This window comes from Ahaetulla prasina, chromosome 8 (assembly GCF_028640845.1).
Source record: "Ahaetulla prasina isolate Xishuangbanna chromosome 8, ASM2864084v1, whole genome shotgun sequence".
In the NCBI taxonomy this organism is placed as follows: Eukaryota; Metazoa; Chordata; class Lepidosauria; order Squamata; family Colubridae; genus Ahaetulla; species Ahaetulla prasina.
In genome coordinates this window covers 79191614-79335792 of record NC_080546.1, presented here as the reverse complement: position 1 = coordinate 79335792, position 144179 = coordinate 79191614, and the positions used below count along the sequence as shown (strand labels likewise).

The 144179-nt window shown below is 43.3% G+C and overlaps 2 protein-coding genes and 1 long non-coding RNA gene across 6 annotated transcripts; 2 read left to right on the top strand and 1 right to left on the bottom strand.

Moving 5' to 3' along the window:
* The first annotated feature begins 4888 nt into the window (after positions 1-4888).
* On the top strand, positions 4889-7293 carry GSX2 (GS homeobox 2). Its single transcript, XM_058192254.1, has 2 exons — positions 4889-5405; positions 6662-7293. Exons 1-2 carry the CDS (start codon positions 4889-4891, stop codon positions 7003-7005), a joined length of 861 nt encoding a protein of 286 aa, XP_058048237.1. The 3' UTR covers positions 7006-7293.
* Positions 7294-65819: 58526 nt separating this feature from the next.
* LOC131202836 (uncharacterized) lies at positions 65820-67407 on the bottom strand. The gene is made up of 3 exons (XR_009156231.1): positions 67222-67407; positions 66598-66854; positions 65820-65938 (listed from the first exon to the last, which is right to left on the bottom strand). It is a non-coding gene; the product is annotated as an uncharacterized LOC131202836 (long non-coding RNA).
* A 2684-nt stretch (positions 67408-70091) lies between these two features.
* On the top strand, positions 70092-141960 carry PDGFRA (platelet derived growth factor receptor alpha). Of its 4 annotated transcripts, XR_009156230.1 has the most exons (24): positions 71202-71360; positions 89013-89073; positions 91702-92016; positions 94949-95215; positions 96885-97015; positions 98229-98400; positions 98483-98672; positions 101482-101597; positions 106675-106798; positions 108187-108380; positions 109913-110007; positions 111152-111284; positions 113720-113824; positions 115132-115242; positions 117217-117370; positions 122221-122387; positions 124082-124191; positions 128969-129091; positions 130404-130515; positions 133697-133796; positions 134731-134836; positions 136397-136632; positions 137463-138216; positions 140187-141960. XR_009156230.1 is itself a non-coding variant. In XM_058192234.1 (23 exons), exons 2-23 carry the CDS (start codon positions 89025-89027, stop codon positions 137608-137610), a joined length of 3258 nt encoding a protein of 1085 aa, XP_058048217.1. In that variant the 5' UTR covers positions 70092-70289; positions 89013-89024; the 3' UTR covers positions 137611-141960. The 4 variants fall into 4 exon arrangements, 3 of the variants coding, with proteins under 3 accessions (XP_058048217.1, XP_058048216.1, XP_058048219.1); XM_058192234.1 differs by lacking the exon at positions 71202-71360 and adding an exon at positions 70092-70289 and having other exon boundaries at positions 137463-141960; XM_058192233.1 differs by having other exon boundaries at positions 137463-141960.
* The last annotated feature ends 2219 nt before the right edge of the window (positions 141961-144179 follow it).

The following is a 144179-nucleotide window of genomic DNA, read 5'->3' as shown; positions in this document are numbered from 1 at the left end:
CTTAGACTTGCTTCATAGGACATGGTCTCTAATTCTGTGTACATCCTCATTACCCTTCTCTAAACCTCTTCTAGTTCCTTCGAATCCTTGAATTCTCGTGTTCAAAATCAGATACACAGAAAGCTCAAACTGCCCAAAGAGCTGCTGATTCAGTTCTACAGAGGAATTATTGAGTCTGTCATCTGCACCTCTGTTAACTGTCTGGTTTGGTTCTGCGACCCAACAAGACAGAGACTTCAGAGGATAATTAGAACTGCAGAAAAAATAATTGCTACCAATCTGCCATCCATTGAGGACCTGTATACTGCATGAGTCAAAAAGAGGGCTGTGAAAATATTTACTGACCCCTCGCACCCTGGACATAAACTGTTTCAACTCCTACCCTAAAAACGATGTTATAGAGCACTGCACACCAGAACAACTAGACACAAGGACAGTTTTTCCCCGAACGCCATCACTCTGCTAAACAAATAATTCCCTCAACACTGTCAAACTATTTACTAAATCTGCACTACTATTACCGTATATACTCGAATATAAGCCGATCCGACTATAAGCCGAGGTCCCCAATTTTACCCCAAAAACTGGGGTAAACTGGGGACTCGAGTATAAGCCGAGGGTGGGAAATGAGGCACCTACCGGTTGGGGAAACCCTCCCTCCCTCAGCTGAGAAGGCTGGCGGCTCCCCCGCCCCGCCCTCTCACTGCACCGGCAGGGCTTCCCCGCGCCGTCCGGTAAAATGTGAAAAAAAGAAAAAAAAAACAAAACTCGAGTATAAGCCGTATATACTCGAGTATAAGCCGAGGGGACGTTTTTCAGCACAAAAAACGTGCTGAAAAACTCGGCTTATACTCGAGTATATACGGTAATCTTCTCATTGTTTCCATCACCCATCTCCTTCCACTTATGACTGTATGACTGTAACTTTGTTGCTTGTATCCTTACAATTTATATTGTTTCCTGATTGCTTATTTGTACCCTTGACTATCATTGTTGTACCTTGATTCTTGATGAATGTATCTTTTCTTTTATGTACACTGAGAGCGTATGCACCAAGACAAATTCCTTGTGTGTCCAATCACATTTGGCCAATAAAAATTCTATCCTATCCTATCCTATCCTATCCTATTCTATCCTATTCTATCCTATCCTATCCTATCCTATCCTATCCTATCCTATCCTATCCTATCCTATCCTATCCTATTCTATTCTATTCTATGACTATCATTAAGTGTTGTACCTTATGATTCTTGATGAACGTATCTTTTCTTTTATGTACGTTGAGAGCGTATGCACCAAGACAAATTCCTTGTGTGTCCAATCACACTTGCCCAATAAAAATTCTATTCTATTCTATTCTATTCTATTCTATTCTATTCTATTCTATTCTATTCTATTCTATTCTATTCTATTCTATTCTATATACAACAGAGCTAAAGAAGCTTCCTGGATGAGAAGGGAAACGTCTTCAAAGAAAAACCAGAAAGTTCAGTCACCTCTTGGGTGGGGGGGAAAGCACTCTTGGGACCCTTCCCTGAACTCTACGGGCTTCTCCTCCGCCCTTTTGCCAACCTGCATATGGATGGGGGGGAGGGGAATCTCCTAGGAATCTCCATCGCTTATTTCAAAAAGGACTTTCGTTTTAGAGGAAAGGAGTTCACCTTACAGTTGCAAACCGGGATCCAGCTTTCCTTCGAAGGATCGCTTCGCAACTGCCAAGCGGCCAAATGCGAAACCCGCCCCTTCCCTCCGGCTTTGAACCGTGCAAGCAAAATTATGCTAAAAGAGAAACGTATTTTAAGCATCTCCCACCAGACTCGCTCGCTCCCGTTCAGGGCTCTGCAGCCTTTCAATGAGGATGGGAGCCAACCCTAACATCCCCCATCTCTTTCCTCTCCCCCACCCCCCACTTCAACGGCTCGCGCTCCCTCCCCAGTCGAGTTTGGACTTGGAAGCTGAGCAAGGCTGAACTTAGGATGGGAGGCCGCGTGTGCAAATTTTGGAGCGGAAGTTTGGAGGTTCAAAAAAAACACAAAAAACCCCCAAAACCAACAACAACGCCTCTTCCAACTCTGTTATTCTATAATGTGACAGTGGCAGCCACATTGCGCAGGGCTGACATGAAAACTACCGGATTGCATTCAAGTACTCGGTGGAAATCCTAGCCTTGCGTTCCTCCTGCTGATTTTATTCAATTCAACTTTTACTCGTTGAAGTCAGTTGTCTAGTAAACAGGTGTAAGGTGTTCCCCCCCCAAGTGGCAGCTGCCCTTTCTGGTTTTTCTTGGAGGACGTTTGGCTTCTCACCCAAGAAACTTCTTCAGCTCTGGCTTCCATTCCCCACCAGTTCTGGCTTCCATTCCACCCCCTCCCCCATTCAGTCAGAGCCGAAGAAGCTTCTTGGATGAGAAGCGAAAGGTCTTCAGAGAAAAAAACAGATGAAGTCCAGCTGCCTGGGGGGTAGGGAGCACCTTTGGGACAACCGTGACCTGGATGACTGAGAATCTCCCATAGACATTTCCAGTAAACGGGAAGTGAGGAATCCTATACACTGAAGCAGTGGTGAAATCCATTTTTTTACTACCGGTTCTGTGGGCGTGGCTTGGTGGGAGTGGTGTGGCTTGGTGGGCGTGGCAGGGGAAGGATATAGCAATATCTCCATTCCCTCTCCACCCTGGGGCCAGCCGGAGCTGGTATTTGCCAGTTCCCCGAGCTACTCAAAATTTCTGCTACCGGTTCTCCAGAACCTGTCAGAACCTGCCGGATTTCACCCCTGCACTGAAGTAATCCTCGGGATTATATTTCGATTGTGAAAGGCCTCCTTCCTATTTCCTTTTGGCCTTGACTGAGAAACAGCGACCCGTTTGATCATTTCAACCAACAGAAACCTAGTAAGAGTTGATCGGACCCCTATTTTCTCAGGGGTAAAGCTCGGTGTAACCAGGATTCGGTCCAAAGTAAAAAGTTTTTTAAAAAGGAATAAGATTCCAGCCTTGCACTAAATACATGAGAGTTAAGAAAGAAAAATCAGTGGGGTAATTAGAAAAGGGAGAAAGGCGTTCCTTGGCGCCTACATAGCTGATTGAACTCTCTCTCTCTGAACGCGTGTCAAAACGAGCCAAAGGAGCTTCGGAATTACCTGAAGAGGGCGTCCCTTATCTCTTCAGAATTATAGCGGCAGAAGATCTAAAAGATCACCGCTGTTTTTGTATCCTATTCTGCTCTACCCATGGAAACGTCCAGTCTTGAATCCACAAAGCCGATCCTATTTACTTAGAAATAACTCCCATTGAAGGGGATGCGGGTGGCTCAGTGGCTAAGACGCTTGTCGATTGACCGAAAGGTCGGCAGTTCAGCGGTTCGAATCCCTATAGTGCCCGCATAGCAGGGTGAGCTCCCCTTTCTTGTCCCAGCTTCTGCCAACCTAGCAGTTCGAAAGCACGTAAAAAATGCAAGTAGAAAAATAGGGGACCACCTTTGGTGGGAAGGTAACAGCGTTTCGTGCAGTTTAGTCATGCCGGCCAGGAACGACTAGCACATATGTGGGAGGGGGACCTTTACCTTTTTAAGGGCTTTTGGTAAAGGGCTTTTGTTCCAAATGGACTTGGATATGGAATCTATATCTGGGGTGTGATCAATCAAGCCACTGGTTGAGAAAGGCCTTTTGTCCAGAGCGATGGGGCACCGCCAACAATTACATCGCGGCGGGCTGGACAGAAGAACCAGCGCGGGGGCTGGATTTTTCCGAATTGCTTTTCCCCCAATATGATGCCCAAATGAACTGAAGGACATTTCACCTTCAGCCCAGCGCTGGGTCAGAAAAAGCTGCCCTAAAAACACAAGCTGGCTTTTCCTCCCCTCCCCCCCAACTCCTCAACCCCCTTAAGAGAGGAGAGACGCGAGCCGTAGGGTTGGGTCGGACAGCCAAGCAAGTTTCCGCCGGATCACCTGGAATCAGACCGTAGCACGGAATTTCTTCCTCGTTCCAGCCGCACCTGTGTAGTCTACACAGCGCTGGAAAGACGCTTCTGCGGCGCCCTTCCTATAACGACCGCCACACATCATGGGGCGGTTAAAAGAGGGGGCTGGGCTGCATTTGGACCACCGGGAGAAGTTTGGTTAGTTTTTCACTCGGGGTTTATTTTTTTGTGGGGGGGGGGGGAGAGGGTGATTTAGTGTACTGTGAACCCAGTTCCTTTCTGTGCGGGGGCGGTGTGTTGTGGAAAGGCAGACGTCGGGCAAATTCAGTAGCTAAGGTGAGCGAAGCCCAGCCATGGCAAGTCGGCAAGCAAAGAAGAGGGCAGGGAGAAGCGTTGGGGTGGAGGTGAGGGTCGGGTGGAAGCCCCCGGCCTTCAACCCAACCGGGACTGGTAGCAGCGGCGAAGTTGTAACTTTGCCGCCTCCCGGACGCTCTTGCAAAGGGGGGGGGGTCAAAGGAGCGCAGAGGCGGAGACCCCAATGAATTAACAAAACATACACCCGCCTCTCGCTAAGCTTCCCACCCCCCACACGCTTTGTTTCGGGGAGGGAGGGGGGGATCCACTGAAAAGGCTCCGAACAAGCGGCTTTTGGAGGCGCGCCGATTGCCAGGCATCACGTGCGTGAAATAGTTACTATAAATCGCTGCACCGGGAGTAGGCGGTGAGGCGGTGAGGGGGGGAGGGAGATCCAGGGGAGGTCTAGCGAGAAGAGAGAGAGAGAGAGAGAGAGAGAGAGAGAGAGAAGGGGGGGTCGCTTTTAAGACCAGCCCTCTCGCGAGCCCCCCTTTGTTCGCCTCCCAGCCATAAGCACCTTCCGAGCTCGCCCCAGGGACTTCACGGAGGCGAGCGGCCCCAGAGAGGAAGGCTGTCCCGGCTAACCCCAACCCCCCCACCGAGCACCTGTCCGCGATGTCGCGCTCCTTCTATGTGGATTCGCTCATCGTCAAGGACGCGGCGGCCAGGCCGGTGGTGCCTTCCCTGCCTGAGCCGCCCCCGCCGCCCCCCGGACAGGATTTCCTCATTCCGCTGGGCGTGCCGGCGCCTCTGGTCATGTCCGTAGCTGGCGGGCCCGCCTGCCCGTCGCGCAAGAGCGGCGGCTCCTTCTGCGTCTGCCCGCTCTGTGTCACCTCGCACCTGCACGCCTCGGCTCGGGCGGGCGCGGCGGGTGGAGGCGCCGCCGCTTCCCTCCAGCTGCTCAAGGGCCACTTCGCTCCCGGAGGAGCCGGGGCGGGCGGCGAGGGCCAGTTCTGCCCCCGGATGAGCCATGTCCAGCAGCAGACGGCCCCGCAGCAGCAGCAGCAGCAGCAGCCGCCCCCCGGCTCGGTGGCATCTGCGGCGGCGGCTCAAGTCTTGGCCCACCCACCTGTTTGCGCAGCGGCCGCCTACGGCATGAGCGACCCCCGGCGTTTCCACTGCCTCGGCCTGGGTAGGTCCTGCTGCCCCGGGCTCTGGGTGGGAGGAAGGGTGGACAATCTGCGCTGGTTCAACTGCTTCGGAACCCGGCCGCGGATGCCCCTGCCCTGCCCTCTCGGAAGGGTCGCGCCTCCCTGAGACGCTCGCTTGGCTTTCCCTTTCTCCGCTTTCCCAGCCGGCTAATCTCCCTAGAGACCGAAAAGGAAAAGCTCTTGGCTCCGGGGATCCTTTTTGGGATCCCATGGAGATCTGGGAACTTTTGGCCCAAGTTTCAGACTTCAGCCGGGGCTAGGAAGGCGCTCCTCTTCCCCCAGCGCGTTCAGGTGAGAAGCCGCTCCTGGGGCAGCAGGGAGCCTGACGAAGTGAAGGGCTGCGGAGGAGCCGCTCGGGACTCCTTGGCCTTCTCTTCCTCCCGAGCCGAATTATCAATTAGAACCGAGAACAGCTCCACAAGGTACACCACTTATCCGGAAGCTGGGCCTTCTGGACTGAGGAAAAGCGAACGATCTGACCCATCCAGATTGTTTGGATTTCAAATCCCATACATCCCAGCCACCCTAGGACCTATAGACTTCCAGCGTTATCCTGGAAGGGCGCGCTGCCAGAAGATTTTTTATTTTTTATTTTTTTAAAAAGAAGGATGCCTGATTGCTCCCATCGAATAACTCCAATTTCTAGCTTAGGAGACAGGAGGCGGTGGGTCTTAAGGTCGGAACTGTCTTCTTGGACCAGGGAAAAGAATCCGCGTCATCACCATCTGGCCAAAATAATAATAATAATAAAAAAAACACAAAACAGCGAAGAGATGGGTGAACTTCCCCTCTCCTCCCGGTGCGCCATAGCTGGCATGGGAGATCGGGGCGCAAGTCTTCAGTCAGCCCCGGGGCAAGTAACCCCTAACTTCCCTGGCTGAGAAAGCGGCCTTACTAGCCAAATCGATCGCAGGGTTTTCAATCAATCAAGGGGATTGTGTGAAGCCTCCATGTTCAAAGGCATTCTCCCTGTAATTGACAGAAGTTGGGGAAGCAACAACCGGAGACTTGGGAATATTTATGTGTGTATGGGGGTGGGATTGGTGGTGGGAGGGGTACGTCCCTGTCCTGCTGCCGGGCTTCGGATCCGGTTGCTCCAGGTGGGCGGAGGTTGTAGGGGAAGGTAAAGGGATTTGTGGTCCAGGATGCCAAGAAGGACAGGTGGAAGGGAAGGTTGGGTTAAGCTGGGCTTTTTAACCGGGGTTTTTTTTTTTTCCTGCTTCCCCCACCTCCGCAGGAGGTTCGGACAGCGGCGGCCCGCTGCAGAACGGCAAGCGGATGCGCACGGCCTTCACCAGCACCCAACTTCTGGAGCTGGAGCGGGAGTTTTCGGCCAACATGTACCTGTCCCGGCTGCGGCGGATCGAGATCGCCACGTACCTAAACCTGTCGGAGAAGCAGGTGAAGATCTGGTTCCAGAACCGGAGGGTGAAGCACAAGAAGGAAGGCAAGGGCGCCCAGCGGAACACGCACGGCGGCTGCAGCTGCGCCGGCAACCCGGGTCGCTTCCCCAGATCCGAGGACGAAGAGTCGCTGTCTCCGGCCTCGGCGAACGAAGACAAGGAGGTCTCCCCGTTGTAAGGGGCTTCCCCTCCGGACTGAAGAGCTCCGCGGACAATCGCCACGGCCAGAGCCCCCGACCGGACTCTGCCGGACTCGAAAAAGACGAAAACAATACAGATTTTCCCCTCGGTTGTTTTGATCGGGTCCCGAACTCAGGGTGTTTGCCTACCCCAAAAGCTGCCAATCTGGTTGATCCTCAAAAGCGGGAGACCCAGATCCCGAGCCGCCTGCCCTGCCACATCAACGGCGGAGGAAAACGCTCACAGCCTCATTCACCCCCAAAATTAGGAGAGAAGCTTTAGGGGAATCACAGAGTAGAAGAGAAGAAAGCTCGACTGTTTTGTACCGATCTTTATCTGCAATGGGAAGGGGAGGGGGAAGATTCTTCTGGAGAGTTTGTAGGGAAATAGTTTTTATATCAAATGTATATTTATATTTATTTAAATAAATGAGGTCGGACCAGAAGTGGGGGTGGAATCTGCTTTTTTAAAAAGAAAAAAAAAATAGAAAAAAGGGGGGCAACAAAAGTACCCTAAACCAGCAACTTTGCAAAACAAAAGGTGGGAAATATTGGCCTTTGTAGAGAACTGTGCAAAAACTTTGCAGATTTCTCCCTTAGCCAGATTCATAAAGTGCATCCCCTTCCATCAAGGGCTGGCTTGCTACAAAGGCCTTTGCTTTCATTTGTTCAGGTAAATTATACTCAAAGGTCTCAGAGTCAGCCTTTTCTGAAACTGCTTCAAATAGATCAGACACTATTTAAACATGGTGTAAAATTGCTTGATTTAGCTGTGTCTGCAGGAGATGGTAAGCACCCTGGTCTGATCAATTTTTTTAAAAAAAGAAATCAAGATGGTAGGTACCTTGGTCTGATCAAAAGTTCATTTTTTTAAAAGCATCTAACATCTGATAAATCAGGCCGTTGTGGTCACTTCCAGGAGTTTTTGGAATCTATCCCGTATTGCCCTTCCCCCATTTTTGATTCAAAGTACAAGCGAAATTGCATTATCCCCATTTCCCAGGTCATGTGCGGTGCCCCCTTTCAAAAGAAGTAAAACTGACCCTTCAAAAGTACAAGGTTCCCTCGGAACTTCTCCCCCTACAAAGCTACTCCCATCTTGGGATATCTAATATAATAGGAAGGAGAAATTACTACGTTCATGAAAATGTTAATTACATTCTATAATCCAACTTGGATTCAGATTACTTTTTCCTAAATTTGGAGGGCAGAAAAGGCTGATCTAGTCCATTGCCAGAGTTTCCTCATCTTTAAATCTTCCTATGCTTTTCTTTACCACCATTTCTCTAAAACCAGATAGGGCAGAATTAACTCTGTAGAATCCTAGAGAAGAGCAATAGATCCTTTCTTCAAAAACTTAATTCAGGTTGAACATTCGAGATCTTGTTGGACTTGAGTCCTCCACCTATCCAACCAGCATGGTGAACAGAGGTGAGAATTTAGTCCACCATCAACAAGGCCCTTTCTGGACAGTGGTTAGCATCATATCCAACAACTCCCATATGGCCAGTGTGAGAAAAGATAGTGGTCCAACCTCTGGATCTACTCTTCAGCTTCAACATGGATTACCAGCAAATTATGAGGAGACAGCTGTGCTCTGTGTCTCTGCCCAGTAGAAAGCCAATTTAGATGCCCCTGGGCACACATCCAAAAGTTGTTTTTGTCTCATGGTCCACAAATTGTGAACTTCTTTTCTGGCTGCCAAAACTCTTTTTCTAAATAATAATCATGTTCCCACTCTGGCAAGAGGTTGTCAGCAGACAACTAATTACCTATTATAACTTAATTACACTAAGCTGGGCCATGCTTCACATATAAGAAAAACTTTCACAAAATTTAATTCAGCCCATAACTTAAGGCTATTCCTTCAACAGGCATTTCTCTTCAAAGAAGAACCATTTCTCAGTGATTTGAATTACTTTTCTCTAATAATTTGTAATATTATTTACAAAATGTAAGGAAGTCAATGGGGTTTACTTGCAAATAACTTTCAAATGGTAAGTACCTACTTTTTAATCTACGGTTTGCCGAACCATAATAAAACTATTCAGATTATAATTGACACCAATTAGTCCTTATCAAACACTTTCAGTGCCTTTTGCTTCAGTCGGAGATTGTTCAAAAGATTTACTCTTTTTTTTTTTGATAGCAATAAGCATTTCAGGGAGTATAGTTTGAATGAGCTATTGAAAGAGTTGTCCATTTATATTCCTCACTGCATATAAAGAAACTTTGAGATAGAATACAGTTATGAAACTTAATGCTGGATTTAATTACTATAATTGCAGGCTGCTTGGTCAAAAATAGGAATCAGAATTTGCATGTACTAGTTAGTCAGTTGCTGCAAGCATTCCTAAACGTGTTTCAAAGGAAGATCTCCCAGAGAAAGTAGATTTCAACTCTACTAGTAGTGCAACCGTGCTAAAAGGCCAACCACATTAACAATGTAGAGTCTTAACTAGGCAGATTTTATATTTTCACTCCACAGAAAAAATAAGCTTCCTCCAAATGTGTTTTTGAAACAGTTTGAAAGGAGACCTGATACTGATCAGAAATGGCTTGATTAACTGGGTGTTTTGAGATCTTTCTACGGATCCCGATTGGTGGTCCAAAGGAACCAGTGAAAATCTAGATGGCTTCCAAGTATCTTTACAGTAATTGTAAATAGGATCTCTTTAATCAGTGAGTTTAAGAATGCAGTCATGTAAGCCATAACTGAAATTCGGATTTTCATGAGCTAGTCAGACTGAGAACCACTTGACGAATGAGGGAATTACAGTAGTAAAATAAATCATTCTAGTTTCTACAGAGCCATTGAAAATTATCTCATCTTTAAAGTCAAGTATCTTCCAAGGTGATACATCTGGTGATTTCATGTAGCATTGTTGGTGCCAATAGGAAAGTGCTTTACCCTTGCTTTTTTCTGGGATACATGCACATACTTCTGACATCCAGTACAGCTTGGAGACTGCCATTTCCAGTCTTAGGCCATCTCCCATCCAAGTTCTAACTGGAGCTGATCCTGCTTAGTTTCCAAGGGAAGCCAGTTGCGATCTCCTGTATTAGCTGAGTTAATAAAAATCTTCCATAGGTGTTGCAAAACCTACCTATTCAGAGAGAAACTCCTATTCAGGACACGCATTTTCATCTTGTGGAAAAGAAGTCACTCCAGATTTATGAAGGGGTGACAAATTCAATCTGCTGGGGAACCAAAGTTGGCACTGCCTGAGGCTTTGCTTTTTAATGCCTGCTTTCTCCCTGACTAGCAGACAAAGATAGATAGAAGGACCCTGAAAGGCAGGAGGCGTAGTTCAAACAGGCCAATAAAGAAGGCCTGTCACTTTAAGACAAGAAGCAGAGGAGGACTTTGATGACTTTGTATTAAGCATCCCAGCTCTGAGTAAGTGACTCCTGCCTGGCTCCCTTGAGGCCTGGAGCTGAAAAGCAATTCAAGCAAAGCTGCCTTAACCAGGGCACTCCAGGAGGAAAATCCGCTTAGGGAAAGAATGGACTTGGATGGGGGACTTGACCTGCTCGTTTCATTGGGTTATGCTTCCCAAAGTCAAACAAAGTGAGGGACTCTGAGTTGTTAAATGTCTTGGGATGCAGACCCTTATGTCAATCACCTGTATAGGATGGCTTTGGAGAAGGCAGAAATTGAATGCTGCCTTTAAGCAGATAGTGGTGTTGTTTGTTTGTTTGGGAAAGAAGGAATACAGGATTTGCTCTCCTGAAACTCCCAAAATTGCCTCTAAAAAGCACTTTTGGAAGTTTGGCCTTAAGAAAGGAGAGCTGCAACAGGGATTTCTCTCTCTCTCACTTCTCCTTTCTTATTTCATGAAGACCTTTTAACTTTAAACTTGGAAAGGACCATTTCTCTTTCCTTTTTTCCTCTTCTCTCCTGCCTCCTCAGCTAAAGAAGTTCAAATGTATTGCAGTTCTATTGCTCACCTTCTCTCATTCCCAGGCAAGTGGATTGATTTTATTCGCCCTTTCCTTCCACTACTCAAGTTCAGATTCCAGGGCCGGTTCCTCTGTCATGATTATTGGTCTAAGGGCTGCAGTTGGTCATCACTGGGGTGATATAATGCCTGCTTGTATCAGCACTGTTCATTCAAATGATGCCAGGAATTGCTTAGTGAGGAAATGCCCCAAATATGCTTAGTGCAAGCTTGAGACTTTGTGCACAGTGTGGGTATGTGCATGCAAGGAGGGAAGGAGGGGAGGATATGCTAAAAGTAGGGGGAGAATGAATGAATTTATGCAGAAATGTATGAAAGATCTAATAATTTATGAGAAAAGGGATACATCAGTGATGATGAGAAAAGAGGAGATACAGCCACACAAGGGAGGGAGTCAGGAACGTCAGACAAAAGAACATTAGGCTAAATTCCATCTTTCCACAGTCAGGGTGAGGATCCCGTCATCATACTGTGCATAAGGGATATTATGGAAGTAATTGTCTACCAAATTTATCTCTAATTAACAGCAAGGGAAGGAATGCAAGCTTTTCTGTGATCCGGAATAAAGATGAACAGACTGATGTGAGCAATGACAGCATGGATAGATTCACACAGTCTAAATGCTGTCCCCATTGTGGCTTGTTCACCAAGGCAGAGTTCAATGCTAAGCAATGGTTCACAGTTTAAAAAGTCGGATGGCTGAGTTTACAAATCACATTATGGATGAGAAGTGAGGGTGAACCTAGCCTGAGTATTTAGGCATACACATTTATTAAGGGTGCGGAATGAACTTGTGGCAAAAACCAGTATGTGTAAGAGTGAAAAAAGCAAGTGCAAAGGCATCCATGAGGGAGGATGATGTGAGCCAAGTGACAAAACCAGTATCAAGGAAGGATGGATGTCACTGACGGCAGTAGTAAAAATGATGCAATTAAGAGAGAATATTGGTGAAGAAAGAACAGGAACATGCTACAGAATCACATTAGCTTCTTCTTTCCAAAGCTAAATGATGCAATTGGAAGAAAAGTGAGAATTAGCGCTGGTGGGAGAGAAAAGCATTGTGTGTGTGTGGAGAGAAAGGGCTCCTTTTGGGACATCCTCTGGCCAGGTGATCCCCCCCCCCCCGCCACAGGGATTGCAGGGACCTTTCGGCAGGCAAAGGGTTAAGGAGCTGTTGCTTTGGGGTGATTCCCTGACGGCCAAACGCACAAGGGAAAGGAAATTGGCAGTTAATTTGGCATCTTTTTGAACCAGGGAGGTAGATGAGGCACCGCAGGTCCTTCAGAAAGACCAGGCAATGAAATATATCCCTGGGATTATCAATGGGGAGAATTGTGGAAAAGTGACTTTTCCCTGAGGATGAAGATCATGAACGCAGTATAGCAATTAAACAAATATTGAGGAGCTGCATCCAACACACCATCCTGACTCCAGGCGTCCATATAACTAGCAGAAAAGGAGGAAGAGGAGCAGGTGGCAGCTAATTGTTAGCTGCCAATGATGGTTAGTAGCCACTGGAGCAGAGAGCCAGGAACCTGTGAGATGAACTGCGCATGTCCAATTTCCCCCCACCACCACCGAGGTGTGGTTGTGTACAGGTAGTCCTCAACTTATGACAACTGAGCCCCAAATTGTGACACATTTGTTAAGTAATTTTTGCCCCATTTTACGACTATTCTTGCCACAGTTAAGTGAAACAGCAACCCAGTTAAGTGAATCTGACTTTGCTTGTCAAAAGTCTGCAAGAGTTGATCATATGACCCTGGACACTTGCAACTCGCCATAAATACGAATCACTTGCCAAGCATCTGAATTTTGATCACATGACCAGAGATGCTGCAATGGTCATAAGCATGAAAAACGGTCATGTCCCTTTTCTCAGTGCCATTGTAATTTGAACAGTCACTAAACAGTTAAGTCAAGGACTTTCTTTACTATTGCACCCTCCACATCCGAACACCCTTATCAAGAAATAAGAGAAAATACTTGTAGCTTTTATATTTTGTCAGTGGTTTGCTCTCCAAGCTTGTTTCAATTTAGTTTCTGAACATTTTACTACCAGACCGGGTAACATCATCAGCAGGATTTTCTTGTCCTTATAAGTCAACTACCTGCAGGACATGAAAATCCTGCTGCTGCTGTTTATTTAGTGGCTGTTTATTTAGTGACCGTTCAAAGTTATAACGGCACTGAAAATGGTGACTTATGGCCATTTTTCTCACTTAACCAATTTTGTTGTACACATGATGTACAATGACAATAAAGGCTATACTATATCATGACCATTGCAGCATTCCCATGGTTACCGGTAAGTGATTTACATTTGGATGCATGACAACTGGCTCACATTTCTGATGGTTGCAGTGTCCTATGGTCATGTGACCTCCTTTTGCAACCTTCTGACTAGCGCAGTCAATGAGGAAACCTGATTCACTTAACAACGGTGCTATTAATTTAACAACTGCAATGTTTTGCTTAACAAATGTAGCACGAAGTCGTAAAATGGGGCAAAACTCACTTAACAAATTTCTCAAATTTCTTTGCAAGATAAATGTTGGGCTCAGTTGTGATCGTAAGTTGAGGACTACCTGCATTCCTCTTTAGCTTATGTCTTGTGTGATCAGTTGGTACCAATAAAGGCAGTGGTGGGTTGCTACCGGTTCGGACGAACTGGTAGCGGTGGCAAGAGGCTCCGCCCACCCAGATGGCTGTGCACCCACAAGTGAACCGGTAGCGACGGGTTTTGAAAGCCGCCCCTAAATAAAGGAGAATATTTGTAGCTCAGGGTTGAAATGAGGGATCCTTGGTGCTCTCTGAGCTTGTTTTCTTGCAGATGCTTCATTACCCAAACTAGTTAACATCAGCGCTATCCCCAAAGGTGCTTTTTCAAGAGGCAACTGCACTTTCTGGTTTTTCTTTGAAGATGTTTCACTTCTCATCCAAGAAGCTTCTTCAGCTCTGACTGGATTCCCACCGTCCAGTCAGAGCTGAAGAAGTTTCTTGGATGAGAAGCAAAACGTCTTCAAAGAAAAACCAGAAAGTCCAGTTGCCTCTTGAAAAAAAGCACCTTTGGGACAACCATGACCTGGATGACTGAGAATCTCCATAGATCATCCGTGTTAGTATCATCAGTGCTCCTTACTACCGGTAGCACTGATATTACCTAGTTAGGGTAATGAAACGTTTGCAAGAAAACGTTTTGACAGCACCAAGGACCCCCTCAGTCGGTAAGGTGATTGGTTGTTCCTTTGGAGCGATATTTAAATTCTGAGCAGCTGATTGGTCCTCTTGTTGCCCGGTCGTTCCAACCGTCTGATTTCTTATATTTCCTTTCAGCCTCAGGTGAAGGCAGAAAAAGGAGGGCAGAGAAGCGGCGCTCCTCGCGCTTCCCTTTCAAGCGGCCTAATAAAAATAAAATAAAATAAAAACGGGACTTGGAACAAGGAGCGCTTCCAAATACGACAAGCGGCGCAAAATGCGTTTCGGGAGTCCTAAAGGGTAGCCGTACGGGTGTGGGGGGGGGAGAGACCGGGGTCTGGCAGGCGAAGGGGCGATGCGTGCAAATCAGCTGCAGCGAGCGAGCGAGCAAACTTCGCCTCATCGCCCCAAAGTGGCTTCGGCCTTCCCGCCCTTTTGTCCCGTGGGGGGAGGGAGGGAGAGGGAGAGAAAGAGAGAGAGACGGGCGGTGTTCTGCATGACAAAACCCAATTAAGCTCGCTATTCAGGAGCGTTGCAGCTGGTAAACCATTGGGAAAGTGTGAGGCGACGCGAATACATTAACTGGGGGAGGGGGGGGCGCGGCAAAAAGTTTCCCCCTTCCCCGAAAGAGGAGGAGAAGGGGGAAAGGGAGAGGGAGGAGCCTCCCCCACAACAACTTCGCCTCTTCCCACGTTGAAAAATGGCGCGCTCGTCACGGGCTGAGGCGGCCGCGGGAGGAGCCGCCCGCCTCAGCCCTGGCAAAGGCGGAAAGGCGCTTCCTTGAGAGCCGTCCTCCCGCTTGCCCCGCAGCGGTTTTAAGAAGGGCGAGGGTATCAAAAGCCCCCTCAGGAATCCGGCAGAGGGGGAGGGGGGAAGAGCGCGCGCGCGCAAACACACACATGAGCCGGAGGCGGGAAGCGAGGCAGCTCCGCCCTGCATGTGGGCGGGCCCCGTGGGAAGGGCGGGGCCGGGCGGGATGGGGCGTGGCCGGGCAGGTGATGAATGGCCTTGGGCTGCTTTGCCCAGCCAAATCGGGATGACGCATGCTCAGAGGGAGTGTGTGTGTGTGGAGGGGGGAGCTGGGCAGCCTCCCATAGTACAGGTAGCCCTCGATTTACGACCGTTTCAGCAGGTTTGGAGAACCGGTAATGGAAATTTTGAGTAATTCGGAGAACCGGTAGTAAAAATTCTAACTGGTCCCACCCCCATCTATTCTCTGCCTCCCGAGTCTCAGCTGATTGGGAGGGAATGGAGATTTTACAGTATCCTTCCCCTGCCACGCCTACTACTAAGCCACGCCCACCAAGCCATGCCACGCCCATCAAGCCACGCCCACAGAACCAGTAGTAAAAAATTTTGAAACCCACCACTGAACGGTTTGTTTAGTGACCATTACCACAGCCCAGAAAAAAAGGGACTTGGGACTGTTTTACGCACTCGCATCCCCGTAGTCGCGTGATCAAAATTCAGATGCTTGGCGACTGGTTGGTCATGTCCTCCAGGTCATCTTTGCGACCTTCTGACAAGCAAAGTCAATGGTGAAGCCAGATTCACTGAACAACTGTCTTACTAACTGAAAAACTGCAGTGATTCACTTAACGGCTGCGGCAAGAAAGGTTGTAAAAGGAGGGAGGAAAGCTCACTTAACAAATGTCTCACTTAACATCAGAAATTTTGGCCTCGATTGTGGATGTAAGTCGAGAACTACCTGGAGCCCAAGAGGTGCCAGTCAACATGCTTGTATCCCGCTTCGTTTGTTTGGCCGTTCGGTTGATAACTTGGCTTTCCTCCAAGAGCGCGAATTTATCCCCACCGCAACAGCCCTGTGAAGTAGGCTGGGCTGAAGGATAAAGACCAGCGCCAGACTCAGTCAGTGTCCTCTGAGGCTGAGTGAAAATCAACAGCTTAACGAAATTTCATTTTAATGTGTGCCGATTAGTAAGGTAGCCAACTTTTTTACAATGAGGAGGAGGACACAAATAAATTGAAGAAAAAAAATATCGTAAATAAAAGAAACATTTTATTCATTGCAACAATAATTCAGAATACACTATAATATGATAAATGCATAATGAAAAAGATTTGTAACAATAATGTTTTATATTGTAATTATGCTTACATTCCTATTAATTATTATTTAAATGAGTATTTTTCCATTGAATGGATATTTTTTGTCAATGTATCATCTAACATTATACTGGAAATATCTGAACAAGAAATATCCTTCATATTGAATTTTACGGCAAGTGCTGCAGCTAGAATATCAACATTCAATCTCGATTTCTCACTTGTCCAAAAATCATTAGCAATTGAATAAATAAAATTAATTATTAAAACTGAAACAATAACATAAGCGAATAAACTTGTAAATAAAATTATACATATTTGGAATTTATTAAATAGATAATGAATTAACAAAATGTGAATTATTGTGCTCACCTGTGTATGATTGAATATTCCCTGAGAAAGAAGTGAGTCTAATGCGTGCGTGTGTGCCGTGTCGTGTTTCTGTAAGAAGTAAACAAAGCCACTTGCGTGCAGCGCACTCTCTCAAAACAATTCTCCTGTGCGGAGCACATGCGTCTCATAATCGCGTCTCGCCGCACTGTACCGAGTCTTGACAAATCGTCCTGTCAAATACAAATACATCACATCACACGCAACGGATTGGATCGGCATCGATCGAATATGGAGATTTACAGATTAGTCTTCAAATATCGAAAAGGAGAACATTTAGGAGGATACTTTTCGAGAGAGGACAGAATTTACAAAAGAAGGACTGTCCTCCCTAAAGGAGGACGATTGGTCACCTTATGATTAGTATACATTTAAAGTGACAATAAAGTTATTCTCAGTCTAACAACAGTTTTTTCCAGCAAAAAAAAGCAAAAAAAAGAGTTAAAAGTCTGCTTTTCTGGAGTGTTTTACCATGCCTTGATCCTCCCTTAGTTGCCCAATTATACATTGGTTTTTAGTATCTTCTTAAAATTACATTGAGTTATATAATGGAACATTTGCCGGATTTGCCTGTAAAGGAAGAGATTGTGGTGTATTGAAATACAGTATAGAATGAACAATGCTACTGCATATATCTTTAAGTATTTAATATCTTTATTTATTTTATTTATTTTATTCGATTTTTATACCGCCCTTCTCCCGAAGGACTCAGGGCGGTGTACAGCCAAATAAAAATCCACAATATACACATTAAAACAAGATTAAAACAAAACATATTACAGGGTGGCCGAAATTTAAAACAATTTAACAAACCTTAAAATATAAATAACCCCAATTAAAATTTAATAAAACTTTTAAGCCAGTCCCGCTTGAATAAATAGGTGCGTTTTCAGCTCACGGCGAAAAGTCCGAAGATCAGGCACTTGACGTAAACCAGGGGGAAGTTCGTTCCAGAGTGTAGGAGCTCCGACAGAGAAGGCCCTGCCCCTGGGGGCCGCCAGCTGACATTGTTTGGCGGACGGCACCCTGAGAAGGCCCTCTCTTTGTGAGCGTACGGGTCGGTGGGAGGCATAAGGTAACAGCAGGCGGTCCCGTAAGTACCCGGGCCCTAAGCCATGGAGCGCTTTAAAGGTGGTAACCAAAATCTTAAAGCGCACTCGAAAGACCACAGGGAGCCAGTGCAAACTGCGCAGGAGTGGTGTTACATGGGAGCAACGAGTTGCTCCCACTATTACCCGCGCAGCTGCATTCTGGACTAGCTGCAGCCTCCGGGTGCACTTCAAGGGCAGCCCCATGTAGAGAGCATTGCAATAATCCAAACGGGAAGTGACAAGAGCATGAGTGACCGTGCATAAGGCATCCCGGTCAAGGAAGGGGCGCAACTGGCGAACCAAGCGTACTTGGTGAAAGGCCCTCTTGGAGACGGCCGCCAAATGATCGTCAGACGACAGCCGCCCATCCAAGAGGACACCCAAGTTGCTCATCCTTTCCATTGGGGCCAATAACTCACCCCCTACAGTCAGCTGCGGCTGCAGCTGACTGTACCGGGGTGCCGGCATCCACAGCCACTCCGTCTTGTATGAATATATATGAGGACCCAGATTGTTGGTGGCAATAGGTTGATCCTGTAAACCACTTAGAGAGGGCTGTAAAGCACTGTGAGGCGGTATATGAGTGCTATTGCTATATTGAATCTAAAGATGTGCTACTATTAGAAACAATTAATTCTAGGTTAAGTATATCTGTTCAGAAGAGACCCTCATTTTATTCAGGGCAGTGAAGAATAATAAAATGTCAGCCATAAAAAAGGGATGAATGTCAAAACACCACCAGCAAAAATGCCTTTAAATTAATGGGGCTGGCTTTCAAACAGTATGGTTAAGGCATCAGGCTAGAAACCTGGAGACTGGGAATTCTAGTCCCACCTTAGGCAGGAAAGCCAGATGGGTGACTTTGGACCACTCACTCTTTCTCAGGCCAACTCCCCTCACAGGGTTGAAAATAGAAGGAGGAATAAGTGTTAGGTATGTTCTCTGCCTTGAGTCATACTATATATAAAGTAATAAAGGCAGGATAAAAAATATACAAACAACAAACCGTTCTATAAATAAATAAGCAAATCCTTCTGCCGCAGCTTCTTCAGGACAGAAACCAGTTTGTTTCGTAACAATGCTTGAAAATTCAGAGTAACACAACGTGTTGGAAGTGTAAGAAAAATCATGGAACATACTGTCATCTATGGTGGACGTGCCTGGCAGCAAAAGCATTCTGGGCAAATATAAAGATATGGCTAGAAAAAATAATAGACCAACCTATTGAAAGAAAGCCGGAAACATCTTTATTAGGAATCTTCAGGAGAACATACACTAAAGAAGTAAAATATTTGATTTTACACATCATAACGGCTGCACGAATAACATATGCACAAAATTGGAAACAGGAAAGGATACCAACAGGTAAAGAAGTGATAGAAAAGGTTTTAGAACGTGCCGAGATGGACAAACTAACAAAAGAAATCAAAGAAAAAGAAGAGACAGATTATTATATAGTCTCAAACAAATGGTATGAATGGCTTGAGACTAGAAAAAAAGAATAATATATATAGGGGAGAATCTAAAAATGTAAAATATGTATATAGCAAGTATATAGAAATGTATAAAAGTAAGTTTATCAGTGTTAGAAAATGCAATGTAACCAAAGATAAAGGGACAATGAAGAAAATAAAATAGTAAGAGAAATATGGAGGAAACCTATAAAACGGAAAGAAGACCACTAAGAAACATTTGTTAAAAAGAGGATATGTTTATATGTTGTATATTATGCGTTTGTCATATTGTGTTATAATAAAATATATATATATATTTTAAAAAAATTCAGAGTAACGAATAGGGCTGCAATATTTACAATATGTGGATAAAGCCTTGTTTGAAAGTAACATCCTGGCCGCAGTTTCTTCTCCCAAAATTATAAACTATTAAAATGCGTTCTTCCAAAAATAAGCATAGCGTTCAAGTGAGAACCCAATCAAAAGTTTTTCTTTTTCTTTTTTTTGGAATTTTATTTTATTTTTTAATACACGCAAACATAAAAACATCTTCAATCCAGATACAATGTGTCGGTAGGTTGGTTACAAATCTTTTGTGCAATTTCAACATATGCGTATCATTAGTTTATCTAATCTTACATTTTATCAATCTAATATGTATCCAAATGTTTTAATCCATTAATCCTTTAATTAACTTATTCTCTCATTTCATGTAGATTATTCTAAATAATATTTTATCTTAGTACATCGTTTATTCCATCATCTTAAATCAGTTGTATCATTCAACAATTCTAAAAGAAGTTTTTCTATCACCATATTTTCCCTTATACAGAACAAACATTGTTTTGAGGATTATGCTTATTGTAAGTAAAAAGGAAGAATAGATTTGAGTGTTTGATAGTATTTGAATCTGCAGTTTGCATATACAGTATCATTAAAGCATACTATTTTACAAATAATATGATATTATAACTGTGTTTATGAGAAACTGGTACTTTATTAAAATGTCTTTTTTTTTCCTATTCCAAACCATTGAACAACTTGGATGCATATATTATGGATTTCATTTGTTGCTCATGTACAAGATAAGAACAAAGATGCAGAATTTTTATGCCTTTTTGCTTTAAATTTTTACCATTCTTGTAAGAGTTACCTTTTCATTCCTGGTATTTTCACAGAGTTTGGAGAGTTCCATCTCTCCAAAAGTATTAAAAATTGAATGCTAAAAGGAGGTGCTATTCATGCCATTGTAAATTCCTGGAGGAAAGCTGGAACATCAGTTTAACAAAGAAATAGTCCAATATGAATGTGATTGCCATAAAATTAATTGAGAAATACTTACAGGTGGTTTTAAAATTAATAGCTTGGTCAGGATTGTCTATGCTGTAATCCTTTAAGGAGATTATTTTATGACTTTCTAGAAATATCATGCATACACTATATAAATTGCTAACACAGAGAATATATATTACTAATTCCCAAACAATAATATAACTCAGTCCAGTTTGGGTAAACAATTCAAAATGTTTGTGAAGCCTTAAAGATCTTAAGCCTGTTTTGTCACACATAAGCCAGTCCAACTATTAATATTATATAACCAAGTTCATCACTTGAATCTTCCTGATATGAGTGATTAAATAGCTCTGAGACAGAAAGTGCTGAAGAAAACACAATATTGGGCATCAATAGAATAGAATAGAATAGAATTTTTTATTGGCCAACTGTGACTGGACACACAAGGAATTTGTCTTGATGCATATGCTCTCAGTGTACATAAAAGAAAATATACCTTCATTAAGGTACAACATTTACAACACAAATGATGGGCAATATAAATCATAAGGATTGCCAGCAACAAAGTTACAGTCATACAGTCATAAGTGGAAAGAGATTGGTGATGGGAATGATGAGAAGATTAATAGTAGTGCAAATTTAGTAAATAGTTTGACAGTGTTGAGGGAATTAATTGTTTAGCAGAGTGATGGCCTTCGGGAAAAAACTGTTCTTGTGTCTAGTTGTTCTGGTGTGCAGTGCTCTATAGCGTCGTGTTGAGGGTAGGAGTTGAAACAGTTTATGTCCTGGATGTGAGCGATCTGTAAATATTTTCATTCTAAAAATCAAGCAGCAAAAGATTTGATTACTGTAAAGTAATTTAAGAAATCAAAATGATCCACCTCCTACTTTTCGACTTTTCACTGAAGACTTCTAAGCATGTTGCCAAGTTCTCCTCAATCAGTATTGACAAAAAGTTTGGAGCTCGGTTTTTACTTCTAAAGGTCATCACAACTGCATTCATGAAAAGTATTTAATACTTAACTTATTGAGGTCATTAACCGGCACAAACTCATAAAAAGTATCACCGTATCTGAGTGGATATCAATGGAGCTCATGACTAGGCACAAAAAAAAAAAGAGAGAGAGAGAAGATAATTTAATCAAATGAGGGGGAACAAAGGGAAAAAAAAGAGACTTTGCGGCGAGAGATGTTTTAGGGCTAATAAATATATACAGGAACTCCTTGAGCTGCAAATGGGCCCAAAATTTATGTTGCTAGGTAAGACATTTATTAAGTGAGTTTTGCCCCCATTTTACGACTTTTCTCGCCACGGTTGTTAAGTGAATCACTGCAGTTGCTGAGTTAGTGACCCGGTCGTTAAGTGAATCCGGCTTCCCCATTGACTTTGCTTCTTAGAAGATCGCAAAAAATAACCTTGGGACAAAGCAACCGTCATAAACATGAACCAATTTCCAAGCAACTAAATTTTGAACACATGACCATGGGGATGCTGCAACGGTCATACGTGTGAAAAATGATCATGTGTCACTTTTTTCAGTGCTGTTGTAACTTTGAATGACTACTACATGAACCGTTGTAAGTCAAGGACTAGCTGTATAATGTTTTCCCAGGTTTTTGATTAGGGTTATAATTTTGGCTTTATATTATTTTTAACTGTAGGATTATATCTTTAGTATAACACCTTGATGCAGTATTACATATTTCTATCTAGGATGTTATTAGAAATGATGCTTTCTAATGTGTCTTTCCTTTTATATATTTGTTTGACTGCTTCTGATTTATGCTGGTCATTGATTGAAACGAAGACTGATTGACTGAAAATAAAAATGGAAACTTTACAGCAGAAGACTTTCAATATGTTTAACAATAAAACTATATCTGAGGCAAGAAACCAGTCAAATACAATTGATTCTTTGGATGGCTAAAGATGTTAAAGTTATGCTTAAGAAGGAAGGAAACAACAGAAAAGCTAAATGTATAATATGCACTAAATAACAAACTTTGGTTTTCATTTCTGAAAATCTACGTAAAACAGATAACCCTGCCTAATCTGTTTCTTCAAGCAGAGCACTCTGAAGAATTATAATCGCTGAAATTAAAATATAGCCCTTATTGAAGGAAGTAAATAAATGAATATTAGTTCTAGGCAGATTCCATCCGAGTTCTTTGACCTACATTTAAAATTGCTGGGTTTATAACAAATGAAAAACTTGTCATCCATTCCAAAGATTAGGAAGGACTAAAGCAGGGGTGAAATCCAGCAGGTTCTGGAGAACCGGTAGCAGAAATTTTGAGTAGTTGGGAGAACCGGCAAATACCACCTCTGGCTGGCCCCAGAGTGGGGAGGGAATGGAGATTTTGCAATATCCTTCCCCTGCTACATCCACCAAGCCACAGAACTGGTAGTAAAAATTTTTTGAATTCCATCATTTGGCCAAAATAATCCACCCTTTTTTAAAAAGACAGCTGAAAGGGGAAATATGGTCTAATATTGTATCTAGAGTAAATTGAAAAAAATATTGTTAATCTTGTATATGTTCAGTATAGAAAATAGTAATATCTATTGAAGAAAAACATTGCTCGCTTCATAGAGATGATCCAAAGCTACATATCTGGATTTTTAAAAAAGTATTTGACGAGTTTCCCCACTCAAATGCTCAAGAGCCATGGGATATGTGGTTCTTGGAATTCTGGGAGTTGAAGTCCAGCACATCTTAAAGTTGCCAAGGTTAAGAAGCAATGATCTATTTGTGATTATCTGTAAAACAAACAAACAAAGAAAAATGAATAATTAGAAAAAAAAATTCTTTAAAAAATGAATATAATAATAACCTTGTATAAATCTATGGTACTACTACACTTGGAATATTACATACTATGTATTCTGGTCAGCGCAACTAAAACAGATGCTATATGACTGGAAAATATGCTGAAAAGAATAACTGCAACTTTTTAGAAAGAAAATAAGTAAGAGGGAAGGACGTTGTATTATTGATGGAATAGGAACTATTTCTTCCTCACCATTCATAATATTAGAATCTTCGGTCACCCAATGAAAACTACCGGTAAACGCAGTGAAATTCCAGCCTTATGAGAGGAAGAATCATAGAACACATTCTATGAAAGAATGGAATTTGTTGCTATTGGATTTCCTTATTTATTCATTAAGAAAATTTATATGGCCACCAAATTCATTCAGGGTGCGTTACAGAAGTAAAACCCCATATCGCTCTGCTAAACAACTAATTCCTACAACACTGTCAAACTACCTACTAGGGCTGTATTGCTATTATCCTTCTCATCTTTCCCATTAACTATTTCCTTATCTTCTTATGACTGTAATTTTGTTGCTTGTATCTTGCCAATTTTTAAAATGGTTTTATTTAGTATGCTGGTATGATTTATGTTGATTATTAATTTAGCGTCCTATGATTATCACTGATTGTTGTATCTTATGATTTATAATGAATATATTTCTTTTATGTACACTGAGAGCATATGCACCAAGACAAATTCCTTGTGTCTCCAATCACACTTGGCCAATAAAAAATTCTATTCTATTCTATTCTATTTTATGGTTATGATCATGATTTATCACTTGTATGTATACTGAGAGATTATGCACCAGAGACAAATTCCTTGTGTATCCAATCACACTTGCCCAATAAAGAATTCTACTCCATTCCACTCCACTCCACTCCACTCCACTCCACTCCACTCCACCCCACCCCACCCCACCCCACCCCACCCCACCCCACCCCATCCCATCCCATCCCATCCCATCCTATTCCTAAACCCAATAAACCCTCACCCACCTGATGACAATTAACCATAAAACTGATTGCCTTCATACCATCCTAGGATCAGCAGCTTCACTGGCAAAACCATATCTTTGGGACCCTTTGCAAAGTGCATCAAAGTGGGAACCAATCTTACTTCCGTAAAGATGATGATGTTCCACAGGGAAGGACCCACCACAGAGAAAGCCTTACTTCTTGGTCCCACTTAGATGGACCTCCTTAAGAGAGGGGCCTGTAAGACATGATTTACAAAAAGAATTGAGACCATTTCATGAAGGTAGACTTTAGCAGCGTAAATAAAGGTAGACTAAAGTCTACTTTCATGACATAAAGTTATGAAGGTAAACGTTAGCAGCTTGTCGATCGAAAAGTCGGCAGTTCAGGGGTTTAAATACCCAGTGCCGCGTAATGGGGTGAGCGCCCGTTACTTGTCCCAGCTTCTGCCAACTTAGCAGTTCGAAAGCACATAAAAAAATGCAAGTAGAAAAATAGGGACCACCTTTGGTGGGAAGCTAACAGCATTCCGTGCGCCTTTGGCATTGAGTCATACCGGTTACATGACCACGGAGACATCTTCGGACAGCGCTGGTTCTTCAGCTTTGAAACAGAGATAAGCACCGCCCCCTAGAGTCAGGAACGACTAGCACATATGTGCGAGGGGAACCTTTACCTTTTTTATAATTCTTGCAGTATATCCTAAAATACCTGTTACGGGGGAATACCTGGTCACTATAATTCACAGGATGTTGGCCTCCTTCAGCGGCATCCTTACTGCCTTCAAAGATTTTTTTATTCCAATGAAGGAGAATATTTGTAACTCAGGGTTGACATGAGGGGTCCTTGTTGCTCTCTGAGCTTGTTCGTTTTCTTGCAGACGTTCCATTACCCAAACTAGGTAACATTGCCCATGCTAGTAAATTGACAGCAAACCCCACTCCTTACTAGCACTGACACTCACATGACCACATCCAAACTTGCAGGATGAGCGAAAAAATCCGAAACAGGTTCTCTTCACTTTGAACGGGAAAACTTTCCCAGCCCTTTCAAAAACATCCCTGCATAATAGCCAAAGTCTATTTACTTGCAGGATATTGGAAAGGACCGTGTAGGGGTTGAGCTCCCAAACATTTTGTTTAAAAATGTTTCTCCCCTTTGTTTCAACTCTATTGCTTTGGCGCCATGTGGCGGGAAGGGCATGAAGACTGTGGGGTTTCCTTTCTAGACTTAAGGCCCTCTAGTGGACAAGGGGGGAAATGCTTAGTTACACATCATGCAATCTGCACCAAGACGTGTTAAAGAGAAGTAATATTAACACAATTAAGGGGACTAGTTGGCTTCCTTTCTTTTTTTTAAAATTATTCATTTGGAGAGATTGTGAACAGAAAAAGTGATTATTTTTTTTTGTTAAAGGAGGGGGGGAAAAACTGAAAACAAAGAAGGAAAATTTCCCTCCCAAACGTGCATTTTGATCTTCTGACAATTTCACCATTTCAAGCTGCCAGGCCTTCATGAAAGAGACTACAGGAGGAGTGATCAACCAATCACGGCTTGTATGTGGGCTTAAATACTTCATTCTTAGTGCAACTAGAGCAGAAAATGGCACAACGTGAATCCATTCTAGTGGCACTGATTGTAATGAGAATGGGAATAGCACAAAGGTAACCCATTACAGCCTCAATGAAGTAATCTTGTGTGGTCTTCCTTGGATGGCCTAATACCCTTCTGCTCTTTATTCCATGCAACCTTTAGGTTTCTTTGGCAGAACAACTGGATGCAATACATCACGGGCCGAGCTGCGTTTTAGCGACCTCTTATTCATGTTTTAAAGGCTATCAGCTCCCATTTTAATCAAATGGACGGTGTCCAGTAAACTCCTTCAGCCACATTATTACAGGATCCTGAAAGTGATATCAGAGATATCAAGGAGTCTCTCATCAAGAGTAGATTCACTTCTTGGCACTCAAGATTCTTCAAAATATATATCTGCGGTGGGGGGGTGGGGGAACTGTGTCCTTTAGTGTTCAGCTCTGGATCTAATATGGACATGGAGAGTGTCTAAGTCCTAGTATAAAGAACTTGGGTTTCCACGATCAAAGTCTACAATTACCAAATTTATTCTACTGCAATTTTAAGGGATAGAAAGCTTAGTCCGGAGCAGGAGTGAAATGCTCCCAGTTTGGACCGGATCGCCGGATCCGGTAGTGATGATGGCGGGTGGTTTGGAGAACCGGTAGCAAAAATCCCCCACCCACCCATGCACAGCTGAGCCGTGCAATCATTAGAGGTTTTTTTTTTTTACTTTTAAAAGCATTTTTTTTGGCCGAAAAAATTATTTTAAAAGTAAAAAAAAAAGCCTCTGATGATTGTGCGGCTCAGCTGGGATCATCAGAGCCTTTTAAAAGCATTTTTTTTGCAATGCAACCTCGGCCGAAGAGGTTGTAGAAAAAATGCTTTTAAAAGGCTCCACTGACAATCTCAGCTGACTTGCCTAATCGTCAGAGGCTTTTGTTTTCTTTTAAAGGCCAAAAAAAAAAGCTTTTAAAAGAAAAGAAAAGTCTCTGACGATCAGGCAACTCAGCTGGGATTGCCAGAGCTTTTTAAAAGCATTTTTTCTACAACCTCTTCGGCCGAAGAGGTTGTAGAAAAAATGCTTTTAAAAGTAAAAAAAAGAAGTTGGCCACGCCCACCCTGTCACATTAACCCCCCCCCCCAAGCCACACTCACAGATTTGTAGTAACAAATTTTACATTTCACCACTGGTCTGGAGTACCAATTCTTCCCTAGCTTAAACCAGAGCAGTTAATTGATGAGTAAGGATGCAATCAACACCGAGAGTTAGAAGTAACTATTATGCAATTAAAAATCAGAGCAAGTCCAATGAAGAAGAGTTGAAATAAAGTGTTAACTGCAAACAAGTACAGTCAGGGTTTCCATACTCAACTAGTTTCAGGAAAGTAAAATGTTGATATGCACCTTAGCGCCATTAAAACAGGAGCCTTGAGGGAAACCCAACTTCATTTCCCCCCCCTTCTTGGCTAGATTATTGTTTCTATTCTCATAGAGTCCTCCGATCTCAAGGATGTATTTCAGAGAAGCTTACGAACAACAAAGCAAAGGTGGGGGAGGAGGAGAAAAAAATCCTGTTTCATGAACGAGAACTTTGTTTCATTCATCGAAGAAGGTGAAATAATTCACTTGCCTCACCGGTTCCCTCCATTTTTATCCTTACTCTGCGTTTTGTGCATTTTTCTGCTCACATTTAAAAACAAGACCAGAATGGTTTGTGGGGAGAGTGTTAAAAAGCTATTTATTCTGATCTGATGAGAATATGGATTTGGAATCTCATTAAACAGAAATCAGTCAACTTGAACACAAGGCCAAACTGCCTCTATATAATCTTTCAAGAAGCCCATTTACATTGAAGCGGGCAAGAGATGATGGATAGATATTTTTTTGTTTTTGGTATTGTTTTGATTTGCCTTCCTTTTCTTCTTTCTTTCCTTTCTTTTTTCTTTTTTGTAGGTAGGTGACATGATTAGAAGTTAGGTAGAATAGAAAGAAAATGTTTTTTCACAAAGCCAATATCATCTATAATCAATAGTTTATGGCTTAGGTTGTTACATAAACCCCATTCATTGTGGTTTATTGGATACATATGTATTTATGGTTAAACAAATCATGCCCAAACATAATATAAACTCAATGTGATTGTTTTTATTTTGATTGTAACCTACAATTTGTTGTAGAGAGCTCAGGGGAACCCTTGAAACAGTGGTGAAATCTAATTTTTTTTACTATCTGTTCTGTGGGCGTGGCTTGGTGGGCGTGGCAGCCAGAGGTGGTATTTGCTGGTTCTCCAAACTACTCAAAATTTCCGCTACCAGTTCTCCAGAACCTGAAAGAATCTGCTGGATTTCACCCCTGCCTTGAAGGCTGATATTTAGAATAGAATAGAATAGAATAGAATTTTTTATTGGCCAAGTGTGATTGGACACACAAGGAATTTGTCTTGGTGCATATGCTCTCAGTGTACATAAAAGAAAAGATATGTTCATCAACATTTACAACACAAATGATGGTCAATATATCAATATAAATCATAAGGGTTACCAGCAACAAAGTTACTGTCATACAGTCATAAGTGGAAAGAGATTGGTGATGGGAACGATGAGAAGATTAATAGTAGTGCAGATTTAGTAAATAGAATAGAATAGAATAGAATTTTTATTGGCCAAGTGTGATTGGACACACAAGGAATTTGTCTTGGTGCATATGCTCTCAGTGTACATAAAAGAAAAGATACATTCATCAAGGTACAACATTTACAACACAATTGATGGTCAATATATCAATATAAATCATAAGGATTGCCAGCAACAAGTTATAGTCATACAGTCATAAGTGGAAAGAGATTGGTGATGGGAACTATGAAACGATTAATAGTAGTGCAGATTCAGTAAACAGTCTGACAGTGTTGAGGGAATTATTTGTTTAGCAGAGTGATGGCCTTCGGGGAAAAACTGTTCTTGTGTCTAGTTGTTCTGGTGTGCAGTGCTCTATAGCGTCGTTTTGAGGGTAGGAGTTGAAACAGTTTATGTCCAGGATGCGAGGGATCTGCAAATATTTTCACGGCCCTCTTCTTGATTCGTGCAGTATACAGGTCCTCAATGGAAGGCAAGTTGGTAGCAATTATTTTTTCTGCAGTTCTAACTATCCTCTGAAGTCTGTGTTTTTCTTGTTGGGTTGCAGAACCGAACCAGACAGTTATAGAGATGCAAATGACAGACTCAATAATTCCTCTGTAGAATTGGATCAGCAGCTCCTTGGGCAGTTTGAGCTTACTGAGTTGGCGCAGAAAGAACATTCTTTGTTGTCCTTTTTTAATGATGTTTTTGATGTTAGCTGTCCATTTGAGATCTTGCGATATGATAGAACCCAGAAATTTGAAGGTTTCTACTGTTGATACTGTGTAGTTTGATAGTTTGATAGTGTTTGACAGTGTTGAGGGAATTATTTGTTTAGCAGAGTGATGGCCTTTGGGGGGAAAAACTGTTCTTGTGTCTTGTTGTTCTGGTGTGCAGTGCTCTATAGCGTCGTTTTGAGGGTAGGAATTGAAACAGTTTATGTCCTGAATGTGAGGGATCTGTAAATATTTTCACGGCCCTCTTCTTGATTCGTGCAGTATACAGGTCCTCGATGGAAGGCAGGTTGGTAGCAATTATTTATGACATTTAGAATTATATAAGCCTAGTCATTATGGCTAATTGAAAAATTTAAGTTCAAAGCAAACCCACAACTTAATGCAATGTCATTGGCATCATAAATACACATTTTATTTATTTATTTATTTATTTATTTATTTATTTATTTATTTCCTGGTGACTGACCCAAGTTGGATTCATGCTTTCCGTTGTTATATTGTTGTATCCGGAGGCTACAGTTAGTCCAGAATGCGGCTGCGCGGGTGATAGAGGGAGCCCCTCGTGGCTCCCGCATAACACCCATCCTGCGCAGACTGCACTGGCTACCTGTGGCCTTCCGGGTGCGCTTCAAGGTTTTGGTGACCACCTTTAAAGCGCTCCATGGCATAGGGCCGGGTTATCTACGGGACCGCCTACTGCTACCAAATACCTCTCACCGACCCGTGCGCTCTCATAGAGAGGGACTCCTCAGGGTGCCGTCAGCGAGGCAATGTCGTCTGGCGACGCCCAGGGGAAGGGCCTTCTCTGTGGGGGCTCCCACCCTCTGGAACGAACTACCCCCAGGACTTCGTCAGCTTCCGGACCTTCGGACCTTCCGCCGCGAGCTTAAAACATACTTATTTAATTGCGCAGGACTGAGCTAGATTTTAATTTACGGTTTTAAATTGGGTTTTATTTTCATATTTTTAATTTAGGCTTTTAGAATAAGTTTTTTAACTGTTTTTAGATTGTATTTACCTGTTTTTTAAATGCCTGTAAACCGCCCTGAGTCCTTTGGGAGATAGGGCGGTATATAAATTTAAACAATAAATAAATAAATAAATAAATACAGATCCTCATGAAGCATTTCCAGTTTCTTCTTCTTCTTTTTTTTTTCTATTATCTTCTGAAAAACCCAGCGTGACATTCATTACAAGCCAGTATTCTTATCTTCTATGCAGATAACATGATAGATCCTGTTACTCATTTTAGTAATCCAAGGGTCTGACTCACTTTTTTTTTGTTTCCTTACTCGGAGGGGGGGGGGAAAGTTGCTTTCTTAAAGGGATAACTCCTTAATAGGATTTGATGTGAAAATGACTTTTGGTGCAGTCAGAAGTTGAGCAACATTATATCCCTTTCTCTTTTAATGGGACAGAAGTAGTTGTTGCATTAAATTTATATTGACAAGGAAGCAGCCTTTAAGAATCACTGATCTCAGATAAACGTTACGTCGGTGTCCGATGCATCTGGCTAAAGATTCTTATTTTTTTTTTTAAAAAATATAGTAAATCATACAGAAACCTCAACCATGTATAAAATCAGCGGATGGAAGTCCTCTGAGCAATTTCAGCATCAAATAAAATTTGGATGGATATTGTAAATGGAATATGAGTACCACAGATGACTAGGCAAGCTCCAAGAAGGTATTTAGAGCTCAAAATTGTCTCAAAGGCGGTATCGATTTTCACTCTTCATATCTCCTGTAAAAAGTCCACTATGTGGTCTGGAACAGGGGTCTTCAACCGTGACAACTTTAAGACTTGTGGACTTCAACTCCCAGAGTTCCTCAGCCAGCCAAGCTGGCTGAAGTACTCTGGGAGTTGAAGTCCACAAGTCTTAAAGTTGTCAAGGTTGGAGACCCCTGGTCTGGAATACAATTGGCAAAGGAATTATTCTATCCTCCACCAATTCATATGCATATTAATATTAAATAGATTTTTTTTCATCTTCTAGATTACTGGGAGGGGAGATTGCTGGGTCAAAGCCTCATATGCCCATGTACCATTTCAGACATATCATTTCCTTCCACTATTGTATTTTTCCTCAACCAATGCTTATTGCTATTTTTCCTATTACTCAGAATTGGAAAATCAATAGGATGATCTTTCCCGTTCAGATCACCTAGTGATCCTGCTGGCTGCTAGATCTAGATTGCTTGTTTTTTTAAAATAGTAGTAGTTTCTACATCCATCATCCATCCATCCATCCATCCATCCATCCATCCATCCATCCATCCATCCATCCATCCATCTTTCCCTTATTTATTTAGTTAAGTATTAATCTATTTTCTACTACCTGTTCATACAAGATTTTTGTAATTAATAATAACAGATGAACAGAGTTGGAAGGGACCTTGTAGGTCATCTAGTCCACCCACCCGCCCAAGCAGGAGACCCTACACCATTTCTGACAGATGGCAGTCCGGTCTCTTCTTGAAAGCTTCCAGTGATGAAGTTCCCACGACTTCTGAGGGCAACTTCTGTTCCATGGGTTGATTGTTCTCACTGTCAGAAAATGTCTCCTTATTTCTAGGTTGAATCTCTCCTTGATCAGTTTCCATCCATTATTCCTTGTCGGTCTTCGGGTGCCTTGGAAAATAGCTTGACCCCTTCATCTCTGTGGCAGCCCCTCAAATATTGGAAGACTGCTATCATGTCTCCCCTGGTCCTTCTCTTCACTAGATTAGCCACACCCAATTCCTGCAACCGTTCATCGTATGTTTTAGCCTCCGGTCCCTTAATCATCTTAGTTGCTCTTCTCTGCACTCTTTCCAGAGTCTCAACATCTTTTTTATAGTGTGGTGACCAGAACTGGATGCAGTGCTCTAGGTGTGGTCTTACTAAGGCTTTATAGAGTGGTATTAGTACCTCCCTTGAGCTTGATTGTATTATTATTATTATTATTATTATTATTATTATTATTATTATTATTATTATTATTATTATTATTATTATTATTATTATTATTATTTTAGATTTTTATACCGCCCTTCTCCCGAAGGACTCAGGGCGGTGTACAGCCAAAAGATAAAAACCCAATATATATACAATTAAAACAAAAATTTAAAACAGCATAATTACAAAAGTGGCCGACATTAAAATTTTAAATTTTAAATTTAAAACCCTAAAATAATAAAACCCCAGTTAAGTATCCCTCTCTTAATACAAGGTTGGATTGCATTGGCTTTTTTGGCTGCTGCTGCACACAGCTGGCTCATATTTAATTGGTTGCTATTTTACTTTCAATTCTTTCACTGTTCTTTCATGTCCACTTTGCTGTATCACTCACTCACTCGCTCGCTCACTTATTTACAATATTTGTGTACCCCTCTTATTCTGGGCGGCTCCCAATTCAAAAGCAACTTGATGATTTCAGAGGACTCCCAATGGCAGCTGGCTTTGAAATCAATACTAAAAGTGCAGATTTTTGAGAGAAACATTGGATTTTAATTTTTGGAATCTGGGGCTGCCGTGGACATTCTTGAAATACAGCAAAATTGAATACGTTCCTCGTGGTTTTCTCAAACACAAACATATGTTTTTCAGTAACATTATGAGCCTGAGGATTCCATAGTTAATTATTTTGTATGCATGATTTTTCAAAATACTGTGTAATCTGAAACCACTGTTGTGTTTTTCCCCTTTTTTCCTATTGGCATCTTTGAAGAACTTCTAACAGTTGTTACAATGCTAAAATGTTTGTCTTTAAATTTTTCATTGGAACCTCAAAATAACTAGAATTAAACAGAACCAGCTCACTGGAGGGTAAAACCAAGTACATTTATTCATATTCTGAAACTCTGTTTCTCTCTGTTACATTGAGCCAACTTAGTCATTTCATTATAGAAGTTGCAAAACAATCGTCGTTTTCTTCATTAGTGTAATGAAGGACTGAAAAAATACTAATTAATCTCACATACACATTCCTCACCTATTTTAAATTTGATTTTGAACACGCTACATTTTAAGAACTATTCTTTGTCATTTCCACGAGGAATTGTTTTCTCTTCAAAAGACATAGTTATCTAGCAGACTGCATCCTTTATTTCATTCATATTCTTTTTTTCTGAAAATGAGAGTGTTCCATCTCAATCGTGTTAGATATAAAAGGTAATGGTAAATGTTCCCCTCGCACATATGTGCTAGTCGTTCCTGACTCTAGGGGGCAGTGCTCATCTCCGTTTCAAAGCTGAAGAGACAGTGCTTTCTGAAGACGTCTCTGTGGTCATGTGGCCGGCATGACTCAATGGCAAAGGCACATGAAATGCTCTTACCTTCCCACCAAAGGTGGTCCCTATTTTTTTACTTGCATTTTTTGTGTGGTATCGAGCTGCTAGGTTGGCAGAAGCTGGGACAAGTCACAGGAGCAAACATACATAGAAAGATGATAGACCAAATTTTCTAAAAAGCCTTTTGTGCTGCTTGAAGTTGGGAACCTGGAAAGGCAAAGTTGGAAATATTAAGTGGAAAATGTAGGTAAATAAAAGGAAAAGAGAGCAACTGCCAATCCTTTGCCAATCCAATGGTTTCTTTGTTGCTAACATAGTTTTGCAATAACCAGAATGATGTTGATAAACACAGGGCACATGGAAGTGAAATAGATTGTGGAATGGATCGCAAATTGCTTGCACGCAGGTTTTAAGATTATTTTATTTATTTATTTATTTCGTCAAGCATGTATTTTATGACAGATACAAAGGTAAACATAATTATAAACACATGTAAAGGATACAAATAAAAAACCCCATTAGGACAGGGACAGTAGGTATGTTGGTGCGCTTATGCACGCTCCTTAAAGACCTCTTAGGAATGGGGTGAGGTCAACAGTAGACAGTCTAAGGTTAAAGTTTTGGGGATTTTGGGAAGAAACCACAGAGTCGGGTAGTGCATTCCAGGCATTGACAACTCTGTTACTGAAGTCGTATTTTCTCCAGTCTAGTTTGGATCGGTTTACCATGAGTTTGTACCTATTGTGTACTCTTGTATTGTTCTGGTTGAAGCTGAAGTATTCATTGGCTGGTAGGACATTGTAGCAGATGATTTTATGTACTATGCTTAAGTCAGACCGAAGATGGCGAAATTCGAAGTTGTCTAAGCCCAACATTTTGAGTCTGGTGGCATAAAGTATTTTGTTGCGAGCAGAGGAGTGGAGGACTCTTCTCTTGAAATATCTCTGGTTAAGCTAAACCAAAGAAGAAAGTAACTTTCCATTGAGCATGTACTCATGATTTTCAAGGAGAATATCAGGAATCGCTTTTGAAGTGCTGAACGTAGCTCAGGCTCCCATTTCATAGAGTAGCCATTGAAGACCTTGGAAAAGATATCCAGGTGCCAGGTTCTATGTACTGTATATCCACAGAGACTAGAACTGGACAGGTAATACTTTCCCCTATGATCCTCTAAACGGACTTTGATGAAGCTATACAGAAGGTGTATTGATTCTTTTGAATTATGGGTTTGGAGAATAATATGGGTAGCCAGGTCACAAACAAGTGTTGAAGAAAGAATCCAACATTCTCATACTTGGCCCAAATGATCAGGCTGAAGTTACCCTACTTCAGACACATTATGCTAGATCTTTGAGAACTCCATAATGCTGGGAACAGTGAAAGGGAAGACAAGAAGACAACAACCATCAGCAAAGTGAATGGATTCAGTCACTGTGGCCCCAATAGCCATGTAAGTCAAGGATTATCTGTATCCCCATTCATTAGAATAGAATAGAATAGAATTTTTTATTGGCCAAGTGTGATTGGACACACAAGGAATTTGTCTTGGTGCATACGCTCTCAATGTACATAAAAGAAAAGATACGTTCATCAAGAATCATAAGGTACAACACTTAATGATAGTCATAGAATAGAATAGAATAGAATAGAATAGGATAGGATAGGATAGGATAGGATAGGATAGGATAGAATAGGATAGAATAGGATAGGATAGGATAGGATAGAATTTTTATTGGCCAAATGTGATTGGACACACAAGGAATTTGTCTTGGTGCATACGCTCTCAGTGTACATAAAAGAAAAGATACATTCATCAAGAATCAAGGTACAACAATGATAGTCAAGGGTACAAATAAGCAATCAGGAAACAATATAAATTGTAAGGATACAAGCAACAAAGTTACAGTCATACAGTCATAAGTGGAAGGAGATGGGTGATGGAAACAATGAGAAGATTAATAGTAGTGCAGATTTAGTAAATAGTTTGACAGTGTTGAGGGAATTATTTGTTTAGCAGAGTGATGGCGTTTGGGGAAAAACTGTCCTTGTGTCTAGTTGTTCTGGTGTGCAGTGCTCTATAACATCGTTTTTAGGGTAGGAGTTGAAACAGTTTATGTCCAGGGTGCGAGGGGTCAGTAAATATTTTCACAGCCCTCTTTTTGACTCATGCAGTATACAGGTCCTCAATGGATGGCAGATTGGTAGCAATTATTTTTTCTGCAGTTCTAATTATCCTCTGACGTCTCTGTCTTGTTGGGTCGCAGAACCAAACCAGACAGTTAACAGAGGTGCAGATGAGAAACTCAATAATTCCTCTGTAGAACTGAATCAGCAGCTCTTTGGGCAGTTTGAGCTTTCTGTGTATCTGGTTTTGAACACGAGAATTCAAGGATTCGAAGGAACTAGAAGAGGTTTAGAGAAGGGTAATGAGGATGTACACAGAATTAGAGACCATGTCCTATGAAGCAAGTCTAAGGTTTTCTATTGGCCCAGAGCATGGGGAATGGAATTTAAGTCACAGGAAATCAGTTTCTGATTGAAAGTTAAAAAAAATGTAATTAAGATCCCACTCACTCAAGAGGAAATGGATGACATGTCACGGAATGTGATGAAATGGAAGCTAAACAGCAATTTGTGGAGATAGTCGATTTCCAACTTTACAATTCTATCATTCCATTACAATGATAGGTCTTTATCTTTTTTTTTGGTCACTTCTTTTGTCACGCTTTCACAGGCATTTCCCCCAAAACCAAGTACAATTAAATCATGTCATGCACCTATCTAGTTTTCCTGCCTTTTTTGCAATATACAAAACTCTGTGTACCCGCAAGAATGCTTTAGAATTTTTACAGAGCCAAGTGGTAGAAGAAACTTATAATAAATAAGGTGATATAACTTGCACCTGTGGTGAGTATCTTGTAAATGGAATACATTCTCTTTTTGAATAAGACTGCCAAGCTAATCTTGACAGATCATTTATAGCAGGTCTGCAACATCCTTCTCCGGGGTTACTCAAACCCTTATTTTTAATGAATGAGGCTTAATCATACATTTAGCTCAAAAGGTCAAAGTGAGTAACACAGAGATCCAAAATCACAATGATTACATTTGCTTAAAAATCAGTATGACATTAAACCTCTGAAATGTTCATGCATTCATTTTGTACCTACTGTATTTAATTTAGAAAGCAGCATATTTAAACATTTAGGTTTCTAAAGCTTCAAATAAGATTAACTGAAGTCTGATTATGTACACCGAGAGCGTATGCACCAAGACAAATTCCTTGTGTGTCCAATCACACTTGGCCAATAAAAAAAATTCTATTCTATCCTATCCTATCCTATCCTATCCTATCCTATCCTATCCTATCCTATCCTATCCTATCCTATCCTATCCTATCCTATCCTATCCTATCCTATCCTATCCTATCCTATCCTATCCTATCCTATCCTATCCTATCCTATCCTATTCTATTCTATTCTATTCTATTCTATTCTATTCTATTCTATTCTACTCATGCAATTCTTTGTAGTTAATTCAACACGAACCTTTGGAAAATGCATCTGTTGACATAGCTCAGCACTTAATGTGTTTGGTGAGTAGTTTTTGTCTCAGAAGCACACGTTGAAGTGAAACTTAACCACCTAGGTTGGTATCTATTTTCTTTAAAATTAATAATCAACCAACAAAATAATGATGATAATGATAATGGTACAAACCAAAAATGCAATATTATATTCATTGTTCAATGTCATTCATGTAACAATTTGAGCCATATTAAGTTTAATAGCCTAAATCGACTTCATGTATTGCTTATACCAGTAATGTTAATAGTATAATGATGGACAAAGTTATTGGAATCTAATCTCAACTTGGGGTTTCTTGTGGACTCTCAATTGCTGCTCAAGGAACAGATGGCAGTCAAGGCTAGGACAGACTTTGCGCAACTTTGTGCCGTACATCAGTTGTGGACTTTCCTGAATCAGGACTCCCTGCACTCTGTCGTCCAATCCCGTGTCATCTCACGGCTGAGCTACTGTAATGTGCTCTACATGGGGCTACCCTTGAAGAGCATTTGGAGCAGGAGTGAAATCTAAAAATTTTCCCTACCGGTTCTGTGTGTGTGGCTTAATTGGTGGGCGTGGCCTGATGGTCAGGTGACTGGGTGGTCGTAGCCAATAACAATAAATAAACAAAGTACACAAAACAATAAGAGGTACCAAAAAAACCAACTTTCACACTTTACACACACACCACACCACACAACACTACTGACTCACACACAATGTAAAAGCAGCTGCACTTCACCCAAAATGGCCCCTACAACAAGCAGGAACCTCACACAGCCACAAAAAGCTCAAAACCCAGCTTTCACGCTTTACACACACACAACACAACTCAACACAACTGACACACACACACACACAAAATTCCACACACAGCTTTGTGAGATTTTATGTGTTTGTGTAGTTAGAGTGAAACACTACAGAAACACACCAAATCTCAGAAAGCTGCACAAATATCTTGTCATGGGTCCAGATTACTTGAGGGACCATCTCACCCCATTGGGATTGGCCTGTAACACTCCTGCTGGCTGAGGACGCATGCTGTGGGTCCCATCAGCCTGAGTATTCTGGCTGCTGGGTTCCAGGAAGAGGGCCTTCTATGCTGTGTCTCCTGCCCTCTGGAACATCTTGTCCCCCCAATGTGAGGTTGGCCCGAACCCTCCTAACTTTTCATAAGGGCCTAAAGCAGGGGTGAAATGCTCCTTGTTCGGACCGGATCACCTGATCCGGTAGCGATGGTGGCGGGTGGTTTGGAGAACCGGTAGCAAAAAATCCCTCCCCACCCCATGCCCAGCTGAGCCACGCGATCATCAGAGGTTTTTATTATTATTCTTTTTAAAAGCATCTTTTCTTCAGCCGAAAAAATGCTTTTAAAAGTAAAAAAAAAAAAAGGCTCTGATGATTGCTTGGTTCAGCTGAGGCTTTTAAAAGCATTTTTTCTACAACCTCTTCGGCCAAAGAGGTTGTAGAAAAAATGCTTTTAAAAGGCTCCTCTGGCGATCCTGGCTGAGTTGCCTGATCGTCAAAGGCTTTTTTTTTCTTTTAAAGGCAAAAAAAAAAAGCTTTTTAAAGCCTCTGACGATCAGGCAACTCAGCTGGGATCGTAAATGCTTATAAATATATACTTATAAATTATAAATTATTATTATTATATACTTATAAATGCTTTTATAAGTAAAAAAAAAAAGTTGGCCATGCCCACCCAGTCACATTACCCCCCCCAAGCCACGCCCACAGAACTGGTAGTAACCAATTTTACATTTCACCCCTGGTCTAAAGATGTGGTTCTGCCAGTTGTTTTGGAGCCACAGTGGGGGAACAGCACAAAGGAGGTGATTGATTGAGTAACAACAGATCCCACTTCCCCCCATTCCACTCCTGCCCTCCCCACGTGCCCTTGCTCTTAATCTTGCTTTTAATTTACTCTTGTTTTAATGTAGATGTGTATTTATGTCTGTAGGACACCCAGAGTTACCTTATGGTAAGATGGACGGCCAATATATGTTATAAATAAATCTATCCTGCTTGCTCTCTTACTTGTTTTATATATGTATGGATTTTATTTTTTCATAGAGATTTATCCAGGACGCACTCTCTCCAATGGCTTTAAATTTATTATTATTTATTTATTTATTTATTTATATTTATATCCTGCCCTTTCTCCGAAGACTCAGGACGGCTTACACTATGTCAAGCAATAGTCTTCATCCATTTGTGTATTATATACAAAGTCAACTTATTGCCCCCAACAATCTGGGTCCTCATTTTACCTACCTTATAAAGGATGGAAGGCTGAGTCAACCTTGGGCCTGGTGGGACTTGAACCTGCAGTAATTGCAAGTAGCTGCTGTTAATAACAGACTGTCTTACCAGTCTGAGCCACCAGAGGCCCATTTTAAATAAATGACAGAATCCACGATGAGAACCAATTTTAACCCCTGGTGTATTATTCAATGGCGCAGATTTAATTTTCATCCAGGGAGTAAATTTATTCTTAAGGACTAATTTATTGAAAGAGTTCTGCCATGTACCCCAGTTGAGGGTATTTTGTCTTTACAGTTTAAATCCGCTTTTCAGTTTTTTAGATTTGCTCTTTGTACGACAGCATTTTTATGTAACAGTAACAGAGCTGGAAGGGACCTTGGAGGTCATCTAGTCCAACCCCCTGCTCACGCAGGAGATCTGTACTTGGGATTCGAAGTGCCGAACTGCCAACCTTTCTGATGGACAAGCTCAGTGTCTTAGCCACTGAGCCACCTAGTCTTAGAGACCATTCATTTCTTATTTTTTCTTAACTTGATCCTATCATTCCAATATCTCAAAGTCAAGTGAGGTGGTAAGTCTGCCAGATGTTGCGCCACAAAAAAGAAAAGGTTACTTTTAAACTTTCTTTTTTCTTGGGCTCAATAGTGGGACAGGTTCAAACGGAAAAGGCCAATACACAGAAGACTTCTTTGGAGGATTTTTAGAAACTGTGACCACATACGGCCCAGTGCAATTAAGAGACACCAACAGGGGTGACCAAACTGCGAGACACTTAATTCTAATGAGAGAGATACTCTGGTGTTTACAAGAAGGATCACTGGCTTTATCTAAACCAGCGTTTCTCAACTTTAACAGCTTTATTTGAACGTCAGTTTCAGAATTCTGGGCGTTGAAGTCCACACGGTTGTCTGGATTAGAAACAAGAATCCAAACACAAGGCAGCTTAATTCTACTTAAAGCAAAATTTTATTGCTCTTACAGTATAATACGCCAGTCATTAAAAATGGCAGAATTTTATCCGCAGTTCCACTCAGGAATTGAGAGCAGACAATATGGCATTTAACTGGGTTAGAGTTCCTGAATCATATGTACAGATTTATTAAATTAAATTAAGCACAAGAATAACATAAGTTCATTAATAGCAAAGTATAACTTTCCATGAGCAGGTCTATGCCCTGGGTATTTTATTTATTTATTTATTTATTTATTTTTATTTATTTATTTTGTCAAATACATATTAACTAATATATATAAGTATAAACATGAATTGAATACATAAAATGAATACAACTAAAGGGAACATTAGGACAGGGACGGTAGGCACACTGGAGCTCTTATGCATGCCCCTTACAGACCTCTTAGGAATGGGGTGAGGTCAACAGTAGACAGTCTTAGGTTAAAGTTTTGGGGATTTTGGGATGAGACCACGGAGTCAGGTAGTACATTCCGAGCATTAACAACTCTGTTACTGAAGTCATATTTTCTGCAATCGAGATTGAGTGGTTCACTTTAACTTTGAATCTATTGTGTGCTCGTGTATTATTGTCGTTGAAGCTGAAGTAGTCATTGACAGGAAGGACATTGTAGCAGATGATTTTATGAGCTATGCTCAGGTTATACCAAAGGTGGCGTAATTCTAAATTTTCTAAACCCAGAATTTCAAGTCTGGTGGCATAAGGTATTTTGTTGCGAGCAGAGGCGTGGAGGACACTTCTTGTGAGTTAAGTTCATTAATAGCCAAGTATAACTTTCCATGAGCAGGTCTATACCCTGGGTATTTTATTATTCTGCCCTCCACTCAGGGGTGGCCTACTGGGGGTTCGTGAGAACCTCTAGCTAAGATTCTATGCAGTTCAGAGAATCCCCAAATCCCACTCCTGGCTGGCCCCGCCCACCACACCTCGCCTCTCCCAGGAGTCCCCACGTTGCCCGTTTTGGATGCAGGTTAAGTGCAGGGCGTGCACAGAGGCTCAGGGAGGGCGAAAAACAGGCCTACCAGAAGATCGGGAAAGCTGGAAACAGACCAGTTTCCCTCCTCCAGCAACGTTTGGTCTGTCGAGTCATAAGGCAAACTTCTTTTAAAATTTGCTCGATAGGAATTAGCTGCTCTTGTTATTTACACTTTTATCTTTTTATAAATGAAGACAGAATAACAGAGTTGAAAGAATAACAGAGAGAATAACAGAGAATAGAACAGAACAGAATAACAGAGTTGAAAGGGACCTTGGAGGTCTTCTAGTCCAACCCCCTGCTCAAGCAGGAATGCTTATATCATTTCAGACAAATGACTGTACAATCTCTTAAAATCCTCCAGTGTTGGAAGAGCCACAATTTCTGAAGACAAACTATTTCACTGATTAATTGTTCTCTCAGGAAATTTCTCCTTAGTTCTAGGCTGTTTCTCTCCTTGATTAGTTTTCATCCATTGCTTCTTGTCCTGCCTTCAGGTGCTTTGGAGAATAGTTTGACTCGCCCTTCTTTCTGGCAGTCCCTCAAATGTTGGAACCCTCCTATCATGTCACCCCTAGTCCTTCTTTTCACTGGACTAGATATACCTAATTCCAGTGGTGGGATTCAAATAATTTAACAACCGGTTCTCTGCCCTAATGATTTCTTCCAACAACCAGTTCACCAAACTGCTCAGAAAGTTAACAACCGGTTCTCCCGAAGTGGTGCGAACTGGCTGAATCCCACCACTGCCTAATTCCTGCATTTGTTCTTCATATGTTTTAGCTTCCAGCCCCCCAATCATCTTTGTTGCTCTTCTCTGCACTGTTTCCAGAGTCTCAACCAGTGGTGAAATCCAAATTTTTTTACTACTAGTTCTGTGGGCGTGGCTTGGTGGGCATGGCAGGGGAAGGATACTACAAAATCCCCATTCCCTCCCCACTTCTGGGAAAGGATATTGCAAAATCTACATTCCCACCCCACTCTGGGGCCAGCCAGAGGTGATATTTGCCAGTTCTCCAAACTACTCAAAATTTCTGCTGCCGGTTCTCTGAACTGCTCAAAATTTCCGCTACCGGTTCTCCAGAACCTGTCAGAACCTGCTGGATTTCACCCCTGGTCTCAACATTTTTTTTTATATTGTGGAGCCCAAAACTGGATGCAATATTCCAACTCATCTTACCAAAGCATTATAAAGTGATACTGAACTTTGTGTGATCTTGATTCTGTCCCTCTGTTAACGCAGCCTAGGGTTGCATTGGCTTTTTTGGCAGCTGCAGCGCACTGCTTGGCCATATTTAAATGATTATCCACTAGGACTCTCACAATTACTGCTGCTGAGTCGGGTTCCACCTATTCCATACCTGTACATTTGTTTTTTTTTCTTGCCTAAGTGTAAAACTTTACTTTTCTCATCATTGAAATTCATTTTGTGAGATAGGGCCTAGTTTTAAGTCTGTTCAGCTCTTTCTGGATCCTGAGCCTATTTCCGGTTGGCTATTCCTTCCAGCTCGGTGTTGTCTGCAAATTTGAGGATTTCTTCTTCTATTCCCTCAACTAAATCATTTATGTAGATATTGAAGAGTACTGGGCCTAAGACGGTCTCTACTGTATACTTCATTCCATGTAGATGTAGTAGTTCCATTAAGGACTACGCATGGAGTGTATAGTTTGAATCCATCTGGTGGTGATGCTGTCTATCCCACATTTTTTTTTATCTTACTAAGAAGTAGGTTGTGGTCTACTTTGTCAAATGCCTTATCGAAATCTAAGTATTCTATGTCCACAGCATTTCGCTGGTCCACTAATTTAGTACTTTGTCAAAGAATGCAATAAGGTTTCTTTGACATGTTCTGTTTTTGAGAAATCCCTGTTAGCTTCTAGTTATAACTGCTTGCTTCTACGTGTTCAGAGATCTGTAGCTTGATAGTCTTTTTGGGGATCTTCCCAGGTATTAATGTTAGCTGATTGGTCTGTAGTTTCCTGCATCCATATTTTCCACTTTTTTGAAGATGGGAACCACATCAACTCCTTTTCCAGTCCTCTGGTAGCTCCCGGTGCTCCAGGATCTTTGAAATATACATTTTAGTAGTTCCAAGATTACATCTGTCAGCTCCTTCAGAACTCTGGGATTTAATCCATTTGGTCTTGATGACTTGAACCAGAAGTTGGTTTCAGCAGCTTCTGACCAGTTCTGGAGAACCGGTAGCGGAAATTTTGAGTAGTTTGGAAAACCGGTAAATACCACCTCTGACTGGCCCCGCCCCCATCTATTCTCTGCCTCCTGAGTCTCAGCTGATCGGGAGGAAATGGGGATTTTGCAGTAACCTTCCCCTGGATTGAGGTGGGAATGGAGATTTTACAGTATCCTTCCCCTGCCGCGCCCACCAAGCCATGCCCACCAAGCCACGCCCACCAAGCCACACCCACAGAACCGGTAGTAAAAAAAATTGAAACCCACCACTGACTTTAACTCATCTAGGGTGGACAGCTGTTTTCTGGCCATTTTCTTGGCTAATTTAGTTTGTATTCCTAGTCTGTCTTTTATTGTTCTGTTTTTGGTAGGTTGTGCTATTCCACCCCCCCCACTCCCTTTTGCGTGAAAACAGATGCAAAGAATGAATTAAACAGCTTTGGTTTCACCCTGCTGTCTGTCACTTCCTTGACATCTTCTCCCATTAGTGGACCAATTGTTTCCTCGAGGTTTTTGTTTGTTTGTTTGTTTGTTTGTTTACTACATATTGAAAGTAACTTTTTAAAAAAATATTTTTGACATTTGTTGCAAGTCTTAGTTCATTCTGAGCCTTAGCTTTCCTGACTTCATCTTTACAGGTTTGGGCTATATGAGTAAAAGAAAGGAAGGAAGCAAGGAAGGAAGGAAGGAAGAGAGAGAGAAAGAAAGAAAGGGGGGAGGGAAAGAAAGAGAGAGAGAGAAAGAAAGAAGGGAAGGAAGGAAGGAAGGAGGGAGGGAGGAAGAGAGAGAGAAAGAAAGGGAGGGAGGGAAAGAGAGAGAGAGAAAGGAAGGAAGGAAGGGAGAGAGAGAGAGAGAAAGGAAGGAAGGAAGGGAGAGAGAGAGAGAAAGAAAGAAAGGGAGGAAAGAGAGAGAGAGAGAGAAAGGAAGGAATTTTTCTCGAGTACTATGATGGATGATGGAAAGGAAGGAAGGAAGGAAGGGAGAGAGAGAAAGAAAGAAAGAAAGGGAGGGAGGGAAAGAGAGAGAGAGAAAGGAAGGAAGGAAGGAAGGAGGGAGGGAAGGAGAGAGAGAAAGAAAGAAAGAAAGAAAGAAAGAAAGAAAGAAAGAAAGAAAGAAAGAAAGAAAGAAAGAAGACAAGGCTGTATATCATAGTACTCGAGAAAAATTGACGCACATTTGGAACCAATTGCATTTAGTTGTCCCCAGTGACTTTCTCCCATTCCCTAATACTTAACATTGCAGAGGTTAACTAAAATCAACAGTGTTCCCTCTAACGGTAAATAGAAAATGTTCATAAAAACAAATTGGCAGAAGATGAGAGGTGTTTACTCTCAGTTTAAGATTTGGGGGATTTAAAAAACAATAGAAGGTTTTTTTTTTTTAAATTGCGTAAAGTTTACAAAAAGCGACACAGAGAAGCATTTACCCCTGAACGGGGTTGCATGTTTTCTATAGAAGTGAAATGGGAATACTTTGGTTTCCAATTCAGCTGATTTTTCTTGGACTCCTGCCAAGCTGCCTTGAAATAATTTAGTTTTGCTTGCTTGAACTCGAGTGCCTCCTAGTGGCTTTGCTCAAGGGCATCGAGGATTTTTTTCTCGCCCCCCCCCCCCAGTTATTTCTTGTGAGTTTAAAACTTTTCCATATTTTATTTGCGCTTAAATTGCTTGCTAGGAAAGCCATAGGGTGTTGCTCTGTGACGCTATTGGATAGCACAGCTGTCTCTGTGTGTGTGTGTGTTAGTTTTTAATGAAACGGCACAGTCCTTCCCTGAGTTGTGCACAGACAGCGCCATAGCAAGCCAAACTATTTCAACAACAACCAAACCCCGGCCCACATTGTGCAATGCTAGAACTAACAACACAATCTGCAGAGGAAGTTTCTCTTCCCTTCCCCTTGCCCTCCATCACGAACAGATGTTTGTGTAGTGACATTTGGAAACCGTCAGAAAGCAAAAGGATATTAGCAATTCTTTAGCTGGCTGATAGATTTAGCAATCTGTCCCCAACGATTAGGACCGAACGGCCCATAGAATCAGGGAGTCAGAAGAGCCCTTTTCGTTTGCTACGTTTATTGCCATCTTCACTTTTTAAATCATTCCCTAGTACAAGGGTTAAAAAGGGACGCGGTGGCTCAGGGGCTAAGACACTGAGCTTGTCGATCGAAAGGTTGGCAGTTCAGCGGTTCGAATCCCTAGTGCCGCATAACGGGGTGAGCTCCCGTTACTTGTCCCAGCTTCTGCCAACCTAGCAGTTCGAAAGCACGTAAAAAATGCAAGTAGAAAAATAGGGACCGCCTTTGATGGGAAGGTAACAGCGTTCTGTGCGCCTTTGGCATTTAGTTATGCCGGCCATATGACCATGGAGACGTCTTTGTACAGCGCTGGCTCTTCGGCTTTGAAACGGAGATGAGCACCGCCCCTTAGAGTCAGGAACGACTAGCACGTATGTACGAGGGAAACCTTTACCTTTACCTAGTACAAGGGTTGGCAACCTTAAACAGTCAAAGAGCCAAAAAGGTTCTAACCGGAAGCCCCCCGTTCAGTTCTGGAGCCGACCAGAAGTCCGGTTCCCCCACCATAGAGTCTCCTCCTAGCACGGCATCCTTTTTCCTCTACCTGTCCTAACCCGGAGGCCCTATCAATTGTGGAGCTGACCGGTGTCAGGGAGCCACAGAAGAGGGATGAAAGAGCCACATGGGGCTCCAGAGCCATGGGTTGCTGACACCTGCTCTTGGTAGTAGTACTTGGTTGCACCCTTCCTCTTAATAGTAGAAAGCTTGACAGTTGCTTGCTCAAATGTCTTGCAGGGCAACCCTGTAAGAACCAAAGAGCAAAGAAATCTGCTAAGCGTATGCAGACAGGACCAGGCGGAAAGGCATGTGTGTATAACCCACAAGAAGTCTGTTTATATCAGTACAGAATATAGCACTTATCTTTGGTGAAGATGATATGAAAGCGAGGCTCTGTGTGGGAAACAATGGAGCTTATTAAGGCAGCATTTGTAAGGCTTTTTTAATTGGAGAAACTATCAGTAAATAGCCCTGGTGTTTTTTTTCCCCGCCAGAGGCGGCTCAACAAGAAGTATATACATTATTCTATTTCTTCTTTTATCCTTTTTTTCCCCATGTTTTATTTGTTTTATTTATATAACATTCAATTTTCATCAAACGTTGGGTATTCTGGGTACACTTATGTTTAAATAGTCATATTTATACATCTTTGTTGTGATAGGTGATCACTGTTGTCTTAATAACATACTAATATAACATTAATACTTAACATTTGATGTCATCTTATTTAAAAACTCTCCTCTATACCATTTTATTTATTTATTTATACCATTTTATTTATTTATTTATAAGGTATTGGTGACCACCTTCAAAGCGCTCCATGGCTTAGGACCAGGATATTTACGGGACCGTCTACTGCCATCTTCTATCTCCCAGCGACCGGTGCATTCTCACAGAGAGGGACTCCTTAGGGTGCCGTCAGCCAAGCAATGTCGTATAGTATATGTGCTAGTGTAATTGATGGTTTATTTATTACCCCAGTGATGATTGTGGCTAGTCACAGAGGGATGGCTATTGCTATATTTATTGATAGTTGTGAGGTAGATGCAAATGTATATGGAAGTAGCCCTAACAGGTTGGATGTAAGGATAGTAATTAGTAGTGTGATTAATATTTGGGACCATTTTTGTCCTTTGTTTGATAATTGGTTTGTTATATTGATTATTACAATTTTTATAATACAGTTTTTATAAGCCTTCTCTGTGGGGGCTCCTACCCTGTGGAACGAACTTCCCCCTTGGACTTCGTCAACTATCCGACCTTCGGACCTTTCGCCGCGAACTTAAAACCTATTTATTCCGTTTAGCTGGACTGGCTTGATTTTAAAATGTTTAATTTGTTTTTATGGGTTTTAAATTTTTGTAACTTTTTTATAGGGTGTTATTGTATTTTAAATTTTTGGCCAATTGAATAAGTTTTTTAAGGGGTTGTTCTTAATATTATATGTACTGTTCTCTTTGTATTTTATTCTGGCTGTGCACCACCCTGAGTCCTTCGGGAGAAGGGCGGTATACAAATTAAAATATTATTATTATAATATTATTATTTTCTCCATTTATATCTCCTCCTTTCTAACTTCTGTTTCTGTTATCTAGCCATTGATAGAATAGGTCCCATATCAAAAAATATTCAGTTTCTTCTTTATCCTTAACAGCAAGCGTTAGTCTATCCATTTCCACACAGTCTAATTTTTTTTAAAATTATCCTTTTTCTAACGTGCCTGACTTTACACACGGTACTAATCTGTATTGTGGCTTATTTGGTGTAATGATGATAAAGTTGTGAACAAGACGAGAAACTAGGGCTTAGCTTAATGTGTGAATACAAGGTCTGCTTTGCAAAGTAGCTGTTTCTTTTACGCAGGCAGTTAAGGGAAGTGCAGGCAGTTATGTTTTCTGTCCTCCTCGCCTCCATCCGAACGATGGCTTAATTAGCCGGCTCTTATCAGTTCTGGCAGCAAAAGAGCCAGCATCTGCCAAGAGCCCTCATTAGCTGCCAAGACGCTGGTGAGTCACAACCTTCAGCTCTAGTCAATCAGTGGATTTGCCTGATACAAAGAGACACACCAGCTCTTGCTGCCTTTAATATCCTGTGGGGTGTGGCTCCATGACTCAGCACTTCCTAGGCCTGCCCCACCCTTGCTTCTGTTGTTCCCTCCTCCCCTGCCTACGAAACCTAGGATTCAACCACGCCTGATTGCTGTCAGCTGGGTCTGCAGGCGTGGCCTGGGGGGGGGGCGGGAAAGAGTCAGGAGAAGGAGGCCTCGTTATCTCTTTCACTTGGCCTGCTTCTGGCTCCTGGAGCTGAGCCAGGGAAGCCGGTGCTCCCGAGGTAAGTCCTCACGGCCCTTCCCCCTCACTGTCCAAGTCACTTTCTGGCAGCAGGCCCGGCTCCAAGGCACTTTCGGGTATGGGGCCAGGTTCGGGGGCTGGAGGCACAACAGTTATGTGTGTTTCGACGCACCTCTGTTGTGCAACTGCATTGGTTGTCAGTTTGCTGCTGTGTCCAATTCAAGGGGCTGGTTTTAAAGCCCTTCATTCATAGAGGTCTCCTACATGAGCAGAACTAGTTGGACTAGAAGACCTCCATGGTCACTTCCAACTCTGTTATTCTGTTATTCTTTCTATGATCCCATGTACCCATCCTATCAAGCCCAAATAAAACCTGTAATTGTACAGGATCTTCTCCACCAGCAGATAGTTGGACTAGAAGACCTCCAAGGTCCCTTCCAAGCCTATTATTCTATGTTCTGTCTCTGATGAGTACAATGTTCTTTTTACTTCCTGCCTTAGAGTAGAAAAGATGGGAGTAGTTAAGTACCATATTTTTGGGACTACAAAACACACCTGAACGTAGAAGAGGAAATCAACAAAAACAAGTTTTTGGCCTCCCCGCACCCCATTTCTGGGCCTTTTTCTGGGCCTTTTCCAGCCTTTTTCCAGCCCATTTTCAAGGCTTTTTTTCTGTCTGTTTTCTAGGCTTTTTTTGGCCCATTTTTGAGCTTTTTTGGCCCGTTTTTGAGGCTTTGTTCAGTTCATTTTGGAGGCTATTTTCAGCCTATTTTTGAGGCTTTTTTGGCCTGTTTTTGAGGCTTTTTTCGGACTGTTTTTGAAGCTTTTTTCAGGCCGTTTTTTTTCTAAAAAAAAAAAAAAAAGACCAAAAATGCCTCAAAAATGGGCCAAAACAAGCCTCAAAAAATAGGCTGAAAAAAGCCCTGAAAATGCCCCCCCCAAAAAGGCCTGAAAAAGGGTCCAAAAATGGGTCGTGTGAAGGCAAAAAAACAGCCGGCAGGTGGGCAGGGCTTTGGCAATATTCGGTCTATAAGACACACAGACATTTTCATCCCCTTTTGGGACACAAAAAAGTGCGTCTTATAATCTGAAAAATACGGTACTTGTCAATTCAAGAGAGATGATAGGTTCATTCATTTCATTCTATAGGTTGGATTAAACCTGGCATAAGCAATGCTGAATGTTATTGTTCATTTTAACGAAGCAAAAAAATTTAGCACAATTTTTTTTGCAACGTTCAACCCACAATGCTACCTAGAAGTTTATACAACTCTATTTCCTAGTGCTAGAATTATAGATAAGTTCTCTCTTGAGTTCAGATAGCTTACATGGAGGTTAAGCAATCTTTCTATTTCCAGGATTTAAGATTTGTTGCGATATACTAAAGTGACCAATCGTCCTCCTTTAGGGAGGACAATCCTTCTCTCGAAAAGTATCCTCCTACATGTCCTCCTTTTTGATATTTGAAGACTAATCTGTAAATCTCCATATTTGATCGATGCCGATCCGATCCGTTGCGTGTGATGTGATGTATTTGTATTTGACATGATGATTCATCAAGGCTCGGTACAGTGCAGCGAGACGCGATTATGAGACGCAGGTGCTCCGCACAGGAGAATTGTTTTGAGAGAATGCGCCACACGCAAGACTGCGCTGCACGCAAGTGGCTTTGTTTACTTCTTACCGAAACATGACACGGCACACACACACACATTAGACTAACTTCTTTCTCAGTGAATATTCAATCATACACAGGTGAGCACAATAATTCACGTTTTATTAATTCATTATCTATTTAATAATTTCCAAGTATGTATAATTTTATTTACAAGTTTATTTATTCAATGGAAAAGTAATTTAAATAATACTTAATAGGCATGTAAGCATAATTACAATATAAAATGTTATTGTTACAAATGTTTTTCTATTATGCATTTGTCATATTATAGTGTATTCTGTATTATTGTTGCAATAAATAAAATGTTTCTTTTATTTACGATATTTTTTTTCCTTCAATTTCTTTGTGTCCTCCTTCTCATTGTAAAAAAGTTGGTCATGTTAGAGATACATAAATAGAACCAATAGAACCCATATTTAGATAATTTAATTGCAGAGTCCCTTGTTTAGCAAAATGGAGGATTTCAAAATAATTACAGTTAGCAGGTCATGTTTGGTTGCCCATCAGTCACCAAAAAATCCAAAATATTTGTTTAAATTAGGCAAATCAACACAATTTATGCCCTCATGAGCTATCTCAGTCCATGTTTTTATGTATGCCTTTCTGTGCAGGAAACAAGAATGCCAGTAAAAAAAAAGAAGAGATGCCAGTAAAAAAAAAAAGTTTCAACAGGGTTGAAACTTGGAGACCGTGGGTGTTCTCTGAGTTTGGTTGTTGTCTTGCAGCCATTTCATCTGGAATCATCTGCAAATAAACAACCAAGGCAAAAAGAGCACTAAGGAAACCACTCAAAAAAACCTTAAAAAAATAAATTAATTAAAAAAAAAAAAGCCTGACTAGGCGTTTCAGTGGCTAAGACACTGAGCTTGTCAATCAGAAAGGTCGGCGGTTCGAATCCCTAGTACAGCTCTCCTGGGTGAGCAGGGCCTGGACTAGATGACCTCCAAGCTCCTTTCCAACTCTGTTACTGTTAAAGACCCCACAGTCCTAGTCCTAGTCCTATCCAGTCCTAGTGGATAACCATTTAGATATGAGCCAGCAGTGTGCAGCAGCTGCTAAAAAAGCCAACACAGTTCTGGGCTGCATAAACAGAGGGATAGAATCAAGATCACGTGACGTGTTAGTGCCACTTTATAATGCCTTGGTAAGGCCACACTTGGAATATTGCATCCAGTTTTGGTCGCCACGATGTAAAAAAGATGTTGAGACTCTAGAAAGAGTGCAGAGAAGAGCAACAAAGATGATTAGGGGACTGGAGGCTAAAACATATGAAGAACGGTTGCAGGAACTGGGTATGTCTAGTTTAATAAAAAGAAGGACTGGGGGAGACATGATAGCAGTGTTCCAATATCTCAGGGGTTGCCACAAAGAAGAGGGAGTCAAGCTATTCTCCAAAGCACCTGAGGGTAGAACAAGAAGCAATGGGTGGAAACGGATCAAGGAAAGAAGCAACTTAGAACTGAGGAGAAATTTCCTGACAGTTAGAACAATTAATAAGTGGAATGACTTGCCTGCAGAAGTTGTGAATGCTCCAACACTGGAAATTTTTAAGAAAATGTTGGATAACCATCTGTCTGAGATGATGTAGGGTTTCCTGCCTGGGCAGGGGGTTGGACTAGAAGGCCTCCAAGGTCCCTTCCAACTCTGTTGTTATATTATATTATATTAAACAAGAATTCCTTTGTTCCTGTAACCTCTTGCTGAAATTGCTGACAAGCAAACCTATTAGGGTTTTCACTTTCTAGTTACTTTGTGCCCTGGAAGGTTAAGCAACAGAGAGTAGAGAGATTCTTACGAAATCCACTTTCCTCCCCCCCTCCCCCCGCCTTGACTTTTGTAAACACAACGTAGTAGAGTGTGTTTGTTTTCAGCATAATTTAGCAAGATGCCCCACCATGGTTAATATACTGCTAGATCATAAACCATAATATACAAACCTAACAACTAAGATGACACAACACACTTAAGCCTGGCAAACTGCATTATTGCTTAAAGTACTGTGTGAACAAATCTGATGTTTGATGTGGTTTTTTTTAAAAAAAAGAATCTAAGGCTGCTACTGCTGTTGGATACATAAAGTTTGGGACATATGGTTGGCAACATGTTCATTGCTTTCCCATTGTTTTAATCTAAACAAAAGCTGTTTTTTTTCCCAAAAACCTATACACCTATTTTCTTTTTGCTCACTAGGAAAGAGCGTCTTTGCGGGTGTGCGAACTTCTTATTGCTCAACGAACAGAGTGTGTCAAGCAGTCTCATAATGGCTCATCATGGTCATTATTGCCACCTAAATTAATCTGATACTAAATCGCCGTTTGTGAATTATGATGAAGGGATGATCGGAGGAAGCCGAAACACACAAAACCTTCTTAGAAGGCTTTTGAGCAGCTGGAGAGCCCATCGGGGGTGAAATCCAGCAGGTTCTGACAGGTTCTGGAGAACCGGTAGTGGAAATTTTGAATAGTTTGGAGCAGGGGTCCCCAACCTTTCGGACCTCAGGGACCACTAAATTCATAATTTTAAATCCCGTGGACCACTAATATGATCTGCTTAATGACCGGCTGGGTGGGTGTGGCTAGGTGTTCATGTGACTGGGTGGGCATGACCAACTTGATGTCACTCACATCGAGGGGTGCCTCGTGTCAGTGTTCCAGAAAACCATACTAGGCCGAAGGCTTCCATGTGCTGCCACCTCGCTGGCCTCTACTTGCCCCTCCCCTCCTACCCACTCCTCCCCTGCCTGCCGGGGCACCTTAGGGCCCCAACAGGAAGCAGTTGTTGGAGCTAAGCAAGCCACCATGAGAAAGAGTTAGCAAAACAGCTGGCTCAGTTCAAATTGGATCTGACCGAGAAGGAAGCTCAGCAGAAGCACCTCACTAAGGATTAGGAGCATAAGCTTTCCAAGCAGAGGGAAGACCTGCAGGAGTGCAAGGCCAGGTACTGGCGCCTGGAGGCTCAGCGGGCTGAGATGGTCAGCCAGTTCCAGGCTATGATGCAGTCCCACTGGAATAAGGTTTTCCGGCTCTTAGCAGCACTTCCCTCCAACCTTCGCCCAAAGTCCCACACCAGGAAGCTGAAGCAGACCCCAACCCACACAAAAAGACCCCCGAAGGGAGAGACTCTCTGCAGCAACACAAGTGTTCATTGCACATATCCGGTCCAGGAGTCGTAGTTTGAGGACCCCTGATTTAGTGCAATATAAAAAATGCAAATAATTTTTCTGGGGACCACCAAAATTTTCTTGTGGACCACTGGTGGTCCATGGACCACCCAGTTGGTGACTGCTGGTTTGGAGAACCGGCAAGTACCACCTCTGGCTGGCCCCAGGAGTGGGGTGGGAATGGAGATTTTGCAGTATCCTTCCTCTGCCACACCCACCAAGCCACGCCCACAGAACCAGTAGTAAAAAAAAATTGGATTTCATCCCTGGAGGCCACCATTAAGCAACCCGTAGGCTCACAAACTCGCATACATGTCTAGCCCTAAATATGCGCGCGCTCAGAACTCCAGCTGTAGCATAAAGCATTTGGCGCTGTGACTGCATTCCAAAAGGGAGTTGCTAGGTCAGCTGTAAGGGCCAGAGGTAGACCAGTTGCCAGAAGAGTCAAAAATCCAGAAGTTTATCGGAACTACAGTTGCGTCCAGGAAAACAAAAATGGCCAGGTTTCACTTTTTAGAAGGCGCCCCCCCCTCCCCAAGAGAGTGAGCAGGAAGGGATGAAAAGAAAGGGAAGTTAAGGAGGTGGGATGCATGGGGCACAAGGGAAGCTACAAACACCAAGGAAGGATCCCTCTTGAGGTTACAAAAGCAGGCGGTAGTAAGCCTTGCAAAGAGCACAATCAATTACGCTAAGTTAAACAGCAATGTTGGGAGTAAAACAAAGGAAAGGGGGAGGGAAGGGGTGGGAACAACTAACTTTTAACTTCTTTTGTCTCTCTAGTGGGTCTCCCCTCTGGCCTCCCTCCCCTTGCTGGAGCCTGGCTATTCAGAGCCAAATTATGTTGAGCAAACAGAATGAAGAGGCTGGTGCCGGGAGAAGAAAGCAAGAAACGAAAGAGGTTGCTTCCATCCCCGCACGTCAGCAAAACTGCTGCCCAATCTTGTCAGGCTTGGGCCGCTGATGGCTGTAGGGCCACGGGGAGCCAGCCCTACCTCCCCTCTCCTTTGCTCACCACAAAGGCTGGGATTTCAGTGTCTCTGGGAAGGGCCCGTTTTGGAATTTCACAGTCCTGGGCTTCGACTTTTGTTTATCCTGTCAGAACAAACATCCCCGGGTTTTTTGGCTCGGTCAAAATGGAGGGTCAAAGGAAAACAAGGAGATTAAGGCCTTCTCCTCACCCTCCTCCAACCATCCCTGGGATGCTGAGGTCAGCTTTAGATTAATACGTGTGCAAATTAAAATAAAGATCGTGCCCATTGTCTCCTTAGGGAACAATGATGCCTTTTTTCTCAAGATGTTGAGACTTTGGAAAAAGTTCCGAAAAGAGCAACTAACATGATCAAAGGCCTGGAGACTTGAACCATATGAAGAACGGCTGAAGATTTTGGGTCTGGCTAGTCTAAAGAAAAGAAGAACTGCGATAGCAGTATTCCAGTATTTGAGACATTGACACAAAGAAGAAGGGGTCAAATTATTCTCCAAAGCACCAGAGGGCAGGAGAAGAAACAATGGATCGAAACTAACCAAAGAGAGAAGCAACCTGGAATTAAGGAAAAATTTCCTAACAGTGAGGACAATTAACCAGTGGAACAGCTTGCCTCCAGAAATCATGGGCGCTCCAACACTGGAAGTTTTTAAGAAGAGACTGGACAGTCACTTGTCTGAGATTGTATAGGTTCTCCTGCTTGAACAGGGGGCTGGACTAGAAGACCTCCAAGGTCCCCTCCAGTTCTATTCTAGTCTATTCCATTCCATTCCATTCCATTCCATTCCATTCCATTCTATTCTATTCTTCATTCCATTATTCTCTTCTCTTCTCTTCTCTTCTCTTCTCTTCTCTTCTCTTCTCTTCTCTTCTCTTCTCTTCTCTTCTCTTCTCTTCTCTTCTCCTCTCCTCTCCTCTCCTCTCCCCATCCCATCCCATCCCATCCCATCCCATCCCCATTCCATTCCATTCCATTCCATTCCATTCCATCTAGTCTAGCCTAGCCTATTCCACTCTATTCTACTCTACTCTACTCCACTCCGTTCCATTCCATCCTAGTCTAGTCTCGTCTCGTCTCGTCTCGTCTCATCTCGTCTCGCCTCGCCTTGCCTCGCCTCGCCTATTTCATTCTACTCTACTCTACTCTACTCTACTCTACTCTACTCTACTCTACTCTACTCTACTCTACTCTACTCTACTCTACTCCACTCCACTCCATTCCATCCTAGCCTAGCCTAGCCTACCTAGCCTATTCCATTCTATTCTTCCAGAAGGTTGTACATTTGATGTACATTCATGTAGAAATGAATTTCTGTGGAAACATCTCTGAGTCTGGATCTATCATAGCCACATAGCATGTTTGGTGACAGGTTACTACAACACCCCCCCCCAATTCCTCCTGCCAAGAACAGGAAAAGTTAATGTTTGTAAGCTGCCCAGTGTCGCCACTAGACGAGCCGGGTGTCACACACCAGTTTAATAAATAAATAATTAAATCAATACGTTGAATCCCCAATTTGATTCTCTCCCACTTTTTAAGACTGGCAGCGTAGCAAATAATATAAGCCCAAGGCAAGTTATAAAAATATTCCTAATGGCTTTATCTAGCAAGGTTACAAAGGGCTAAACCAAACCTTAAAAGGAGGAAACATTTTCAAATAAACCTACAACTTTCTGCTAGTTTCACTTAAAGAAACATCCACCTGTGGCCCCGAAGTAAATAAGTATTGCACTGGGGGTTGGCCCTTTGCTTTGTGACTTGCATATCACAGAGGGGGAGGGAGGGAGGGAGGGAGGGGGAGAGAGAGAGAGAGGGAGAGAATTCTATTTTACAGGTAGTCCTCAAATTACGACCACAATTGAGCCTCCAAATTTCTGTTGTTAAGTGAGACATTAATTAGGTGAGTTTTGCCCCATTTTACGACCTTTCTCACCACAGTTGTTAAGTGAATCACTGCAGTTGGTAAGTTAGTAACCCAGCTGTTAAGTGAACCTTGCTTCCTCATTGACTTTGCTTGACCCCGGGACCCAGCAACGGTCATAAATAGAAACCAGTTGCCAAGTGCCTGAGTTTTGATCATGGGGGTTGTCCAAAGGTCGTAACAGTGAAACACGGTCATAAGTCACTTTTTTCCCCAGTGCCATTGCAACTTGGAACGGCCACTAAACAAACTGTTGTGACCCAGGTTCCTGGACCCGGACTCCTGGACTCGGATGATTCAGAAAGTGAGGGAGAAGACCTGGCAAGCCCTGCTTCTCTTGAGCCCTTTCCCTCCCTGGCACCCACTCAAAGGGAGGAGGAGGGGCCGGCAAGGCCTGATTCCCTGGAGCCTTCTTCTGATTTGGCAACGCCCCAAGAACAGTTTTGGAGTGATGCAAGACTGCGCAGACGTGATCAGCGCGCGCAGCAGAAGCAGCGTTGGGATAAAGCCAAGTTATGATTGTCATGCAGTGACATCTGCAGAGACTATAAATAGGAGGCGGGACTTCCTGGTTTTTTGTCTTGGACAAAGCAATGAATTTGCGCGGGCAAACTGTATCAATGGAGGGAAGAATATATTCGTGAGTAATTCTGGCCTTATCTATAATTTCCTCGTTATCTCCAGAAACTTGGCAGGCCCGTGGGTAGACGTGGCCAGGACATGTATCTATGTAAATAAAAGGAAAAAAGGAAGGCCTCTGACTGACTCTTTGCTGGGAGTATTGGGGGGAGGGAAACAGAACACAAACTGTTGTAAGTTGAAGGCTACCTGTACTTATTGTTGTGAACCAGACCCTAGTAGGTAGGTAGGTGTCCGACTCCGTGGCCAGCTCCGTGGGCTGCTGACGGACCCCAACACTTATTTCACTGGCTGAGTTAAAATCGGTCCTTTTCAATCTGCTCATTGGACACCATTCTAGACCAGGGGTCACTAACCTTTTGGACCTCAGGGACCACTAAATTCATAATATTAAATCCCGCGGACCACTAATATGATCTGCCTAATGACTGGCTGGGTGGGCGTGGCTTGGTGGTCATGTGACTGGGTGGGCGTGGCCAACTCAATGTCACTCATGTCGAGGGGTGCATCGCCAGCCTTTACTCACCCCTCCCCTCCCAGCCCACTCCTCGCCTACCTGCCCGGGCTCCTTGGGGGCCCAAGAGGAAGCAGTTGTTGGAGCTAAGCAGCCACCACAAAAAAGAGTTGGCAAAACAGCTCAGCAGAAGCACCTCATTGAAGATTATGAGCATAGGCTTTCCAAGCAGAGGGAAGACCTGTGGGAATGCAAGGCCAGGTACCGGTGCTTGGAGGTTCAGTGGGCTGAGATGATCAGCCAGTTCCAGGCCATGAGGCAGTCCCACTGGAACAAGGCCCTCCGGCTCTTCGCCACCAGCGGCGCTTCCCTCCAGCCTTCACCCAAAGCCCTGCACCAGGAGGCTGAAGCAGACCCCAAGTTGGAATTTCTGCCCCCCCTCCGACCCTCACAAAAAGACCCCAAAGGGGGAGACACTCTGCACCAACACAAATGTTCATTGCACGTATCTGGCCCAGGGACCTTAGTTTGAGGACTCCTGATTTAGTGCAATATAAAAAATGCAAATCATCTTTCTGTGGACCACCAAAATTTTCTCGTGGACCACCACTGGTCCACGGACCACCAGTTGGCGACCGCTGTTCTAGACTTCAACAAGGAGGTCGTAAAATTCCAAACTTAATTTTGAGGATTAAAAGGGAGGACGCTTTTTGAGCTGGTCATTCCTTTTAATAAAGAGACATTATCATTCCTCTTTATTTATTATTATTTATTTTTAATTTTTCATATTTTTATACCGCCCTATCTCCCTAGGGACTCAGGGCGGTTTACAGGCAGATAAAAAATACATATAAATACAAAATAAAACAGCAGTTAAAAAACTTATTTAGTACTGGTAATATAGCAGAAGGGATTGGTTTTGTCAGTGTGGTTTCTGTTGTGTTCTCAAGGACAGTCCAATGGTTATCACATGGATATGAATTTATGCTAAAACTAATCTTTCTTTTATCTTTCTTCATCCATTGTCTTTGCCTCACTGAAGGACAGCTGATAAATAATACAAGATCAGAAATTACTTTTCTTTAAATCAAGTGACATTGCTGAAAGTTTACACAAACTCCTAAATACACTGAGCCGCCAAGTCTGTGTAATCTTGGAGGGCCCCAGAGTATGGGGGGAGGGGCAGTTTCACCTGATTTTACCACCGGTTTGCCGTACACTGAAAATGTGAGTGCGTGCAACATACACGCTCGCTTTGCTGGCATGTGCGGGTTGCACACATGCGCACAACTTAGAAAAACATGGCTAAATAAGACAGCATAGCGCTGAGGCGGGTGGACGGGCCATTGCTGGTCGCCTCTACCGCTTCGCCCGAACTGGTCTGAACCGATCCGAACCGGCTGAATTTGAATTTGAATTTGAATTTGAGGGCACTGGAGGGCCCTCAAAAGCAAACGAACTATATAATTTTTGTAAGCCACCCGGAGTCACCATGAGTAAGTTGGGCAAATCATCTAGATTTTCTTAATAAATAAGAGATTTTTAGGTGCTTAAGTAGGAACACGATGACACAGTATTATTCTACCCTTCTGACTTGCTAACACTTTGTGGAACGCATTTGTAAGTAGTCCACTAACTATTTGTGGAGGGTAGAAATATTTATTGGTGCACCAAAGAAGGAGGAAAATACAAGGTAATCCTCGATTTATGACCACAATGGAGCCCAAAATTTATGTTGCTAAATGAGATACTTGTTAAGTGAATTTTGACCCATTTTAAGTCCTTCCTTGCCACCGTTATTAAGTAAGTCCCTACAGTTGTTCAGTTAGTACTGTGATTGTTCGATGAATCCGAGCTTCCACACTGAGTGCTTGTCAGGAGGTCGCAAAAAGGTGATCACGTGACCCAGCGGTGAAATCCTCTGCGGATTGCCACTGGTTCACTGCCCGCGTATGTACGGTGCGCGGCAAACGCAGGCTTCGTGCAGAAAAAGGAGGCTTAACGAGGTAAGTAGAACAGCAAGGGGGGGAGAAACAGCTGTGCCGCGCGATTTAGAATTGCTAGAAAGCTTTCTAGCGAATTTAAATTGCGTGGCACAGCTGATCGCTGGAAATACCGATCTGATCTGACCAGTTCGGACAGCTGATCGTCGGAAATACCAGTTCAACTTTTTTTTTTACTACTGGTGCTCCTGAACTGGTAGCTTTTATCACTACCGGTTCTCCTGAACCGGTGCAAACAGGTAGCATTTCACCCTTGATGTGACCCCATCATAAATATGAATCAATTGCCAAGCATCTGAATTTTGATCCCTTGACCATGGGGAGGCTACGAAGGTAGTAAGCGTGAAAAGCGGTCATAAAATCACCTTCTTCAATGCTGTTATAACTTTGAACGGTCACTAAAAGAACAGTTGTAAGTCGAGGACTACTTGTAGAGAAGACAGAATGTTTTACATTTTTTTGTTACTGGTGGGGGGAAAGGGGAGGGGCTAAATCCCACAGTTTAGGCCTGTGCCTGGTTGCAAGGTTTGCGTCTCTAGGGCAGCAAACCAGGGCTCTGTTATCTATTTACATTCCCCATATGGAACATATAATGTAATTTCAGGCAAGGATCCAAACTGTGACTCTACATGATATTACGAAAGGACCTCCAGCTGCTAGTTGGAGAGAGGAAGGAGAAAGTCCAGATTAGTGGCTTGCCTCTTACTACTCATCCTTTATCCACTAAGTTCACCTTTTGTACCTCTAGATAACAGAACAGAACTGCTCACGAAAGGGTCACCATCTTCAAAGGGAATTAGGTAGAATTAGTTGCTGCTAAGGTTGGTTCCCTCTGATTACTACTAGGTAGGTATCAGGTAGGAAAGGTTTCCTGTGTTTCTCTTGGGTGTGTGTGCTCGCAGGCAGTTGGGAAAACCTTCACATCTTTTCTGAAGGACCTCTTTAACAGTAACAGAGTTGAAAGGGACCTTGGAGGTCATCTAATCCAACCCTCCATCCTCACGCAGGAAACCTCTACTAGGGATTTGGACCAGTGATGGGTTACAATTTTTTTTACTACCGGTTCTGTGGGTGTTGCTTGGTGGGTGTGGCTTGGTGGGCATGGCAGGGGAAGGATGCCGTAAAATCCCCATTCCCTCCCCACTCCAGGGGAAGGTTACTGCAAAATCCCCATTTCCTCCCGATCAGCTGGGACTCGGGAGACAGAATAGATGGGGGCGGGGCCATTCAGAATTTTTACTACCGGTTCTCCGAACTACTCAAAATTTCCGTTACCGGTTCTCCAAAACTGGTCAGAACCTGCTGAAACCCACCTCTGATTTAAACCGCCCGAACTGCCGATCTTCCTGATTGACAAGTTCAGTGTCTTAGCCACTGAGCCACCTAAGAAAAGAATGTAAATGTGTGTCCCAGGGGTGAAACCCAGCAGGTTCTGACAGGTTCTGGAGAACCGGTAGTGGAAATTTTGATGAGTTTGGAGAACTGGCAAATACCACCTCTGGCTGGCCCCAGAATGGGGAGGGAATGTGAATTTTGCAATATCCTTCCCCTGGAGTGGGGAGGGAATGGGGATTTTGCAGTATGCTTCCCCCTGGAGTGGCGTGAGAATGGGGATTTTGCAGTATCCTTCCCCTGGATGGGGTGAGAATGGGGATTTTGCAATATCCTTCCCCCTGGAGTGGGGTGAGAATGGGGATTTTGCAGTATGCTTCCCCCTAGAGTGGGGTGAGAATGGGGATTTTGCAGTATGCTTCCCCCTGGAGTGGGGAGGGAATGGGGATTTTGCAGTATCCTTCCCCTGGATGGGGTGAGAATGGGGATTTTGCAATATCCTTCCCCCTGGAGTGGGGTGAGAATGGGGATTTTGCAGTATCCTTCCCCCTGGAGTGGGGTGAGAATGAGGATTTTGCAATATCCTTCCCCCTGGAGTGGGGTGAGAATGGGGATTTTGTAGTATCCTTCCCCTGGAGTGGGGAGGGAATGGAGATTTTGCAATATTCTTCCCCTGCCACACCCACCAAGCCCCGCCCACAGAACCGGTAGAAAAAAAATTGGACTTCACCACTGGTGTGTCCTAATCACACAGTCACCCACAGAGTGTGGTTGGGAGAGGGAGAGGGAGAGGAAAGAGGCAACTTACACAAAAGTGGAGCCTCAGGGTTTGGCCCTCATTGTCTTGGGGGAAGGGGCCAAGATCTGAAAGATGGTTGATTTACCCCTCTAAAGAAAAGAGCAACTCCAGTTTTGGGAAGAGACTCCCCAGAACGTAGAGGAGAAATGTGGAAGTGAGACTTGCAGGGAAACCCGAGTGTGCAAATCTACTCACAGCAAAAAAAAAGAAAACACCGCATAAACAGAGCCCACTATAATTGATGCCAGACCTTCTACCGAGCAAGACAAAAGACTCCAACTCGCCTTAGGGACTTGTCTGCAGAGCAGGTCCTCCCCCCACTCCCCACAACCCAAACCGCCTGCCTTCACTTCCATCTCCGACACCCGCCCATCCCTCCCTCCTTCCCTCCTCTGCAAATTAAGCAAGTCCATAAAAATTAATCAATGATGTCGGGGAAAGGGGAGGGCAAGGGGAACGGGGAGGGGAAGGGGGGGGGAGGAAGGCAAAAGCTCTGGATTCAAGGCTAGGCCCTCCAAGTAAGAAAACAACGCCTTCCTGGCTGCAGACTCCCAGTCAAAACAGACGAGAGTCCCTAAATTAACAACGTGTTCAGTTAGAGGCGGGCTCAGAGGGGCTAAATTTCCCTTAGTGGGATGGGAGGGAGATGTCAGAGAATAAAATCTGCTCCAGGAAGGGGCTGCTCGAAGACCCACCACCCAATAAACTGTGGAAACTATAATGAGCAGCCACAGAAAAGAAGCTGCTGCTGTCCGTCACTCCTTCGCGCATCCCCCCACCCCATTTAGAATGGGACCCTCACACTTCCATCCCTTCCTGTAAAGCTTTGTTGACACCTTCCAGATGTAATGGCCCAGATTCCCCACTGGAAATTGTCCTCCAATATGGCTGGAATATACAGTTCCTGATCAGTGGCGAAATTCAAATTTTTGTTACTACCAGTTCTGTCGGTGTGGCTTGGTGGGCGTGGTAGGGGAAGGATACTGCAAAATCCCCATTCCCTCCCCACTCCTGGGGGAAAGATATTGCAAAATCTCCATTCCCACCCCACTCCAGGGGAGGGATACTGCAAAATCTCCATTCCCACTCCACTCCTGGGGGAAGGATACTGCAAAATCTCCATTCCCACTCCACTCCAGGAGGAAGGATACTGCAAAATCTCCATTCCCACCCCACTCCAGGGGAAAGATACTGCAAAATCCCCATTCCCTTCCTACTCCTGGGGGAAGGATATTGCAAAATCTCCATTCCCACCCCACTCCAGGGGGAAGGATACTGCAAAATCCCCATTCCCTTCCCACTCCTGGGGGAAGGATACTGCAAAATCTCCATTCCCACCCCACTCCAGGGGGAAAGATATTGCAAAATCTCCATTCCCACCCCACTCCAGGGGAAGGATACTGCAAAATCCCCATTCCCTTCCTGCTCCTGGGGGAAGGATACTGCAAAATCTCCATTCCCACCGCACTCCAGGGGAAGGATACTGCAAAATCCCCATTCCTTCCGCACTCCTGGGGGAAGGATACTGCAAAATCCCCATTCCCACCTCACTCTGGGACCAACCAGAGGTGGTATTTGCCGGATCTCCGAACTACTTAAAATTTCAGCTACCGGTTCTCCAGAACCTGTCAGAACCTGCTGGATTTCACCCCTGTTCTTTATGCCCTGAGACATTGTCTAAATATAGTGAGACATTGTCTCACCTCTAAAACATTGGCTGGCCAGCAAGGAGCTGTTGCTTGCTTTTGATGGCTTTTTTAGAGAGGACATTTCCACAACCGGTGGTATAAAAATGCCATGGTAACATCCTGTCGGCAAACACAGCTCCACACCTCAGTCCTTTCAGCGGTTCCAAGAAGGCTCCACACCCATTTGCCCAACTCAGGTGACCCTGACATGCCATACATTGTAAGAATATCTGAAAAGCTCAGGAAGATGAAATCCAGCAGGCCCTGACAGGTTCTGGAGAACCGGTAGCAGAAATTTTGAGTAGTTCTGAGCACTGGCAAATGCCACCTTTGGCTGGCCCTTTTGGTAACCACCTTACCAAGGCATGGATCCATTTCGAGGCTTAAAATCTGTTTACTGTCAAACCTCACTCACGCCATTTGGTAACCAGATTTTTTTTTGAGGGGGGGGGGGCTAAGGAATCTGTGAGCACCACGAATCTTATTAGACTGAAAACACCTTTTAGGGGAACACTGGGAATTAGACCTTGTGATCAGAGGGATGCTACTTAGTGATCCCTAGAGCGTCTCCAGTATCAAGTACTTTCAATTGCAAAATTCCAAGCACGATCTCCATTCTAGAGTTTAAAAAGTGACGTTACTTATGTATATTCGATTTGGGATGAGATCTACGTCAATTAAATTACGAAATCAACAATTTTATGAATTCCAATCATTGCCAAAATAAGCCAAAACTGACTTTTTGTTTTGTTCTTTCTCCTCAACAGCGTTTTACAGGAATGTAGCTTTATATAACAATTAACCCAAAATAACTGAAGTCACTTCATAGGGGGCAGAAAAAAAATCTGTTTATTGTATTTTCATGTAAAAATACATTTTGCAGAGATGCAGGAAAAGGGAATATCTCAATTTGCATTAGGTAGGACTCAGGAAGCAAACTGTTTTGAAGAATCCTTCGACATGACCTGAGTTTAACTCATAGAATCATCTATTACAATGTCCTTCCTATCGAAGACTACTTCAGCTTCAATTGCAACAATACACGAGCACGCAATAGATTTAAGCTTAATGTTAACCGCTCCAATCTTGATTGCAGAAAATATGACTTCAGTAACAGAGTTGTTTATGCTTGGAATACACTACCTGGCTCTGTGGTCTCTTCCCAAAATCCCCAAAGTTTCAACCAAAAACTGTCTATTATTGACCCCACCCCATTCCTAAGAGGTCTGTAAGGGGCGTGCATAAGAGCACAAGCGTGCCTACCGTTCCTGTCCTATTGTTTCCTTTCGTTATATCCAATTAATATAGTTATTAATATATTATAATTATATTAATTGGATATTTATATGGGTAATATAGTTACTCATACTTATATATATGCTTATATATTGTATAGTTATTTCATGCTTATGCTTATATATACTGTGTGACAAAATAAATAAATAAAATAAATATCAGTACCCATTTCTCTACCGCAGTAGAGACAAATATCTTCCACAAATTAGAGGTGTCGAGTTGGAGGAACGGATCCACATTTTACGAAAAAAAAATGTGTAGTTTCAGGAGAGGAAAAATATCCAGACAACCAGTTAGTATCTAAAACTGTGTGAGGTGCCTCCATTAAAAACTGTTGCAGTGGCTCACTTATCTGAATGGATCAAAATGCACGAATGCTGATCCCTCAAAGAATAGGCGCGGATCACCTTCGTGCAATGGTTTCCTACCTGAATGTTCAAACGTAGTTTGTCATAAAAATCTACCGACATCGGAACGTATCAAGAATCGATTAAAAAACAACAACCACCCGCTTTCTTCTTGAGTGAGTTTGGAGAGGCGCGTATGGCTTTTCAGTTCGAGCGCCATCAAGTTCCATACTGACAGGATCGCGCGCATTTCTACACAAACCAGACTCTTCTGAGCGTCTGGGCTACTTTTAAGCTCCGATTGTCTCCCCAGAAGAAGAAGAAGAAGAAAAAGAAAAGAAATGGGGCCGAAGAAGGTCCTTCTATACATTTTTAAGACGGCTGCCTACCCAACGCCCCCAGGCAGCTCCCAAACGTCTTTGGATAGCTGCGCTAAGAAAACAGTTCTTGAAGGGTTATCAAGCTTCAAACTCCTTCGGAGAAAGAGGAAAGGGAGAGGGGGAAGGAAAGGGAAGGGAAAATCTGGGAAAGGGGGGGGGGAATCCTCGAAAAAAACCTGGGCCTCCCTCCCCTTCACCAGCCACGGGGGAAGGGATGAAATCCAGCAGGTTCTGACAGGTTCTGGAGAACCGGTAGCAGAAATTTTGAGTAGTTCGGAGAACTGGCAAACACCACCTCTGGCTGGCCCCAGAGTGGGGTGGGAATGAGGATTTTGCAGTATCCTTCCCCTGCCACACCCACCAAGCCACGCCACGCCCACCACAGAACCGGCAGTAAAAAAGAAATTGGATTTCACCACTGCATCTTTGCCCTTCCCTGGAGTTTCTTGCCTGGTTTTTCCAGCCAGGTTGAAAAGGGCACCCAGCGGCCGTCGTGGGGAGAGGGGGAGGGCAGGGGTAGCCGGTTCATTTCCACCCGCTGGGGGTGTCCCTCCCAGCAAATGGCCAGGCGATGTTTTGATGCTGGGAAGAAGGCGATCAGAACTCTCCCGCCCACAGCACATCTGGTGCGAATATTCCCTGCTTTCTATCAACTTCCAGTTCCCCAGATAAGGGTGGGGGGGGGGAACCAAAACCATACAGCCAGGCTGGCGAGGAGAAAGGGGAGAGAAGGACATTCGCCTCCCTTCCTCCCTTCCTCCCTCCCCTCTCTCCCTGGCTCAGTCCAGCTCATCTCCACGCTTTCTCGTCCAATCTTCCAAACGGGGTGTCTACGGAGCTTCTCCGTCATCCAGACACTGAGCTTGTCGGTCAGAAAGGTCGGCGGTTCGAATCCCTCGTACGGATCTCCTGCGTGAGCAGGGAGTTGGACTAGATGACCTCCAAGGTCCCTTCCAACTCTGTTACTGTTAGAATAGAATAGAATAGAATTTTTTATTGGCCAAGTGTGATTGGACACACAAGGAATTTGTCTTGGTGCATATGCTCTCCGTGTACATAAAAGAAAAGGTACGTTTTTTCAAGAGGCAACTGGACTTTCTGGTGTTTGTTTGTTTGTTTTCTTTTCTTTTCTTCGAAGATGTTTCGCTTCTCATCCGTTCTTCAGAGAAGCTTTGAAAACGTTTCGCTCCAAAGGGGCTTCTTCAACTCCGCTGAAGAACCGACGGGGAGGAGCGAAACGGCTTCCAAGAAAAACCAGCAAGTCCAGAAAAACCGGGGTGGGGGGAAGCTCCTATTGGGACTTCCAAACAGGAGTCGGTCCAGTGTCTTGCGCTTCTCCAAAAGGTCCGTTCGAAAGCAGGGAGCAAGAAGAAGATCCCACCCCAACCATTTCCCCCAATTTATTCCCCACCCCAACAGCCGCAGAAAGGGGGCGTCCCCGAAAAGACGGACGGAGGAACGAACGAACTCCTGTCCTAATTTCCCTAACTTCAGCATCAGGCTCCTAACACATTTCCAACACATCGGGTCCTGATTAAGGAACCGCCAAGCGACGCCAAACGTCTTTCCAATTTCCCCCTCCTTTCCCCACCCCTCCCCACACGGCCTCTTGATTCGGATTTACGGGGAAGCTTGTCTGGATCAGCTTGCGCTCCTCTGCATCCCTTGCGCGCTCTTCTGGATCTGCGCGGCGCTCTCCCGGTTGGGCTGGTGGCCTTTCTTAGTGGATCGCTCCAAAGGCGTCATTCAAAACCCGAGAATCGAATTGCTAGCAGCAGCTGCTTTTCTTTCCACTTCTCCCGTCCCGTCTTGCTCTTGCCTCCTTTCCGCCTTATCTCCCTCGCTCTGGTTTCCAGAGCAGGACTTAATTTCCATCTGGCTCTGACAATAGATCCGGGAAGAAAAATCCTTTATCAGCTCTCCGGCTTTATCGGCAAAACTCCAGCAAGAGCTCTCGCTCTGTCCCCCCCGCCCCCGACTTCCCCAAAAGGCAGGGACTTAACCTGGCCCCGAGCGTCGTGCCTGGGATGGGCAGGTCGAATGAACTGATCCCGAGCGGGGCCAAGAGGAGCTGCGCGCTGGGCGGTCGGAGGAACCCGAGGGAAAGGCTCCAGAGTGGGCGGCTTTTCCCGCAGCTCCCGAATGCCAGCCCTCCCTGGGTCTCCCCAGGAATAAGCAGCCCCCCGAGGCTGACTCTCAAGGGGGGCGAAGGAGGAGTGCCAGGTTAATACCCGCCAGGTTTTCTGACCGTGAACGAATGCCATCCTCTCGTTGGCCAGCCAAGGTTTTCCAAGTTCGCCACTCCCAAGTCATAGCCGGCTGGTCGGATCGGGCTGCAAGAGATCTTTCTTTCCTTCCTTCCTTCCTTCCTTCCTTCCTTCCTTCCTTCCTTCCTTCCTTCCTTCCTTCCTTCCTTCCTTCCTTCCTTCCTTCCTTCCTTTCCTTTCCTTTCCTTTCCTTTCCTTTCCTTCTCTACCCTACCCTACCCTACCTTACCCTACCCTACCCTACTCTACTCTACCCTACCCTATCCTACCCTTCCCAGTTTCTAAGCTGGATAGAACCATCTGCAGACCATTCCTTATCCACCTGATTCTTCTAACTTCCTTCCTTCCTTCCTTCCTTCCTTCCTTCCTTCCTTCCTTCCTTCCTTCCTTCCTCCCTCCCTCCCTCCCTCCCTCCCTCCCCAAGGTAAGCGGGCTGAGTCACACAAGTCATAGCTTTAAAATTGAGCGGATCGAACTGCAAGAGTTCCTTCCTCCCTCCCTCCCTCCCTCCCTCCCCGCTTTCTTGCCGCGCTGCCTCGCAAGGCTTTGCGCTTTGCGTCTAAACTCTAAACCCTACGGTATCCTGTCCGCCGGTCAAAACAAGGGGGCTGCTGTTGCTGAGAAGCGCCCTCCTCCTGCAGAAACAGATGGAAGCAATAGCGAGGGCAGCGCCGAAGCTGCGGGAGGGGAAAGGGAGAGCGAAGGGCCGCGGGCAGTGGGAGCCCAGAAGTACGTTTTTTGGGGTGTGTGTGTGTCGGGGAGCTGGACAACTATGCGTCTGGCCAGGGGCAGCAGCCCCACCAACCACGCGCGCGGGGGAGGGTGCCCTCTTTCACCCCCGCCGTCAGGGATCCTGCATCCTGCACACTCTGGGGAGGGGAGGTTGCGGGGGGAGGGCTTGGCGGGTGCAAGTGCTGGCCAGGAGGGAGAACCCCCCCCTATTTTGCTGGGTCCTCAACAAGCGGGCTCCACTGAAAGGCTTGTGGGGAGAGGGGGCCACGCCAAACGTGTCTAGAACGCGGCAGAAAAGCCAGAAGCTGCTCTTGCCACCTTCCAGGTGCCTGGCGGGTTTGGGGTAAGGATGCCCCGCGAGAGCATCCAGAGGTGGGTTTGCCAAAGGCGCCGACAGGGCAAAAACCGAACGCCTCCGCCCTTCCCCGCGAAGGAACCTAAACATCCCCTCCTCCATTTATACGGTGGGTGGGTTGGGAAGAAATGGAGGGAAGACTGTGAATGGACCCGGGTTGCGATCTTTCGGTTCTTCTCCCGCTCCTCTTGAAATTTCAGCTGCGCCTCGGATTTCTTTCCTGGAGTTCGAGTGCCCCCTTGGCCCCCAAAGCTGAACAGCTCCGAGGGGCAAGAAGCTGCGCGCGCTCCACGCCTCATTGCCTACAAACTAGACAGAAAATCAACAGCAGCCCCCCCCCCCACTTTGACTCCCGGGATCACACCTAAATCGCCTTGACCCTCCCCAAATCCCCCCAACCTTCCCTTCTCTTCTCTTCTCTTCTCTTCTCTTCCCTTTTACCTTCTGTCTCTCCCCTTCCATCTCCTCTCCTCGCTCGCCTTTGCGGCGCAACTTTCACACTCGCTTTTCGCCAGGGCAAGTGCCAAAGCAGAGCCCCCCCCCACCTCCGACCCTCCGGGAACGCTTGTCTTCCTCCCCAATTCTTCTTTGGACCCTGGAAAGGCTTATTCGGGGGTCGACCTTCAGCGCCTTTCTCTTCGGTGGGTGGAAAACGTTTATCGGATGGTTAATTACCGCAAAGCTAAAAACTAGCCCGCGATTCTGTGTAAAGCCGCGGAGAAGCAGCCTCTCTCCTTCTTCCAGCCATACCTGTTGCGGCCAACGGTGCCCCCCAGAGGTGTCGATTCCCAGGGTGGTGCCCCGATCAGCAAAACCTGGGGGGAACTGACAGTTGTAATGCAAGAGTGGGCACCGCTTTGGGGGGAAGTCTACTCTGTAAGACTACCCAGTTCTCCCGCCTGAGTCCCCCAAAGCCAGTGGTGGGTTTCGATATTTTTTACTACCGGTTCTGTGGGCGTGGCTTGGCTTGGTGGGCACGGCAGGGGAAGGATACTGTAAAATCTCCATTCCCACCCCACTCCCTGCAAAATCTCCATTCCCATCTCACTCCAGGGGAAGGGTGCTATAAAATCTGCATTCCCACCCCACTCCAGGGGAAGGTTAGGGCAAAATCCCCATTTCCTCCTGATCAGCTGGGACTCCTGAGGCAGAGAATAGATCGGTGTTGGGGACAGTCAGAATTTTTACTACCGGTTCTCCGAACTGCTCAAAATTTCCGCTACCGGTTCTCCAGAACTGGTCAGGGCCTGCTGAAACCCACCTCTGATCCAAGCCCAGAAACTAGTGACAATATGAATTATACACCTCCAGAAATGTCTCAGGTCTGCGGAGATGTGGCCCTCGCTGGGGGGAGGGGGGGGGAACATTGCTGAGGTGGGGGGGTCAATTGAAAAAAGGGGGAAGAGACAGGAATCTGCTCACGCTTTAGCGCAAGGGACCCCCCCCCTCCTCATTTCCCAGTCCGTGCCATATGGTCAAACTCTTCCCAGCACGAACACCCAACACCAACACACGCGCACACGCGCACACGCACCAGCGCACGCACACCTCCCTACCCCCAGTTCCAGGCGAAGTTTGGAAGGTTTGGCCGACGCCCCCCCCCCCCACACCAAATACACTCTCCGCCAGTTTAAGAGCTTGGCACGGGAGCCTCGGGCGTCAAATCAGCGCGAGAGGCTTTTATTCTGGAAGAGCGAGAGCTGGGAATGGGTTTGGGAGAGAGGTGGGGGGGGGGGAGGAGGACCATTTCCTGACAACTATTTACTTGAAAGCAGGGATTCGCTGGAGTAGGATGGAGCCCAGAATTGAATCCACTCCGGCAGTCGCATTCTGAGACCGTCGCAGAGAGGGGGGGAAAAAACAAGCCGCAGGAAGGAGACCCCGGGTTCCCTTATTGGATTTTTTTTTTTTTAAATTGCTTCGATTTTGGCGGTTACGGATTTTTAACCAAGATTCAGGAAGGTAATGCATTTGGGGGTTTTTTTGTGGTTTTTTTTTTCTCTCTTCGTCGGGAATTTTTTTCTTTTTCTTTTTCTTTTGAGTCGGAGTCCAGCAAATAATAATAATAATAATCTTTGGATGGGATTACGGGGGCAAATATTAAAAAGACCATCCGAAATACTGGCAGGAAGGTTTTTTGGGTGCCTTTCCATCCCATCCACGCCCCCTCCCCCCGTCGCCCGATTCCGAGTTTTGACAATTCGATCTTTTTTGGGGGGTGGATAATCAGAAGGAAAGCCCCCCCCCTTGCTTCGATCTAGAGGGCTTCCAACAGGATAATCGGCTTTCTAAACCAGGGATCCCAGCGTGCCTGGAGTTTGCCCGCGAAACGAAAGGTGAAATCCGCAGCATCTTTCCTGCTGGTGGGGTAGGAAAGTATCGGGTCCCGCATTGTCCTCCGTCGCTCGGCTCGGGGCCGTCGGGAAGAGTGCGTGGGACAGCCGCTGAGGCTGCGATGGGACCGACGGATGAACGGCGCTACAAAGACAGACCCGCGGATCGCGCCGGGTTGCGCTTTTCTCGCCCCGCGGCTCAAAAGCCAGCAGCCCCGTTTGTGCTCGTCCCGCCCGCCTGCCTGCCTGCCCGCCCGCCTGAAAGTCGGGGGGTCGCTCCGCAGGAGGCCCCCGAGCTAGCTGGGGTCTGAAGGGAGGCTGAGGCTCTGGCGGAAAGCCGTTGCCTGCTCGGGCTGCGTTAATGACAACCAGATTTGGCAGAGGGGCCGCGGCGCGGCATTCTTGCAGCTGGGGATGGGAGGAGGGGGACGGCGGGCGAGCGGGCGGGCCAGGGCGTGGGGAGGAGGAGGGGGGGGCGGCCCGCGCCGCTGGAGCGCCTGCCCCAAACTGGAGGGAAGCCTCTTCGGAGCGTCTCTCTTTCTCTCTCTCTTGCCAGAGGGCAAAGGGGGAGGCTGATGAATCTCAAAAGCGGGGAAAGCGCCGCGGGGAGCTGGCCGAGTGGTTTAGGCTTGCCGGCATCTAGGGAGGCCGTCGGGTGGAGCGGTCGGGGTTCGGGAATCGACTCTGAGCTTTGAGAAAGGTAAGAAAGGAAGAGAGGGACTTTTCTCAAATCTTCGTTCCCTTCCCTTCCCTTCCCTCCTTCCCTTTCCTTCCTACCTTCCTTCCCTTCCCTCCTCTTTCCTTCCTTCCTTCCTTCCTCCTTCCCCTCCCCTCCTTCCTCCCCTCCCCCTCCCTCCCTTCTGCCCCATTTATTCCATTCCTCTTCAATTCCTCGCCCTTGCCGTTTCGATCTTTCCTCTTTCTTCTCCGTCTTTCTTTCCCGTTCCCAACCCTTCAGATGCCGCCCCCACCCGCTCTCAGAGAGACCCGACCGACCTGGCCTAAGAGAGGTGGTGGGGAAAACCCACCTATGGAGGGGGGGCAGCCAATGCATCCACTCACCCCCCTCCATCGCCCCGGTCTCCTCAACCCGGCCTTATGCCCAGAGTGGGGTTACAACAAGTCGTTGGGCCAGAGGAGCTGGAGGGGACGCGGGGCTGGGAAGCTGGGGCGAGGGGCGCTGATGCTGGGAGAGGCAGAGGAGCGCCTCGGGGTGCAATGCAACCTCTTTGCCGACGCCGTCTGGCGGGAAGTCTTGGAGGGATCTAGTTGGGGATCCGCCGTTTGCGTTGGAACGGGATTACCCAGATTCAAAGGGCCACAACCGGGTGGCAGGAGCAGAGCTGCCTACTCTGGGTCGGCTTAGCGGGATCAGAACGGTTCCCCCCGCCCGCACCCCACTCCGGTCCAGCAAAGGCGGGGGAGGCGAGGATTGCCAGGAGCGCCGCCTCCGGGGCTTGTTAGCAGGGCGGCCAGCCAGCCGAGTCGAGAAGCGACTCCTTCCAACCGATCCTCCGGGAGAGAACCGGCTGTCCGGTTCCGAAACGCCTGAACAAACAGCGTTGGCGGACCTCTGCGGGGCAGGAGAGAAGAGAAGAAGGGGCGCGGCTGGGACGCAGCCCCTCCACAATTGAGTTTGCCGTTCTCCTAAGACAGCCTGGCCTTCCGCACCAGCCTCTCCCTCCGGGGCCCGCTGGGCAGGCGGGAGGCGTCCTGCTCTTCCACGGATGAATTCCCCTTCCCCTCCCCGCCCTCTCATAATTTTGGAAGAGACCCCTGCCCGCCTCTGAAAGAGCTGCAACGTTGGGTGCGCGTTGTTTTTTTTCTTTTTTGTTTGGAGAAGCTGCCCAAATCTCTCTTTGGATTTCTACCCCCTTCCCCTCCCCACACAACAGAAGGCGCTGACCCCCCCGACGCCCATTAGCCCCCCGGATCCCCGGGATCTAGTCCACCCTTAGAGCAAACGTCCTGGAGGGAATCTCATCGCTCTTCTGGATCGCAGAGCGGTGATTAAGACAGCCGCCCCTCGCTCTCCATTCCCCAGTGGGACGTCCTCCCCTATCCCCGCAGAGCCGTTTTCTGGAACTGAAAAGTGCCCCTTTCTCCAAAAAAGAGCTAAAAACGGGGTGGGATCTGGGGGTCTCCTCCCTGGGTCGGTTGCTTTTCCTCGGAGGTCCTGCTGGGGTAAAAGGGGGACCTCCCCCCCGGCCGAAAGGCTGAGCTGCAGCGGCGAAAGGCTGGAGGCTCGGAGCTCTTTCAACCCAGCGTCAGGAAGCGGCTGCACCCGGGTGAGTTTGGAGGGATGGGGGTGGGGTGTCCGGTCTATAGGGTTTATCTATCCCCGGTCATGGCTGCATCGGCCGGCTTTGACGCTGTGGTCTGCAGCCGGGGCGAAGCCAAAGTCGGACCGTCCACAGTCAGTTTTTGTGCCGTATGCGGGAAGGAGGGAAGGGAGTGTCCCAGAGGTGAAATCCAGAGGGGTTCTGACAGGTTCTGGAGAACCGGGAGCGGAAATTTTGAGCAGTTCGGAGAACCGGCAAATACCACCTCTGGCTGGCCCCAGAGTAGGTGGGAATGGAGATTTTGCAATATCCTTTTCCCAGGAGTGGGGAGGGAAAGGGGATTTCGCAGTATCCTTCCCCTGGAGTGGGGTGGAAATAGAGAAGGGAAAGTGGCGGAGGTGGGGCGGAAAGAGGTCGGAATAACTAATGTTGCTTTCGAGTCCTTTTGCAACCGGCCTGGGAGCTGAAAGGAACGCCTCGACGTTTTGCAAAATGAGTTTTCGGGAGCCACGGTGGGGAGAGAGGGGGGACCCAACTATAGAGCTAGGGCGAGGGTTAAAGGAAACGGCGGGGTTTCAGAGCGGCGGGTTGAACCCACAACGTATAGGGCCGAGCGAGTCCTGTTTTGCCGGGGACAGAGGCGAGGAAAGCCACGCCGGTGAGGTGTGGTCTGCCTTGACTTGCGCTCTCGTGCCAACCTGCCTTCCACAAATATTTGAAAAAGGGGATGCCGACTCTCAGAAATGAATAATCTTCCAGCTCCGGTTCTGAATCCGGAGCAGAGCGCAGTAGAAGCTGGTGAGAAAGAGGCAAGGAGTTTTGAGATGGATTTTGCAGCCTTGCCCAACCCGGGGAATTGGACTCTCTTGATCTCTTGGGATGGAGAAATGGGCCTCTTGGCAGTAGTGGGATTCAAATAATTTAACCACCGGTTCTCTGCCCTAATGATTTCTTTCAACAAACCAGTTCGCCAAACTGCTCAGAAAGTTAACAACCGGTTCTCCCGAATTGGTGCGAACTGGCTGAATGCCACCGCTGCCTCTTGGACGTCTTCGCTCGGGTTGCTTCTTTCCAGGTTTGCTTTGCCTCCGGATCTTGGCGCTTCCCAGAGGGAAGTCAAACGGCGTCATCTCGAAACGTCTTTGAAGGGTTGGCCGAGACTTGTGGTTGAGCTTGGCACCGTAATCATTGTTTTTCCTTCAAAATAAAACATGTCGACGCGGCGGGAATGTTCTCTCTTCCCTGAGCCTTTTTTCCAAGACGGAAAAGCGCCTGCAAAAGACCCCCCCGGCAGATTCCGTGGCAAAAATGTCAAGGAAGATGAACCGCCGCAGGGCAACTGGTGGGGTTTTTTTAGAGAAGTGGGGGGGTATAGAAGAAAGATTGGGGATCGCCCGCCTCTTGGTGGGGTAGCAGTGGGCGAGAGTGGAGTGGAGTGGGGGGACTCATAGGTTGATTCCCGAGCTGCCAGAAATGTAGGCGAGTTAAGAGGAAGGAGCCGTGATTTTCTTGAGGTTTTGCTGAGATGGTCGTGTGATGTGGCGGGGCGGATAATCTGGATCTTGCCAGAGCCCTGTACTAAATTAGAACCCAGTCAGGGCAGTTTTTCGCCTTTGCGGTCCTCTGCTGCCCTCAAGCGATGGTTTTTGGGGACGGCGGGTCCATTGCATCCTGACAGTGGAAGGTGATCTGGGCAGGAGGGTGCGCCTTCCTTAGCCAAGTGGGTCTAAATTTTGATTTCGGATCTCCTTTGCTTTCTTAAAAAATGGTTGAGGACCTCAGGAGCTTTGTTTTATGACGGTTAGATCTACCGACCTGTCTTGTTCTAGACATGAAAAATGAGAATTGTTAAGAATATTTATTTGACTCGGTAGAAGTGTTTCTGGGACCACCCTGCCTTAGTGAATCTGTCTTGTTTAAGCCTTGGCTTGCATACACTCGATGATTGCTGGCTGGGGAATGCTGGGAGTTGAAGTCCACACATCTTAAAATTTGCCACGTTTGAAAACAAGGCTCTACTCCTTCATCTGTATGGTCGATCTTCAATTCAGGGCAACTATATCCATGCTGCAAAACAAAACCCTAGAGGGCTATAAAAGGTTTTCTGAATCTCTTTGCTGCCATCTTGTGGTTCTCTGGGTTTTGTAGTCCAGATTGGGGAGCCTTTCCCTGTAAATACTTTTTGCAGCAAGTCCTCGATTTACGACCACAATGGAGCCCAAAACTTCTGCTGCTAAGTGAGACATTTGTTAAATGTGGTTTGCCCCATTGCGCGACCTTTCTTGCCATCCTTGTTAAACGAACCACTGCACTTGATAAGTTAGTAACCCCGTTGTTGAGGAAATCCGGCTTCCCCATTGACTTTGCCTGTCCAGAAGGTCACAAAAACGGATCACGTGACCCTAAGACCCTGCAACCGTCATAAATATGAACCTGTTGCCAAGCAACCAAATTTTGATCATGTGACCATGGGAATGCTGCAAAGATTGTGTGAAAAACAGTCATAAGTCACTTTTTTTCACTGCCGTTGCTTAGTAATTTTGGACAGCCACGAAGTGAACTGTTGTAAGTTGAGGACTATCTATATTAAGGCATTTTGCTATCCCTGAACTTTTGTTAAAATTTTAGTGGATTCCCTAATTCAGAGTAAGGGATACTCTTTATAGCAGGGGTCTCCAGCCTTGGCAACTTTAAGCTTGGCGGACTTCAATCCCAGAATTGCTTTACTGGCTGGGGAATTCTGGGAGTTGCCAAGGTTGGAGACCCCTGATTTATAGGACTACGGGAATATTTGGAATTTGGAGAGGGAATTGGGGATGCGGTTACAAAATGGCTGCCCTGGAATTTGTTTATTTAAAAAATGCCAGTTGCGGAGATCTTCACCCATCAGAAAAGAGCCATCAATGGGGGAAAGAACAAAACTGAATAGGCCATGAAGTGAAACAGAAATGTAGCCATTGTGTGCACATCCATATCTTTGCACAAATTCTGCCTCTGTTGTCACTTTGACTGTGCAGTGTGTGAGGCCGAATGAAAATGATTTCCCCATGGGATTTCCCCAAGTTGTCTATTGATTCCGGAATGTTCTTGCCTTAGGTTAGGGCTCATATGACCGTCCCGCTGACCTGAATTGCCAGTTTCAGCAGAATATTTGGCCTCCTGTGTCTCTTTTGGGATACACCTTTGCACCTCCTTTTTCCAAAGTGTTTCAGCGGGTGATCTCTGAATCAGCCAGAGATCTTTGGGTGATCTCTGTCAGAGCCGCAGGCCACAGGAAAGGCTGTCGAGATTAGAGGATGTGTGCTGTAACTAAAACCTCGGGGTAGTTGGTTAGATAGCTCCGTTTCTGTTTCGTTGCTATTTCACTGGCTTGAAAATCTGATTCCCTCAGCATTAGCGAATTGGAGCCCTGGGGTTTTACTAATGGACAATAGCAACTTCTGAACAGATGGCCTTGCAACGGGTCAAGGAAGCTCAGCTGTCAACCTGGTAACTCAGATACCAGCCAGATACAATAGTGGCCAAAATTGTGGAAATCTTTTGGGAAAAGTGTATTTTGGAGTCTTGATGGCTAATAACAGCACTTTTTGGTTTTGGAATTTCAAGATAATCCTATTCCATTGCTGGAATGGCTTGGGAATAGCCCAGATCTTAACCCAATTGAAAATCTATGCAGTCAACTAAAGAAACTTGTTAGTCAGAAGTGACCCAGCAATAAAACCCAGTTAATAGAAGCAATCATTCAATCTTGGTTTCATATGATAACAGCTGCAGAACTAAAAGACTTGGTTCGCTCCATGGGAAGACGTTGAAAGGCCGTCATTCCTGCTAAAGGTTACCCAACTAAATATTAACTGACATGGTGAGAATTTTTGTATTTCTCATTTTTTCTACGTGTTTCACTTTTCTTCTTTATACTGTAACTGCTATTCTGATAGCAAATCCTTCATAAAAGTTATCACATTGCATTCTTGATTAAATTATCTTTCCATTGATATATAATTTTATGGTACTACTGCCCCCCAAAAAAGTGCCGTTATTAGCTAGTTTTAGAAAATACACTTTTCCCAAAAGGTTTCCACAATTTTGGCCACTACTGTAGATCTGAGCTGCAAATATCCAGATGATCACTACACAGCAGGAAAGAGTTCATATTTTTTTTCCTCATAGCTCTTTGCTGTCACCTAGTGGTCGCATGCATTTCTGCAGGCCAAATATGGCAATAACAGGTGTCCCTCGACTTACAACAGTTCAGTTAGGGACCGTTCGACATTACAACGGCACTGAAAAAAGTGATTTATGACCATTTTTCACACTTATGACCGTTGCAGCATCCCCATGGTCATGTGATCTACATTCAAACTGGTTCATGTTAATGGCGGTTGCAGTGTCTTGGGTTCATGTGATCCCCTTTTGTGACCTTCTAACAAGCAAAGTCAATGAGGAAGGAATCACTTAGCAACTGTTTTACTAATTTAACAACCGCAGTTGACAAACGTAGCAAGAAAAATCATAAAATGGGGGTGGGAAATCACTTAACAACCTAAATTCTGGCCTCAAATGTGGTTGTAAGTTGAGGACTACCTGGACTAGTGAAAGCTAGGTGATGATATATGTAGGACTTTCAGAGGCCCAAGGAGAATATTTTCACTGCATCCTTCTTCTTTCTATCTGCTTCCTTTCTTGTTGCTTCCTCCTTCAATCTATTTTTCTCATTGTTGTTTTAGAATAGAATAGAATAGAATTTGAATGGAATTTGAATGGAATGAAATTAGAATAGAATTTGAATAGAATAGAAGAGAAGAGAAGAGAAGAGAATTTGAATAGAAGAGAAGAGAAGAGAATTTGAATAGAAGAGAAGAGAAGAGAATTTGAATAGAAGAGAAGAGAAAAGAAGAGAATTTGAATAGAATAGAATGGAATGAAATTAGAATAGAATTAGAATAGAATAAAATAGAATAGAATTAGAATTAGAATAGAATAGAATAGAATATTTATTTATTTATTTATTTATTTATTTATTTATTTATTTATTTATTTATTTATTTATTTATTTAATCACATTTTTATACCGCCCTATCTCCCAAGGGACTTATTACAGCCTAATAAAAACACAAATATAAATACAAGATAAAACACTAATTAAAAAACTGATTAAATAAGGCCAAATTTAAAATTATAATTAAAATAATAAAACCCCATTAAAAACTAAATTTAAAATTAAAATTCTAGTCCAGTCCTGCGCAAATAAATAGATGTGTCTTAAGCTCGCGGCGAAAGGTTCGAAGGTCGGAAAGTTGATGGAGTCCTGGGGGAAGTTCATTCCAGAGAGTGGGAGCCACAGAATAGAATAGAATAGAATAGAATAGAATAGAATAGAATTAGGCTGGGGAATTCTAGGAGCTGAAGTCCACAGGTCTTAAAGTTGCCAAGGTTGGAGACCCCTGCCCTGCAGTGTATTTTATTCTGTAACTCGCTGTGATTTTAACACCCTTGAGCTATTCCTGTTTAAAATACGTCTAGCAATGCAAGCATCACATGCTTACTTGTCTCTCCTGGAAAGCTACTGCAAGCTGCAGATTTTTCCAAAATGGAACTGCAAATTCTCCCAGAGTGGTGTTTGCTGTCGGGTGGAACTTTGAAAAGAGAGAGGCTTGTCCATGTTGTTGTTGTTGTTGTTGTTACTTGCGAAGTCGTGTCTGACCCATCGCGATCCCATGGACAACATTCCTCCAGGCCTTCCTGTCCTCTACCATCCTCTGGAGTCCATTTAAGCTCATGCCTACTGCTTCAGTGACTCCATCCAGCCACCTCGTTCTCTGTCATCCCCTTCTTCTTTTGTCCTCAATCTTTCCCAGCATTAGGCTCTTCTCCAGTGAGTCCTTCCTTCTCATTAGGTGGCCAAAGTATTTCAGTTTCATCTTCAGGATCTGACTTTCTAAGGAGCAGTCAGGGTTGATCTCCTCTAGGCAGTAATGGGATTCAGCCAGTTCGCACCACTTCGGGAGAACCGGTTGTTAACTGTCTGAGCACTTTGGCAAACTGGTTGTTGGAAGAAATCATTAGGGCAGAGAACCGGCTTTTAAATTACTTGAATCCCACCACTGCCTCTAGGACTGACTTGTTAGACTTGTCCATATGGCTATACTAAATTTACAAAGTAGGCGGCTGTCTTTGACACTATTCGATTTTTCATAGGTTTCCATAAAGTTTTTTTCCCTGGGAAGTTTAGTTGATGAACGTGTTACGAACTACAGTATAGCAAACGTTTCGTTCGCTGCAAATGGTGGGAAAACTACTTTACCCCATTTGTAGAGCTAAAAGTCTGTAGAGATTCTCGGTCATCCAGGTCGTGGTTGTTCCAAAAGTGCTTTTTTTCCAGGACATTCTTGTTTTTCCTTTTGAAGACGTTTCGCTTCTCACCCAAGAAGCTTCTTTAGCTCTGGCAGGATAATGGGGAATGGGAGGATTTATACTCCTTGCAGACAGCTGGTTATTTGCATCCTTTTAGAGAGTCATTGAGGCTACTTGGAGGTTTATCTGTGTCCTCAGGGTCACCTGAGTAGGGGTCCTGGTTCCTGTAGTCTGCATTTTTTCCCTCTGGAAATCCATTCCTATTCAAAGGATGTTCATCCCAAATTGTATAGCTAAAAATCGATAGAGAGTCTCGAAAAAATTGCAGACTACAGGAACCAGGAGCCCTACTCAGGTGACCCTGAGGACACAGATAAACCTCCTTCAACGACCCTCAGAAATGACCAGTGCAAATGACCAGCTGTCTGCAAGGAATATAATAAATCTTTCCATTCTCCACCATCCAGTCAGAGCCGAAGAAGCTTCTTGGATGAGAAGCAAAACGTCTTCAAAAGAAAAAGCAAGAAAGTCCAGTGGTCTCCCGAAAAAGCATCTTTGGGATAGTTACCCCACTGAGTTTCCTCTTTAAGATGCACAGTTCATCCAGCACAGTTATCTCATGTGCTGTGTATACTGTCATTTTGTGTAAATAAAATTACAGAGTTGGAAGGGAGCTTGGAGGTCTTCTAGTCCAACCCACTGCCCAGGCAGGAAACCCTACACTATTTCAGACAAATGGTTATCCAACATTTTCTTAAAAATTTCCAGTGTTGGAGCATTCATAAGTTCTGCAGGCAAGTCGTTCCACTGATTAATTGTTCTAACTGTCAGGAAATTTCTCCTTAGTTCTAAGTTGCTTCTGTCCTTGATTAGTTTCCACCCATTGCTTCTTGTCCTGTCTTCAGGTGCTTTGGAGAATAGCTTGACTCCCTCTTGTTTCTGGAAGCCCCTGAGAAATTGGAACACTGCTATCATGTCTCCCCTAGTCCTTCTTTTTATTAAACTAGACATACCCAGTTCCTGCAACCATTCTTCATATGTTTTAGCCTCCAGTCCCCTAATCATCTTTGTTGCTCTTCTCTGCACTCTTTTCTAGAATCTCAACATCTTTTTTACATCATAGTTATACTATTGCTGTTCTAGGGCTACAGGATTGTGCTACCAAGAAATATGAATGATTTCCATTTTAAAATTGCAGTTTTCTAGCACATATTGTGTAGATAATTTGGAACCCCTTACAAACCTACCGCTACTTCTAGACAAAACTTTCCGTTAGTAATTCCCTTCTTTTCTATGGTTCAACACTGCCATCTGTTGGAAAAAGTGTGTGTACTTCAAATTGTGGAGAAGCTATGCGTAACGGGGCTCTTAATAAAACTCTAGATAGAAGGGTGATGTTATTGGGAAGGAAAAATATATTTTATTCATTATACATTGCAGTTTTCCTTTTTTTAAAAAAAAATTATTAAACAGATTTTAAAAACAAACAAAAAAAGAAATTAACACTTTCTTCTTTTCAACAGTTTCCCATTGGTTATCAATACTTATACATTTTCTCTCATCCTAATGTATCTTTTATACATATATTTCTAATATATCATATATATATATCACTGTAATATATTATATTATTCTAATTATTTTATTTACATATATACTTAGATATACACATGTACCCAATTTCCTTTCCACAATTGTTGTTTCTTCCTATTTGTTCTTATATTTCTACTCCTAATTTAGCCGTTATTTAATCTTTCCTTGTCCTTCCCCCCCCACTTTTCGTCCAACCATTTATACCATCTCTCCCAGACTAGATAATATTCTGTTTCCTCTTTTTCTTGAATCTCCTTCATAAGCTTATCCATTTCCGCACATTCCATGATTTTTCTAATGACATTGTCTTCAGATGGTATATTGTTATTTTTCCGGTTCTGTGCGTAGACTATGCGTGCTGCTGTAACTATGTGGATCATTAAATACTGTATTTCTTTTTCATAAGAGAAATTTTGTAACCACCCATCATCTCCAATCTTAGTTTGTTCTTTCTCTCCCTTCCCAAGTCAATTTTTGTGACCAATGACCTATCACATTGATAATATTGCTATCAGAAGACAACAAATAAAATAGAATAGAATAGAATTTTTGTTGGCCAAGTGTGATTGGACACACAAGGAATTTGTCTTGGTGCATATGCTCTCAGTGTACATAAAAGAAAAGATACGTTCATCAAGGTACAACATTTACAACACAATTGATGGTCAATATATCAATATAAATCATAAGGATTGCCAGCAACAAGTTATAGTCATACAGTCATAAGTGGAAAGAGATTGGTGATGGGAACTATGAGAAGATTAATAGTAGTGCAGATTCAGTAAATAGTCTGACAGTGTTGAGGGAATTATTTGTTTAGCAGAGTGATGGCCTTCGGGAAAAAACTGTTCTTGTGTCTAGTTGTTGTGCTAATTGATATTTGATAGTTGTGCTAATTGATATACAATTAGCCTCGACTTATGACAAGAATTAGGAGTGGAATTTCTGTTGTGAATCATTGCTGTTGTAACTTGATTAAGCTTTTATAATACTTTTTTAGGCCAGTTAAGTGAATCCAGCTTTCCCAATGAGTGGTGTTTTTTTTTATTTGCTGTAAATTGGCAAACAAATTTGCAAAGGGTGACTGCAGGATACTACAACAGGTTGTAAATGTGAACTATCGCAAAGCCCCTGAATTGAGTGAGCACAAGGGCAGTATAATGGTTGCAAGTGCAAGTACAATACATAAGTTAAATTTTCTCAGGGTGCTGTCACTTTAAAACTGTCATTAAACGAATGGTTGTATTAGGGGTGAAGTTAAAAATTCCACAGAATTCAATATTAAATGCAGCAGAGAGAATGCTAACTTTTCTCTCTCGGGGATTCTCAAGGCTCTGAACTGCCTACCCTCTTTCACTGAATTCTCCCTGTTAAGAAAACTTGAATGCACGAATGAATTAATGAATTAATGAATGAACTGGAAGGGACCCTGGAGGTCTTCTAGTCCAGCCACCTGCTCAAGCAGAATTCCTGCCTAAGCAAGGGGTTGGACTAGAAGGCCTCCAAGATCCTTTCCAACTCTTCTCTTCTCTTCTCTTCTCTTCTCTTCTCTTCTCTTCTCTTCTCTTCTCTTCTCTTCTCTTCTCTTCTCTTCTCTTCTCTTCTCATACTATTTCAGATAAGTGACTGTCTAGACCAGTGGTTCTCAACCTTTATAGTGCTGCGACCCCTTTAATACAATTCCCCACGATGTGGCGACCCCAACCGTAAAATTATTTTCATTTTGAATTTATCGTGCCTGAAGCCGTATTGGCTAGCGATCTGAACTGCTTGCGATTGCCTTGAGGATGGAGGCATTAAAACGGAGACTCCTCCCCTATTAAGTTTATTGCGCCTGAAGCCAGATTAGGCTAGCAATTGGGAGTGATTGCAGCTGGCTTGAGAGGGAGACATCAGAGCAAAGATTTTTCTCTTTTTTAATTCATCGCGCATGAAGCCGAATTCGGCTAGCGATTTGAAGAGCCTGCAGCTGGCTTGTGGAGTCAACCATTGGAGCGCGATTCTTCGACTCGCAAGTATACTTCCCATATTTCCGATGGTCTTAGGCGACCCCTGGCAAATCGTCATTCGACCCCCAACGGGGTCACGGCCCACAGGTTGAGAACCGCTGGTCTAGACTCTTCTTAAAAACATCCAGTGATGGAACCGCTCCACTTGCCTCCAGAAGGTTAATTGTTCTCACTGTTAGGAATAGAACAGAACAGAACAACAGAGTTGGAAGGGACCTTGGAGGTCTTCTAGTCCAACCCCCTGCTCAGGCAGGAAACCCTACACCACTTCAGACAAAAGGTTATCCAATCTCTTCTTAAAAACATCCAGTGTTGGAGCTTTTACAACTTCTGGAGGCAAGTGGTTCCACTGATTAATCATAATTTCTGACTGTCAGGAAATTTCTCCTTAGTTCTCTCCTTGATTAGTTTCCATCCATAGCTTCTCATCCTGCCTTCAGCTGCTTTGGAGAATAGATAGCCTTCCTCTTTTTTGTTGTAGCCCTTCAAATATCAGAACACTGCTATCACGTCCCCCCCTAGTCCTTCTTTTCATTAGACTAGACATTCCCGATTCCAGCAACCGTTCTTGATATGTTTCCATCTCCAGTCTCTCTAATCACCTTTGTTGCTCTTCTCTGCTCTCTTTCTAGAGTCTCAACATCTTTTTTACATCATGGCAACCAAAACTGGATACAGTATTCCAAGTGTGGCCTTATGAAGGCTTATAAAGTGGTATTAACAGTTCACGTGATCTTGATTCTGTGCCTCTGTTAATGCCGCCTAGGAAGTTTCTCCTTAATTCTAGGAGAATTCTCTGGTGCTTTGGAGAATAATTTGATCCCCTCTTCTTTGTGGCAGTCCCTCAAACACTGGAATACTGCTAACATACCACCCCTAATTCTTCTTTTCTTTAGACTAGCCAAACCCAAATTCTGCAGCCGTTCTTCATACGTTTTGGTCTCCAGGCCTTTGATCAGCTTAGCTGCTCTTCTCTGAACCTGAAATCTAGCTTGCAATTATAGAGGGAGCAGCAGCTGGAAGAAACATTTGCCGGCATCCAAGATGAGCCCAGTAATTCCTTGGAAAGACATAGGCGGAGTGGATTTCTTTATCTAGGAAAAATAAAGGGTAGAACGGGCGATAAAAAAGAAAAGGGAGGGTGAAGAAGGAGGCTGGAATGGAAGATGACTTTGATGTGCAAGCGCCTGGTTATCAGTGGGGAGGCACTTTTACATAAACACACGGGCCATTATTGCTAATTGAAAAACCGAGGCAAATGACTTGTTTCTGCAAGAATGCCATCTGTTGAGTTTCCAAAGCTGCCCTTGGTGCCTGTTTTGCTAATCGTTTGTCAGGCAGGCCTGGTGGTGGATTGGAGGTCAGTGATTCATCCCCCCCCCTTGTTAAAAAGCCCAGGGCCGCCCCCATTGAGATCCTGCCAGTCCACCGGTCAGTAAATCACTCCTTCTGGTCCAGCGGTCGACCAATTTAAGACTCCAGATTGCTCTGCTTTTATAACTTTGCAAGACAATTACGGCCCCCACTTGGGATGGTCTGTCTTCGCTGCTGCAGTTTCAGTCAAAGAAGGTGACAGGGAACTATGCTAGTGCAGATTTCTCAACCGGGTTGAATTAGAAATGCCAGCATTCCTAGCGCTTAATATTTAGTAGGCATTGCCATGAAGCTGTAGGCAGCAGTTCTCTGGATATGTATTTGGAGCGTGCAGGATTTCCTTTGTATGTGGGACCATTAAAACATAGATTGGCAATGCATGCTAAATGCTGGTAGGTCTCAACTTAACGACTACAATACAGCCCAAAAGTTACATTTATTTATATAACAACAGAGTTGGAAGGGACCTTGGAGGCCTTCTAGTCCAACCCCCTGCCCAGGCAGGAAACCCTACACCATCTCAGTCAGATGGTTATCCAACATTTTCTTAAAAATTTCCAGTGTTGGAGCATTCACATCTTCTGCAGGCAAGTCGTTCCACTTATTAATTGTTCTAACTGTCAGGAAATTTCTCCTTAGTTCTAAGTTTCTTCTTTCTTTGATCAGTTTCCACCCATTGCTTCTTGTTCTACCCTCAGGTGCTTTGGAGAACAGCCTGACTCCCTCTTCTTTGTGGCAACCCCTGAGATATTAGAAGACTGCTATCATGTCTCCCCTAGTCCTTCTTTTCATTAAACAAGACATACCCAGTTCCTGCAACTGTTTTTCATATGTTTTAGCCTCCAGTCCCCTAATCATCTTTGTTGCTCTTCTCTGCACTCTTTCTAGAGTCTCAGCATCTTTTTTACATCGTGGCGACCAAAACTGGATGCAATATTCCAAGTGTGGCCTTACCAAGGCATTATAAAGTGGCACTAACACTTCACGTGATCTTGATTCTATCCCTCTGTTTATGCAGCCCAGAATTGTGTTGGCTTTTTTAGTTTTTTAAAATTTATTTATTTATTTAGATTTTTATACCGCCCTTCTCCCGAAGGACTCAGGGCGGTGTACAGCCAAATTATAAAACAATACAATATACAATTAAAATAAAAACTTAAAATAAACTTATTCCATAAATGGCCGAAATTTAAAACAATCAAATTTAAAATCTTAAAATTCATAAATAATAACCCCAATTAAAATTATTAAGAATAAAAATTTAAGCCAGTCCCGCTTGAATAAATAAGTGCGTTTTCAGCTCACGGCGAAAGGTCCGAAGGTCAGGTAACTGGCGCAAACCAGGGGGAAGTTCGTTCCAAAGGGTAGGAGCCCCCACAGAGAAGGACCTTCCCCTGGGGGCCGCCAGCCGACATTGCTTGGCGGACGGCACCCTGAGAAGTCCCTCTCTGTGTGAGCGTACGGGTCGGTGGGAGGCGTGAGGTAACAGCAGGCGGTCCCATAAGTACCCGGGCCCTAAGCCATGGAGCGCTTTAAAGGTGGTAACCAAAACCTTAAAGCGCACCCGAAAGATCACAGGAAGCCAGTGCAGACTGCGCAGGAGCGGTGTTACGTGGGAGCAACGTGTGGCTCCCTCAATCACCCGGCGTAGATCTCAATTGGAGTGGGGCGGGAATGGGGATTTTGCAGTATGCTTCCCCTGGAGTGGGGAGGGAATGGGGATTTTGCAGTATGCTTCCCCTGGAGTGGGGCGGGAATGGGGATTTTGCAGTATGCTTCCCCTGGAGTGGGGAGGGAATGGGGATTTTGCAGTATGCTTCCCCTGGAGTGGGGAGGGAATGGGGATTTTGCAGTATGCTTCCTCTGGAGTGGGGCGGGAATGGGGATTTTGCAGTATCCTTCCCCTGGTGTGGGATGGGAGTGGAGATTTTGCAGTGTATTTCCCCTGCCATGCCCACCAAGCCACATCATGCCCACCAGGCCACGCCCACAGAACCGGTAATAAAAAAATGTGGATTTCACCACTGAATTTTGGGGTCAGTTGGGGTCCTAAGTCGAGCACTAACTTGTATTTTATCTGAAAGCTAAAATTGACTGGTTTAGTTCAATAAACAAAAAGATTAAAATCCGTTAATGCAATTATTGCTTCAGAGAGTGTTACATCGGCCTCCCAGAGTCAAATGAGATGCAGCTCAAAAGCCTTTGAAGGAAATCGTGTCACTTAAAAGCAAACAAATATATACTTTCAGGACTGCCATGTTTCAGCCCGATAGATTTAATTTTTTACTTTAGCAGCTGCTATTTCAGTAAAATTAAAAATATGACCACGTATGTAAAGAGTTTCGGACAAACTAAATAACTTAGTTCTGTTTGAAGTAGAACTGTAAGATTTGAAGCATGTTGACTTGAGCCTTCTCTTAAACCATTAGCAGATTATGGAAGTTTGGGAACATGGAAGTTTGTCTTCTGCCAGCTTAAATTCTGCATGTCGTTTCTCTCTCTTTCAAGATTAATCTCAGCTTTCTGTGCAGAGGTTTAGCAACGTTATATCTTTTGGGCACTAAAAGTTGTTTCATCCTAGATTTTCATCACTGAAGTTAGCTGGTCAAGTGGCGTTTATTTTTTATCTATTTTTACAAGTCATTCCTGTATCTCGAAGTTGAGGTTTTGATTACTAATAGAAGACATCTGGAGAAGAAGATCACCAAATGGTGTTGAGTTTGAGAGAAGCTTATCTCGGACTCTTCCCCCCCCCACTTTTGTAAAAAAAATATTTTCCTACTTGAGATAGGGATGAAGAAGTAAGTTTCTAGAACTGCATTTTCTCTTTCATTAAGATGTTGATTCAGAAGTTTGGAATTTGTAAGACATTTGCATCGTAGGCTTCACGATGTTGACTCAATTCTCATGGTACCTTCAGCAGAAATGCATTATCTGATTCAGTATCAGAGGTGGATTTCAGCAGGTTCTGGCCAGTTCTGGTGAACCGATAGCGGAAATTTTGAATAGTTCGGAGAACCGGCAAATACCACCTCTGGCTGGCCCTAGAGTGGGGTGGGGATGGAGATTTTGCAATATCCTTCCCCCAGGAATGGGGAGGGAATGGGGATTTTGCAGTATCCTTCCCCTGGAGTGGGGTTGGAATGGAGATTTTACAGTATCCCTCCTGCCATGCCCACCAAGACACACCCACAGAACTGGAAGTAAAAATTTTGAAACTCACCACTGTTCAGTATCCATTGTTTTCTACAACGTTAAGAGTATCGGCAGAAGAAATCATTTGACGTGTGATAAATTTATGTGGCATTCTTTAACACGGGGTCTTTATGCTAATGCAGTGGTCACCAAACAATGGTCCATGGACCACTGGTGGTCCGCGAGAAAATGTTGGTGGTCCACAGGAAAATTATTTGCATTTTTTATATTGCACTAAATCAGGGGTCCTCAAACTATGGTCCCTGGGCCTGATACGTGCAATGAGTGTTTGTGTTGCTGCAGAGAGTCTCCCCCTTTGGGGTCTTTTTGTGTGGGTTGGAGGAGGGCAGAAATTCTGACTCAGGTCTGCTTCAGCGTCCTGGTACAGGACTTTCGGCAAAGGCTGGAAGGAAGCGCCGCTTGTGGCGAAGAACAGGAGAGCCCTGTTCTAATGGGACTGCATCATGGCCTGGAACTGGCTGATCATCTCAGCCTGCTGAGCCTCCAGGCTCTGGGACCTGGCCTTGCACTCCCGCAGGTCTTCCCTCTATTTGGAAAGCCTATGCTCCTAGCCCTCAGTGAGGTGCTTCTGCTGAGCCTCCTTCTCAGTCAGATCCAATTTGAACTGAGCTGTTTTGCCAACTCTTTCTCAAGGTGGCTGGTTAGCTCTAATAACTGCTTCTTTTGGGGCACTAAGGAGCCTGAGCGGGGAGGCGGGGAGTGGCTGGGTGGGGAGGGGCGAGTAGAGACCGGCGAGGCACCCCTCAATTTGAGTGACATCGAGTTTACTACGCCCACCCAGTCAGATGACCACCTAGCCAGGCCCACCTAGCCAGTTATTAGACATATCATATTAGTGGTCCATGGGATTTAAAATTATGAATTTAGTGGTCCCTGAGGCCTGAAAAGTTGGTGACCCCTGGACTAGAAGACCTCCAAGGTCCCTTCCAACTTTGTTAACAACAACAGGGAAATCTGAATATAGAGATGAAAAAGTCAGAGTTGACAGCATACAGTGTTAATTGTCATTTTGGCACCAGAGAAGAATTAAGATTGTCAGTACAGGTAATCCTTGACTTAAAACAATTCATTTAGTGACCGAAGTTACAACGGCACTGAAAAAAGTGACTTACGACCGTTTCTCAGACTTACGACTGCTGTAGCATCCCCCATGGTCATGTGATCAAAATTTGGATGCTCAGCCACCGACTCGTATTTACGACGGTTGCTGTGGCCCCGGAATCATGTGATCTCCTTTTACGACCTTCTGACGAGCAAAGTCAAAGGGAAGAAGCCAGATTCATCTAACGACCGTGATCTTGACTTAACACCTGTAGGGGGATTCACTGTACGACGTGGCAAGAAAGGTCGTAAAACGGGTCAAAATTCACCGAACAATGGTCTCACTTAGCGACAGGTATTTTGGGCTCAACCGTGGTCGTAAGTTGAGAATTACCCATAGATATTTCCAACGTGCATTGTAGATGCGTCCTATCTGTTTTCTATTTAATCATTACTTTTTTACTTTTGTGTTCTGTTTTTCAGTTGACCTTTGCTATGGGTCCTTCCCGAAAAGAATTCTGGATCTTGGGCTACCTCCTGGCAGGTAAGAGTTGCCTTCAATGGGATATTTTTGCCAAGTTCAGCATCTTTGGTTAAATCTACCCTGCTTAAGCCTGGAACAAGCAGCCTGATGATTTCTCCAGATATTTTAGATCTCCTTTGCCAGCCTTTCCAGTCGATGGGGAATTGCGAGAACTGCCCCACATTCCAGAATTCTAGTCTGTTGCTTGAGCAACATTCAATTCATTTTACTCTCATTTTCATACTGTGTTTCCCCAAAAATAGACTGGGTCTTATATTAATTTTTGCTCCAAAAGACACATTAGGGCAGTGGTGGGATTCAGCCAGTTCGCACCACTTCGCAAGAACCGGTTGTTAACTTTCTGAGCTGTTTGCTGAACTGGTTGTTGGAAGAAATCATTAGGGCAGAGCTGGGGTGAAATGCTCCCGGTTCGGACCGGATTGCCCGATCTGGTAGTGATGGCAGTGGGTGGGTTCGGAGAACCGGTAGCAAAAATTCCTGCCCCCACCCATGCTCAGCTGAGCCACGCGATCATCAGAGGGTTTTTTTTTTTACTTTTAAAAGCATTTTTTCTTCGGCCAAAAAAAATGCTTTTAAAAGTAAAAAAAAAAGCCTCTGATGATCGCGCGGCTCAGCTGGGATCATCTGTGGAGCCTTTTAAAAGCATTTTTTCTACAACCTCTTCGGCCGAAGAGTTTGTAAAAAAAATGCTTTTCAAAGGCTCCTCTGACTATCCCAGCTGAGCTGCCTTATCGTCAGAGGCTTTTTTTCCTTTTAAAGGCAAAAAAAATGCTTTTAAAAGAAAAGAAAAGCCTCTAATGATCAGGCAACTCAGCTGGGATCGTCAGAGGAGCCTTTGAAAAGCATTTTTTTACAACCTCTTCAGTCGAAGAGGTTGTAGAAAAAATGCTTTTAAAAGTAAAAAAAAAAAGAGTTGGCCACACCCACCCAGTCACATTACCCTCCCCCACCAAGCCATGCCCACAGAACCGGTAGTAATTAATTTTACCTTTCACCACTAGGGCAGAGAACCGGTTGTTAAATTATTTGAATCCCTCCACTGCATTAGGGAGTGCATTATTTTCTGGTTAAGTCTTATTTTTGGAGAAATACGGTACTAAATGCCTCCATCTGGCTGACAATCTAACTGGGGCTTATTTTGGGGATAGGGCTTATATTGCGAGCATCCTGAAAAACCATGCTAGGACTTATTTTCCAGTTCGGTCTTATTTTCGGGGAAACAGGGTAGGTCCCAGGAACAGCATCAGAAATGTATTTTATCTCCTGGCGTTGCGTGGGAAAAAAAAAAAGAAGTTTCTTTGATTTCCCTCATCGTGCATCATTTCTCTTCCCAAAAGGGAGATCCTGGGTGCAAATCTCCAAGAATGTTAAGCATGGCAGGCTCAGACTCAAAGACAACAAGGTCTGAATTTCATACATTTTCTGGGCCAGAGCTGGAAAAGCTGAAAAATTCCTCCACCAGAAATTTTAGAGAAAGGTGAAGTTAATAGCTAAGTTTGGCCTGCCTGGGGTAAAATATGTATTGATTTCTTTGGCAGGCGCTCAGTTTGTAGACAGGACATACTAAATTCCTTGGGTTTTGAGAAGAATCTGACCGTCTCTTGAATAAAAAATATGCTACCGCCAGATCCAGTTTGAAACATGCAGGCTACAGCATAGGAAGAGGGACATAGTGCAAAATAACGCTATTTTGGAAACACATATCGACTATTTGGGCTTGACTTCCGCAAAAACTCTTAGGAACAATATAATAAAAACAAAGTTTAAAACTTTAAACGGACAGAAACACCAAGCTTTGCAAAATGTATAACGTGCTCCCAAGCAAATGTATTTACCACACGGTTTGGGAATGCCTCAGGACTACTTGTAATCACAATCTAGCGAGTCCTTGACTTCACAACGGGATCACGCACGCCTGCTAGCTTTGCTTCTGCAGAAGCTTCTGTGCATGCGCAGATGGTCTATGATGCCATCCTGGTGGGTGGGTGGAACCCACCCCTGGTTTTACTACCGGTTCGCAAGAACCGGACCGAACCGGGGGCAACCCACCACTGGTTCACTTAACAATTGTGGCAAGGAAGTTCATAAAATGGGGGCACTTAACAAATGTCTTGCTTAGCAACAAAAATTTTGGACTCAATTGCGGTCGTAAATCAAGGATTACTTGCAATCAAATATTACAAACCTGCTCTAATAGGAACAGATCCCAGAAACAAAAACACTGCAGAAACATATGGATTACAAATCTTGATCAAGGCAAAACAATAGATGCAATTTACATAGACTTCTGTAAAGCTTTTGACTCAGTGGTACATGACAAACTTCTCCTAAAACTAAAATCCTAAAAAACAGAATAACCGAATAAGAGTGGGAACGGTCTTTGCAGGTCATCTAGTCCAACCCCCTGTCCCCATTCAAGCAAGAGACCCTACTACACCATTTCTCTTGGAATGATGTTTTAACCTTCTCGCTTTTTGTCCTGGTAGCGTTCCTGTTGATTTTATTCCAGTTGATTTTTTTTCTCGCAGAGAGGCAGTGATGTAAATGGCCCGAAGGAGTTGATCATCATTTCCTCGAGATTAAACCACGTTCTTCGCGGTAACACACCACCATGCTTTCTATTTGTAGGGTCGTGCCTCATCTCCTGCCAGAGTTCGCTTCCCACTATTCTCCCAAACGAAGAGCAAATGGTCGTGCAGCTGAACGGCCCCTTCACGTTGAAATGTTCTGGAGACAGCGAAGTCAGCTGGCAACATCCCATCCCGGAAGGCAACCACTCCATAAGCATCAGAAACGAAGAGAACAACAGCGGCCTTTTTGTGACCGTCCTTGAAGTGGCAAACGCTTCGGCGTCTCTCACCGGATTATACATTTGTTATTATAATCACTCTCAGGAGGAAGATGGAGAGGTGGAGGGGAAAGAGATCTACATTTTTGTGCCAGGTGAGTTGATGCGAGTTGCGGTGGCGCAGTGGTCAGAGTGCAGTACTGCAGGCTGCCGTTGCTGACTGCCGGCTGCCTGCAGTTTGGCAGTTCGAATCTCACCAGGCTCAAGGTTGACTCAGTCTTTTGTCCTTCCGATGTGGGTAAAATGAGGACCCAAATTGTTGGGGGGGCGATAGGCTGACTTAGAAAGGGCTGTAAACAGTGGTGGGTTTCAAAGATTTTTACCACCAGTTCTGTGGGCATGGTTTGGTGGGCATGAGGATATAAATTCAAATAAAATAAAAAATAAATAAATAAATAAACTGGTCTGGTTTGGTGGGCATGGCTCTGTGGGCATGGCAGGGGAAGGATACTGTAAAATCTCCATTCCCATCCCACTCCATGGGAAGGATACTGTAAAATGTCCATTCCTACCCCACTCCAGGGGAAGGATACTGCAAAATCCCCATTTCCTCCCGATCAGCTGGGACTCGGGAGGCAGAGAATAGATGGAGGCAGAGCCAGTCAGAATTTTTACTACCGGTTCTCCGAACTACTCAAAATTTCCACTACTGGTTGTCCAGAACTGGTCAGAACCTGCTGAAACCCACCTCTGGCTGTAAAGCACTTGGCCAATAAAAAATTCTATTCTATTCTATTCTATTCTATTCTATTCTGTTCTGTTCTGTTCTGTTCTGTTCTGTTCTATTCTATTCTATTCTATTCTATTCTATTCTATTCTATTCTATTCTATTCTATTCTATTCTATAGCATTGTAAAGTGGTATATAAGTAGAAGTGCTATTGCTATTAAGTCACCTGGTAGGGTTTGGGCTAGAGCAGGGGTGTCAAACTTGATTTCATTGAGGGCTGCATCAGGGTTGTGCTTGACCTCGTGTGTGTGTGTGTGTGTGTGTGTGTGTGGCCAGGGTAGCCATGGCCAGCTCGATGTCACTTGTGATGGAGTGCTCATGTTGGCCCGAGTACTCTGCCAGCAAAAATGGACTTCCGAGCTGCCAGCGAAGGGCCGGCTTCCTGAAACCCTCTGCCAATGAAAACGGAGTTCAGGAGGGCTGCCCATGGCCCTCCCTGGCCACACACACACATGCTGGCTCAGGAATTCTGGGAGTTGAAGTCCACAAGTCCTACAAGGGTCCGTAGTTCCCCACCGCAGCTCCTTCTTTTGTTGCCTCTTCTTCCCATGTCACAATTCCCAAGTTTGCAGCCCATATACTTTTTACAATAAGGTACTATTAGTAACATTATGAAAACTAGATTTTTAAAACGGTCTTTGATTTTAAGGCTAGAAATGCTTTTTCTTCCCTAATTATCAAACTTTACACAGGTGCACACATTCTGCAGTAGAAAAAGGATGCTGTGCCCAATTATGCAATTCAGCAAAATTTGCACAAGGTCTCGTGTCTTAAATGTTGTAGCTGTACAGCATAATTAATTAATCTTGTCCTTAAGAAAATAGTGCAGCTCTTGTCCCTCAAGGACCTAGTCCTCATTCCAACACATTTGAAAAACAAGTGTTTGCTCTTAACTCTGGTACAGAATCTCTTTTATCTGATCCTTAAAAATCCATGCAGTACATTCATTGGCCTTCAGGACTTGTTCCTTAAACATTCAAATATGTTTCACAAAAATTGAAATGTGTAATGATATGTGGGAAGACTTTGGGAGATGGGGCCAGAATGGCCAGATGAGAAAGAGCATAGCCCAGAGCTGGATAGTGGACATAAGAATAGAATAAAATAGAATAGAATAGAATAGAATAGAATAGAATTCTTTATTGGCCAAGTGTGATTGGACACACAAGGAATTTGTCTTTGGTGCATATGCTCTCAGTGTACATAAAAGAAAAGATACCTTCATCAAGAATCTTAAGGTACAACACTTTATGATAGTCATAGGGTACAAATTAGTAATCAAATCATACTAGGAAACAATCGTAAGGATACAGCAACACATTACAGTCATACAGTCATAAGCGGAAGGAGGATGGGTGGTGGAACGATGAGAAGATTAATAGTAGTGTAGATTTAGTAATAGTTTGTCAGTGTTGAGGGAATTATTTGTTTAGCAGAGTGATGGCCTTCGGGGAAGAAACTGTCCTTGTGTCTAGTTGTTCTGGTATGCAGAGCTCTGTAACGTCGTTTTGATGGTAGGAGTTGAAACAATTGATGTCCAGCATGCGAAGGACCTGTAAATATTTTCACAGCCCTCTTTTTGACTTGTGCAGTATACAGGTCCTGAATGGGAGGCAGGTTGGTAGTAAAAAGTTGGGTAGAGGCTCAGACAGGAGTCTCCTGAATTTTTGGGGCTCTAAAGGACATGGCAGAGAATCATACTTTCAGACTTGAAAGATTCTGTTAATGTAGCTTTGCAAGACAGGTACTCCTCAAATTACAGCCATTTGTTTAGTGACGGTTCGAACTTACAGTGCCCCTGAAAACAGTGACTTATGAGCATTGTTCACACTTACGACTGTTAAAAGCATCCCCATGATCACGTGATCAATGGAATAACTCATATTACTGTACAACACATGGAATGCAGCAGAGGTGGGTTTCAGCAGGTTCTGACCAGTTCTGGAGAACCGGTAGTGGAAATTTTGAGTAGTTCGGAGAACCGGTAGTAAAAATTCTGACTGGCTCCACCCCCATCTATTCTCTGCCTCCCAAGTCCCAGCTGAATGGGAGGAAATGGGGAGTTTACAATATCCTTCCCCTGGAGTGGGGTAGGAATGGAGATTTTACAGTATCTGTCCTGTGCCCCGCCCCACCCACCAAGCCATGCCACTCCCACCAAGCCACACCCACAGAACCGGTAGTAAAAAAATGTGAAACCCACCACTGGAATGCAGGCTCGGGATTGAACCTATTAATGTATATATGTATGTATTTATGTATTCCTATTGATGCATCAGTGTATCTCATTCTCAACAGATCCAGCTGTTCCTTTTGTCCCAACTTCCCCAGAAGATTTGTTCATTGTTGCCAGCGAGGAAGACAATTCTTCAATTATCCCCTGTCGCACGACTGATCCTAACACTCAAGTCACTCTGATGAACAGAGAAGGAAAAATGATCTATGCCTCTTACGACAACAGGCTGGGCTTCATTGGAAACTTCTCTTTGGGGTCCTACATATGCAAGACAACTGTCAAAACAGTCCAATTCGAGTCCGGCGAATTTTTCATCTATGTTTACAAAGGTACATCTCTATGTAATTCTCCTTAGATGCTTCGTGAAAAGGACCCAACTGCTTCTAGTTAAAGACGTGGTCATCTTACAAGTAGCAGTAGTTCTCGGCTTACGACCAGAGCCCAACACTTCTGTTGTCAAGCAGGACATTGGTTAAGTGAATTTTTTGCCCCATTTTACAATTGTTAAGAGAATTCACTGCCACTGATAAGTTAGTGACAGGGCTGTTAAAACGAACCTGGCTTGCCCATTTATTTTGCTCATCAAAAGCTTGCAAAGAGTTATCACACGACCTTAGGACGTACGTTGCAATGGTCATAAGTATGAGTCAGTTGCCAAGCACCTGATCATGGGTTTGCTACAAAAAAAGATTGCAAACGGTCATAAGTCACCTTTTTTCTATGCCGTTGTAACTTGAAACGGTCACTGAATGCAGTGTTGTAAATCGAGGACTATCTGTACAGATTTTATTCTCACATGGCAACGGGAAAATAACTGTTAACGCCCCTCCCCCAAAAGACGGATGGAAACGGGACCTCCTGTGCAAAAAAAGAGAGACCAAGCAAACTGTTATATATAGCGCGAGAAAGAGGTACAAACAGGTTTGAATGTTTATTTTATAGGAAGAACTATTGCAGTCATTGGAATAATCTACTTACGGATTTCTGACTTTACTCCGATAAAATGTACCATTTGTCAGAAGTTTGGAAGTTCTTTCAACTTGCCTAGTTGGTTCCAGTCTTACCAATTGAAGGCAAATAGTCTTCTTTCATGTGGCCTGTGAGGCATAAATAATTCAGTTCTGGCCAGGGGTGAAATGCTTCCGGTTCAGACCGGTTCACACGATCTGGTAGTGATGGCAGCAGGTGGTTCAGAGAACCAGTAGCAAAAATCCCTGCCCCCCATATGCCCAGCTGAGCCACGCAATCATCAAGGTTTTTGTTTTTTGTTTTTAAAAGTATTTTTTCTTCAGCTGAAAAAATGCTTTTAAAAGTGAAAAAAAAAGCCTCTGATGATCGCGCGGCTCAGCTGGGATCGTCAGAGGCTTTTAAAAGCATTTTTTCTACAACCTCTTCAACTGAAGAGGTTGTAAAAAAATGCTTTTAAAAGGTTCTGGCAATCCCAGCTGAGTTGCCTGATCGTCAGAGGCTTTTAAAAGCATTTTTTAACAACCTCTTTGGCTGAATACTGGTTCACAGAGGGATCGCCCGCGCGCGCTTGCTTCTACGCATGCACAGAAGCTCCCTGATGATGTTGGGGTTGGTGGGCAGAGCCTATCCCTGGTTTTACTACTGGTCCGCAAAAATTTGTCTGAACCGGAGGCAACCCACCACTGCACCAGGTGCTGGGAGAATAATTTAGAGAACAATGTGCCCTCTTCCACATCTACAACTAGGTTCCTGCTTTTGAATCCCAAAGTTCCACCCTTATAACGATTCAAATATGTTATTTATTTTATATGGCAAAGAATGCTATTTTAGCTCCACTCCCCCCCCCCAATGCCTTGAGTTGGCCCCATGAATGACAGTTTTTGAAAATACTATGATTTAGTTTAATAAATTTCTCCCCACACTTCTTTAATGTTGATGTTCTCCTTAATACACAGAGAAAAATAAGGTATTCAGGAGAATGACGTTCTACGCCTGTTATTTCCTCAAAAATGTTTAATCCTCTTCCAGCTCCATCGTACCTTCATGTTGAAATTGAGTCTCCCAAGACTGTATATAAAACAGGAGAAACCATTACTGTTACTTGTGTGGTCTTGGATAATGAAGTGGTGAACCTAGAGTGGAATTATCCAGGGAAAGTGGTAAATATCCCTCTTTGTTATTGACTCAGTGACTGGAGGAGACCGTGGGTGGGGCTTTAATTCCTTATTTTATTTTATTTTTTATTTTTTTTTAAAAAGAAAATGTTCCGGATAAAAACATTTGGAAGAAAGGCCAATTGTTAAATGCGTTCGCTTGGTCCACTGTCAAGACTGAACGGTTAGCAAGCATGCAGAACTTTGCAGAATGTTATGCGGAGATGAGTAACACATGAGTTTGACAGGAAGTGGGAGAGGGAGAGTAATAACACTTCCACAAACCTGGAGAAAATGCAACACGACAAAAATGGTTTTTGTATAGTTGCTCACAAGTTACACTCGTGCTGATGAAAGAACCGGATTATTTCCAAATGTCTTTAAGTCGTAATCCAAAGCAGCCTTCTCTAACATGGCCTCCTGGGCCAGAATGGCCAGATAAGAAAGAGCATAGCCCAGGGCTGGATAGTGGATATAAGAATAGAATAGAATAGAATAGAATAGAATAGAATAGAATAGAATTCTTTATCGGCCAAGTATGATTGGACACACAAGGAATTTGTCTTGGTGCATATGCTCTCAGTGTACATAAAAGAAAAGATACATTCGTCAAGAATCATAAGGTACAACACTTATGATAGTCATGGGCTACAAATAAGCAATCAAATCATACTAGAAAACAATATCAATATAAATCGTAAGGATACAGCAACAAGTTACAGTCATACAGTCATAAGTGGAAGGAGATGGGTGATGGGAATGATGAGAAGATTAACAGTAGTGCAGACTAAGTAAATAGATTGACAGTGTTGAGGGAATTATTTGTTTAGCAGAGTGATGGCGTTTGGGAAAAAACTGTTCTTGTGTCTAATTGTTCTGGTCTGCAGTGCTCTATAGTTTCAAAAATGGTTTTTGTGTAGTTGCTCACATGTTACACTCGTGCTGATGAAAGAACTGGATTATTTCCAAATGTCTTTAAGTCGTAATCCAAAGCAGCCTTCTCTAACATGGCCTCCTCCAGAATGCTTGGACTCTCCAACCTGCATAATTAGACAGCTTTGGACTCTCCAACCTTCATAATTAGACAGCTTTGACAAATATGGAATCCAGAATGGGACTTCCTCTGAAAATTCTTGTGGACCTGGAGGCTGATGAGATAGCACAATATTTTCTGAAGCTATCTTGACTATCTGTTCCATTCCCTCTCTCCCATATGCAGAAAAATAAAGGCATAATCACCCTTGATGACATCAAAGTTCCAACCCAGAAGCTGATATATAATTTAACCATTCCAGATGCATCAGCGAAGGACAGCGGAGATTACGAGTGTGCTGTCCGACATGTCACCAAAGATTTTAAGAAAATGGAAAGGATAGTCATCTATGTCCACGGTAGAGTCTTGTTTCTCTTTCTCACGCTATTGGTCATGGGAATGGCAACCGAGGTAGTCATGGAACTATTGTCTTCCTACAGATAAAGGGTTCATTCATTTGGAACCCCATTTCAAGCCCACGGAAGCTGTCAATCTGCACGAGGTCAGAAACTTTGTCATTTACGTCTACGCCTACCCAGAGCCAAAATTGTTTTGGCTGAAGGACAACGTCACCCTGATGGAGAATCTCACAGAGATTGTGACCAGTTCCAAGCAAATCCAAGAAACAAGGTAAAGGGACAAGTCCGTCAGAGCAGGCTTCTCCAACCTTGGTCCCTTTAAGACTTGTGGACTTCAACTCCAGAGACCCTCAGCCAGCAATTCCCCTCCTGGGGAATTCTGGGAGTTGAAGTCCACAAATCTTTGGACTTTGGACAATGAAGTTCCCAAGGTCTACCGGTCTACAGGTCTGAATTGAAATGTAATTTACCTGCTTGTTCTGTCCTAGGAGAAGGTAAATCACATAATGGAAGAACATCATTTTTGGTTTTCTCCTGGCTAGACTGGCTTGATGAAGTAGTTCTTTTCTCAATTATTTCAACAACCTCTGGATAATCCATTTTTTGGGGGGCATCAATCAACCCTTTTACTGTTCCACCAGAAACCTACCAAGAAGGGAACAAAGATGAAATAATTTGGAAGGTTCACTGCCCCCCAAAACTCTACATAGATACAATAATATCTAGTGAAGGGGTCTCCAACCTTGGCAACTTTAAGACTTGTGGATTTGAAGTTACCAAGGTTAGAGGTTAGAGACCCTAATCTAGTGAGGAACTCTGGGAGTTGAAGTCCACAAGTCTTAAAGGGACCGAGGTTGGAGACCCCTGCGTCAGAGATTGGTGGGTTTCTTCACCATTAAATTCTCCATTTGTGAAAGAAGGTTTCTTCTCAGAAATTATTTATTCTCCCTGCTGAATAATCTTCTTTCCACGATACGCCTCTCTGAAATTTTTCTCTACTTCTCAGTCTACATCAGTCAACTTCCGGACCTTCGAACCTTCCGTCGCGAGCTCAAGACACATTTATTCATCTGTGCAGGACTGGCTTAGATTTTAAATTTTATAGGGGTTTTAAATTGATTTTAATATTTATATTTCTATTTTTAATGATAGGGCACTGGAATAAGTTTTTTAAAGATTATTTTAAGATTATTTTAATTTTGTACACTGATGTTTTATATGCCTGTGAACCGCCCTGAGTCCTTTGGGAGATAGGGCGGTATATAAATTTAAATAATAATAATAATAATAATAATATGGCGAACCTTTTCGGGACTGAGTGCCCAAACCGGAACACGTGTGCATGTGCGTGCATGTGCATGTGAGGGCACCGGAAACCCAAAGACCAGCTGGCTGGCACAAGCTTGCCTGTGTTTTGGCTGGTTTTCAGGCCATTTTTTGGCCTGGAAAATGACCCCAAAACAGCCTGAAAACAGCCAAAAAACAGCCGGTAAATGGCCCAAAACCGGCCTGAAAACAGCCAAAGAACAGCTGGAAAATAGCCCAAAACCGGCCTGAAAACAGCCAAAAAACAGCCAGAAAATGGCCCCAAACCTGCCTGAAAACAGCCAAAAAACAGCTGGTAAATGGCCCAAAACTGGCCTGAAAACAGCCAAAAAACAGCCAGAAAATGCCCCAAAAATGGCCTGAAAAAGGCCTGAAAAATGGCTGTTTTCAGGCTCTTTTTCTGGCTCTCCAGCACCTGCGAAGACCAGCTGGCACTGGAAAATAGAGCAGCTGGTGACGGCATGCATGCCCACAGAGAGGGCTTTGCGTGCCACTGGTTCGCCATCACAGGTCTACGTCATCCACTCCATTTTTGACTGATGATTTTGTCTTTGTCTCCCTAACCCTACCCTCCAAGGTCCCTTCCAGACTTATGACTCCAAGTATCGGTTGAACAGAACATAGAGTAGTTCTGGTTTATTCCTTGTTTCTTTGTCGGTCAGGGCCAGATAGACATTACGAAAACCACACAGCTTCTTGTGTTTTCCTTCCTAAGATGTTATTAACCCTTTTCATTCCAAATCATTGAAAATATTGACTCTATACTCGCGACACGTCTGTAATCTGAACTATCTATTCCCGCCCTCCCTGTTTTCTTCCCCTTCTGCTATATCCATGATGGCGAACCTATGGCACGTGTGCCAGGACTGGCATGCGGAGCTATCTCTCCGGGCAGGCCAGCCATCGCCTGTTGCTCTTCCAGGTTCCGGAGCACAGCTGGTCTTTGCATGCACGGGAGCGCCAGAAACTGGAAAAGCAGTTTCCTGGTGTGCGCTGAGCTTCCAGTTTCCAGCCTGCACATGCGCATGCATCCCCTTGTCTTCTGGTTTCTGGTTTGTATGTCCATGCAAACTCGGTGCCAAAAAGGTTCGCCAACACTGTGCTGTATCTTTCACTGTAACAGCAATTATACCAGTTTCAAATCTTATGAGTTCATAACTGCAAACTTGCAACATTTATTCTTCTGTGTAATCAGTTTGCTGCCTGTCTTTTGAGTCAGACAGTAAGTCCCAACATCCCCAATTTTCTTTGATTGAAGAGAAGTAAGGCCAGTGATCTTAACTCTGTCAGTGGAAAAAGGGATGTTGTTGTTGTTAGTTGTGAAGTCGTGTCCGACCCATTGCGACCCCATGGACAATGTTCCTCCAGGCATTCCTGTCCTCTACCATCTTCTGGAGTCCATTTAAGTTCACTCCTACTGCTTCAGTGACTCCATCCAGCCACCTCGTTCTCTGTTGTCCCCTTCTTCTTTTGCCCTCAATCTTTCCCAGCATTAGGTTCTTCTCCAGTGAGTCCTTCCTTCTCATTAGGTGGCCAAAGGATTTCAGTTTCATCTTCAGGATCTGGCCTTCTAAAGGGATATAAATGCTATAAATTTGATTTAGGATCAAAGAGAAGCAGAACGGTGACATGTTGGTCTAATGAGTCTTTTCTGATACATACGGTATATTTTGGCTTCCATTAAAATAATTACTTGCTTCCTACTGTGCTTTGCTATTTTTTTAATCATAGTTTTTTTTTAATTCCTCTCACAGATATCAGAGTGTATTAAAATTAATTCGTGCCAAGGAAGAAGACAGTGGATATTATACACTAGTAGCACAGAACGAGGATGAAATCCAGAGATACACTTTCTCTCTGCTCATACAAGGTAAACTTGTAAAATGGGACAAGCCAATATCAATAAAGGAGAATATTTGTAGTTCAGGGTTGATATGAAGGGTCCTTGGGTACTCTCTGAGCTTGGTGGTTTTCTTGCAGACGTTTCATTACCCAAGTAGGTAACATCATCAGTGCTAGTAGCAAGAAAACAAGCAAGCTCAGATAAGCCAATATTACAATGCATCACATCATGCAAAGTGCACGAGGTATAAATGTAATGTATCAAGTCCAATGTGTAAATATAATATTGAGGAACAGTTTAGAATGCCAGATCAGCTTTGAGGGCCAGTAGTAACACATCTCAAAATTCTTGTGATGATCAAATGAAGGAAAACCCTCCTTTGTCCACCTTGTCTGAAGAGGAATTGAAGTAGTAGCACATTGAAATATGGTAGGAAGATCAGAAAAGGAAAAAAAAAATAGATGGGCATAGATGAAGTGGACCTAGTAAGAAAATCATCATCATCTCGTCTGCTGTGTATACTGTCATTTTTGTAAATAAAATAATAATAATAATAATAATAATAATAACAACAACAACAACAACAACAACAACAACAGCAACAACAACAACAACAGCTGGTATAACAAAGCACTGCATGGACAGTTCCTTGAAAAGATGCAAGGAAAAGTAGATAAGGAAAAGACCTGGTCATGGCTGACCAATGGAACATTGAAGAAAGAAACAGAAGGCCTAATTCTTGCGGCCCAAGAACAAGCCATTAGAACAAATGCAATCAAAGCCAGAATAGAAAAATCTGCTGATGATCCGAAATGCAGACTCTGCAAAGAAGCAGATGAAACCATTGATCACATACTGTAAGACAATAGCTCAGACCGACTACAAACACCGTCACAACACAGTTGCTCAGATGGTCCACTGAACTTATGTCACAACTACCATCTGCCTGTAGCAAAGAACTGGTGGGATCATAAGCCTGAAAAAGTGATTGAAAATGAGCATGCAAAACTACTGTGGGATTTCCGAATACAGACTGATAAAGTTTTGGAACACAATACCCCGGATATCACGATTGTGGAAAAGAAAAAAGTGTGGATAGTCGACATTGCTATACCTGGTGACAGCAGAATTGATGAGAAACAACTTGAAAAAGTCACCAGATATCAAGATTTGAGAATCGAATTGCAGAGACTCTGGCATAAACCAGTGCAGGTGGTTCCAGTGGTACTCGGCACACTGGGAGCTGTGCCTAAAGACCTAGGCAAGCACTTAAAAGCAATTGGCGCTGACAAGATCACCATTGGTCAGCTGCAGAAGGCCACCTTACTGGGATCTGCTCGCATAATTCGCCGATACATCACGCAGTCCTAAACGCTTGGGAAGTGTTCAACTAGTGATCTGTGATACGAAATCCAGCATAATTATCTCGTTTGCTGTGTATACTTTCATTTTGTGTAAGTAATAATAATAATAATAATAATAATAATAATAATAATAATAATAATGATGATGATGATGATGATGATGATGATGATGATGATGATGATGATGTGAAATAGTTGGCCTTTATTCCAACAAATTCATGAGTGAAATGGATGGACTGCACCAATCCAGCAATAATAATAATACCTTCAATGGACTCCCCTTTCCACATCATGAAATGCTTTGGAAATTCAGCCACCAACTTAGCAAATGATGTAGGAAAATTGTGCTGGCTTGTTGATACCGGTGGGATGATAGCCTGGGGATTTATTTCAGTCGACATACTGTACTTAAACATCTGGTGCACTTGGCTGAAAGGCAGATGTGGTCCCATCCATGCGGTTTTAATTTGGAGAGAGGAAGGGGCACATTAAAGGGATCAGGAATTACAGAACAAAATAAGCATTTAGTGGAGAAACTTACCCCGATGACCATGTTTAAGGAAGAAATTTGGAAGGAGTTCATAGAGACCTGTTTCCATTCAGTGCTATCAGATACTTTTCATTTACTTGCGTCCTTAAAAAGGGCTTCAATTAATTGGCTCGTAGATTAAAAATTGTATGTTTTCATACAATTTGCAGATGGTAAAATGCTGTTTTGAAGGACTTCTTCTCTCTGACACAGGGAGGAATGTGTACAGTAGTGGCTAAAATTGTGGAGACCTTTTGGGAAAGGTGTAATTTTGAGATTTGATGGCTAATAATGCCACTTTTTTGGGGGGAATCCTATTCCACTGCTGGAATGGCCTGAGAATAGCCCAGACCTTAACCCAATTGAAAATCTATGGAGCCAACTAAAGAAACTTGTTGGTCAGAAGTGACCCAGCAATTAAACCATTAATAGAAGCAATCCTTCAATCTTGGTTTCACATCATAACAGCTGCAGAACTAAAAGACTTGGTTCACCCCATGGGAAGACGTTGTAAGGCCGTCATTCCTGCTAAAGGTTATCCAACGAAGTATTAAGTGACATGGTGATAATCTTTGTATATCTCGTTTTTTCTATGGTGATCATTTTTGTATATCTCATTTTTTCTACCTGTTTCACTTTTCTTCTTTATACTGTAACTGTTATTCTAATAGCAAATCTTTCATAAACGTTATTGCATTACATTCTTGATTAAATTATCTTTCCATCGATATATGATTTTATGGTTCTACTCCAAAAAAAAAAAATGTTGTTAGCTGGTTCCACAATTTTGGCCACTACTGTAGTTTTTAATCACAAGATCTACAATAGAATAGAATTTTTTATTGGCCAAGTGTGATTGGACACACAAGGAATTTGTCTTGGTGCATATGCTCTCACTGTACATAAAAGAAAAGATACGTTCATCAAGGTACAACATTTACAACACAATTGATGGTCAGCATATCAATATAAATCAATAACAATGCACAATGCTTTCACTAAAATCTGAATGTCCCTTTTGCTTCTTGAACGATTGGATTGATATATTGGTAAAATTAACCGATTGGCAAACTGATTGTTAATGGAAATCTTGTAACCTCGGTAAGGGAATCATTTGTAATTCACACTGATTGGATTTACTATAAAGTTCTCGATATGTAGCAAGGTAAATCTTTATTTAAAAAAAATACTGAGAGAAGTGTTACAAGCTTCAATTAGTAAATGTTTTCACTGTGGCAAAACTCCCATGATAGAAAATGAAAAATTATTTTTGGATTTAAAGCACTTTCTCTGCTAATGACACTTATATTGAAGCTCTGGTAATGCTGTATGTCAAAGAACCCGAATAATTTAATTTTCTAATTATTTGTGGTGTAGGGTCTGCTTGGGCGGGGGTTGGACTATATGACCTACAAGATCCCTTCTAACTCTGTTAATCTTTATATCTACAAGTAATAATAAGTACTGGAAGCCTAAACTCTGAGATAAGGAACGCTTTGTTAAGATTGAAAATTGAATTAGCTAATTTTAAGTTGAAATAGTCAATTTAAGTCTTGATTCCTCACATTTTTTTCATAGAAATATGGGGGCAGAAGACTTGTTAAAAGCAATATCTTATCCAGTTGCCTATGTTGTATTGTTGAAAACATGGTCCCAGATATTCTGTATTTAACAGCAAAATATTGCTAACTCAGAAGGTGTAATTCCCTCTGGAGTCAGTACTAATAGGGCTTGTTTAGTGACTGTTTGCAGTTACGGTGGCAATGAAAAAGTAACCAATCCTCGTATTTATGACCTTTGCAGGTCTGTAAAGCAGAGGAAAGCTGAAGTAAAATCATAACCAGAGTCCTAGTTTCACTTGGTGATTGCTTTCCTTGCTGACCAAGTTGTCTGTCCCAATTTTGCTCTGCTAAAAGAGGACTTCCCATAAACTATCAGTTCCCACTGAAAATGAAGAAATAGCTTGGCCTCGTACCACTTATCTTCATGGTACTGATTTCCATATATATTGGATTTCAGTTCTCGTGATTTGTAAGCACCCTGGGTGTTGGGCCATATTGGCTGAGAATAAGGGACGTTCAACAGATCCCAAACCCACCAGATTCAAGGAAGGTTCCTTTTGCAGTTTGCAATTCCGTTTAGTTGGGGGTACCTCTGGGAAAATGTCCAATGTATTGTCATCTAGTAATGCAATCTTCCTGTTTAGAAGTAAGTTATGGTGAATTACTCTCTGCTCTGTGGCAGTCGAATCAGATGAGGAGAAGGGCGTGGGAATCAGGGTCAGCATTAAGGCAACCTGAGAGCTCCCAGGGGGAAGTGGGAATGAAGCTGGCAGAAAGAGAGAGAAAGGGAAGGAGCCTGGGCTGTCCATCAGCCCTGAGATGGAAAGTCAGCAGGCCCCAGGTCTGGAGTGGGCTGATGAGGAAGTGGAGGAACAGCTGGGTCCAGTGCCTGATGCGCAGAAGGCAGAGGAGAGGAGAGCAGTGGAAATCTATGGGCCGATCCTTGGGACGGAAGAATCACTGCTGTTAGTGAAGCCCCACCCTAGCTCTGGGGATAAAAAGGCAGGGGGCGGAGTTGAATAGATGTGGCAGACAAAATATTCATCTTGTTAGCCTGTGGTGAGAGAGAAACTTTTTGCTGGGGCTGCTGGCGCTCCCAATAAAGGAATCACTGAGTTAACTTCAGAGGGTTTGTCATATTTGGGGAGCTGGGTCAGAACACTCTCCCTTTTAGGCAAAGCAATCACAGTACTGCCTGATACAGTCAACTCTTACGGGTGTTTGATTAAAGTTCATCTCATTGAGTTAAGAGAAAAGTATTTCAGGTAAATAAGCCAGTGGTGGGTTGTTCCTGGTTCGCACCGGTTCGAGAGTACCGGTAGTATCAGAGGCAGGAGGCTCCGCCCACCTGCCTGGAAGTCATCAAATACACTCTGCGCATGTGAGCGGACCGGTAGCAAAGGTAAGGGAAACCCACCGCTGAAATAGGTATAGATAATTCATATAATACAGGAGACTGTCCTGTCTCAGGGAATATAAGCAAAAAAACAAAAACAAAACAAAACAAAACCGGTGTCCATTTCTGAAGCTTCCTCAAGAAACAACGGTGTCTGCCAGGCAGATGTGAATTCAGAAATAGACTGACTCTGAAGAAACCACCTCCAGCACACAGATCTCTTACATGCTCTTCCTAATTTATCCCTTTTCAGTTCCAGCTTTAATTCGAGACCTGGTAGATAATCACCATGGCTCTTCTGGGCAGACAGTCAAATGTTTGGCAGAAGGCACACCGCTCCCCGATGTCGAATGGCTGGTTTGCAAGGACATTAAAAAGTAAGGCCTTTGATTTTTGGCCGCCTCAAGTGGCTTTATCTGGCTGGCATAATAATATGTTTATCCTTTTCATAATAGATATGTTCCCCAACCCGGGTGCCTTCATGTTTTGTATTGCATTTCAACTCCCGTAACTCCAAAATGGTTAATCATTTATTAGCTAATAATAAAGTAGTAATACTGAATGGCACTGGGCAGTAAGAATGGAGAATGGCTAAACGGTTATGGGAGTTGAAACCATTTTAAAATACATTTTTGATGTCGCTGACCTCTTGAATGTTTAACTCTTATTTATTTATTATTTATTTTTATTTAATCATATTTGTATACCGCCCTATCTCCCGAGGGACTCAGGGCGGTTAACAGGCACTTAAAAACACATAAATACAGCATAAAAACAATATTAAAAAACTTATTCTCAAAGCCCAATAACTAAAAAATATAAAAATAAAACCCAATTTAAAACCCGTAAATTTAAAATCTAACTCAGTCCTGAGTGCAATTGGTGTATTGTTAAATGTGTGAATGCATATAATGTATCTTTAAACAACCCAAGCGACAAGATTTCTTAATCGGAATTGGAGAAGCAGCGATGGTTAATCATTTGTCTTAAATGGTTGTCTACTCCACAGTTATTATTTTCTTCCTAGTCTAGTTTAATGAAAAGAAGGACTAGGGGAGACATGATAGCAGGGGTTGCCACAAAGAAGAGGGAGTCAAACTATTCTCCAAAGCACCTGAGGGTAGAACAAGAAACAATGGGTGGAAACTAATCAAGGAGAGAAGCAACTTAGAACTAAGGAGAAATTTCCTGACAGTTAGAACAATTAATCAGTGGAACAACTTGCCTGCAGAAGTTGTGAATGCGCCAACACTGGAAGTTTTTAAGAACAGATTGGATAACCATTTGTCTGAAATGATGTAGGATTTCCTGCCTGAGCAGGGGGTTGGACTAGAAGACCTCCAAAGTCCCTTGCAACTTTGCTGTTCTATTCTATTCCTTATAGAAACTGGTACCCCTTGTGCGTTGGAGTTATATATAATTTAAAGCCCAAGATTAATGATTAATAATAAGTCAACTTTATAAACTGCCCCTAACAATATTTCCTAAGTTTAAATTTTGTGTGAAAAGCAGGCTATAAACCTATCAAATAAATACTTTGGTATAAAGAATAACAACTGAGATTTGTCTACATACATGGTGCCATTCTTAATACACCTGAAATGTTGCTTGTAGTCTAAATCAGTGGCTGTTGTTGAAAGACAATGTTGATTCCGCTTAAGCAACGTGACATGTAGAGATGCACGTAAAGTTATTTATTCCCTCAATAGTCTTCCGTAAAAGAAGATTCTTTGGCGGGATCAATCAAAAAGTGACTTCTTTCTAGATGCAACAATGACACCTCATGGACTCTCCTGACCAACAATATCTCTGATGTGACGGTGGAGACTCATCTTGATGAGAGGAACATGGTAGCCAGTCAGGTGACTTTTCAGAAGGTGGAAGAAATAATGGCCGTTCGCTGTATGGCAAAGAATGACCTTCGGACGGTTACAAGAGAACTGAAGCTTGTGGCTCCTAGTAAGTTAACTTTGATCAAAGTACCGTATTTTTCGGAGTATAAGACTCACTGGAGTACAAGGCGCACCTTAGTTTTTGGGGAGGAAAATAAGAAAAAAGCTGATTGGCGGATGGATTGGCCTCCCAGAATACCCCCAATCAGCTGTTCCCAGAGGTGAATCTTAGCAACAGGTTCATTGGTTGTGAGCTCTGTGCCTTGCTTTCTTTTCTGCCTTTGAAACTTCTGAAACTCTTTCAGAAAAAAACTTCTTTTTCTGCCTCTGAAAGCCTCCAAATCAGAGCTTCAGAAAAAAAGCCTCTGAAGCTCTGTTTCTGAGGCTTTTTTTCTGAAGCTGTGTTTGGGTTTTTTTCCCCTGAAGTTCTGTTCCTGAGGCTTTTTTTCTGAAGCTCTTTTTGGAGGCTTTTTTTCTGAAGCTCTGTTTGGATGCTTTTTTCTGAAGCTTCTTTTCTGATGCTTTTTTCAGCCTCTGAAACCTCCATTTGAGAAGCTGGGCAGGGCTACATTTGGAGTATCAGACGCACCCAGATTTTCACCCTCTGTTTTGGGGGAAAAAAAGTGCGTCTTATACTCTGAAAAATATGGTACTTCCTCAGCCCCAAAACCCCACGAATTCAGATATTTTTTCCCCAGGACATATAATTAAAACCAGAAAAGATCCATTTGCTGTAGCACATATAACCGAAAATAAATATACATTGAAAACAAAAACATGTAAGTTTAGCCTAGCTTTTATAATATAATAGACTAAGCATATGCTGCTAGTCCTCAACTTACCACTGCAATTGAGCCCAGAATTTATGTTGTCCCACCTTACGCCTGTTCTTGCTACATTGCTAAGTGAATCATTGCAGTTGTTACGTTAACTTGGTAAGTGAATCTGACTTCCGCATGGACTTTGCTTGTCAGAAGGTCGCAAAAGGTGATCCCGTGACCCCGTGACACGGCCACCGTCGTAAATATGAACCAGTTGGCATCCGAGTGTAAATCTCGTGATTCCGGGGATGCTGCGATGGTCATAAGTGTGAAAAGCGGTCATAAGTCACCTTTTTTTCAGTGCCGTCGTAACTTTGAATGGTCACTGAGTGAACTGTTGTAAGTTGAGGAATATCTGTATAGCTGGGACAGATTTTTTTTTATTTGCAATGTATCTGTCAAAGGAACAGTAGCAATTTATAAATCTCTTAGACAAAAGGGGATTTGTCTTCATTTTTATGTTATTGTACCTGGACTGTTCCCACACATTTCCTTTTGTTTTGCTTTTAACAAGGACGACAGCGGAAGGGAAGGGAACTTATACAGTGAATTTTTAAATGGCTTAATTTGGAAAGATTGGGTTTTGTTTTGGTTTTTGGCTGGCATGAAATCTCCCTTGTAGGATGTTTACATGAGCCTTTGTGGGTTAACTTCATTAGGTTTGCCTAACTCCTACGTTAATAGCAGTGTTACGGCACCCAAAGTCGCAGTGAAAAGTTATTTTGCTTTTTTTTTAAAAAAAAAGAAATGACAGAATCCAATGTGATTCTCTTTACAGCATTGAGATCGGAACTCACTGTGGCTGCTACTGTTCTGGTCCTCCTCGTGATTGTAATAATCGCGCTGATCGTCTTGGTAATCATATGGAAACAGGTAAGGAGAAAATCCATGCTATTAAACCAGATCTCGGCTATCTCAGCCAGAGTTGTGTCAGACGCTGTGAGAAGAAACAAGCCAACTTAATTTTCTTTCCGATAGTGACTTCGTTTATTGGGTCTGCTACAAACCGAGTCTCAGTAAAAGTCAAGGTCTCTCTGTATAAAGTTAGCGCTGAGAGCTTCTGCCTTTCAGCCCCTTTTAAACATCCCGCGCTGCTCATGTCCCGCCCCATGGCTGAACTGCTCTGTTGATTGGATGCCCAGCTGCTCTCTCCCTCCTCGTCTGACAGCCTCAGCTGCCACGTCATTTGCTAAGTCCCGGAAGTAAAGCAGCTCTCCTTAACGCCCAACCCTCATCTTCCTCTATCCCATCTACCAGTGTGCTGATCCCTTTCTCATGCTTGCCAAACGCAGATCCCTGCAGCCCTCAAACAAGTCCTTGATATGTCATCCCTTTGGATCTTTGATTAGGGCCTGCTCCCATGATCCGTATCCCTGTAGGGTCATGTGTTGAGCTGGAGCTGGGCTCGACACCAGAGTTCCCCAACCTTTCAGGGTTGATGGCTTGGAGCAGGGGGTGGGGGAGGGAAAGAGGGGATGATTTTATGGGAGTGGCAAGCACCTGTTGGTGTGTGCACACACGCACCCGAGCGAGTGCCCGCAACGTTCATGGTGATGCTTGCGTGAGTGGGGCCACAAGCGCCTGCAATGAGGCTCAGACGAATAGGGCCACGGGCGCTTACGATGATGCTCACGCATGTGGCCAGCTACTCATGCAGCCCAGTGGCAATTACCCCATGGCCCGGCAGTGGGCCCCGCAACCCACAGGTTGGGGACCCTTGCTCTAAACCACATTCTGCATGATTTACTGCAGGAATGTCAAACTCAATTTTCTTGAGGGCCGAATCAAGGTTGTGGTTGACCTTAAGGGGGCCGGGCTGGCGTGACCCCACTCAGCAAATTGCTGACATGTTTCCTCTTTGCATTGGGTAGACCAGGCCAAAGCGACATGGGCCGGCCCCTTATATTTTCCAGGATGGCCCCATGAGCTGGATCTGTCCACATAGTGGCCTTGAGTTTGACACCCCGGATTTACTGCACTGGGATGAAGCTGATCTTCCGTGTCTTCTTTTGCACAGAAACCCAGATATGAGATCAGATGGAGAGTCATTGAGTCTATCAGCCCTGATGGCCATGAGTACATCTATGTGGACCCTATGCAACTGCCCTACGATTCAAGATGGGAATTCCCTAGAGATGGACTAGTGCTAGGTAAGAATCGCACAAAGGATTGTGGTAGTAGCTGCCGCCGGGGAAAAGAGAGTCTCAGATTTTTCATAGGCAACCTCAAGAGATGTTATTCCAGTGGTGGGATTCAGCCGATTCACACCTAACCGGGAGAACCGGTTGTTAATTTTCTAAGCAGTTCGGAGAACCGGTTGTTGGAAGAAATATTATTTTGGTTTTTTCCACTTTACAGGGCTAATCCTGTAAGGAAGGCAGGAAGAAACATTCTGGTGTTGTTTCTAGCCTAATCTTTATTGCCCTGCTTACAGAAACTGCCTCTCTGGTTAACCCTTATTACATTGTAACAGCTAAAGTGACACGCCCATCGATGTGACTGACATTGAGTTGGCCACGCCCACACAGTCACATGACCACCGAGCCGAGCCTACCCAGCTGGTCATTAGGGCAGAGAACCAGTTGTTAAATTATTTGAATCCGACCACTGCCTTTAGCGTATAGCCATGATGGCCACATGACTGCAAAAATTGTCTCTTAATTTCACTTAATTAAACTTTTAATTAACTAAATTAAATTAAATTTTAAGGAAAATTAAATTAATTTTCATTAAAATTCCACTTTTATGGGGTGACAAATCCCAGTAATAGTGGAACAGTTCATCCTGTTTCTATTCCCTGGCCTGGAGCTGATCAAAAGTCCTACCATTGATTGTGACACGATGAAAAAAAAGAGAGGCACTCCTACTTGCTTAGCCTATCTTCCTTCCCACCTGTTCTCATGCTTATTTTATGCAAAACGAACTAATAGTTTGTGATGGTAGAATTCTCAACTTTATCACTTCAGATGGTAGCTAGATGTATAGACTTTCAATAAGGTCATCTTTTTTGAGTTTCAGTTCTTGCCCAATTAAAATTGTTCTGCACATTGGCAATAGAAATAAGAGCATCCAATATTTGCTGGCTGGAAATGATCTAAAAGTTGACCCGCACTCTTGTCAAAGTTCTAGGAGTACTCATTTCAAAGGATCTTAAGTCCCAGAGCTGACTGTAACATCATTGCAAAAAAGGCATTAAGAGTTGTCAATCTTATTTTACGAAGTTTTCTCTCTGATAACGCTATACTCCAAGCTAGGACATATAAAACCTTTGCCAGACCTATACTTGATTACTGCTCACCTGCCTGGAACCGTCACTGTATTTCAGACATCAATACATTAGAGGAAAAACTGTCTACGATTGACCTCACCCCATTCCTAAGAGGACTATAAGGGGGCATAAGAGTACAAAAGTGCCTACCGTTCCTGTCCTATTGTTTCCTTTCATTATATATACGCTTATATGTTGTATAGTTGTTTCATGCGTATGCTTATATATACTGTTGTGACAAAATAAAAATAAAATAAAAAAGAGAGGGTCCAGAGATATTTTACTAGAAGAGTACTCAAATCTTCTGCTCGAAATAAAATTCTCTATCGCACCAGGCTGGGAAATTTTAGGTCTGGGTAGCCTTGAAATACGCCGTCTACGTTCTGACCTATGTTTAGTTCATAAGATTATTTACCAAAACATCCTACCTGTAAATGAGTACTTTAATTTATTTCTTTTTTTTTTTATTCAAAAAGTTTTACAGAAAATTTTTCCCCCCTTTCCGCCCCCCTCCCCTCCCCCCTCCCTTCACAACCCCCCTCCGACTTCCCGGAATGAGCACAAGGTATAGTTAAAAATAAAACAAACATATGCTAAAAAATTTTCGTCCCAACTTAATTATACCCCTACAATCATCAATTCCTAACTTCCCCCGAAAACAATCAAAAATAATATAGATATCAGACTAAGAGTTATCAGACTGTTTTTGAATGAGTACTTTAATTTCAACTGTAATAACTCAAGGGCTATTAATAGATTTAAACTCAATGTAATTCGCTCTAATCTTAATTGTAGGAAATACGACTTCTGCAATAGAGTAGTAAATGTCTGGAACAGTCTACCTGATCCTGTTGTTAGTCTCTCTAATCCCCATACCTTTTACCTTAAACTGTCTACCGTGGACTTTTCAAGTTTCTTCAGAGGTCCCTAAGGGGGCGTGCATAAGCGCACCAGCGTGCCTACCATCCCTGTCCTACTGTCTCCAATTATATGTAATCATTCTATGTGTTTATGGCTATGTTTTGCTTATTTATATCCTGTTTTTGTGCCAATTTTTTTCATGTGTCCATGTCTGTGTGTATACAGTTACTTGTTTCCTTGTATTTGTTGACAAACAAACAAACAAACAAACAAACAAACAAACAAACAAACAAACAAACAGGGCCCCAGTGCTCAAGGAGGCAATATCATTAGATTTTATTAGAAAGTTTACAGCAGGACCCATGCTGCATTTTTAGAAAAACTCTTGAAAGGAAAAATCATTCCAGATGGTTCCAGAGTTAATTCTCAGTAACTGTATTTTTCTCTTGTCTATAGGTCGAATTCTTGGTTCTGGAGCTTTTGGGAAAGTAGTTGAAGGAACAGCCTATGGATTAAGCCGGTCGCAACCAGTGATGAAAGTAGCTGTAAAGATGTTGAAACGTAAGCATTTTTGTTTTCATTTTACAACTAATACACCACTTCGTTCTCATTAATGCCATTGGAGTGGTATGGTGGCCTAGAGGTAGATCTCTCGCCTCACTATCAGGAGGCTATGAGTTCGATCCTAGGGTTGTGTATTGTGGCAGGAAATATCTGCCTAGGTAGAGGTGGATATTTCTCTCTCTGGGCACTCTGGGAATATATCTGCTGAACAAAACTCTGCATTGGCGACTGGAAGGGCATTGTATCTGTATATGTGCAGTTGTTTGATGATTTGCAAGAAATCACTCAAATGATTGCTATGCCACCATTCCTCTGTTGTAAAGAGAATTAAAAAAAGAAGAAGATAGAAACAGGATACTGAACCTGTAGAATAATGGAGAACATTGGCTCTTTTGAACATTCCTGCCATTGGGAAATAGACTACCCAAAAATACTACCTACCACTGAATTGCAGCAATTCAAAGAAAAAAAAAATATTGATTTTGTTGAGATTCACAGTAAATTAATTCATTCCCTCCAAACGAATGATAGGATGAGACGATCCATTCTGGATCTGATACCAAAATGGTGCGAAATAATGATTTTGAAGTGGCCACAGTCTGATCCAGAAAGCAATCTATATATTGGGAAGAATTCAGACCAATGTCCACAATACAAAGATATCTCTGCTTTATTTATTAAACAAGTTAAGAAATCAGCAGATAAAATGAAAATAATTTCCTTTCCCTAGCACAGTGGTTCTCAACCTTTATAGTGCTGCGACCCCTTTAGTACAATTCCCCATGATGTGGCGACCCCAACCGTAAAATTATTTTCGCAGCGATCTCAGCGCGCCTCAGCAGCTGCAGAAGGGGAAAAAAAGTGGCAAACTGTTTTTTTTGAATTTATCGTGCCTGAAGCCGTATTGGCTAGCGATCTGAACTGCTTCTGATTGCCTTGAGGACGGAGGCATTAAAGCGGAGACTTCTCCCCTATTAAGTTTATCACGCCTGAAGCCAGATTAGGCTAGCAATTGGGAGTGATTGCTTGTGGAGTCAATCACTGGAGCCCGATTCTTCGACTCGCAAGTATACTTCCCGTATTTCCGATGGTCTTAGGCAACCCCTGGCAAATCGTCATTCGACCCCCAATGGGGTCGCGACCCACAGGTTGAGAACCGCTGCCCTAGCAGATCTTCTTTTGAAAACTGCTTCCCCCCCCCAAGAAGATTCCTGTTCATAAAGAAACCATGACCGTGATTGCTTACTTCTGTGTTTCTGGAAAAAACGCATTCTAATTCTCTGTGTTCCCTATTTTCCCACTAGCAACTGCAAGATCCAGCGAAAAGCAGGCCCTCATGTCTGAATTAAAGATAATGACTCATCTTGGCCCTCACTTGAACATTGTCAACCTCTTAGGAGCTTGCACAAAATCAGGTAAATTTTTGTCCCTTTTCTGTTGAAAAAAGAAACATCTAGAACTGTGACGGCAAACCACAGGTGGCATATGGAGCCATATCTGTGGGCATGCGAGTGTTGCTCTAGCTCAGCTCCAGCGGCATTCATGTGCCAGCCAGCTGATTTTCGGGCCTTCCGTCCAGGGGTGAAATGTAAAATTTGTTACTACCAGTTCTGTGGACATGGTTTGGTGTGTGTGTGGGTAATGTGACTGGGTGGGCATGACCAATTTTTTTTTTTAACTTTTAAAAGCATTTTTTCGACAACCTCTTTGGCCGAAGAGGCTGTAGAAAAAATGCTTCTAAAGGGTTCTGGCGATCCCAGCTGAGTTGCCCGATCCCTTTAAAAGCAATTTTTTTTACAGCCTCTTTGGCCGAAGAGGCTATAGAAAAAATGCTTCTAAAGGGTTCTGACAATCCCAGCTGAGCCGCGTGATCATCAGAGGCTTTTTTTAAAAAAAAAAACTTTTAAAAGCAAAAAAAACCCCACCCTCTGTTGATCATCTGGCTCAGGGGTGGGCATGGGTGGGGTGCGAGGTGGGGGGTGGGGCGCAGGGATTTTTGCTACCGGTTCTCCGAACCACCCGCTGTCATCACTACCGGATCAGGCAATCCAGTCCGAACCGGGAGCATGTCACCCCTGTTCCAGGCCTACCAGAAGTCAGGAAACAGGCCATTTCCAACCTCTTGAGGGCCTTGGGGGTGGTGGGGGAGGCTATTTTAGTCTTCGACAGGCTCCTAGAAAGCCTCTGGAGCCTCAGGAGAGCGAAAAACGGGCCTACCGGGCCCACTGGGCCATTGCGTGCCAAAAACAGGGGGAGCACGGGGAGTCGCATGCGCATACACGGGGTGAGGGGCACATTGAATTATGGGTGTGGGCATGCAAGTGCGTGACCCCCTGCGCTCTCCTGCTTTTGGCACGCGACAGCAAAAAGGTTAGCCATTACTGACCTAGAACATCAGGCTCGGTTGCTCTCATTGAGCTAGTATTTAGAAGTGTAGGCTGTAACAGATCAAACACCGGCCATTCTACTCAATCCCTGTTGCAATTTGTTATACAAGTCTTTCCAGCACGATGTTCTTCAGATACGTTGGTGCTACAACCCCAGGTCTGCTCAAATTACAACTCCATGAATGGCAAGCACATGGCAAGCACATCTGGAAAGTGCCAAATTCAGGAGGGTAGCATGATATCATAATTATTCTATAATTATTGTCAATCTGTATTATCAGCATTGCATAATTTAAGACCCACCAGGCCAAACTCAGCCTCTTTAGCTGTAGAAAGAAGCTTATAAGGGACTTCCGAGTACCGCAGCATTGTTGTGAACATGGCTAGTATCGGTAATCATTCATCGTTCCTGATTTTCAGGTTTCAGAACTTTTCTGACAGCCTGTAAGGATGTGATGTTTATGTGCATAATTCAGTGCAGAAAAGTCTCTGATGACCACTAAGTATGTCTCAAAAGCAGAGGTGGGTTTCAGCAGGTTCTGACCAGTTCTGGAGAACCGGTAGCAGAAATTTTGAGTAGTTCAGGGAACCGGTAGTAAAAATTCTGACTGGCCCTGCCCCCATCTATTCTCTGCCTCCCAAGTCCCAGCTCATCGGGAGGAAATGAGGATTTTACAGTATCCTTCCCCTGCCACGCCCACCAAGCCATGACATGCCCACCAAGGTACACCCACAGAACCGCTAGTAAAAAAATTTGAAACCCACCACTGCTCAAACGGCAGATTTTATTTCTGGGAAATCACTCTCACTGGTTTGCTTTTGTGACAAGAACGGGAGATAATTCAAAGAGCATCTTCCTGCTTCTTGAAGTTTATACACTGAGAAAGCATCGTCGTTTTTGGGTACGCAATCACTACCCTTGGGACAGTGATCTCTAATTAGTTTCCAGACATGACTTCCCTGAGGCATTAACTATCGTTCTGCTTTGTTCCCCCTCATTAGGTCCAATATACATCATAACAGAGTACTGTTTTTATGGAGACTTGGTGAACTACCTCCATAAAAACAGGGATAACTTTCTCAGTCGAAATTCTGAAAAAGCCAAGACAGACCTGGACATCTTTGGCATTAATTCTGGAGATGAGAGCACTAGGAGGTAAGCTTTAGCTATAAAGTAATCAAAGAGACAATGTTAATCTGTTCCGTGCACCTTTAGCCAGTGGTGGGATTCAGCCGGTTCACACCTATTCGGGAAAACCGGTTGTTAACTTTCTAAGCAGTTTGGAGAACCGGTTGTTGGAAGAAATCTTATTTTGTTTTTTTTCCCACTTTACAGGGCTAATCCTGTAAGGAAGGCAGGAAAGAAACATTCTGGTGTTGTCTCTAGCCTAATCTTTATTGCTCTGCTTACAGAAACTGCCTCTCTGGTTAACCCTTATTACATTGTAACAGCTAAGGCGAAGCGCCCATCGACGTGAGTGATGTTGAGTTGGCCACGCCCACACAGTCACATGACCACATGAGCCACACCTACCCAGCTGGTCATTAGGGCAGAGAACCGGTTGTTAAATTATTTGAATGCCACCACTGCCTTTAGCGTATAGCCATGATGGCCACATGACTACGGAAATTGTCTTTGGACAATCCTGGCTTCCTCGGCGGAGAAACCCCAGAGTCGGACATGATTGGACAGGGAAACCATTTTTATTGAGATGTGAGAGTCATGAGGCTGAGGAAACTACTCCAGAACTTAATAGGGTCCATCCATACAATATGTTCATCATGAACCCTTCTTTGTACTTCCACGTCACACTGAAAATATTTAATATAATGCTTACTTAATAGAGGTAGTCCTCCAATTGCCCCCACAATTGAGCCTAATGTTTATGTTCCTACGTGAGAAATTTGTGAAGTGGGTTTTGCCCAATGGTAAAATCCAAATTTTTTTACTACCGGTTCGGTGGGCGTGGCTTGGTGGGCGTGGTGTGGCTTGGTGGCCGTGGCAGAGGAAGGATACTGCAAAACCTCCATTCCCTCCCCACTCCTGAGGGAAGGATACTGAAAAATCCCCATTCCCTCCCCACTCCTGAGGGAAGGATACTGCAAAATCTCCATTCCCTCCCCACTCCTGAGGGAAGGATACTGAAAAATCCCCATTCCCTCCCCACTCCTGAGGGAAGGATACTGCAAAATCTCCATTCCCTCCCCACTCCTGAGGGAAGGATACTGCAAAATCTCCCTCCCACTCCTGAGGAAGGATACTGAAAATCTCCATTCCCTCCCACTCCTGAGGAAGGATACTGCAAAATCTCCATTCCCTCCCACTCCTGAGGAAGGATACTGCAAAATCCCATTCCCTCCCACTCCTGAGGAAGGATACTGAAAATCCCATTCCCTCCCACTCCTGAGGAAGGATACTGCAAAATCTCCATTCCCTCCCACTCCTGGGAAGGATACTGCAAAATCTCCATTCCTCCCACTCCTGAGGAAGGATACTGAAAATCCCATTCCCTCCCACTCCTGAGGAAGGATACTGCAAAATCTCCATTCCTCCCACTCCTGAGGAAGGATACTGAAAATCCCATTCCCTCCCACTCCTGAGGAAGGATACTGCAAAATCTCCATTCCTCCCACTCCTGAGGAAGGATACTGCAAAATCTCCATTCCTCCCACTCCTGAGGAAGGATACTGCAAAACCTCCATTCCTCCCACTCCTGAGGAAGGATACTGAAAACCTCCATTCCCTCCCACTCCTGAGGAAGGATACTGAAAATCCCATTCCTCCCACTCCAGGGGAAGGATACTGCAAAATCTCCATTCCCTCCCCACTCCTGAGGGAAGGATACTGCAAAATCTCCATTCCCTCCCCACTCCTGAGGGAAGGATACTGCAAAATCTCCATTCCCTCCCCACTCCTGAGGGAAGGATACTGCAAAATCTCCATTCCCTCCCCACTCCTGAGGGAAGGATACTGCAAAACCTCCATTCCCACCCCCACTCTGGGGCCAGCCTGAGGTGGTATTTGCCGGTTCTCCGAACTGCTCAAAATTTCCGCCGCTGGTTCTCCAGAACCTGTCGGAACCTGCTGGATTTCACCCCTGGTTTTGCCTCATTTTACGACCTTTCGTGACACATTTATTAAGTGACTTCCTGCAGCTGTTAAGTTAGTAACACGGTTGTAAGGTGAACCTGGCTTCCTGATTGATTTTGCTTGTCAGAAGGTCACAAAAGTGGATCCATGACCCCGGGACACTGCAACCGTCATAAATATGAGTCAGTTGCCAAGCATCTGAATTTTGATCATGTGACCATGGGGATGCTGCAATGGGTGTAAGTGTGAAAAAGGGTCCTAAGTCACTTTTTTCAGTTCTGTTGTAACTTTGAACAGTCACTAAAAGAAATAGGACGACCTGAAACGAGATTAAAGCTGTTCAGTACTTAGTTTAATTTCTTACATCTAGAGTTAGTTGCAAAACTGGCGAGTGTGAATGCCACAGGAATGGCATTCTAAACTTATTTTATTTTTATTTTTTATTTATTTATTTTTGTCACAACAATATACATAAGCATCGCACAAAATGATTATATAGTATATAAACATATATATGAGGAAATATAAGGAAGTATAAGTATATATATATATATAAGAAAAACAAACAAACAATAGGACAGGAACGGTAGGCACGTTTGTGCGCTTATGCACGCCCCTTATGGTCCTCTTAGGAATGGGGTGAGGTCAATAGTAGAAAGTTTTTGGTTAAAGCTTTTAGGATTATGAGAAGAGACTACAGAGTCAGGTAAAGTATTCCAAGCACTGATGATTCTGTTACAGAAGTCATATTTTCTGCAATCTAGATGGAAGCGGTTAACATTAAGTTTAAATCTATTGGTTGCCCTTGTATTATTGCAATTGAAGCTGAAGTAGTCTTTAACAGGAAGGACATTATAATAGATGATTCTATGAGTTAAACTTAGGTCTTGTCGAAGGCGACGGAATTCTAAGTTTTCTAAACCCAGGATTTCAAGTCTGATGGCATAAGGTATTTTGTTATTTTCAGAGGAGTGGAGAACTCTTCTTGTAAAATATTTCTGGACACGTTCGATTGTATTGATGTCAGAAATGTGGTATGGGTTCCAGACAGGCGAGCTGTATTCAAGAATTGGTCTAGCAAATGTTTTATATGCTCTGGTTAGTAGTGTAGTGTTTTTTGAAAAGAAGCTACGTAAGATTAGGTTTACAACTCTTAGAGCCTTTTTTGCTATGTAGTTGCAGTGGGCTTTGGCACTTAGATCATTTGACATGAAAACTCCAAGGTCTTTAACAGGGTGGGGGTCATCTGCAAGGTAATGTCTATCAAGCATGTACTTAGTGTTTAGGTTCTTTTTTCCAATATGTAAGACTGAGCATTTGCTGGTTGAGATTTGGAGTTGCCAAGTTTTAGACCAAGTTTTAGAGCAAGCGGTTAGAAGATCAAGGTCTTTTTGAATGGTAGATGTATTGTCGGTGGTGTTAAATAGTTTGACATTGTCAGCATTCTTCAGATAACTTCAGATAATTATAACTCAAATAATTATAATTTCAGATTAATAATAACAGCAATATTACCCTTTCACTCCTGTTTTCCAAAAGTTGGTTTGAGGCCACCATTTATGGTATGTCCTAACAGGAATGTTTTATGGTGAGCTCCATAGCTTCTGTTGCGACCCAGGCCCAAGTAGGTAGTAGGAAACTCAGTCAGTGTAAAAACAAACAAACTTTATTAAAACAGCTGAGAATTAATTCATTCTCAGCGTAGTCCAACTAAATTAAAGCAACTTCCTCCCAACACAATTCCTCAGTCCTATCACCAACCTTGGTCCAATTAGGCAAACTGCCAAAGGCCTTTCTTGGCAAAAATTCAGAACACACCGATATGAAACAAATGCAACAAGACAAAGCTATCAATGTTGTTTTCCAGCAAAGAGTCCAAATGCCGTTGCTGGTCTTTTAAGCCTTATGGGAGAGGCCAATCATCTCTTGGCCCTACTCCCGAGTCGTCCTCTTTGCTTGAGCTGCTCTTGCCTTCTGGCAACTCTTCTCATGCATGCATTAGGAAGAGGCTCCTCCTGTTCCTCTGCCTCACTATTGTCAGCCTCTGGAGGCTCTGGAGTTCACACATCACTCCCCGATGGCCCTGGCCCCACCTCTGCCTCTAACACAGAGCCCTCATCTGGGCCTTCCTCAGCCTCCAGGACTGGTCCACGTTCTTCCTCAGCCTCATCGCTGTCTGACTCTGTTGCCAGCTCCGCAGGCTGCTGGCAGACCACAACAGCTTCACTTGGATGGAAGTCTCACAGATTGTTAACCAAGCCATACTTACCACTGCATTGTATGTTGCTAAAACTCACTTCCAAGGCATTGTCTCCTCTTGGGGAAACCTAAATCTGCATGTAATGAATAATATTATGGAAACTTTATGGTGTCTCCTTCATTAGCACAAGGAAAAAAAAACACTTTCTAATGGGATGAAGAAACGCAGGTAGATTTATTGAGTAAGATTTTAAAGAATCAGTGAATCAAGACAACCATTGAAGAGTAATTTTGGGACTAGCCTACAGATTGTGGAAACTTTATTGTGACATCTACAATATCCAACCTTCGCTCCATAATCAACAAATAAGAGTTCAGTATAACAATAGCACTTAGACTTATATTCCACTTCATAGTGCTTTATAGATCCCTCTAAGCGGTTTTCAGAGTCAGCATATTGGCCACCAACAATCTGGGTCCTTATTTTTCCAACCTCGGAAGGATGGAAAACTGAGTCAACTTTCAGCTAGTCAGGATCGAACTGCTGGCAGTCAGCAGAATTAGCCCGCAATACTGCATTCTAACCACTGGGGTCCACCATGGCTATAATAAGTATAATATTATACTTACAAGTGGAAGTATAATAAGTACAGTAAATATTCAGATCTCAATTTGTGCACTGTTCCTTTATATTGCTACTGTGCTTTTAATTCCAGCTATGTCATCCTGTCCTTTGAAAATAACGGCGAATATATGGACATGAAACAAGCAGACACAACCCAGTACGTGCCCATGTTAGAAAGAAAAGACAGGTCAAAGTACTCAGACATCCAGCGATCTTTGTACGACCGCCCTGCTTCATATAAGAAAAAATCCATATTGGGTAAGTCTGCTTATGTGTCTTAGCAGATAAGTAATTTGCAGAATGCCAGATTGATGGTTAGTCAAGGGCCCTATGACCAACTCATCCCTTTTACTGCCCTATTATGTTGAAATCTGATCCCTGGTTTACAGAACGTATCTGCTTTCTCCTTATTTTTGAACTGGATTCTATTCTAGACTCAACTCTATTGGCAGAAGTTTGTCCACCTAAGGCTTTACTGAGTCCAACCAAGTAAATTATATTTTAGGCGTGTTGCAGCTGTCATTTCCCCGAGCGTAATAAGAGCCATGCCGTAGAATCATTGATCCTTTGAGAGTCTTGGGTAACCCCAAATACCAAAGAGCACGAGCCAGCCTAGCAAAGCTAAACCGGGCAAAAAATGGATATATGTCGAAAACAAGTGGATGACTCCATGCCATTTCTAAATGATGGCTTTGGATTTAAACCACATGGGAATAAAGTAACAACAAGCCCTGTAATGTGTAGGTGGTACTCCTTTAATCCTGCAATTTCTAGGAAAAAAATGTCTATAATTAAAGGAGAAATAAAACTATATTTAGTTTTTGGATTTTTTTTTTTAAAAAACGCTTCTCTGTTATTGATGGATACAAACGTAGCTTGTTTTGTTGAAATGTTTTGGAGATATAGTTCTCAGTTCAATGTTATGGAACGACCGAGGAAAAGTGGCTGGGTTTGGTAAAGGGAAACGACAATCTAAGGAAATTATTATAATAACTTCTTAGTCTTTGAGTAAAAATTTTACACAGCAAAAGGGAGTCTTTGTAGTTAAATCAGTTTGCTGGAGATACAGTATTAAAATAAAATAACAGAGTAGGAAGGGACCTTGGAGGTCTTCTAGTCTTACCCCCTGCCCAGGCAAGAAACCCTACACCACTTCAGACAAATGGTTATCCAACATCTTCTTAAAAATTTCCAGTGTTGGAGCATTCACAACTTCTGCAGGCAAGTTGTTCCACTGATTAATTGTTTTAACTGTCAGGAAATTTTTCCTTAGTTCTAAGTTGCTTCTGTCTTTGATTAGTTTCCACCCATTGCTTCTTGCTCTACCCTCAGGTGCTTTGGAGAATAGCTTGATTCCCTCTTCTCTTTGGCAGCCCCTGAGATGGGGAACACTGCTATCATGTCTCCCCTAGTCCTTCTTTTGATTAAACTAGATATACCCAGTTCCTGCAACCGTTCTTCATATGTTTTAGCCTCCAGGCCCCTAATCATCTTTGTTGCTCTTCTCTGCACTCTTTCTAGAGTCTCAGCATCTTTTTTACATCGTGGCGACCAAAACTGAATGCAATATTCCAAGTGTGGCCTTACCAAGGCATTATAAAGTGACATTAACACTTCACGTGATCTGGATTCTATCCCTCTGTTTATGCAGCCCAGAACTGTGTTGGCTTTTTTGGCAGTTGCTGTACACTCATATTTAAATGGTTGTCCACTAGGACTCCAAGATCCCTCTCACAGTCACTACTATTGAGCAAAGTACCACATATACTGTATCTGTGCAGTACCTATTGTCTCCTTCATGTCTCAGAAAGACGCAAACTGTTCAAAAGCCTTTCACTATGATGCTTACCTGAAAGAGACTGATGGAGTGATTCCTCTGGAGTTCAAATTTAACAAAAGAAATTTTCTTTTCATTCCCCACCCCCCACCCCGCCTCCTCTCCATGAAATTAGATGGGAAGAATCTGCTTTCTGATGACAATTCAGAAGGTCTGAGTTTGTTGGATCTGCTAAGCTTCACCTACCAAGTAGCCCGGGGAATGGAATTCCTGGCGTCAAAAAATGTAAGTGGCAAAGCCTGAAGGGCGGTTTCATTTTAAACACAGTTTGCATTTAAGCTTTGCAAAGGTGTCTTATGAAAGGAACAATCAACAGAACGTGCATGATTATTTATATTGTATGGATGATTCGATATTTCCCCACACAGCTGTCCAGTCCAAGTGTCGTGTCCCACTCCTCCGCTGACGGCCGGGTCAGGGAAATCCGAATCAGGTGTGCCTCTGCAGCTCTGCCAAAGTCCTAGCAAAGTCCTCAGGGCAGGCAGGAGACCAGAAAGTGACTTCAGCAAGATATGTTTAGACTTTGCCTGACTCAGAGACTGCCAGAAAGCAGATCCTTTATATAGGCCATGGGTGTGGCTCCATGACTCAGCACTTATCCAGGCCTGCCCCTCCCTTCCTTCTGACGCCGCCGCCTATCAATTCTTCTGAAGCGAGGGTCACTCCAATCGGCAGCTATTGGTAATAAACCTTCCTCAGGCTCACATGCTGTGGAGGAGGGGGAGGGGTCTAGTTGCTCCGTTTGCCTGGGCATGGAGCCAGAGCTGGGGGCTGGAGATACTTGCTCTTCTTCAGCCTGTCTGGGCATGGAGCCAGGGCTGGGGCCGGGAGATGCCCCCTCCTCAGCCTGTCTGGGCATGGAGCCAGGGCTGGGGCCGGGAGGCATGCTAGGACATTCTTCAGCGTTCGGAAGCAGATAAGCAGACCCCGGCTGCGGTGGTGGGATCGGACGAGACACAACACCAAGGTAATCACACGAAAACTCAAATAGCCAATTCTGTCATAAATCCAGTATAACGTATTTCGATCTGAAGTTTCCTATTAAGTCCTAGAAAACAAAGAAAAAAAAATACACTAAAACCATTCCCGAGCAAGAGTTATAACAGGGAAATTATCTAAATCAGGCAATGAGGAAAAAAGACAATTCAGACACAACTGATTCTACATCAGGCAATGGTGGAATTCAATTTTTTTTATTACTGGTTCTGTGGGCATGGCTTGGTGGGCGTGGCAGGGGAAGGACACTGCAAAATCTCCATTCCCTCCCCACTCCTGGGGGAAGCATATTGCAAAATCTCCATTCCCACCCCACTCTGGGGGAAGGATACTGCAAAATCCCCACGCCTGGGGGGAAGAATACTGCACTCCCTCCCCACTCCTGGGGGAAGAATACTGCAAGATCTCCATTCCCTCCCCACTCTGGGGCCAGCCAGAGGTGGGTATTTGCCAGTTCTCCGAACTACTCAACATTTCCACTACCGGTTCTCCAGAACCTGTTAGAACCTGCTGGATTTCACCCCTGACATCACGGGTGTCAAACTTGATTTCATTGAGGGCTGCATCAGGGTTGTGTTTGATCTTGGGGGGCCAGGGTGGGCGTGGCCAGGGTGGGCCATGGCCAGCTCGATTTCACTCATGTCGAGGGCACCTGTGGTGGCCTGAGCGTTCTGCCAGTGAAAACAGTCTCTCGAGCTCTGTTTTGACTGCGACAGCCTCCTGCAACCCTTTGCCAGTGAAAATGGAGCTCAGGAGGGTCGCACGCCGCCCTCCCGAACTCCATTTTCGCTGGCGGAGGCACTATGGCCCAGTCCTTCACTGTTTCCAGGGCAACCCCATGGGCCAGATCTAAGCACCCCGTGGGCCGGATCTGGCCCCCGGGCCTTGAATTTGACACCCCTGCTCTACATGTATCATTACAGTACATAGGGTCTGGGTTTTTGAAAGGGAATGTATTTGTACATTTACATATTGCTTTCTGAAAAATTGGGGCGAGATGAGAAGAAACCGCTTGGTTCTCCTCTGACAAAGACTAGCTTCAAACCCCAATTTTCACCACTTTTAATCAGTTACTTGGGCTTTTTTAAGAGTGGGGATGGGAAAGGGACCCTCTTTCAATTTAACAGCCAACCAGATTTTAAGTAATATACCCCAAGAAGGATTGTCTTCATAGTGATCTTCCTGTGGGGATGATGGTAGGAATTTATCCCTGTCAGCGATTCTTCCCCGAACCTATCCCGTGGCTCTGCTTGCCATTACATATCTTGTGTATAAGTCACAGTTTCTATGTTAGGATCTAGGCAGCTTCAAATTTTCATGTGGTCAAGAAAGTGACTCCATGCCAAAACTGCATGCCAGGTTCAGAAACAAATTCAGCCTGGTTTGCTTACTCTTCTACATTTGATAAAAAAGTTTTATTTCCATTTTCCAATAACCTATTCAATGTACAGTCTCTTATTCAACATTAGTCATTAACTTTCATTTGTTACTTATTCGGACCTGCCCAGCTACTACCTCCTTCCTTAACACAACCTTTCCTCCTCCCTTCTCTACTTTCTTCTACTTTCTTCATCCTTCCTCTCCTTCGCTTTTCTACTTCCTCTCCTCCTTCCCCACTCTTCTCTTCCACCCTTTCTAACCCTCTCTCTTTCCCCTTTCTTCTTCCTCTCCTTTCCCCCTCTTCTACCTCTCTCTTTCCTACCTACTTTCTTCCTTCACTCTCTCCCCTCCCCTCCCTTTCCATTCCCTTCTGAAATGGCAGCTGAGCAGCCCTGATTTCATTTCAAATTATTTCTATTTCTTAATTACATATCTTCAATCATTCCTTTACATTGATCCTTCATCTCCCCCCTCCCCCTCCCGCCCCCCGAGACTTCCCAGAACAAAGTACAGGGTATAAAATTAACAATCATAAATTAAAATACAACATATGTATTTTATTGATGAACTGGAAATACCAATTTAATTGGAAAATTCTGAAGATTTTAGGAGTGGAATGGACTGATATATAATGGACGAAGAAGAATGTACTTTTTTGTTTCTGGAAGGGGAGTTAAGTTTTTAGAGAGAGGAGTGACTATGGATTATGATTTATGTTGTATCTTACTCTTCTACATTTGGAGTATCTATACTCATCCTTCCTCTTCCTTCCCTTAAGTACTACATTGCAATGATCTTTATGCTAAAGCAGATGTGAAATCGAGCAGGTTCTCATAGGTTCTGGAGAACTGGTAGCGGAAATTTTGAGTAGTTCGGAGAACCGGCAAATACCACCTCTGGCTGGCCCCAGAGTGGGGTGGGAATGGGGATTTTGCAATATCCTTTCCCCAGGAGTGGGGTGGGAATGGGGATTTTGCAGTATCTTTCCCCTGCCATGCCCACCAAGCCACACCACACCCACCACGCCACGCCCACAGAACCGCTAGTAAAAAAAATTTGAATTTCACCATTGTGCTAAAGGGATACATTCGAAATGTTAAACGTGGAAAAGACATCTAAGAGGGTATTCCCCACTAAAGTACCCACCTTTAACATTTCAAATGTATAAGATCAGTGCATTGTTGCTCGCTAGCATCAGCCAAGTCCTGCATACTCGTTGGTACCTCGGTACATATCGTTAATTGTCTACGGAGATGCTGAGCCATCCAGGTCATGGTTGTCCCAAAGGTGCTTTTTCAAGAGGCAACTGGACTTTCTGGGTTTTGAAATGTATCTGAATATTAGTTCCTTGTTTTTCTTTGAAGACATTTTGCTTCTCATCCAAGAAGCTCTAACTGGATGGTGGGGGAATGGATGGTGGGGGAATGGCATAGGGCCGGGTTATTTACGGGACCGCCTGCTGCTACCGAATACCTCTCACCGACCCGTGCGCTCTCACAGAGAGGGACTCCTCAGGGTGCCGTCGGCTAGGCAGTGCCGGCTGGCGACGCCCAGGAGAAGGGCCTTCTCTGTGGGGGCTTCCACCCTCTGGAACGAACTTCCCCCAGGACTTCGTCAGCTTCCTGACCTCCGAACCTTCCGCTGTGAGCTTAAGACACATCTATTTATCTGCGCAGGACTGGACTAGATTTTAAAATTTAAATGGGTTTTATTATGTATATTGTTATTTTTAATTATTCGGCCATTTGTAATAAGTTTTTTAACTGATGTTTTATTTTGTATTTATATGTATATTTTTATTTGGCTGTGAACCACCCTGAGTCCCTAGGGAGATAGGGCGGTATAAAAATATGAAAAATAAATAAAAAATAAATAAATAAAATAAATTTATATTCCTTGCAGACAGCTGATCATTTGCATCCTTTTAGAGAGTCGTTGAGACCACTGGAAGCTTATCTCGTCTCACAGTCAGCTGAGTAGTGTTTGCATCTCAAACTGAACCACGAATGGTTCCGGTAGACTGCAGAGCTTTTCTGGATATCCGTTCATATTCCTGCACCATTCAAAGGGTATTCAGCCAAAAGTGCATAGCTAGAAGTCTGTAGAGATTCTCAGTCATCCAGGTCATGGTTGTCCCAAAGGTGCTTTTTCAAGAGGCAACTGGGACGTTCTTCTGCAAATGACCGGCTGTCTGCAAGGAATATAAATCCTTCCATTCCCCCACCATCCAGTCAGAGCAGAAGAAGCTTCTCGGATGAGAAGCAAAACGTCTTCAAAGAAAAACGAGGAAGTCCAGTTGCCTCTTGAAAAAAAGCACCTTTGGATCATCGTTAATTGGGAGGCATGATGAGTACCAAAAATGATGAATATCAAACATTTTTTATTTTTCATAATGTGGTGAGTCACGAAGCAGCTGACACTGGCAAGTTCTAGCTTGTGTGTCAAGTACCAAGCAAACGATGGGCACTGGGACAAAACTTTTGCATCAAAATGTGTTGAATTTGATGAGTTTCAAAGCAGTTGAGTACCAAGATACTGTTGTATTCCGAAGGCATGGTATTATTCTAAAGATGATGTATTATAATATGTCTATATTATTAAAAATATATACTTTTTTTTTTTACAGTGCGTGCACCGTGATCTGGCGGCACGAAATGTCCTCTTAGCCCAAGGAAAAATTGTGAAGATCTGTGACTTTGGGCTAGCAAGAGACATTATGCATGATTCCAACTATGTTTCCAAAGGCAGTGTAGGTATTGTTGTTGTTTTAACATGGGGTGGGTGAAAAGCAAGCCACAGCCCTGAAAAAATGGCCAATTTTGGTGTCTTTGCTACCTACCTACCCACATTCTTGTGGCTTAAAAATCGACTTTAAAGACACCCTGATAGTGAATATTTTGTTTATGAGAACTCTTGCATATTTTCTAACTAGCTGAATACCCATGCTCTGCTACGAAACTATGTGATTGGGCTTGATAAATCGACACTTAAAGCTTGAAAATTAATGAGTAGTTACGACTGGTCTCTCCTCTCCCCTTCTCTCCCTCAGCCTTGCCCCACAGAAGCCTATCCCATTCTATCCCCCTTCTCTCCTTCAGCCTTGCCTTACAGAAATGTCTCCTATCCTATTCCCCTTCTCTCCCTCAGCCTTGCCCTACAGAAGCCTCCCCTATTCTATCCCCTTCTCTCCCTCAGCCTTGCCCCACAGAAGCCTGTCCTATCCTTTCCCCTTCTCTCCCTCAGCCTTGCCCCACAGAAGACTCCCCTAGCCTATCCCCTTCTCTCCCTCAACCTTGTCCCAGAGAATCCTATCCTACCCTGTCCCCCTTCTCTCCCTCAGCCTTGCCCCACAGAAGCCTCCCTTAGCCGATCCCCTTCTCTCCCTCAGCCTTGTCCCACAGAAGCCTCCCCTATCCTATCCCCCTTCTCTCCCTCAGCCTTACCCCACAGAAACCTATCCTACCCTATCCCCCTTCTCTCCCTCAGCCTTGCCCCACAAAAGCCTCCCCTATCCTATCCCCCTTCTCTCCCTCAGCCTTGCCCCAAGAAGCCTCCCCTATCCTATCCCCTTCTCTCCCTCAGCCTTGCCCCACAGAAACCTATCCTATCCTGCCCCCTTCTCTCCCTCAGCCTTGCCCCAAGAAGCCTCCCCTATCCTATCCCCTTCTCTCCCTCAGCCTTGCCCCACAGAAACCTATCCTACCCTGCCCCCTTCTCTCCCTCAGCCCTCCCCTATCCTATCCCCTGCTTGCTCCTGTGAAAGTAAAATTGAAACTGAAACTCCTCCCCTGTTCTTGTGTTTTGCATTTGGAACAGATTTCTTTTCAGGTGGGGAGGGGGAGTAGAACTCCTTAGCATCAGAGCCTGTTAATCATAATATAGGCAATACTAATGCTCTGTTGGTCATTTTGAAAAATCCTTTCTTAGTGAGCACCTAGAAGCCAAGAGGAACACATGTGGCAAATTTCAAGTTTGTAGGCTTTATGGTTCTGGAGATTTGTTGATGATGAGTGAGTGGTATTTCACTGTTTTATACATAGATTAACTTTTTCCTTTTTCAGACCTTTCTTCCAGTGAAATGGATGGCACCTGAAAGCATTTTTGACAACTTGTATACCACATTAAGTGATGTCTGGTCCTATGGCATTCTGTTATGGGAAATATTTTCTCTTGGTAGGTAAACTAATCGTTTGGTGTGTGAAAGCATCGAACCTGATAAATAATTATACATCTGATATATATATATATATATATATATATATTTTCTGAGGTTTTCGCGGGTGTTTGTATGTAGATCTTTGGTTATTCGGGTTTTCTCCCGCGTAAAATTGGAAGTGTCTTGGCGACGTTTCGACGAAGTCTCATTCGTCATCTTCAGGCTTCAGCTTCGTGCTTCTGGGAGCAATGTGTGACTGCAGCTGTTTCTTCCTTTTTAACTGCTAGTGGGGGTTTGAACTGATTGGGTGGGAGCTTGGCTGTGCTCTGATTGGATGGGGTTTTTGTTTTGTTTTTTGGTGCTCTGATTGGATGGGTGTGTGTCCTCTTTGGGTGGGGGCTTGGTTGTGCTCAGATTAGTCTGAGTCCCCCTGCAGCTCATATATATATATGTTTCCTGAGGTTTTCGTGGGTGTTTGTATGCAGGTCTTTGGTTATTCGGGTTTTCTCCCACGTAAAATTGGAAGTGTCTTGGCAACGTTTCAACAAAGTCTCATTCATCATCTTCAGGCTGGTGTTTACTTGCTCCTAGAAGCACGAAGCTCTAAACATCAGCCTGAAGATGACGAATGAGACTTCGTTGAAACGTTGCCAAGACACTTCCAATTTTACGTGGGAGAAAACCCGAATAACCAAAGACATATATATGATAAATATATATATAGGTTGAAACTTTTGTTTAGAGGCATGTTAAGAAAAATTGTTGCAGTATTACTTTTTTTCCCTTTGCCATGAACCTCTGGTACCAGTAGACAACAATAAAAATAACAACATAATATCAGCAAGTATACATTGCTGACAGCGACATTACCGAAAAAATCGCAACCTATAATTTTTCCCAATTTTATAACAAATTATGTGAATTGGCATTTAGAATTCTAATAGGTTAATTTTGTAAATAATATTTATTTCCATGTTCTCCAAATAATTGGATGATGTAATTGGAAATAATAATATTATTATTCCAATAATTGGAAATAATAATTCTGTTTTGGATATTTACTGGCAATGCGTAATAGTTTAACTCAGAGGTCTTCAAACTTTTCAGCTTTAAGACTTGTGGACTTCAACTCCCAGAATTCTCCACCCAGCATAGCTGGCTGGAGAATTCTGGGAGTTGAAATCCACAAGTCTTAAAGCTGACAAGTTTGGAAACCCCTGGTTTAACTGTTATTATTTAATTAAAATAAATTGTGCATCCACATGTTCTTTTAAATAATACATAAACCTCTGTTTCCGGATGTCAGTCAGACACTAGCAGAATATTTTTTGTAAATGGTTTGATGTAGTTATGTGATCAGAAAATAAGAAATGGTCCTGATGTAGGGTTGGTTTTTTTTTTGCAATTCAAACAATAATCTTGATCTTTATTATGATATTAACCCAATATCTAAGATGTTAAAGATTGATTTTCTATTGGGTTTTTCTTTTCATTCTTTCTTTTGTTTAATTAAAGCGAAACAATTCATTTTCAAAAAGCTTTCCCCGAAACGCAGTCCTGCCTGCAGGATTGTGTGCCCTCCACCATCATTCTCGCTCTCAGTCTCCCACCTTATCACCCCTGCCTCAGTGTTGAATGCAGTGATGGCCACAAAAATATGGTCCACCCAGTGATGGGATTCAAGTAATTTAACAACCGGTTCTCTGCCCTAATGGTTTCTTCCAACAACCAGTTTGCCAAACTGCTCAGAAAGTTAACAACCGGTTCTCCCGAAGTGGTGCGAACTGGCTGAATCCCACCACTGGGTCCACCCTATAATAAGTAGAGGGATTCATACGTTATGCTAAACCAATAACTCCAATTTTGCTTTATGCCATAGAATGAGTTTATTGCTGGATTACAAGACATTAATAAATAATATGTTTTCCGACATATTTGGATATCTTTTTAAAATCCTCCCCCCCCCTTTTTTTTTTTTTGCAATTGCCCATCTTTAACCAGGGATTCATATGTACAATTATAGACTGCAAAATATTTAGACTGATGATATCCAGTCTTTTAAATCTCCACCTAGACCGAGTAGGTTGCACAGTGGTTAGAATACAGCATTGCAGGCTAAACTCTGCCACCTGCCAGCAGTTCGAGCCTGACTGGCTCAAGGTTGACTCCTTAGCCTTCCATCCTTCCGAGGTCGGTAAAATGAGGACCTAGATTGTTGGGGGCCATATGCTGTAAACCGCTTAAATAGGGCTGTAAAAGCACTATGAAGCGGTATATAAGTGCTAATGGTATTGTTACAAAGCACATATTTATGAAGGAGATGTAGCTTGTTTAGAAGTCTTGCAGCTGTTGAAGTTATGCTTGAAGGATGTGACCAGATCATTACTTCATCTTGACTTACCCGCTTCCTAAAATTTGTGTGTGTCTCCGTCAGTGGTGGGTTTCAAAAAATATTACTACCGGTTCTGTGGGTGTGGCTTGGTGGGCTTGGCATGGCATGGCTTGGTGGGCATGGCTTTTTGGGCGTGGCATGGGAAAGATACTGCAAAATCCCCATTTCCTCCCCAATCCAGGGGAAGGTTACTGCAAAATCCCCATTTCCTCCCCAATCCAGGGGAAAGATACTGTAAAATCTCCATTCCCTCCCCAATCCAGGGGAAGGATACTGCAAAATCCCCATTTCCTCCCCAATCCAGGGGAAGGATACTGCAAAATCCCCATTTCCTCCCCAATCCAGGGGAAGGATACTGCAAAATCCCCATTTCCTCCCCAATCCAGGGGAAAGATACTGTAAAATCCCCATTTCCTCCCCAATCCAGGGGAAAGATACTGAAAAAATCCCCATTTCCTCCTGATCAGCTGGGACTTGGGAGGCAGAGAATAGATCAGTGTGGGGACGGTCAGAATTTTTACTACCGGTTCTCCGAACTACTCAAAATTTCCACTACCGGTTCTCCAGTACCTGGTCAGAACCTGCTGAAACCCACCTCTGGTCTCCATGTGTGTGTGTGTGTGTGTGTGTGTGTGTGTGTGTGTGTGTGTGTGTGTGTGTGTATGGTAATTCTTGGACTCTTGGTTTTTAATGTATGTTGAGCCAGTCAAATTTTGTACAGCTTTGTAAGAATAAAAAGATGGATTTGGGGGAGCTGCTTCTTGAGTCAGAAAATGGGATGTCAACTTTCTGCTTTTGTTTTCCAGGGGGGACCCCATACCCGGGCATGATGGTTGACTCCACCTTCTATAATAAAATAAAAAGTGGCTATCGGATGACAAAACCAGATCATGCCACCTGTGAGGTGTATGTATTCACTCGCATCTTCTTTCTCTGCTGGCATGTAATCGGGATTAAATGTTCTCAGCTTGGTGTCCTTTTCATCATTCCGTCCAAAATGCTTCCAGGCTGAGCAATTTGCACTAGACCTCTAGCTATTATTGATCGGCCTGTCTTCTGCAATATTGCTTCTCCTAAAAAAACAAAACAAAACCCAGTGTTGTGCTTTAAGAAAAAGATGCTTTGATAAAACAATTAGGTAATAAATTAACACATTATCATGAATTTCCTAGGATACTTAAAAATATAAAGGGGTATACACAGGGGTGGGCTTCAGATCCTTTAGCAATAGGTTCACTGCCCCATTGCTGGGTAGGCGTGGCCATAGTGGGCATGGCCTAGTCAGTCGCCTGCACCACAGCATTGGGGGGAGGGCATTTTTCACCCTCCCAAAGTTCCGGAGGCTTTCTTCGAGCCTCCGGGAGGGCGAAAACTGCTTCCCCTGGGGTCCAGAGGCCCTCCAGAGGCTGGAAGCAGGCCTGTTTCCAGACTTCTGGATCTTCCAGGAGGCCTGGTTTTTTTGCCCTCCCAGACCCTCCACATGGCCCCTGCACTTACCTGGAGTGATGAATGGGCTGCATGGAGACTCCTGGGAGGGGCAGGGTAGGTGTGGCCAGCCAGGGGTGGCATTTGGGGGTTTACCGAACCCCGGTGATCCTTGGATAGAAAATTGCCCGAACCCTGCCGAACCCCTAGGAGCCCACCCCTGGATATATAATGTAGTGGAAAATGAAAGTTGATAGGTGATTCAATGTTGGTTTTATTGAGATGCACTTATGTCATTAGGTGAGAAGCCTACCATGAGTGGCTTTCTTCCCATTTTTCACCAGCCTTGTATCTTGTCAACAATTGACTTATGAACTTTCCCAATCACAGATATTTTCTTCCATCTGGTTCCCAGGTATGACATCATGGTAAAATGCTGGAATAGTGAACCTGAAAAGAGACCTTCATTTTACCACTTGAGTGAAATAGTTGAGAGTCTGCTGCCTGGTGAATACAAGAAGGTTAGTCTTTTCAGAAAACGGATGTTGCTTTTAGGGTTTTTGTTAGAAATTCTGTTTATATAAAGCCCCACACAGAGCTAACAAAAGAATACAGTCACCCTGTGCTTTACTGCTCAACTATTTAACTGTAATAGGAAACAGGAAACTCCATTTAGAACAAAAGAGGATAGAGTATATAGACCATACATCCAAACATGTAAATACTACCATCTACTGGCTGAATACTAATATTCCAGCAATGAATTCCATCAATTTAAAAAAATACGTTTCTTTATTGAAGAATTATGGGTTTTAAAATTGTATTCTAGAGAAAGATGGCAATGTGAAGATAAAAAGTTGAGATGCCTGGGACAAACCTGACAAATGTTATTGTTGGATGGGCAACTTACATGCTTTTAGGCTCCCTTTCATTGCAGATTGTCTAGCTTGTGTCACTTCTAAAAGACAGAAGATCCATCACATAGCAGATCCTGGAAAATCTGTTGACATTAATAGATTGTTTGGTTCCTCATTGTCGTTATGGACAATAATTTTAGTTTTAATACTTCAGGTTTCCAAATCTGTTGAGCCACCTTTGATTTCCAATTAAGTTCTTGACAATATCAGAAAAAGGTGTTGCTGCTACCTTGCTATCCTTCCATTTGTGCAGGGTCATCACAGCCATTTGTGCTGCAGGGGCTTCAGTTAACACAACCACTATTCTCATAAAAAATGTTATTCATGTCTGGAATTATTTTTTTTAAAAAACACAAATTCCTTGTGTGTCCAATAAAGAATTCTATTCTATTCTATTCTATTCTGTTCTGTTCTGTTCTGTTCTATTCTATTCTATTCTATTCTATTCTATTCTATTCTATTCTATTCTATTCTTCATTCCATTATCTTATTCTACTCTATTCTATTCTATTCTACTCTACTCTACTCTACTCTACTCTACTCTACTCTACTCTATTCTATTCTATTCTATTCTATTCTTCATTCCATTATTCTATTCTGTTCTGTTCTGTTCTGTTCTGTTCTGCTCTGCTCTGCTCTGCTCTGCTCTGCTCTACTCTACTCTACTCTACTCTACTCTACTCTATTCTATTCTATTCTATTCTATTCTATTCTATTCTATTCTATTCTATTCTATTCTATTCTATTCAATTCTATATTCCACTATTCTATTCTATTCTATTCTATTCTATTCTATTCTATTCTATTCTATTCTATTCTATTCTATTCTATTCTTCATTCCATTATTCTATTCTATTCTATTCTATTCTATTCTATTCTATTCTATTCTATTCTATTCTATTCTATTCTATTCTTCATTCCATTATTCTATCCTATCCTATCCTATCCTATCCTATCCTATCCTATCCTATCCTATCCTATCCTATCCTATCCTATCCTATCCTATCCTATCCTATATGTGAAGCATAATCCTTGAATGGCGAAAGGAAACCTTATTGCACATAGATTAGGTTTTACAGAGAAGGAAGGCGGATAAAGCTGTAGGACAATAAGGATTTAATGTTCTAGGCTTCTAAGCATGTTTTTTCCAATTTTTCCCCCCAGAGTTATGATAGAATTCACCTGGACTTCTTAAAGAGTGATCATCCTGCCGTCACACGTATGAGAGTGGACTGCGATAATTCATATATTGGTGTCACTTACAAGAATGAGGACAAAATGAAGGACAGGGAGAGTGGATTTGACGAACAGAGACTCAGTGCAGACAGTGGCTATATAATCCCACTGCCTGATATTGACCCTGTATCAGAAGATGAACTGGGAAAAAGGAACAGGCACAGGTAAAATTAGAAGGGACTCAGGGGTGAAATGCTCCCGGTTTGGTCCGGATCGGCCAATCCGGTAGCGATGGTGGCGGGTGGTTCAGAGAACCAATAGCAAAAATCCCTGCCCCCCCAATGCCCCGTCGCCTGCTTCCCCACTTGCTGCTTCTTTTTAAAAATGCTTTTAAAAGGTAAAAAAAGAGGCTCTGATGATCATAGCTGAGCCACACAATTATCAGAGCCTTTTTTTTTTACTTTTAAAAACATTTTTTCAACAATCTATTCTGCCGCACATGCGCAGCCAGCAAACTGGTAGTAATCCGGTTCAGATTTCACCACTGACTTTATCAGTTTTGGTCATGTGAGGAAGTACAGTCGCCTTAGCTCTGTAGTTCCAGTAACTAACTCATTTTTATTGGTATTTTCAAACTATAAATATAGCAATAGCACTTGGATTTATATACCACTTCATAATGCTTTACAGCACTGAAAGGTTTACAGAGTCAGCATATTGTTGACTCCGTCAACAATCTGGGCCCTCATTTTACTAACCTCGGAAGGGTGGAAGGCTGAATCAAGCTTGAGCCGGTCAGGATCGAACTCCTGGCAGTGGGCAGAGTTAGTCTGAAGTACTACATTCTAACCACTGCACACTCTTTGCATTCTAGACTTTCTGTGGCCACTACATACAACTGAACAAGGGTTTTAAGTGTTGTACACGGCCCAGTTTCTTGTGAGATGCATGGCCATACAAATACGATAAACGGACAAACAGATAAGTAAAGTGTTTTCTGCAATGGTTTGTTTTCTTCCTAACTTTTTTCCCCCCTTCTGGTGTTCTTATGCAGTTCTCAGACGTCTGAGGAAAGTGCTATCGAAACTGGATCCAGCAGTTCTACGTTTGTGAAGCGAGAAGACGAAACCATCGATGATATTGACATTATCGATGACATTGGCATGGATCCCTCAGAACTCGTTGAGGACAGCTTCCTGTAACTCTGGAAAGTAGAGTGGACTATTTTTTTTTTGAGCTGTGTAAAACAAAAGAGAGAGGAAGATCAAGATATAACCCGTGAACTTCCAATTCGGTCAGGAAAACCACTCCAAAACAGAAGACCTGCCAATGCTCGTGTCTCCACAAGTGGTCACAGAATCTCCCTTGGTTACTGAAAGACTTTGAAAAGCCAGTTTTTAAGCATCTCTCTTCCTTGAAATATTCCATAGTAGCAGTTCAGTCTTGTTTGCTGTTTCAGTAGATGGATGAATAAAGGAAAAAGGCCACGGAAACAGTCAGTTTGTGTTTCAAGGGCATTCATAACTCAGACGGATAAAATTTCTACTACGGTGAATCGATGTCAGTGTGATTGTATAAATACCTGTTCCTACCAGGATATTTTTTTTTAATTTTTTTTTTTTAAAAGAAGACCACTTAAGACTTTGGCATTTTTTTTTACTTCCTTAAGTTTATATAAGCTGCTGGTGGATTATCACCTGAGATGAATGACATATCGAAAAGAAACCACTTTGGAAAAGCATGAAATGGATTAACACTAAGTAACGTTTTATTTTTTACAGATAATGCAAACAAAAAGGGAACGGCAGGTATTTCCAAAATATATTCAATAGCTTATTAAATCGAACGAGATTTTTCCACCCCCATAACCATAGAAGAATAGTTCTTTTATCTACTGTTCTCAGTATTACTGAGTATAGTTTATAACTACTTCTTGTCCTTTGTTAAAACGCAGTACTTAAGTCACTACTAACAAACTAAATCATTTTAGGGTTTAAATATTTACACAAAAGGCTCTTCTATTTGACTGTTTTGGTAAATGAAACTTTAGTTTAGGAAGTAGGATTAGAAAGTGTTTTCTAAGGGGTCTAGATATTAATTTGCCTTCCTTGGCAGAAGAGCTTTCTTAATACAGTGGCTAACATGCTGGTAAGTCTTCACTAGCACAAACTGATTTTGCAGAATATAGAAATCCGAAAGGTATTTTTTTAATAAATGTAATACATTTACAATCAAATTATTGTACAGTAGAAATAGGTGACCAATTAATAAGGCTGCTTGGAGCATTGAAGAATGATGGTACACATTTAAAAGGGTTTTTTTTTTTGTGGGGTGGGGACCAGGGGGGTGGTATACCTGTGACTTGGATGATTGGATACACCAACTGATCTTTCTGAAAAAGTTTTTTTTTTTCTGAGCCTGAAATTTCCAGTTGCGTAGCTACTTTGGTGCAAAAAATGTTTTTCTTCTAAAGAAATTTTCCTACGAAAATTAGCAAGTTTTTATCCCCCTGCAATTTCTCCGATGGGCATTGAATCAAAAGTCAAAGCTTTTCCGTGCATGCAGTATACTTAAAGCACAGATCTGCCTAACTTCTGTAGATTAAGTGGAAGTATGCCGCTGCATTTGTAAAATGTCAGTCAGGTAGCATTAATTCTTCTTTTTATATATTCTGAGATAGGTTTTAATATTACTCTTTTCTTAATCTGCCTTTTTAATACGTGTGATAGAGTGTCAAATTATTGTGTGATTTATAGTGGAATCCTATTCACGTCTACTTAAAACGTAAGCCCCAATCAGTGTTTTGGCTTACTTCCAGATCGGTGCATATAAGGATTGTAGCTTTTAGGCTGTGATTTTGTCAGAAGGTCTGTGGAAATAATAAACTGGAACCGGTCCTTATAAATAAAGACTGGGAGCGTATGGTGCACTAGAGACAAACTCACATCATTACAGAAAATCCAGTCTGGAGTTTTGCAAAGAGAAAAATAAGAAGGTGAACTTGCTTAGAAGAATCTGCTCTTGGTTCTGAAAGCCAAGTTGCATGCAAGTCTATATGTGCAATTTTCTGGATTGGTTCAATGGTGGAAGCAAAAAACAAACAAACAAACAAAAACAACAACCCCCAACCCCCCAAACAAAACTTGGCATGTTGCGAGAGGCATTTGGCACACAATTATACTCACCGCAAAGCTCCAACTCAATAAATGGAGCAGAGACTGGGCATTAAGAACATGTTGCCCGTGTGGTAAAGGCTTGAAGGATCTCCTATGGAATCTGTGTTCCCCAAATACTCTTAATGATCCTGCAAAGGTCTCAGAGAGACGATTGCTTGGAGCAACATGTCAATCGCTTCTCTGGCTAGAATTTATGACAGTAAAGAGCAGCATATAAAGAAGGCCTTGAGTTGGCAAGGTTGTTTTAGAGACAGTGTTTCTAAACGCTAAGTTTAGCTTAGCTTAGTTTACGCTAAGCTCTGTGCTTGGTCCTTGGGCTGAGAAGCGTCCCTTCAGACCTTATCTACGAGGTGAAGGAGTGCTTTGGGTCATCTCAATGACGATTCAGCAACGCAACCGCCCTCGCTTGATTCTGAAGGTCATCTGAAATGCCAGATGATGTTTTAGTTTAGTGGAATAAATGGTCTCGCCAAACAGAAAGCACGATTCAGCCAACGTTAAGTTCTTGTAAGATGCCCATGATATTCTCAGTCATCCAGGTCAAAATTGTCCCAAGGGTGCTTTTTGAGGAGGTAACTGGACTTTCTTGTTTTTCTTTGAAGACGTTTCGCTTCTCATCCAAGAAGATTCTTCAGCTCTGAAGAAGCAGTCCAAGTTGTCTCTTGGAAAAAAAAGGAACATTCTTGAAAGATGTTGAATTTCAACAAATGATAGTGAGCTGCATTCTCCAATAGCAATCCAAGAGATTCCAGTGAGCTTTTTTGTGGCTGATGTAACAATAAATATTTCATTGTATATTGTTCTGGATATGCCCAACATCACTGCACCAAATAAGTAAACCCAAATTTTCTAGTGATCTACCACTATTTCTCTCTGGGCCAGTCTAATTGATTACAAGTGGGCTGAGATCAGATGCAGACTCCCAATATCTCATTTAGCATGTTACCTTCATCAAGTGTTCTCATCCCACTGGGCAGAAAAGTAGGATAGAAAATTTATAAATAGCAAAAAATATATTATTTGGGGCTGTTTATCTTCCATCAGCCTTCGTGTTTCACCCAGCGTTAAATGGAGGACAATATTCTTGCCTTGTTGACGGTAATAGTCTCGCCTTTCTTTTGGATCTCACAAAACGTGCCCTACTCCACAAGATGCACATAGTTTGCTATTTTGCGGACAAATCACCTTGCCTCCCACATCCTATGAAGTAGCATCTCGCCTACATGGGCTCAGAAGGTGCACAGGATCAGATCTGGTTAATATGCAGAATCGGGGACTGCCATAAAATACTGGGAATGTAGGATAGACTGACAAGTACAAAAAAAATTAAATATATCCCTGGTTGAAGCCAACAGTGAACTAATTGTGTGCCATAAAGCTACATAAATGTGTCTTAGTTCCTTGTTGCCTTACAGTGAAAATTGTAATGCATACTATACTGTTGCATTACAATGTTTTTTGCTCTCCCTTGCTTGCTATGCTTCACGCCTTTGGGACCAATACTTGTTATGGGACCAAGATTTAGATATGGACCAAAATCTTTCTTCTCGTCGTAATCTTCTGAAAATTATAGCTCCAGATACAGCAACGGACTGCACATTCAAAAGAAAAACTTAAGTCAACCTCAACCCAAGAGCTACTTTATGCAGTTAGATTGCAATCCTATGTGATGGCAAGCTCCACGGAATTAAATGGAGCTATTTTTATTTTTTTTAGCTGATGTATTTAGGATTGCACTGGATTTTAATAATAATAGTGGCAGATGAAAATCACCTAGTTTCTACATTATGGTTACTAGTTTCTACATTATGGCTCAGATTCAAGAAGCATTCACAAAACAATAATAATAAATGCCCAGTTTCTGTCTGTTCCATATACACATGACAATCAAATCTGCCTGTGAAACACAACGTTTTTGGTTAGAATGGCGGACCTATTCGTTAAAATGTTGTCTGCAATTATACAAAACAGTCCTATGATATAATGAAGGACATAAGATAAGGTGATGTTATACATCAATATGTATATATGTATTTTTATATCAATTTTGAGGAGTACAAAACATTTATGACAAGCTGTATCACTGCCTTTGTTAATGATTTTTTTTTTTTTACTGTGATATATTCCACAGGCATGCTAACTGTTGCACTTTTAAATGTCCAAAATTTATATTTTAGATAAGGAATGATAAGGAAAAGAGTGTGCTGAGTGGTAGTTTTGGGAAATGTTTGGGAAGAAGAAGCTGGAAGAGTGACTAAAGGTACAAAATGTAATTCAAATGCCCCTTTTCTTATTTTTGGTGTCTTTAAGAACATGTAAATTAAGATCTTTATATTTCAATAAATGATATATATATATATATATAATTTAAAAATACTTCAGAAGTTTTTATTCTTACTCAAAGCAATCCGCTGTTTCCTCCAGGCAGGTGCTAAACATGATTCAATTCACCTTATTTATTCTAAGTAGCAGTCATTTCTAATACAGTTAGTCCTTGACTTACAGCAGTTCATTTAGTGACCATTCAAAGTTACAAAACGGCGCTGGGGAAAAAAAAGACCTATGGCTATTTTTATACCTACGACATTCCAACATCCCGATGGTCACGTGATCAAAATTCAGACGCTTGGGAACTGACTCACATTTATGACGGTTGCCGTGTCCCGGGGTCATGTGATCCCCTTTTGCGACCTTCTGACAAGCAACGTCAATGAGGGAAGCCAGATTCACCTAACAACTATGTCACTGACTTAACAACTTCAGCGATTCACCTAACAACTGCGGCAAGAAAAGTCGTAAAAAGGGGGCAAAACCACACTTAGCAAATGTCTCACTTAGCAACAGAAATGTTGGGCTCAATTGTGGTCATAAGTGCAGTATCAAATGGCTTCACTTTGAACAACCTGTGCACTCAGAGACAAATCTTATGATTGATGTGACATTCCCCAAGGAATCTATCTATCTATCTATCTATCTATCTATCTATCTATCTATCTATCTATCTATCTATCTATCTATCTATCTAGGGCTGATAGTTGGAAGTTAGGACGTATCTATCTTGGGGCTACTTATGACCCAGATTCAAAATTCCCATGGTCATCTCCCCCCTCCTCCATAGTCATGTAACTGAACTTTGGGCTCTTGGCAACATGGCTGTTGTGCCTCGCTCGCCCCCCTCTCCACAGCCGAGCCCCTCTCGTCTCCTGCCTGCTCTGAGAACTCTGACAGAACTTTGGCAAAGCTGCAGAGGCACGCTTGATACGGACTTCCCCGACCCGGCCGTCAGAGGAGGAGTGGGACACGACAATGGCTGCCTTAATGGGTCTTTGTAGAGGAGTGGTTCTCAACCTTTATAGTGCTGCAACCCCTTTAATACAATTCCCCACGATGTGGCGACCCCAACCGTAAAATTATTTTCGTTTTGAATTTATTGTGCCTGAAGCCGTATTGGCTAGCGATCTGAACTGCTTGCGATTGCCTTGAGGACGGAGGCATTAAAGCGGAGACTCCTCCCCTATTAAGTTTATCCCGCCTGAAGCCAGATTAGGCTAGCAATTGGGAGTGATTGCAGCTGGCTTGAGAGGGAGACATCAGAGCAAAGATTTCTCTCTTTTTTAATTGATCGCACCTGAAGCCGAATTCGGCTAGCGATTTGAAGAGCCTGTAGCTGGCTTGTGGAGTCAACCATTGGAGCGCGAGTCTTCAACTCGCAAGTATACTTCCTATATTTCCGATGGTCTTAGGCGACCCCTGGCAAATCGTCATTCGACCCCCAACGGGGTCGCGACCCACAGGTTGAGAACAGCTGTTGTAGAGTCTTGTAAACGTGTGACCATGTTTGATGACAGTTTTGTTGAAAACCGGCACTTCCAGTTTTTGGCAAACTGTGCCCATCATGAACCATTGGTTCAACTTAACAACCGTGGCTTCTGCTTAACAACCACTGCAGCCACTTTATGATGACCTGTTTTACGATGGTCACAACTTACATGGGTTGGCTCCTTGACCGCCATAAGCGAAGGATTACCTGCACTTATGTATTTATATTTCAGCCTTCAGTATGACGACTCTTGAAGCCAAAAAACAATATGAGCTGCGTTGTACTCCAGACGGGGTTTTACAGAGTCTGGTAAAACAGCATTTATCATCTATATCGGGGGTGTCACACACAAGGTCTGCCTGTGATGTGGCCTACCTGAAAATGTAAGGGGCCGGCCCGACTCGCTTTGGCCCGGTCTACCCAATGCGAAGAGGAAACGTTGGGCCAGTGTGACTTCAGCCTGGTCTACCCAATGAGAAAAGGAAACATGCTAGCAGTTTGGGGAGTGGCATCAATCTGGCCACGCCCACCCAGTTGGCCACACCCACCCAGTCAGCCACACCCAGTGAGTGGCATCAAGCTGGCCACACCCACCCAGTTGACCACAACCCACCCAGTTTATTTATTTATTTATTTATTTTGTCACAACAATATAGGTAGGTATCATACAAAAAGATTATATAGTAAATAAACACATATATGGGTAAATATAAGGAGGTATAAGCATATATATAGGAAGGAGAAAAGAAAAAACAATAGGACAGGAACGGTAGGC

Bases quoted from the DNA above. Each gene is read 5' to 3' on its own strand.
- GSX2 (XM_058192254.1), top strand. From the start codon at position 4,889: ATGTCGCGCTCCTTCTATGTGGATTCGCTCATCGTCAAGGACGCGGCG. The intron at 5,406-6,661 runs GTAGGTCCTGCT...CCACCTCCGCAG, and splicing joins TTTCCACTGCCTCGGCCTGG to GAGGTTCGGACAGCGGCGGC.
- PDGFRA (XM_058192234.1), top strand. From the start codon at position 89,025: ATGGGTCCTTCCCGAAAAGAATTCTGGATCTTGGGCTACCTCCTGGCA. The intron at 97,016-98,228 runs GTAAATATCCCT...TCCCATATGCAG, and splicing joins GGAATTATCCAGGGAAAGTG to AAAAATAAAGGCATAATCAC. The intron at 134,837-136,396 runs GTTAGTCTTTTC...TTTTCCCCCCAG, and splicing joins TGCCTGGTGAATACAAGAAG to AGTTATGATAGAATTCACCT.